This window comes from Physcomitrium patens, chromosome 5 (assembly GCF_059467195.1).
Source record: "Physcomitrium patens ecotype Gransden chromosome 5, ASM5946719v1, whole genome shotgun sequence".
NCBI lineage: Eukaryota > Viridiplantae > Streptophyta > Bryopsida > Funariales > Funariaceae > Physcomitrium > Physcomitrium patens.
In genome coordinates, this window is record NC_143414.1 from 11,870,439 (window position 1) to 12,011,273 (window position 140,835).

Below are 140,835 nucleotides of genomic sequence, written 5' to 3' on the forward strand. Positions count from 1 at the left end.
ATAAGAAAAAAATTTAAAGAATTCAATGTTGAATTAAAAAGCATCACACAATTATACAACAACTCTATTTTACAATTTGAACTTTGAAAGATAAGTTCATGTCACTTACTAAGTCTTTATAGTCTTGCATAATTAGATTCATTATTCATCATGGAAATTGGAGCATTTTGAATCTCTGAACTGGAGAGTATTTGTATTAATTCTCTTTGTTATCCTTCTTTGAAACACATATATGCACAAATTCTTATGTTTAAGTATTTTTTGATTTTGTATATTTCTTATTGATCAGACTATGTTGATATAAACAAATACCTGAAAATTATTGGACTCATTGCTTGCACTAAGCCAAACTATACAAACAATGGTATAAATCAAAAGTAATTAATTGATTGTTGTGTCCATTTTAGAGTAGGCAATGTGGGAATTATTTTCTACCAATATAGCAACTAATGTGTTCATTCATATGCAACATACATAATAATTCTATAGCTCTCGAGCTTTTAGGTCTATCTAAAAATATTGCACTTTTCAAATTATAATGGAGATCCTAAAAAAAATATTGCATAAGTAATATGGACACATTGACTTAATTAGGCTTTAAATGCAAGTGAGATAGTTGAAACTTATTCCATTTTACAAAGAATAGGTCTTCTATTGTACCTTGGTCATAGAAGAAGCATGTTCTTTCACACAATTTGCCTACATTTGGAAACTTCAACTCATGTGAGTTTCTATTCCATCTTTGAATAATGTTGGAATTCATATTTACTGAAATTGGGTGTTTTGCTAATGCCATCATTTGGAATCAACATAAATTCCATATTACTAAAAAAGTAATTAGCTTCTAAGCTAATATCTAAAATTATATTTTTATGCACTTATTCGATTATTCTTGTGCAAAAGAAGGATTGGAATAAAAATGGTAGGAGATGAAGATATTTTGCATGCATTATTGGCTGCTTATAAAGGTACTATTAAACTTGTATATTAGAGCTATAATTGCATTCTTGCTATTATAGTAATATTATCAAAACTCTCTTTGTACTTTTGGTTTCTTTGTTCTATACTCACTATAATATGGGAATGGTTTTTGAATGTGCTCTCTACTCGCATGGATTTTGGTGTGGTTGGAGGCTTTCTTATATTTGGTAATGGTTATTAGGCTTTTAGCAACGACCAAAGCATGCATGGTAAGTTTATAAGTATAGCCAATATCTTTGTTTTAATAAGATTTTTTTGTCATATATTTTTATTTCAAATTTGTATAAAATTTTGTTATCTAAAATATAGGATTTGATCGACTTACACTAATAAAGTCACATGATTTCATCAAAAATAGTAGCAAGGAATCAAAATGCCCTCATGAGGGACACTTAGAATTTGTGCTAGTGGATCATTCAAATTTTAAAAAATTGTCTCTTATTAACATGTTAGTTTATTACAAGGAGCTCATACAAACATCTAAGAAATTTGGTCATTACAATCTTTGTATACTTAGTCAATACAATCGTTGTATATAATTTCACCAACACAAGCTGCTCAAAATTAGCCATAGTTTTATGGTTTAATTTATGCCAAATAATGTCTTCACTCCTATTCAACAGAAGGAGTTGTCAATCCTCATTGTAGCCTCCATTTGTCCAACAAATGCCACACCACTTCCATATCAATGCATCATTGTGATGAAAATTGGAAACAAGGGAAATTAAGATAAGAATTGGAAATGGAAGGAATTAGGATGAAAATTGGGAATGGAAGGGATTGTGATGATAATTGGGAATAGAAGGGATTGGAATAAAAACTAGCAATGGAAGGGATTGAGATGACAACTGGAAATAGGAGAAATTGGAATAAAAACTGAGATCAGAAAGGTTTGGGATAAAAACTGGAAATAGAAAGGAACCAATATGATGAAGATGAAAACTGGGAACGAGAGAGGTTGGAATAAAAACTAGGAAAGAGAGAGGTCAAGATGAAAATTGGAAATGAGATGGTTTGATTTAACAAAATCTTAAGTCATTTTAAGATTTCCTTATTTTTATAACAGAAGAATTTATAAGATATATTTTAATTTTATCAAATTCATGCAACAATTTTTAATAAGTGACTTAATTATAAGTATAAAATTAATTTATCACAAATATTTTGTTATGATAATTTTAAGTTAGAATCTTTTTAAAATTTTCTTTTTAATTAGTTATTAAATTTATTTTTTATTACTTTAACTTTTATAATAATAATTACAATGAATTCAAATTAATTATTAGATTATACAAGTTATAAGTATAATATTTTAATAATCATTATCACTACTTGTAATGATACTCATATTTCAAAATAATTATCTAAATAAATAAATAATGTTAAGTTTTAAGTTTCACCTAGTATAGATTATAATTTATTTTTATATTTTTCATATACTAAAGTGCATTATCTTATATCCATGTATTTTTTTTTTCTAAAAATTAATTACTATAATTTTAAATTTATAAATTATTTTCTAATGTGATCCAAACCACTCTACTAATTATTAATTGCTTCGCTCTTACAATTATCCATGTGTTTTTTTTTTTTGCAATTAAGTAAAAACATTAATCAACAAACTTGATAATTATATGATTCAAGTTTTTATTTTAACAAAACATATTATCATTTCTTAGTTTTATTCTATATGAATCTATATATATATATATATATAGAGAGAGAGAGAGAGAGAGAGAGAGAGAGAGAGATTAAAATAAATTTCCTTTTTCATCTATGCTTTGTTTGTACATTGTAAAATGCAATTCTATTCTTCAAAGTTTGAATGTTGATCAATAATAATAATTTAAAAAATGAAAAACACACTCACATTTTGATTTCAAACTTTTCCTCACATAGATATGATAAATTCAATTTACATATTTACCTGAGCTAAAGTTCCAAAAAGGAGAAAAAAAATAAATAAATTGATCAAAGTTTGTTTGTTTGTTTATTTATTTAATTATTTATTTATATATATATTTACATATATATACATATATATTTTTACATATACATATATTTTTTTACATATACATATATTTTTTTTTCCATCAACTAAATTCATAAAGCAATCCTCTATTAGAATATGTTAGTTAATCACCAAATCCATGAAATCAATCAATTACAAATCAACATAGGTCAACTAGGCGCGGTGGTCAAGCATACCCTAAATCAGGAATTCATGGTTTAACGCTATAACCGCAACCGACCTGCTTTCGTATCCTAATTCCGTGTCCCAGGATCGCAACATGCAATGGACCCCGAATAAACAGACTCACGAACGGACCGACATACAGACGAACGAGAAAAGGATGAACGAACGAAGAAGGCGATTGAACGAACGAACAAACGAACCGAAAATAACGGACGGACGGACGGAGGGAGCTGTCTTTTCCAGCCGCGAAAGGCAGCTGCCTCCAAAATTTCCCTTTCCCTTCTCGTTTCCTTGTTTCCCACGAAGTATGCCTGACATGCTGCTTTCTTTCTACCCCGCTTCTTCTCAGGTATTCATTCCCCGCCTCCTTCTCGCAGCTGGCCCACTGGTTCGTGCTTGTGTCATTGTGCTCCTTGTTGGGAATTTTTTGTATGTTTGAGAATTGTTGTCGTGGGTGCATTCTCAATTTTGTGGGTTTGGAATAGATTGTGTGGGAGGTTTAGGGTTTTGGAGCATGAAGGAGTGCTTGCCAGGAGGTTGGAAGCGGTGGAGGATGTGGATGAGTTCATAAATGTGTTTTCGTGTTGGATTTTTCGCAGGAGTTGGTGGTGGGATATGGACTGAAGAAGTTTCCTGAATAGCTGTAGAGGATTTTTTTTGTTGTGATGCGCATTTGAGGCATCTTTTTGAGGGACAAGAGGAGCTTCTACTTTTTAGTTTTATTTTGTCTAGTTTTATTTTGTTTGGGAGAGTATTGGGAACGATGGCAAGTAGTGCATTAATGAAGGTGGCTAGCTCAGCTGGTGCGATCGCGTCGGCCTCGTATGTGCTTGCCTGTAATCCTGCCTCTGCTGACAAAAGACTCGATTCCGGATCTCTGTTCGGCGCATCATCCTCTGCTGCTCCGGCTCCCGCGACACCCACTCCAGTGAAAGAGGAAAAACCTCGCAATGATGCTCCGCGCACATCCGCCGCTGGGTTCGACCCAGAGGCATTGGAGAGAGGTGCCAAAGCACTTCGGGAAATTAATGCCTCTAATCATGCCAAAAAGGTGAATTAGTTGCTCCAGAAATTTGATTGTTTCCCCCTTTTTTTTCTCTTTCTTTGAAAAAAAATAAATTACGCTGCGGTCAATTTTGAACGAATCCCCACTTTCGATAGTGTTTTTTGAGGACAATCCTCTGCATGTTCATGTCGAGCACCCAAGTCGATGAATGATTCTTCAGGAGCCTATGTTTGTTCCACTTTCGTAGCGGGTCCATGTTAAACCCTAGTGAGGGTTTAAGCCCCTTTCTTGTATGTCACAGAGATTAAACCCTTGGTAGGGTTTAAGGCTACTGGAATCGCAGGGGTGGCTTTGTATAACTCCTTTTAGGATTGTGACTAGATATCACTTTGCCCTCGAGTATCATGCTCATTGTACACGGAAAATAATTAGTGACAAAAAATTTCGCCAGGATTGGGAGATGTCTATTATCTCTCCAGTCTGTGCTTGATGATCACGTGCATTATCAAAGCTGATGCTATGTTCTTTGCAGGTTTTTGAGTTGATGAAGAAACAGGAAGAGACTCGGCAAATAGAGGAAAATGCTCGTAGAGCCGAATATCAAGCCATGCAAGCTCAACACGAGACGGTATTTCGCGTCCTCCATCAAGCTTGTAACTCAATTAACGATGATGATTATAGTTTGTAGAGTCAACCTGAATCCAACGCGCTTGTCAACAATGATATTATTCATGAGTGTATGTTTTCTTGAGGAGGACTGAAGAAAGGCAAAGTAGACGATTTCCAGAATTGCTATGATAGAGTGCTTGTCATGGAACAGCAACTGACGTCCTATCTAGTGCATATCAACGTTGAGTATGATAGCAGTTTAGAGTTCAGAATAACATGAAGTGAATACGAAGATGTTCAATTTTAGAGAGAACATATAGATTTTCAGTGATATCCTTGTCCTTATTGTTAGAAGAGCTGATTTATTTAGTTCCGTATCACAGCTGTGTATTTTAATGCTGAATTTGAATTTTTTTAAATAAGGGTCTTAGCTTGACTAGTTGCAAGAATGTGACGCTTTGAGTATTCTCAAACATTCACCGCTCAAAAAGTTTGCTCTATTCCGTTGCGTAGGAGAGACAAAGGGTAATATATGAGGAGCAAAAGAAATTGTTACAGCAGACAGCCCAGAACAAGGCCCAGTTGGCTCGATATGAAGATGAACTTACACGCAAGCGGATGCAGGTAAGTACTCTTATTTGTAATCTATAAAGCATCAGTTTTACAGGAAAGAAGTTTCAAGTGCGTTCATATTGCTGTACTTCCACTGTTGTGGGACGAAGCCTGTTTTTGGTCAAGACATTTGTTTCTAATCACCTTTTTTTACTGCTTTTCAGAGTGAACATGAGGCAAATAGGCAACGAAATCAAGAATTAGTGAGGATGCAGGAAGAGGCAGCATTGCGACAGGAACAGATTCGAAGGAACACAGAAGAACAGATTCAAGCACAGAGGCGTCAAACAGAAAAGGAGATGGCTGAAATTGAGAGGGAAACCATTCGAGTGAAGGCAATGGCAGAGGCTGAAGGGCGAGCTCATGAGGCTAAGATGGCTGAGGACGTGAACAGAAGACTTCTGGTCGAGCGTGCTAACATGGAGAAGGACAAGTGGCTAGCTGCTATTAATACCACATTCAGTCATATTGGAGGTAATAATATCATCTTCGTTCGATTCTTGTTGGTTTCTATTCTGTATTGTTTGGATCAGAGTGCGATTGTCTATGTCTCTATTCTCACTTGATGTGGGAAGTAATATCGTGTCTTTCTGTGGTTGCAGGCGGAATATACGCAATACTGACAGATCAGAACAAGCTTGTCGTTGCCGTTGGAGGAGCAACTGCCTTGGCAGCGGGAGTATATACTACCAGGTCTGACTCTGCTTCTATCGCTTTTTTTTCAAATATTTGTTTCAGTCTCCGATTAGATGGGATGACATTCGTCACTACAGACTTTTGTACAGTAGTTTCATTCTGGTATGCACACGATTTGGCGATTTTCCAACCAGACACCGATTGCTTTCATAAACACAGCGCATGACGTCTTGCCCTTTTTCAGGGAGGGGGCCCGTGTATTGTGGAGCCACATTGATCGAATACTAGGGCAACCGTCTTTGGTTAGAGAATCATCACGAGGCAAATACCCTTGGTCAAATATTATAAAACGTAAAAATAGTTCTCTTTCAGGAGCCGGTGGCACCCCAGCTGTTGGTGGGGCTGCTGAAAGGACACAGGCTATGAAGACTGGGCAAGGGTTTGGAGATGTGGTCCTTCATCCATCATTACATAGCAGGATCCGACAGCTAGCTTCAGTAACAGCCAACACTAAACAACATGCAGCTCCTTACCGCAATATGCTTTTCCATGGGCCTCCAGGAACTGGCAAGACCATGGCAGCTAAAATACTTGCTCAAGAATCGGTAAGTTTCATGTTATGGATTTCGTGTTCTTTGAGCCCTGCGTAAGATCTTCGTTTTTCTTTTTTTTCTTTTTTTTTCAATCCAGGTACGAAACATGACCGATTATTCCTTAGGAAATCAAGTTTTCTCAAACTTCCGATGTATTCGGTGTTACTTTCAACTTCCACTGTCGCTTTATACCTTGTATAGCATTACGTGTATCAGTTTGTTGTTGATTGAATGTATGACATATAAACTGCCAATTTCGGACTTGTATCCTTGCTTGAAAGTTCTCTGGTTAGTCGACAAGTAGAGCTATTTTTTTGTGCTGCAACCAGTGAATTTGATTTATCAGGTAAGCAAGATTTTTTTTGATGTGATGGCAGTTTTGTTAGTATTGCTGATTGTTAAAGGCTCCGACTGCATTGCATTAAATGACATTAATTTCACATGATGATTAATGTTGAGTGTTCAGGGCTTGGATTATGCATTGATGACTGGTGGTGACGTAGCTCCACTGGGTGCTGATGCTGTTACTAAGATCCATGAGCTCTTCAATTGGGCTGGCCGAAGCAATAAGGGTCTTCTACTGTTTATCGATGAAGCTGATGCATTTTTGTGCCAGTAAGTCTCCTTTCAACGCCAACTTGTAACATTGTTTGTGTTCTGTGCCCCGCATCCGTTCCTGGGCTTTATGAGAATTTAATCATAGTGAGTGATGCAGGCGGAACAAGACAAACATGAGTGAGTCCCAGCGTAGTGCTTTGAACGCATTGCTCTATCGCACCGGAGATCAATCACGAGATATAGTCATGGTGCTTGCTACTAATCGACCAAGTGATCTGGATTCAGCTGTGCTGGATCGTGTTGACGAGGCTTTGGAATTTCCACTTCCTGGTGAAGAAGAGCGCCTCAAACTTCTAAAGTTATATCTAGAGAAATACATTGCTCAAGCGGGGAATTTCTCTCGGGGTTGGCGGAGCTGGTTACGAGGCCAACAAGACAAAATTGAGATAAAGGGGATTACAGAAGAGGTCTTGAGGGAGGCTGCTGAAAAGACTGAGGGATTCTCCGGTCGTGAGATTGCTAAGTTGATGGCCAGTGTTCAGGTAGCACTTTGCACATACATATTTGATGCAACTAAAAACAATTTGAAAATTTCCTAGAGTCTAATTTTAATTCTAATAATTGCATATTTCCTTCATGAATATAACCTCAATTCTTCTCGCAAATACCAAGTTCCCTGGCTTAACAGGCATGGATTGTACCTGTCCGTGTTTTTCCCGCCTTTGTTGGTTCGAGATTCTTGCCTGAAACCCTATCTTTGAGTTTCTCACTTTTTGGAAGTGGTTTCTACCTGGATTAAGGCTTCTTCCATATGACTTGTGCAGGGTGCTGTTTATGGAAGCCAGAGCAGCGTTCTGGATGCAGATACGTTCAGGGAGGTAGTTGACTATAAGGTTGCTGAGCACAGACAGCGACGTGTGCTGACAGGAAAGGACGAAGAGGGATTGAAGGGTTTATTGTATTAGAAATGTTCGCATATCTGCCACTTTCCATTACTCGGCTTTTATACAGATGAGGTGGTATGACATCTCACTGAGAATCTCTGTGGCAAAAGGCATCATGCATTGGGTATGGAAAAGAGTTGGGATTCTAGTCCAAGTGCAAATTCGTTTTTGCAGATTTGCATGCGGGCTTTCTTGCAGAGAGGAAGTAGTTTATCGCATTGGTGGGGTAGTCCAGCAAGCCTCCCAGAGGATGTAGTTTCAGTTTCAAGTAGACACATTCATTTGTGAGACTTGACAGGGAAAGCTCAAAGTTTCCATCAAACTGACCAAATCCACCTAGTTTCACATTATTTATGCTAGTTTCGAAGTACTTTAGCGTAGAATTTTTTGCCATCTGTCATGAGGCCAACAAGTTATGTTGAAGAGTCAATTATTCCTTCTCGGTATGTAATATGAGGCTACATGCCAGATTGATTGCTGCGGACCATTTGATTTATCATATATATGGTTTTCAATCGTTTTCATCACGAAGTTCGAACTCAGATGCCATGCATTTTTAAACAATTGCAAAAAAGAACATCAAGAATTGTGCTTGTATTAAAACTGGGATAAAATCTTAGTTCAGAAAGTTGTTCGATATATATTCCTCCATATTGAACAAAAATGGAATTGACCGTAGTATTAGTGTTATTGTGCAATTAAGTGAGCCGATTGGTTTCCCTTAAACACTTGGAAATTAACTTAACAGATTTATAAATTCTCTATTTCTTAAACATGGTTCATATAACTTCTTAAAATAAAATACAATTACTGAATATTCTATTAAATAACATTTGGGTTACATGCAAAAATAGCTGTTCTATGAGAACAATTAGAATATCTAAGCATCTTATTTCCACTCCAAACAAGCACATATTGAAATAATAACCTAATTCAAACTAGTTCTTATGAGCATGCAATTTTTAAAGTTTTGTCGAGGATTTGAGAAACATTTAATATTAAAAGAATCAGTATTTCAAAATGAAATTTTCTCAATGACATAATTTTTTCAATGATAATAGTTGAGACTGTGCACTTCAAATGGAAGTTTTCTGTTTAAATTTATTTTAGAAGAAATTCTTCACAATAACTGCAGGTCAGAGTATACGTAACTAATTTAACAGCAGGATCCTTCACGTTTTTTTTTGTATTGATGTGCACATTGACTTGATTCAGATCTCTTGAATATGTAATAAGAATTTAAAAAAAATCGAGTTTGATTAACTAGCAAAGACACTGAATGTAAGTCTACACAAGAACTGATTGCCCGGGTTGGTTTTGGCAACCTCATGAGAGTCAGTAAAACTTCATAATTTCTTGTTGGTTTTCACACAGTATTGAAATACTTTGTGTATTAAATACACTTCAAAAGTTTGAACTACAGAGGTTGGCTTTTAAGTGCATAGTGAAAGAAGAACTAAATTTCAGGCACTATTAAACTACGATTAGAAGGACAAATACACATCTTAAATTTACTCTGACAACAAATATAGACGAGCAAATACGCATGTTGTGAAGTACACAACCCAACTGGACTTCGTCCTGCTACTCCAGCGACAAGAGAATGACAACTTTTAACCCACATATATACGAAAAGCTACCCCTCAAAAGAGTGGAGCTAATGTGTTCCTAATACCAGTCACACACTAATTTGTTTAGTTTCAAAATGGGTACCAGATATAGGCAACCTACATGTCCCATGCCTCTAACACAACCTAGTATAGAGATTACTCTTTTGCAGAAATACCTTCTAGTAAGCAGGTAGCATACAGGATCCAACCGAGGCTCACCTAATTTAATTTGTGGAGACAGTATCTACACCTACCCTTGAACACTAAGCTGATGATCAGGCTGATGATGCCAATTCATGATGCACAGGCTTGAAGATGTAGCGTGCGGGAAAAAGATAGTTTGAGTCGTTCAATCCTCAAAATCAATACTCCATTTTTTTGTTTTTTTTAATGTGGTCACAATGCTTACATTCGGTCTTCTCTCTGTCTAGGTGCGCACTTGATAATCTCGTCCACGCGCAGGATCATTTCGGAGGCTTCAGTAGCAGACATTAGAACCGCCTGCTTCACCTTGAATGCCTCATAGATGCCAAGCTTCTCCATATCTCCTACCTACGGACAAGATTAGAATGAGTGTTCGGTAATGTAATATTTTGGGAGACAAATCTAGCGTTTTCAAAACAAATTTGAACTAAGTTCAAGACAATACAATGCTTTGGTGCTGTACCTTTCCAGATATGATGTCAATGCCGGACCTACAACCATCTGCTGAGTGAGCTGCACGTAATTGGGAGACCAGATCCGCACTGTCTAATCCAGCGTTGTCTGCAATGATGGTAGGAATGGCTCGCAAAGCAGTCGCAAAAGCATCAATAGCAAGCGACTTCTTCCCTGGGGTTTTACGCCCAAGTTCCTCCACACGTCTAGACATTAAAAACTCTGGCCATCCACCACCCCAGATGACACGGCTATCCTGAACTGTCTGAACCAGTACGCAGAGTGCGTCATGAAGTGACCGCTCAGCTTCATCCAACACATGTGAACTGCCAAAGGAACACCACATAACAAAGAAGATTGTCATGATCGGATTTCAAACACAAGTTCAAAATAGTGAAAGGATTATTTACATAAAACAAATAGAATAAAGGCCAAGTAAGACACATACTTCCTTACGAAATACAATACCAATAAATGAATGAGACCATGCGGGAGGTGCTAACCTGGCACCACGTAGGACAATGGTACAAGCCCGCCCCATTGCAACACCTGAAAAATGGATAAGTTTGTCTTCACCAATCATGATCTCTTCAATTAATTTACAATGACCCAGCTTAACATTCTCGGGATCATTAAATGTTGAGGTAATTTCGCCTCCTGTCACGAGTGCCAAGCGTTCAATACCATCGAAGTCAGCATGCTCGATAGCCATGATCCCTGCATCTGCGAAGAGCTCCTCCGGGTAGTTGTAAATGAGTTGTCTGTTGACGAAACAATTAATGCCATGCCCTATAATTTTATCAACCTTATTTCTCATCTTGATTTTTTCAGCTGCCTCGATATCCGCCACTTTTGACATGGAGTCCACACGCACACGTGCACCATAAATTTTGACCTTGTCAGTATCCATGGCAGTATTAGCCACAAGAATTTTGGCATTTTCAATCCGTTTGGGTTGACCGACTCCGATCTTCTTGTCCAGAATAAACCTGGAACCCCAGGATTCCAAATTTAGTCACTAAGAGAGAAAATCGAGTATAAATGCTGGTAGATACAAGCTTCTTAGAGGTAGCCAAGAAGAATTTGATTCATTAACCTACCCCTCGTCCAAAAAGGAATCCTTCAGTGCTCCGCCACATTTCTTAATGATCTGAATGGCCTCCATATTTGAACTGCCCTGCATCCATTAATCGCCATTTGCTTCAGCATGGGCAATTAGAAAACACGGCCAAAAGGAAATTCGTAGAAAATGCCATCAGTAATACAAAGAACGATGCAATAAGCTGGCCACATAAATAACGCAAAAATCTCAAACAACTTCCAGAATGAGTAGTAACTTATAGGCAAATTATAGACAGAATTTTCAACACCGGAGATTTACACATACGAGTATGTACCTTGAGTCTAAGTACAGCATCAACAGCAAGATTAGCAAAATGTACTTTGTCCTGTGATAGAATTTTGGAGCTCAGCGTCGTCATAGCAATGTTAACAAGGTCAGACCTGAATTTCTCTACAGCATATTCACACATTCAGTAATTAAAAAAATCAATGCTTTTCAGCTTTGACAAAAACAATCACTCCCTATCATAATTTGCAAATAATAATAATAATAAGATAAAAAAACTCAACTCGAGTAATCGAAGAATAAGCGTTTGTGAAGTACCAAAGTCATCTCTGTTGTCACGAACAGCAGCTTCTAAAGCACTACGTGCAGCCTCAGCAGCCATGCGATATCCTGCACATATGAAAAATATGAAAATGAGATAAATATGAAGCACTAGGAACAAGTCTTTTTTAAACATTACAAATAGTACAACATTACGAAATAAAAAATGGTTTCTAAGTAGACAAAACGATTACATGGAATTTACACACACACAAAAATATATATATATATATATACGCACAGGGTTCACATTTCATGAAGATGTTCTGCATACCGGCGATAATGGTCATTGGGTGAATCTTGAGAGCGACCAACTTCTCTGCCTCTCTTAGCAACTCCCCCGCCAAGACTACCACAGATGTTGTACCATCTCCAACCTCATCATCTTGGACCTTGGAAATATCTGCCAAATACGAACAGAGAGCACAGCCGCTCGTCGTATCAACCACGCAGCTCACAAGCATACCAACTGATGATGTAAAGAAAATTCCTTTACAATTATGACAGGTAAGATGCTTGCATCAAGGAATCCCTGAGGATTTCCAAAGTCCTTATAGCGCACGCTGCGTTTCCTCGCAGAAAATAGATGAAATCCTGTCAGACTAAATAAACATAACAGCGATTCACTAGTAACAATGTAGTTCAGTTGGGTCAAAAAAAAGCATGCCCAAAGATAACGCACCAACAAGGACTTTGGCAGCGGGGTTATCAACGTGTAGCGACTTCAATATAGTGGCTCCATCATTCGTAACCGTCACGCTGTGGCCGCGACCAGTAGATTGAAGAATTTTATCCTGCACAAAAGCAAATGATATACACATTTTTGTTGTGAAATCAAAGCGCATGTGAAGTTGATCGCAGAAGCTTGCAAAAGTTGAGGCACTTCAACCTGTATATCCTATGAATTGTTGTCGCCATCAACAAAGAACAAAGAAGATTCTGCAAGCGATGATTATCCTCGTAACTATCCTGGCATGCACTAGATCTCAGATTTGTAAACTAGATGTGAAAAGTGACTGTTGGTCAGAATATTAATAAACCTCAATTAACATCTAGTGCATGATACACTTCATTTCAAATCCATCATCCAAAACCTATCCTTTTACATAGCATTACACATGTAATCAAAACAAGGATTGGAGCGCACCATTCCCTTAGGTCCAAGGGTGCTTTTGACAAGGTCTGCTATTGCCATTGCACCAATAAAGGAAGCCTGCAAGAAAACAGGAAGCAATCATCCGCAAGTTCGTAAGATTTAAAAAGTGAAGCGACAATTTCAGTATGGTGTGCGGAATTCAAAAAGAAAACGCCTACTCGTCTGAACTGTGTTATTGATATTTAGATCAAAAGAAAAAACACCACCTTGTGGGCAAAAAGGATAGATAGAAGAATGACATAAATTTCTCTACAGGTTGGAATGAAGGGGTTGGAAATGAGAGCGCCTAATGAACCTATGATAACGTTCTGCAACAATAGAGTAGATGTTGGCTTCAGCTGCTGAGAAGTTGATTTTCCAGAGAGTGCATAATGTTAATACAGTTAATTAGCGGAGGATCGCAACATACCATCCTTGCTCTCTCGCCTTTTTCTTCCATGGCGTCTGCCTTGATCAACTCCCCCTGCAAAGCATTGGACAGGTTGATGATTAAGGTAGGATATAAGCCCTGCTGCATAAATGTTGTCGCAGAAGCTTCTGTCTTTGAAAGAAATCAATACATAGGTAACTTAACTATACAAGAAATGATTAAAGCCGATTGAGTTGCAAATGAACAGGCTGAACTGCTGATTCCTAAAACCAAAAAACTCCAAACACCATGAATCGCGTGTCAAAAATAAGACAACACAAATGCTGTGCTGAGTTCACCCCAAGAAACGAATAGCAAGCTCCAGGTGTGCTACGCAACAAACTAGCTGTCTACAATGAAGGCATTTCAGCCAGTTAAAGTTAACGTGCTACAATCTCACCGATCTAAATCACCGTGGAAAATAATAGCTCCGAGAACTATCATGCTCCACAATCTCTCAATGTGCGCTATCTCTACGCAGATTGCATTGCGTTGGACATGGGAAAGTAAACCAATCCATCCAAGTATACACAAACGCCACGCCACGCCACGCGCGACATCATCTCACTCTCGCTCCCACTCATTCTCGTATCCACTATAAATCATCTCTCTGAAACGCCAATACATGAAAAAAAAAAAAAAAAAAAAAAAAAAAAAAAATCACCAGGACTGTATTTCGACATTACGAGGCGCGTTTTCGATTCCAAACGAACAGAAAATTTCCTCATTCATTCGAAACGCACATATCCACCATCGCACACAACCAGGGACAAGACATGGCTCCTCACAACCCTACACCAAAGCCCGAATGGAAAGAGGAGGAGACACGTCGAGGGAAATGACGACAGAAGTTACGAATGAAGGCCAAATTGAAAGGCAAAACGAGATCGGAATAGAAGAAGACGGTACCGTGGTGGCCATGGTGGAAGAAGAAATGGATCACGGAAAGTGTGGGGAAGAGCGCGCACGATCGAAGAGGCCACACACACACACAAGCTTCTTCTTCTTCACAAGCTCGGGTTCCTAAAGCCTTTCTTCCAGAAACACCCTCGCGCGAGGTCATTCATTCAGGGTTTTAGGTTTAAGCCACCTCGGATTTACTGTTCATCCATGCAGTACCAACTGATGTATAGTTTTTCATTCATCTGTTTTAGATATTTCATGGGCTGTTTGAATTAGATACCAATTCATGAACTCTATGATTTGATTAATATAATGGCTCTTGATTGTTATATTGTTCAGACCGTTTGATGTAGGAAAAACTACTCTAAAATGATAAAAAGTATAAATACTTTTGCCTAGATTTCTTAAAATGTTCTTAAACCCATGTTTTGAGTTAATCGATATATATATATATATATATATATATTTAGGAAACAAGTATTACATGTTTATTATTGTACATAAAGATTTGAAATACATACTAGCTAAAAGTTACAATTCTTGTTTGATACTGGTAATAATAGAAAACATTATTATACATTTCAAAAATGTTTGTTCCATGTCATACACCAAGCCAGTGTGTGTGTGTGTAGAAACATGCACACAATTGCACATTACTTTATCGATACTAGAAGTAAGAAGTAAGTCGATATACTAGAAGTAAGTCGATAGGTAAAAGATCTTCTTCCAAACTCCAAAAACCGTAGAGAGACAGACCATTAAAATCACCACATTCATTCACTACAACTGTTATCAATTTTTGCACCATTACCAATACAAACACAAATAATATAAGCTCACAATAAGTGGAGAGAATAATATCTAGAAATGAGCGGAGGAGGGCAAGGATTGTTCCTGTTTTTAGAAACAAGTGTTTTTATTAAGGTAAATAAGTAGTGGGTAAGGGAAGAAAAGGAAAGGAAAGGAAGGTGAGGGCTCAACTTCGCTTGCTTGCTTGCTTTGACGTGGTGTGTCTCGATGATGCCAAGAGCTCTCGATGATGCCAAGAGCTCTCGATGATGCCAGAGCACAACAACCAAGCAACGAAGGAATTGCGTGAATCTACTACAAGCAGCAGAGCAGAGCAGATCAGAGCAGATCAGAGCAGGGCCACCTTACAACGAGGGAAACCTCGCACCCATCTTCACAGCACGGGACAAGACAAAACGGGGACAAGAGTAGTAGTAGTAGTAGTCTCACGAATCCTTTTCCCTTGTTTGTTTGTTGCTGGGCCCTCTTCACGCCGCTGCTGCTCTTACTCCTTCCCTCCGTCTCCTCGTCGTCGTGCTCGTGCCCGTGCTCGCTTCGTGTCTCTTGGTAATGTGCTCCATGTGGTCACCGCATATCCACTGAATCCGGCGATCATATTCGCTTTGCTGCGAGTATTTAGAACTATATCACCATCGTAACATTCCTTTCCGAGGCTGTTTTCGTTGCCCCTCTGCCACGTCTGGCTTAAAGGGGGAACACCGCACCTGCTGCTGTCCCACTTCTTCTTTGACACTTGTGTGCTGATCCCTCATCTCAGCTTATTAGCTTCCTCTCCTCGAAGATTACTTCCCTTGTGTTGAGATTATTCCTCGAGAGTGTTTTCTTGCTTTGTGATTGCGTTTCGCGTTCCGGAGTCGGGTTTCTGAGTGCGGGAGCGAAGGTGGGACCTGTCTTGCTGTGTGCTGGGCAGCCAATGTTGTGAGGGATTCCTGTGCGAGTCTCTTCGCGATTTTAGTTCAGTGCTTCCTCTGGATCTTGTTGTCGGGGTATTTGGCGTTGCTTTGTGCGTGGAGGTGGTGGTTTCTGTGCTGAGGATGCGAGCGGAGTGGAGTAGGGGGGTGGTGTGTTTGTTTTTAAATTTTCGCCGTGGGTTGAGAATTTGTTTGTTGACTGTATTTCTTGTTTCGTTTCTCGTCCGAGTTTCTGCTGGTCTTGGTCTGGTTGTTCGTCCGAAGTATCGCATCAAGGATTTTAGGGTGTAGAGAAGTTTGCATTCGAGTTTTTTTTTTTTTTTTTTTTTTTTTTCAAGTTAGTTTCGGCCTACATTGAGCTAGCAAATTCCTCAACCACACACGTATCTTACGTTGCTAGGGTAGGCGGATTAATTGAAAGAGCCCCAGAGTCTCTCCGCTTTCATACAGTTTGTTTTTTCGAAAATTTGCTTAGTAAGCCGCTCTCCGTACCTGAATCTCTCAATTCACGTCCTGAGATAGTTTGTACAGTGTTTTTAACGGGTTCGTCTTTTCGAATTTCATGCGTTTCGCAACTTGCTCTTGGTTTTTGAGCGATTTGAGAAGTACCAGGTTTTGGATTGGACTATCTTGCCGCTAATTTGGGTGTACTCGGGAGGGCTTGAGTTCAGATCCTTGTCATTTCTCAGGAGTTCGTCATCTGTTAGTCGTTTTTTGGTTTACTGTCAGAATGACTACTGGCTGGTTTGAATAGCTAGAGTGACGGGTATTGTCTTAGTGCTCTGATTTACTAAATCGAATGAAGAATTCTCATGGTATCGGGAAAGTGTGCTGACATTGTCGTTCGTGTCTGCCGTCGATATTGAAGTTTTGAACTTCCTGTAGAAGCCTCTCAGTCGTGATCTTCATTCAAATTTCGGGATTGATGCCTGCTTCAACTTTAAATCTGACCGAATGATCATATCCAAAATGGTCTACGTGGCCTCTTTTGCAGTTAGGTGCTGTTGGTCAGGATGCCTCGCACTTTTCCTCAACCTGGGGAACAAGCCTTGCACGATGACAACGGTGAAGGGCCAGTGGAATATGACTATGATCTCTTCGTCATAGGGGCTGGAAGTGGTGGCGTTCGAGCTTCTCGAACTGCTGCTGGTTTTGGGGCAAAAGTATGTGAATGAGTATTTGCAATCGCTTTTATAAACACTTGTAGAATTCTAAGCTCTCATCTTTTTCTGTTTTGGTGAATATCTAAACCACGTCAATGGATATAAACATGAAAGTAGCGTGTGCCTTGGATTATCAGGTTGCCATCTGCGAATTACCATACCATCCAATCAGTTCGGAGTCTGCTGGAGGCATTGGTGGGACGTATGGCCTAATTCCTTATTACTTCCCTTATGTATATGAACACGTGTTTGAAGCTCTCCAGAATCTAGCTTCGTTAGAGCATTGACTTCTCGACTGGCAATGGGATGAAGCTCCACTGCTATTATCATGTGGAGGTATTAGCGTTCATAAGTGGGTATTGTAGGAGTTTTAGCTACCACGTTAACATCTCTAGGGTTTGTATGGAACCGATCTGTTCCTTTGACCGTAGAAATTTACAATGAACGTTACAGTCAGAAATGCTGACTGTTGTTTTTGGCAGTTGCGTGCTGCGTGGATGTGTGCCGAAGAAAATATTGGTGTATGGATCAGCCTTCGGCGGAGAGTTCCAGGTGAGCTCTCACCCTCAGCTGCCATTTGTGGGTAGTCATTATAATTTCAACGCCGAAAGTTTCGGGCACTACCTTATGACATCTCTGCAATGTTGAGCTAAGTGGCAGGCGCAGCATGGTGGTTGAAGGTTTTCAGGCAGTTTATATCATGGGTTTTTTCGTGTGCAGGATGCAAGAGAGTTTGGGTGGAACATAAATGGCGACATCACTTTTGACTGGAAAAGGCTAATTGCAAATAAGGTAAGCAGATTTCAGGATCACGGTTCACGTGCCTTGGATAATCATACTGAATCTGGTAGTACCTCGTGTTAGTATAGTTTATATTAATATTGTGCGCTTTCTATCTATTTTTTTTTGCAGACAAAAGAAATTATTAGGCTGAATGGAGTGTACAAGAGGTTGCTTGCTGGGTCTAAAGTTGACATGTACGAAGGTGGTGGTAAAATCGTTGATCCTCATACAGTGGATGTCGAACAAACTGGTGGAGAAGTGAAGCGATTTACTGCCAAAAAAATCTTGGTTGCTACAGGCGGACGTGCTGTTCCCCTGAATATTCCCGGAAAGGTTACCTTCTGTCTGTGCGAACTGAATTTGTCGCTAAGTAATTAGGATTTTTTTTTTTTTTTTTTTTTTTTTTTCAGGTGTGATGGTCAAATGTTTAAGAGATGCTCTGGATGGATCCGATTTCTCAGATGCCCGTATGCGCATATCGAACCATTGAATGCAGGAATTGGCCATTACGTCTGACGAGGGTTTGAGTTTGGAGGAGTTTCCGAAAAGAGTTGTCATTGCCGGCGGAGGGTATGTGGTCACCTCACCACATTCTTTCTTATGTTAAATAGTTTGTTGATATCACTCACGAAATATGAGTAGTCTATGACCAGTACGAGTTTTTGGATGATATAAAGTTTTCACGTGAATCCTTTGTGTGGGATGTTTTGAATATACTGGCCTTTGTAGACCTATTCTTCCACTAGTTTAACTGGTGCTTATCATTGCTGCAGTAATAAACTTCATGGTATATGTCGAATGCTGCACTATTATGCATTGGTCCTTCAAATTCGCTAAATTTTAATCCAAAGACGGTATATAAGTGGCTTGGGTTAAGAGCTTGCAATTGAATCAGTTCTGCATTTCAATTGCCAGGTATATTGCCGTGGAGTTTGCTGGAATCTACAGTGGAATGGGAGCGAAGGTGGACTTGTTTTACAGGAAGCCCTTACCTCTCACGTAAGTTCAGTTTGGATGCTCACCCGCTCGCTTATAGAGTAGTTGTATAGTTCTTTAGAGGTATTCGCACATGCTTCTTCCAGTTGCTGTAGATTATTATCGGTGAATGATTCCGATGTTCTTTTGTTTATGGTGCTTCTATGGATACGTAGCTGTTGGATGCAACTAGTCTCTCTCATCATCTAATTAAATATATATTTTTTGAATAAAACAGTGGATTTGATGAAGAGATGAGAGAAGTTGTAGCAAGAAACCTTGAGAATCGAGGCATTAAATGCCATCCTGAAACAAATCTCACGAAGGTTTGTGCCATCTCAACTTACCGTATATGTTCTTCCCGTCTGGCAAATATTGCTGTAAACCAAGCTCTCAAATTTTACGGCGTATGAGCTTTTTACTCTCGTCTAGAACATGGAAAATAAAATTTTCGAATCATCTGATTGTGGTTTTGAAAATTTGGTGCTGTGTCTTCACCACTCGCAGCTGGAGAAGGTGGCAGGTGGAATTAAGGTCACCGTTGACAACGGTGAAGAACACGAAGTCGATGCTGTCATGTTTGCGACAGGTAAAATGCTGATATGTGCTATGAAGAGTATCACTGAACACAAGCCAATTTTGTTCGATTTACTATTATCAGTTAACGATGCTAAGGAACTGAAACCTAGACATATTGAAACCAGTTTAAACTCTAATTTTTTTTGTTTGTTGAGGCTGAATTTGGCTAGTTTATGCAGCTTTCTTTTTACTGGATATTAACCGTTGGTTACATCGCCGTGATTCGCGAAGGTAGAAAGCCTTCAACTAAAAACATCGGATTGGAGGATGTTGGTGTGGAGTTAGATAAGACTGGTGCAATCAAGGTGAGCATCAATGTCTGGATTTCGATGATATGTCATTTAATTAATCTCATCGTTACTCACAAGTTCATCCGTGCATACAGGTGAATGAATATTCTCAAACAAATGTGCCTAGCATTTGGGCCATTGGAGATGTCACTAACCGGATCAACCTCACGCCAGTTGCACTTATGGAGGGCACGTGTTTTGCCGTAAGTCTCTCTGGTCTTGGCCATTCTTTTACGAAACCACATCATGGTCTTGTTATCAGGTCCAGCATGTGATTCTACCAGCACGTATTGTAGTTTGGAGTTGTGAATCGCAGTTCTACAAGTATGTATATGAATCTTGAATGACTAGCTGTTTGTGCTGGTTGACCAGAAAACAGAATTCGGTGGAAAACCAATGAAGCCAGACTATGAGAACGTTGCCAGTGCGGTGTTCTGGTAAGTACTGCCTATGTATGTATATAAAAATATGGTGTTGCTTACGTTTGTTATTACCACGTGTCACTCAAATTCTGCTTGGTAGTTGCAAACTGGGACATCTAAAACAACAATTAACAGCATGCTGATAATAACAGTACATATTGCTTCGACTTCATTACTTGAACCTTTTTTTTGAGTGCCGTTTTTATTACTGACCTGACTATCTTCGACTCTGCCAGCCAACCACCCTTGTCAGTCGTAGGCCTGACTGAGGACAAAGCTGTGAAACAAGCGAAGAATGATATACTTGTCTTCACCTCCTCGTTCAATCCCATGAAAAATACTATTTCTGGGTAAGTGTGTATCTGTGGCAACACTTGAAACGTGCGCAGAGATTGTACAAATCTCTGATTTACAAAATCATTCAAACGATTTCCATGCATGACAATTTTTGGTTGGAACGTTTTCACAGGCGAGTAGAGAAAACATTCATGAAGTTAATTGTTGATGCCGTTACCGATAAAGTTCTTGGTGCTGGAATGGTGGGTCCTGATGCTGCGGAGATCATGCAGGTATGTTAATGTTTATGCCACTTTTTGATTGCGTCAGTAAGAATTATTTTCATTTTCAAGTTTTATTTATTTATTTATTCTAGAAACTGAGACGCTGAAGTGACTTAATTCTGAATTCAGTGGTTGTGCCTATTAGTTGCAATGGTCTTTTGGGTGTTATATTGAGTAGTTTTCGTTTGAATGCAGGGTGTTGCCATTGCTCTTAAATGTGGCGCTACGAAGGCTCAGTTCGATGCAACGGTAAGGCTTACTGCCAAGTTCAACTATGATATTATGTATCGTTACTTGTATTCTCGTCGGACTTGAGAATACGAGCGTGAATATATATATATATATATATATATATATGTCTACACTATCATATGCATCATTGAGCTGTATCAACAGGATTTCTAGGTTCAGAAGTTGTCTGCTTCTGGTGACGGTTGTTCTCTGTAAACTACGTCTTCGATAAATCCTCAAATCATTTTGTTTTGGCCATTACATGTGTTTGAATGTCAGATTAAGGAGTATAATATTGATTTCCTATTGTCGTGTACCTTTTCAGGTTGGTATTCATCCGACAGCTGCTGAGGAGTTGGTGACAATGCGAACGGCCACAAGAAGAGTCACCCCCAAAGGGGAAGTTCTCAAGGTGTAGATATGAAAGGCGATGTTGATAATGGTCAAGGGTTTCCTTCTCCTGCATTTCAAGCAAGAATTTTTATGTTTGAGCTCCCCACCGTATAGTGTTCCTTCTCGATTACTCCATTGATCTAATGGGAGAGTGAGAACAGATCATTCCTTTATAATTTCACGTTGTTACAGAGCTGCTATTATGCTCCCTTGATTATGGGCGGCTTAAAAGCAAATGAAGCTCAGTATTTGCTTTGGTTCGCCTTGCTCCTGATCTTAGATAAAATATGTTACTTTTTCCAGTATGTGTTGGAGGTGGTCTCATATTTACCATTTTGTCAAGAACTAGAGTTGAACTTTCTTATCACTTTCGTTTTAGTGAAGCGAGTTTATTTGAAAAGGAGTATATAATCTATCAAACTTCATTATATTATTTTTTAAAAGGATACAATTTATTTAGGATTTTACTACAAAAACGCATTTTAAATTTGATTATTACTTTGACACCAATCTATTTATGTTTCTACTTTTTTTTGTTCATATCTTAAATACTACCATCCATTAAATATAATTGTAGTTATACTTAAATTTTCAAAACCTTCTATGGTGTTAGTGAAACCTTTAGAAGAGTGTTTTTGCCTATTAGAATTTGTTGTAGTCTTTTAACCTTTTGTAACCTTCTGTAATCCTATATGTATGAAAAAAATATAACAGATGCATTTTGTGACACTAAATAATAATAAAATAGTGATTAGGAATACAAAAATATTATTAAGTAATGTAATTTATTGCAAACATATGTACAAAACAAATATCGATTAAAACATCAATCTCTACCATTGTTTCTAATTATTTAGTAACCGATTATTTGATTCATTTACATAAGAATATTATCTTTTCATCTTATAAAAAAATATCCTCAGCCGTGCATGCATGAAACTTTTATGAGACATTGACTATTTAGGCTTAAAAAAGCGTTCACAAAGAATAGAATTGAAAATAACGATCACAATTTCACTTATAGAAAAATATGAGAAAAGAATACATAATTCTTTCCCAAAATATATTTTTTATTTAATTATAATAACAATAGCAACGAAAATGGTAGACAAGAATAAGTAGAATATAATAATTGGAGTGATAAAGAAACGGAACAAGGGTCACGGAAAAAGGGAACAAGGACGAGAAGTTCACCGGGGTGGAGGGAGCGTGGGGGACGACGAAGGGAACAGGGTCCTGTTCAGACCTATCCAACAAGAATAGGATCCATCATTATCCACCAAGTGGGGAAATAGTGTGGGTTGGCTTGGATTCCAGGGTCCCGTTCACACGTCCCCACAAACCTAGAGCCAGAGTAAGGGAGCGAGAGAGCGAGAGAGAGAGAGGCCGCGGCGAGAAAGAGCTTCTTCGTCTCTGCTCGCTCGCTCGCTCGCTCACTTACTTGCTTTGGTTAGGGCCTTTCACTATTTGGAGTTCTCCACCATCTCTCTTTTTATTACACGAGTAGGATTTCCTTATGTTTTTCGTCTTTTTTGTTTTATTTTTTTATTTTTTTATTTTTATTTTTGTGTTTTGTGTTTTCGGTATTTTCTTAGTTTTGGTTTGTTGTTTGGTGGAGTTTGTCGTTGCTGCTCAGGCTGCGAGAGTCGGGCGATGCGCTCTGTTTGGTGGTGTATGAGGACGTTGGAACGTAAATCGGGATGAGATGTGAAGGAACGTTGGTGAGAGGGTGAAGGGAATGCAGGCGCGAGGAGAATGAGGAGCGGGCAGATTTGTGAGGAGAGATCAAATTTGAAGGATCCGAGGAGCGGGGATGGAGGTTAGGATTGTATGGGGCAGGTGGTTGAGAATTTTGTGTGCGGGGATTGGATTGGGTTGGATTGGGCGAGATGCTCACACCGAGTGCACGGGGATTGTACTTTTGACGATCTGAAGTGATCAGAAATGGGAATTCAGCTGATTTTCTTTGGCAACAGGCAGAGGAGAATTTTGGTTGATGACGAGCTTTCGGTATTGGCCCATGCGGCTGCCATGTCTCTCCGTTCTCCGTGAAGTCTGCCGTTGTCAGCGATGGATGTGAAATTTTTTCCGTTTACAGGTCCTGTCTTGGAGTAAATGGCTGCTCCCTCGCAAAGAGTTAGGTTTTTATGTGCAAGCAGAAATGTGTTGGACACAGAGGTTTCCTGTGAAGGACATGATTTTGGAACGGAATGAAGGTGCTTAGGTAGGGCTTACTGTTGTAGTTGGTGGGGGCACAGGAAAATCAATGTTGCGATTTGATCTCGCTTCCAAGGCCTTCGCAATATTGCTAGAAGGGTCTTTTTAGAGATTGAAGTTGAAAAATGGAGGATATTTTTAGCTTAGGCGAGAAGTGGATTAAAACAGTGGCATCTTCAAGAGTTCTAACAAGGTCAGCATCAGGACGGCCTGAGGTATCTTACCCTAACTATATCCTCAGTTAGTATGACATTTTGCACGCTGAAATTTGTTGGCCACATGAATTGTGGCAATTCTCTCATTGCTGAAGTCTTACAGAGTGGGGTTCACTTTGCCCAGAGATGACGTATTTTAGCAGTCCATAGCGATTAATTTCACTCTGAAAATTCAATTATGTCAGTTACGAAATCATCGTTATTCCAGGAGGAAATGTCGTATAGAAACCTCTACGAAACCGTCATTGTGCATCGTACCTAGGATTATTGTGACCAGGACCGAACCAGGAGATTTACAATGGATCGTTTGTCTGGCCGCATTGGAGTGCATACTTATTTCCTGTGTTTTCAGATCAGTTATTCATGCAGTTGTTCACAAGATCTTGTGTCTGTTCGAAGTAAGTCCTGCCAGGTCACTCCCTCGTGCATGGAGTTGTTAGTTTGTTTTAAAGAGCTTCATGCAGCACTGAGGTCGTCACAATCAGCGCAAATGACGACTTGAAGATTGCAATCTAAATTTAGCACTCAACAGCAACCAAGAATTACTGAATTGCCAGCATTCGATGACCATTGAATGCGAAACTGTGTTTGATTGAGTGCGGGCTTTTTAAGGGGATAATGCACTGCGCTCTGCCCGACAAATAGAGAGAGAAAGTAGATCTTCTTGAAAGAGGAGGCTATTGCCGCACAGTTGCATAACGAGGAAACATGTTTCATGATATGTGGTTCGTTCTTGTAGATAGGGAGCATTTGTCATGTTTAATATCAAAAGATAAAATACAATGTAGGTTCTTAAGTATACCCTTGTTTATCTCCTAAGTCATTCTTTGCTTTTTCCTTGTAACAGGTACCAGCTCGAGCTGCGGCTGCTGCTTTGGTGGCCAGGAAACTTGCCACTCTTCCTCCCCATGAACGAGTGTCGCTATCTGGAGGGGCGGGTTCTATATATGCAGCTCGATTACGTGGAGAGCCACCAGAGAAGCTTGAAGAAGTGTTCTATGAGGATGTATGTTATCTCCAAACACTTTTCTTTACAAGTCGTAAAATTTCTTGATGTTTCATTACTCAAGAATTAGGTTCAGCATGTTTGATGTTCTGCATGTTCTACGTCAAGAGTCTCTGATATGCATGTCCCCTTTTCTTTAGCCCTGTGTATGCGTTAATAATTGAAATAGTTGTAGTGTTTGTATTTGCCTTCGTAGCATTTTCATGGCTTTCAAGGTGCAATGGGGTCGACCCATGTCAATGAAAGTTGCGTCGGTAACTCTTGATGGTATAGATAAAGACCTTGAAGGACATATTAGCCTTTCTTCAGATAAGTAGTTTGATGCGGCTGCTTGTTCTTCTCACGAGCAATTGTTAAAGCATGGGCAGATTTTGTATGTAAGTAGTGGGTCTAACAAGAGTGAAACCACCTCTCTGATGAGAAAAATATTGTAGAACAGCATATAATGCATTCACTTGTATACTATTTTAGTTTCCTCTTTTTTATATGAGGATTCCAACTACAATTTGTTTTTTGGTTTTTGGTTACTTTTTTGTTTTGTTTTTGAGCAGAAATTTGACCCCGTCAGACATTTGCTGGAGCATATTCCAGCTGAAGGTGTCAACCAAGGCTATTTTGATGGCCAGGTATTGCGTTGATATACATGATTTTGTCTTATGCTTTTGGCAAGCACTAGTCGACTTCATTTTATAGGTACAAACTTGCGTTGAGGCAGTGTATTCGAGATTGAACTTCGGAATTTGAATCGATTTTTACTATTTATGTGAAGGAAAAGCTTCTTGACTCAGCATACATAGTGACTTGCTTCTTCCCTGTGAGATGCTTTGAATCCATGCATATTTATTAGACACTTGGGTTTCTCATTACATTGCGGATGTTTCGTAGAGCCTGACACTACTTGCAAATTGTACTTTCAAGACACTTTAGTCTTTTGTTCCTCAGAGCTTCCCGTTTACAAATTACAATTGTGTAACGTACCGTTTCAGTATACTGATCGCCATGTACTACTTGTTTGTTTTATTCGTATTCTGGTGTATCAATGAAAGTTAATGCTTTCAGGTTCGACCCGTTTCCTGTTTTGAGTGTCAAGGTGTGTTTCATGACCTTTATCATGCCAATCGTTTGCAGGTTGGGCAGAGATTGCAGCAACTTGATGTTATTACGGAAAGCTTGTCTAAACAGGTGATGGAACACCATGAAGAGATGGGTATGTTGTGTACATGCGACATTTTCTGTTGTCTTTTCAAAATTCTAATCATTTAAGGAGACGGCACGGTTACCTGTGTATGTTAAACGTAGACCGGCCTCTGTGGCGCACATTTCGAGTATTTTAGGCTGGTATTTTTCTTCGAATTAGGTCTTGTTGAAGATGTCACCATCATTTATGATGGCATTATGAATTTAAGATGCCACCTTCATACTCGTTCTGTACGTTGTTACTGCCATGACAAATCTATGAAGTTGCAAACCTAGAAAATCAGAACATTTATTCCTGAGAGACCAGTGTTCAATTTATTTCTGACATTATTTGGACAACTTGAATCACTTGATGTATTCATTTGCAGCATAGACATATTTGGTGAATGGTTTGTAATATATACTTGAAATAGGTGGTATTTGCCAATGATCACACCTGAAAACTGCGAATTGCAAGAAATCTTTCGTTTACGTTGACGTAGTAGGAACTATGGCTACCTGGCCGAAGTCATTAACAATGTTCAATTTGCTGATTTACAGTGAAAGGGATGCAGCTTGTTACAGAGCTTGAGAGAGATTTGCAGATAGCGAGTATCATCGTTAAGGTCAGCATTATCTTGTGGACAATCGGATTTTTATGATGAATTTGTTGTAGTGACCTTTGGTGCTCGTGGTCAATTGAAGGTGTACAAATATTTTGCTGTTCTGTTTACCTAATCGTCTAGTGAAGCTGTATGCCGCAAAATTTGTTGTTATTTTAGTTTGGTTTCCTATATAATTGTGGCTTGTGATTTACTTATCACTGTAGTTTTTTTAAAAGCATTCTTGTTTCTTCTCATTAATCCCACTGAACATATTTTGGTACGTATGTGATGGTTTTCTTGAGGGTTCACCTACTAGCCTCTGATGTCTCATGTTAATAGAATGGGAGGCGGCATCTGTCAAGGTCTATAATTGAGGTTTCCAGAGATCTTATTGTGGCTGCAAATGTGAACAAGAAGCAAGTTTTGTTGGTATTGATCTAGCCCAGCTAAGTGATTGATGAGTTGTTGTTCATTTTTTTCTAATTATGTATAGTAATACTTGGTTGTTCCTAAACTTATTCTTTCTGGTAATTCCTTCCTTTCTCTTTGTAAGTTATGAAACCTTGAAATATGTGGACCTTTGGCATGCAGGATATAGTTCCAGTTTTGGAACGCTTACACCAAGCTTTGGATATTAAATCACGCCTTGACAGTGTAGTGGATGAAGGAGACTTTTCTAAAGTAAGTTTCGGGACAGAGTCTCAAATGTACTCGTGAGTGATTTTGAACCGTTTTTATTCTTAATTTTTTAATTAGATTCTGGATTGGTTCAAATAAATCACGGTTGTCATTGGCTATGTGGTTAACACTCGTAGTAATTTTTTTGTAGCTTCAGAAACGGAAATATCATACTACATGTTACGTTGCTAGGACATTCTCATAACCACTTAAAGCATTTACGATTCCGTATTGACATTGAATGTACAGGCTCTGCACATGTGTTCAGAATGTTTGCTGCTTTTGGAGGAATGCCCAGACTTAGTAGCTGTTCAAGAAATGAATCAGAGCATCGAGGTAGGACTGACTGTTGATGCTCGCACGATTTTCATTTTTTTGCATATTTTCATAGAAAATTTCGGAAATGAAGCACCATATCTACGGTGAAGGAGATTAACGCTGATATGGCGGAACATGTACAGGAATGGCTGCAGAGAACCATTGCCAAAGTAGACGCTTTGCTTATGGACGTATGTCGAAAGTTTGAGGCAGAGAAATACAAAACTGTAAGTAGTTATCTGGTACCTGCCCGGCGTATTCTAACTGTGTGTTAGCTTGAATGCGCCGAGGATAACCGGTGAAAGCTTTATGCATTTAATGTATTGTAAGCTACTTGGACTCTATATTATTTTTGAGGAAAATTAGTTTACTAATGTTGAAGTCAATTAATCTGAGAATTACGGAATGATGGTTATGTGTTCATGCACAATTTGGCAACCTCAGCAGGAGGAGCTGGATTGTCTTGTTTGGTTCTTTAAGTTACGATTCAGTAAGCGGACCGGCCTTCTCTTGGATCTTTGCAGGTTGTTAATGCTTATACTTTGCTGGACGATGTCACCAGTCTTGCTGACAAGGTGCAGAGCTTCTTTGCACAGAATGTTGTTACAGAAACGCACGATGTGCTTAAGAACCTATTGTTTGAGGTAAGCTTTCTCTTTTGCGGTCCCGTTTTGGAGGCAGATTGAATGAGATTGCAATTACTAGTTGCCTTATTATATGATTTAACATCATTGTTGTCGTAATATAACACAGTGACAAACATGAAATTGCAACATGATTTCAAAGTTGTCCAAGTTGATTTACTACAAATCTTGGTCTCTAATAGGAAGTCACTGATGTCTGCTTGGTGTATGCAGGGAGAGGACGCACAAATTGCACTGAAAAAGAGCAGGTATAAGTTTCTTGAGCTCCAAGAATTTCTCTTAATTTCAAGTCTTTTTTGAAGGCTTGGAATTAAACTCCTCTATTCTAAAATGGAATATCTATTCTAGTAATGAGGTTATGCTATTCGCAGATGAAGTCCCTCATCTTCAGAACTCCTCAATCACTTTTATAGTTTTTGTGCGGTCTTGGTATGTGTTTACGCGCTATGGATTTATTAGTTTCTGGGAGCTGAATTATGTGCCATTGTCTGGGTTGTTCGTGAGCTAAATGTTTTTTTTTTTTTTTTTTTTTTTTTTTTTTCAGACTCCCATATAGAGACTTGTGCATGCTTCTTCCTGAGGAAAAGTTTAAGCAAGTTTTGTGCAAAATCCTGGAGGTGCTTTTCGACCTAATGTGTTCATACCACACCATGATGACATGGCACCAAAAACCAGAGGTACTTGATAATAATATATCCATTACAATTCTTGTACAACAGGGACCATGGAATGTGTTGTCGCTTAGGGTGCTTGGATTTGGATCTGGGTAGTAGGTGATGTCATTTGCATATAGAAGGACTTAAGGTATGAATCATTTCGTGTATTCAGTCTGCTGAGATTAAACCTCCTGAGGATCCCCAACAAGCGGTCCTTCTAAACCGAAAGCTCCAGCACCGTCGCTCAGGTAGTCACGGGGATTTGAACCAAATCGCCAAAGAAAGGAGGCATGTTCGTACTGGATCACTCTCCGGTATGAGAACAGGATCAGAACTTTTTGCTACACCTATGTCCCCAACTTCCATAAATGCAAGCAGGCTGTTGGGTCGGAGTGCGTCGAGAAGAAGACCTGGTGCTGATATTTCAGAAACATTTGAAAATGGCACAACCTCAAGTGGGGAACTAGATGTCAGATTTTTAGAGGACGACGGAGATAATAATGATCTTGTGAGGCGAGAGGAAGTAGTGACAGCGACTGTTGCACGTGCGTTGGAACGTGGGAGGAAGACAGTCTGGGAATTAGCGGCACGTCGGGTGGCAGCGTTACTTTCAAACGATGCAGTGTGTCTATCAACCCCGCACCAGTTTTTACAAAGCTTGGACTGGGTGAACAAGTTCATACTTGCAGGAGAGGCATTTTGTGGTGCTGAAGCTGCATCGTTACGAACCAAGCTTACGAAGCAGAGCGAACAGTACTTTGGAGCTTATCACTGCCAAAATCTCGAAGTAAGTACAATAGGGTTTTGTGTAAGCTGAGTTCGTTGTATTTGTCCGTAGCCTCTCTGGAATTTAACTTTTTGATCTCTTTCAGATTCTGCGGATGCATGTCGAAAAGGAGCTGTGGCAACCGCTGTCATCGTTGGCGCTTAAGTCGGTGAATTTAGCTGGTCTAACTGGTCATGGTGCATCATTAGTCCGACCCTCTGTTTTGGGTGAGAATCCTGTATCTTCTCAAGGACCTAGCAGTCTTCGTGCTGGTGCTCAAAAGACGAGTTTCGCAGATTGGTTACGTTTGGGAAATCCCTTCACCGAAAAAGCACTGCATAGCCCTGTCACCACAAGAGTTGTGGATGGAGAGGCTGTGAAGGTAAATGGTGTTGACAATGGAGAGGTTATGGCGAATGGCGGTGTGAAAGTTGAAGAGGAGGAAGATGATGAAAATGACGATCTACTGGCTGACTTTATAGACGAGGATAGCCAGTTGCCAGGTCGATTGTACCATGATTTTCGGAAAAGCTCTAATCCTATGGAGGCAAAAAATATACAAGGTTCTAATGAAGACAAACAATTGGTACTTACAAATTCTTCGGTGAATATCCTTAGGTGAGATTCTAATTCTTCACATAGATCTTATATCTTTACAGTGAACTATTATGTTCTTCAACCCTGAAAAATGTGGAAACCAGTAAAGATTGTACGCCTTCATGTGTACTAAGTGCTACAGCTGGTTTATCAAAGCCTATATTTTCTGTGTACTCAACCAGGACTGAGCGATCTGAGGTTTTGGTGTTCCCATTGGCAGATATATGGACAAGTATGCACGATTGATGCAGATTTTGCAGCCAATTGCTGCGGATGTGTTTAAGGTATGCCGTGTAATTCCTTGAAACTAGTTGGTCACAATTTTCAAAATAAATAAATAAATAAATAAATGCTTATTTCTTGATTCCTTTTTTCCTCTCTCTCTCTCTCTCTCTCTCTCTCTCTGTGTTGGCAATTTTTTACTTTTGAGTCAAATTTGTCAACTTCTTTGAAAGATGGCTTGTGATCACAAACTTAATGTGGTTGTTCACCATATGCTCGCCTGTTTGACAGCATTGTTGTTTGACGCAGGGTTTGGGACAACTCTTTGAATTATACTTTTTCTCCATTTTTAAGACTTTTGGACAGCGAGAGGCGTTTGGAGGTAGTCGGGGTCAAGAATCTTTCCGTAAGTGTACAACAGTTGTACGTCGGTCTGCTTGTGAAATACTTCTATTGATTCTTCAGCCTCATCTTCTCTTGATGTCTCAAGTTTGCAAATAAGACAGTGAAAAGTTGGATAACTACTTCGTCGACATATAACCTGATCCATGGTTTTGGTGAATATCTCAGTGCTTACCCCTCAACTGCGGGCGACTCTGTTAAGGATTTCGCAAGGACTAGAGGCGCAAAGGTTGAAACAGTCCGCAAGCATGGGTGCTCAGCCTTCAATACCTATTATGGGTGCCTCAGTTGGAGTTATCAATTCACCTGGCACCCAATCAGATACGCCACTGAGCGATGTATCTGGAGGTGGTGAGATAGTGATGGCCCCGACTAACTTGTATGCTGTTAAGGTAAACTCAAGTTGCAAACGATGTCTATGTAAGTCCAGGTCTTATTATCTGATCTGGACTGCTAGATTTTTAATTTTAATACTATTAACCTCATTCCATTGTGCAAAATTTTAGACTCGTGCAAAATTCTAATGATACTTTCAATTATTAATATTATTTACGCACATGTACCTTCATACACCTGTTTCTTGACCTGATTGCCAACTATATTAGTTTATATTTTTGTGAAAAGTAGGTTCTATTGGTTTTCATATTGTGCAGGAGCGCACAGTGGCAACGGAGTCACTGGCTTGTCTTTCACAAATGTTGAAAAGATCAAGGCCATTGTTGCAAGCTATGCTGGACCAAGATTCATTGGCGTCTGTTGAATTCTTTTATGCTCGCACGGTATGCGAATAATCCTTTGTGTGTTTTTTTTTTTTTTTTTTTTTTTTTTTTTTTTTTTTTTTTTTTTTCTGGTTAGAAGCCTCATCAATGGAAAACATGTCCAATTACATTGTTCAGTATCTGTGGCTGGTGCTCAGGCACTGTTTCGTAGGGCAGTATTATTGTAGTAATAAGCATCTAGAGGCTCTGAATTTACCAAATCTACTCGGGGTTGAGTCTAATGTCCTTGTCCTGGTTGACATTCAGATAGATGCAGTGCCAGATTTGAGAGATCATGTGTACAAGGCCGTGGCACGGATGCTCCTCAATGTGGGAGGGTAGGTTGCTTAATTCTCACTTATCCCTGTAGTATGATCATGCCAACCATGGTTGATGGGTAAAATACGTCCCTGAAATTGCTTTGGCATTGGAAAGTAGTGAGCTGAGTTGTTATTTTTGAATTTTTTTTCTTTCACTTTTCCTGGTAAACGTATTCTGGTTAAACTCTATGTGTGATGTGGCAGTCTAATCTGGTTTTCTGTACCACTCTGTAGGCACCATAGACAATGGTATAAAACATCCAGTTTGGTTTAGTGGGTTTCGTTAAGGGTTGATTATCCATTCAATGTTTATCGTCGGAAAAGAAGAGGCTTATTTTGTATGTTTATTGCAGTTACGTTGAACGCATAGCTAGTGTGAGATGGGAGCTTAAAGACTTGGGAATGGAACACAATGGGTACGTTGAACACACCCCTTATTTTTTAACTTTATTCCAGCATACTAACGTTGTTGCCAAAACTTGTGTAACTGGTCTCAATGCACTAATTTGTTTCATTGTAATGTTGGATGGAGTCGTCATCGACTGCAGGTGAGCGCTGAATAGAGCTGTAAAAACCATTGTGTTGTTATGCATGATCTTAATCAAGAATCTGGATCTCTCTTAACAGATATGTGGATTCCCTACTGGGTGCATACAAGCAGTTCTCAACGAGATTGGGTTATGGGGGACTTGACAAGGAGGTTGGCCATTTGAAGATACTTCATGTTTGATTTTTCAATGATGCCATTAATGTCAACTTTCTACGCTCTAAATATTATATTAATGTTAGGATGCCTTTGTCCAGGCTCACTGCCTCTCCTTCTCCATGCAAAGTAATTTTCTGAAACACGGTTGTGAGAACTTTTAACTGCTTTTAGTTTCACCTTTGTGAGATATTAGTAACCTGGGTATAATGATGATCCCTTAATGTGGAATCGTAGATGCACGAGCTTTTGTTAGAATATGGAGTGGATACACTTGCTGAAACTATTGTTGAAGGCTTCTCACGCGTAAGGAGATGCAATAATGAAGGCCGTGCTTTGATGTCCCTTGATCTCCAGGTGTGTTGAAGATGTCTGATTTAATTGTTTTGTGCGCCTAATTCTGTTTCCGTTTCATTTATCAGAATTTTAGGAATCCTTTTTGATGACATTTTGTCAATTGCAGGTGCTTATAAATGGCTTGCAGCATTTAGCGCCTCAGAGACTGAAGTCCAACTTGCAAGTTGTGGAAACCTACATAAAGGTAGAGTATGTTCCATTAGTATTTGCTTATATTTACATTCTTTTTCAGAGGTGGATCGTTTTTGACAAGTTAATGTGCTTTTTTCTGTACAGGCATTCTATTTGCCTGAGACTGAGTACTTGCACTGGGTCAGAACACATCCTGTAAGTGCTGGTGTTCTTATCTTTGATTAACACTACTTTTGCGCCTTGACTTGTCGAATTGCTGCATGTTATTCTCTCTTCCTTGTTTTTGCTTTAGTCTTTTTCCTTCTTAATCGGTAAGAAGATGTATGTCTTATTATGGAGGAGGGGTCATTGTTTAAGTACAACATTATTGAAATGTAATGCAGGAGTATACGAAGTCACAAGCTATAAGTCTTATCAACCTTGTTGCCACTGCAAATAATTGGAAGAGGAAAACTAGGGTTGATATCATAGATAGAATAGAGGCTGGTGATCTTTGACCATCTTATTTCAGGACAAGCTCCTGAATGTAGAAATATTAGAAGATATAGCTATGAGTTATTCTTTTATTTTCTTGATGCACTAGGTCATCAGTTAGGTTTCTGGCAAATTCATGTGGAGAAGCTCTATGCAAGGACTATGTCACATCTTACAACTAACGTGGAAGGCCAGCTTGGGATGCATAGGACAGGTTGGTTCAGTGAATTTGTTTGTTCAGAAGATCCTCCATTCCATGTTGGCCTTAATTTCTCGTGGCGCACCATATTTATGCCTTTTAAGTAGTTCAAAACGATATCTGGATAATCGAGGAACACCCAATTTCCTCTGAGGACGATATTATCGGCACCCCAGCTTGGAGTGAGAATAAAAATGAAAAGGAATGGCATTTCCAACTCATATTCCAACGCCAACGAACCAGATTGGCTGCCCGCATTACAATAATCTGTTCACTGTAAAGTCCGCTTTGTGACACTGGAATGGCAGGTCATAGTGGACCATCAACAGTGGCTCTATCATTTGCCCCATTTTGGAAATAGTGGTGACGGTGTGTGCTAGCTGTATCATGTTGTAATCAGTTCTACTTTCTCTACCTGCTCCTAATCTTCTCAGCTTAAACACTTGTAATTTCTGCACTTCAAATCCCCTCTTAAGATTGGTCTTGCTCTGTTTGCACTGTGCAAATGAGAAAACACATCTGAGGTGCCTCACTGGTGGCAACGTACTTCTCTTAATTCATAAATCCTTTTTGACATCATAGTTAGCACAGGTATTGCAAGTTTCTAGCCCACTACTGATTCAGGAGTCACAACAACGCCTGGATTTTGAAGATTGGGCCAAAACTATGGAGATCAAAAGGACGGTTGGGCAACGGATGAGGGGGGATGGATGGTAGAGTAGAAAAAAGAGTTGTATCCATCTGATCAATCTCTTCAGGCTCAACAAACACCCAAGTTTAAATTACTCCAACTCTTATCTTCAACGCTCATGCAATAAGATCTTGCATGATTATGATGCGGATTTTCCTAATCAGTGGGTCGTAGCAGCGGTAAGCCTTTGTTTTGGTGTCATAGTCGATGAGGGCGCATTTGTGCGCATGGGTTGAGAGCTTCATGCGTTTGGTTGCGGGAACGTGGACATGGATGGTGTAGCCAATAGTGCGCAAATGGGCAAGATTCGGCTTCTTCCCTGAAAACAGTTCATGAGGAGAGGAGAGGGGAGTTGACTTACCCGGAATGCGGTTCTGGATGTGGCATGCGGTGTGGAGTAATTTGCCCCGTAGAGAGTCGAGTGATGATGGACTTATCTCAAGGAGGGACCTATTGTGCCGTTCTCCCCCTCCATTGTGCTGAGGGGCGCCGCCTTGGGTGAGCTGCATGGTGATTTCTTGTTGCGGACATAAGGAGTCAAACTGGGCATAGGTGAACTCGCCGCCCTGGTCGGAGCGAAGATAGGAAGGCCAGCCTGTTTTTCAACGGTTGCTTTTAAAAATAGAGAAAATATAAAAAGTATTGGATTTGTTTGAAGCAAGTAGACCCACATGTAGCGTGTGTAGTCATACACATAGAGCAAAATACTTAGCACATGCAGGAGTGGATACGTGGAAAGGACAGCTCAAATCTGTATAAATGAGTTGAAGAGGTCATGAGGCTCTTGTGTAGCTGATTTTTGGGAATTTAAGTCTTTGCTGCTTACGGAGGAGGCATCCTTCGCATGTGAGCGTCACTTTCGGAAGACAGGGAAGATTTGTTACGATTTATGAGGCGGATAAAGAAGAGAATCTGTTATGATTAATATGACCAAGACGTAAGTGCCATAATTTTAGCTTGTCTACTGAGTTCTTGATATGTTGAGTAGATTTTGCAGACCAGCAAGAGGGGTTTGTAGAAACTGAATTGATAAGCTTGGTTGTAGCTGGCGTAAGGCGATAGAGATCAGAAGCATGAGGACGTTCAGCTTGGGCAAATATCTTGCATTTTTCACGATTAATGATCTGACAACATTCTTATGCAAAGACATGGATAAAGCTAGAGTCACAAATTCTCCCGACTGAGAGTAGACTATCGACAACAGAGGGCACATTCCAAACGTTATCGATATATTTATTTGGACCGTGAGTGGAAATTGAGGCACGACCCATGCCATGTATATGGTGGTGTTGCCCTCCTGCGGAACGAACTGTCCTAGTGAGAGGTTTTGGTTCTAAGGTTTCTGGGAGTTGTGCGGAGCCGGTGACACAGGAAGTTGCGCCGGAATCGAGACACCAAGTTTGTATGTGGGCTGCAGTTTGAACTGAGAGGGCCTGACCGAGGGCATTTGAGGATTTCGAGGAGATCGAGGGGTCGACTCTGAGTCATCAGTTTTGGAGTCCGCACAAAGACTGTGCCTGATCAAAGGAGGCACATGAGCGCAGATCCTGGAGGCGGACGGTGAGGCGCTTGAGTTGTTCCTCTATTTTGTAGATCGGGCATTCCCGCGTCCAGTGATTTAGGGCACCACAATGGCGGCAAATGTTCCCCGATTCGTGACGGTTGAACTCGACGGGGTGTGGCTTACGTTGGTTAGATTGCCAGGGTTGGTTTGGCTCTTGATCCATCCACCACTGCGTTAATAAGGACGATAATTGAGTAGGAGGCGGGCGATGGAGAGGCAACGGTCGTCAATGGGATCTATGTGAGGAGTTGCTGCAAACTGTGAGGGCGATCTTGGAGTGTCTGTTTGTGTCCTTGATGCGGGGTCAAGATTCTTCTTACAAAAAGGGTTCTAGTTCTCGGAGAGTGAAAGGTTTCTGTTAAGTCATGAGTGACTGCACATATCCAACATATTAATGTGGCTGGGCGTTGAGTACTAGAGTGGCTATACAATCTGTGCAGACAACCTCGGCTTGTGTAAGTTTGTCAACAAGTTCTTTAATGATCCGTAGGAATTCTTTCATGCTGCCATCTGGAGACAATTGTGTGTTTAATAGTTAATTTAGAAGGTCGTTCTTGCGGGGCTGGTTGGTGGAAACCATCATGGTTTTGAGCACTTTTGACAAGGAGTGGAAATCTCGTTTCGTCTTGATTTTGGTGAACAACCTGAGATGTACAAAGAGAGTAAGAATCACCAATGTGCGCTGTTGATTGTTCCGTTCATCCAATAATTGCCTTTTGACGGAGAGAGGGCTCTTCTTCAACATAGCGCCATAAGTTCTTCCTCCTTAGGACCTATTCTATTATAAAACTCCATATACTGTAGTTTTCTTCTCCTATAAGCCTGCACTCAACGTGGATGAAGTTAGCATCGCTAGCCATGGTGCAATAAAATGATGAGTGAGAGGAGGTAGTTACCTGAGGTGGATCTCCTGATGTCGACTCAGGTCGCGAGAGAGTCCTAGCAGTAGTGGGCAAAGCTTGCTCTGAGATTTCTAAATCTGAGTTCATGCAACGAAATGCACAGAGTGGTGGAGGTTCGGAGGAGGTAGCTCTGATACCATGAAGAAATAGTATTATATTATTAAGTAGCACCGGAAACTCTCGGTGATACTGTGTAGTATCACTTACACGGATGATGGACTCTTTGGAGAGTCTCTCGTTATACTAATCGTTGTGCTATCTTTAGTTTAACCTAATTGCATGTCAGCCCAAGTCAGATTTCATCTTGTCATCGGAGGCAGGTTTATTCCAACAAGCCTGGAGGAGACCAGCCCAGACCTGACGTCAGCGTCCGGGGTTCATTCTGACGGATGAACCACCATCTCGGAGGAGGTAAGTCATGCTCTTGTTTCGCTTGGCCGTGCGTGTGCGTGTGCTTGTCTTTTTCCATCAGCATTGTTTTTTTTCGACTGTGATCTGGAGAACTTGCTGACGGCGTGGGCCCTTGCATTATACGTCGTCGTGCTGTTTATCCATGACGCGCTGTAACCCACTTTGTGGGAATCCATGAAACCAACGTCCAGGTCTCAGTAGCACGCCCTGGGTCGATTGTTGTGCGTGGGCCAATTTCCAGCTCATGGGTGCAAATGTTTTCATAGTGCCCATGGTGTAGTACAGCTGGCGCGGCAGATACATACACTTCCATCTAATTCATGGATCCCGAAGTATTTCACAGGTGCACAACACAAATATCGTCTCATTGTGTTTCCGGGGGTGGGTATGAATATCCTTCAATCTGTGTAGTAGTGCTTGACTTGCGGTGGTGATGTGAGTGGTGAAACATTGCTGAGAGGACGTTACTGCGGCTTCCATGCGTTTCTGAAGTCTTGTAATTCCTTGTATCCTTTTTTGAGGCTTCTCTTGCTCCCTTCCGCTTTCTTAGTTCTTAGTGCATTTTTTCCTGCGGCTGGATGCCCATCAGCCTCTGGGTAGTGCTGTAATAGACACTGCTTGGAGCTGTTCCGTTTGGATTATTAATAATTTGCTCATTTATATTATTAGTATTATTAATAAGTCTTATAGCAAGAAAAGACAATGAACCGACAGTGACGTGGTTTTCAAGAATTGTTTTGACTTCTTACTTACAAATGAAATAAAAACCACATAATAGTTTATTTCATGGAATGGTTGTTTTGAAATATTTTACGGTAAAATTTTGTGTCAGGATGGAGTGGTTTATAGTTTTGAGTTTTTTTATCATAGAAAATTTAGATAAGATTGTTCAGATTCAAACGTGCTCTTAAAAAAAAAATTAAATGGAATACTGCAAGTTCTTATGATGTCTGTAAAATATTCCAGAAAACAACGCTTGCATATTGAATAAGTGAATTATTATAGGAACAAATATACAATTTTATGATAATATTTTACTACAATACAAAATAATTTAAGAAAGAAAAACCAATTAAAAAAAAAAACGTAAAATTAGTAATAATGTAAAATGAAGAAGCAACATATATGTTACTTTTAATTTATTTAATCTCTTGTATGTTTTAGACTATTTTTGTTAATATCCTCAATATATCTAATAATATATTCATTCACAAGAGATTCTTTAGGTTCTTAGATAGGTTTTCTTCCAATATATTCTTGCTATGAACAAATTGACTATCATATGATTTAAAAATATTTTTTCAATAAAACATTCTTAATAACCTATTGCATATTATTTTCTAAATTTTATTTTTTAAATTAATACTTTGATTTGTTCTCCAGTTTTTACAAGAGGTGGTGTTTTAATTTTGATAGAAAGTTTTTTTTGAATACAAGTATTATGAAAATCTATCATAGGCAATTCCAAAAAAAATGCCAAAGTTGCAAAATATTTTTTTTGCTTCTTTCATATAAGATCTTATCATTTATAATATTTGCAACTAATATTTTCATATATTTATTCTGAAGTCTAAATAAAATTACCATAAATCTATTAATTTTTAGAAATATAAACATTGTAACTTATGTGTAGATGATTTTTGCATGTCACAATTGTAGATTTATTGTAGCAAAAAAAAAAAAAAAAAAAAAAAAAAAAAAATCAAAGTCAAAATCAAAACTGAAATACAATTGAAAGTAAATTGATTTTGATAAATAAAAAATAAAAAATAAAATAAAATTCAATTGCGATTGTAATATTCTCTATGTTAGCACAAAGACTGATCCATCAAATAAAACTTTCTATTTCTTTTTATAATAATTTTAAAAGTTAAAAAAAGGACTTGTTAAAAGATAATTTAATTCCTAATATATAAAAAAAAACTTAAATGTAATATGAAAATATTAAAATTATATTTTTTTAAAATGGTATTACATGCAAATAAATACAAAAAAGAAACCAACAATTTTAATTTCTTTTTCTATTACAAGATACTTTATAGTTACTTTTAAAACCAATTAATGAAAAAAATTAATACAAACAGTAGATATAAGAGATATAATTAATACATATTTAATATTAAAATTTAATATTAATTGATTTTTTGTTATCAAAAAATAAAATTTTATTGCTTCTTAAGTATTTTAAAAATAAAATTTTAATTTGTAGTATTATCTAATAAATATCGTTTTATTTCTTATTAGAAAAGGTAATCCAAAATATTGTATAAATTTCTTTATATTAATTATTAAATAAAAATAATTTTTAAAGAAAAATTAGACTATACAAAACTTAAGTTTGGTTTTATTTTCAATAAGTCCCCTCATCTTTATAATAGATTAGATAGACAACCTCATATGTGCAAGTGATTGTCTTCTTCTAAAATAAAAGGAAGAAAGGCTATATAGAGATAAGCTCTTAGGTTAGGTTTGAATTACAAGTTAAAGATGATATAAGCCTTGGAATTTATGAAATCTAGCTCTTCAATTAGTAGAGAAGTCAATATTAACTCAAATGAAATTTTATTATGAATAAATTTCAAAATCAAATGTTTTTATATTAATTACATGATCTTTATATTTAATTCAAATTATTTCAATTTTTAAATATTCTTATATATCCTAATGTCTTATAAAATAGAATTATATAATAAAAGACCATTTTTAAAAAGTCAAAGCTATATTAGACTATTAATACTAATTGAATTAACAAAAGTAAGTAAGTCTTTAAGATAAAAGAAAATACCAATTTGGTCCTTATAATCATTTATTGTCAATTCCTCATATGAATTTGCCCTTATAAGCAATTTAAATAGCTTGAGATGTCCTAAGCTATCAAAAAGATGAATCTTAAAGAACCAAATGATCAAATACAATCTTGTATCACTTTAAAACAATAGATAATTATTCAAAGATGATATAATATTGAATTAGATAAGACAAGAAAACTAAAGTTTCTTGAAATAAGACTAAGAATAATAAAAAAAAAAAAAAAACATTGATAAGAGTGAAGAAGGCTTCACTCTTGTCTCTATATATACTGTCTAACTAGAAGCTATGTGACAACATTCAATAGGACTTCCAACACATGTCTAATTTATAAGACACTTGTCTTAATTTACAAGGCAAGTTTTGTATATATGTGCTACTTAGTTAACTTGTACCACAAGCTACTAATACATATGATACATGGTTAACTTATTGGCCAAGTGTTCAACCTATCAATCACTTGTAGATACATAAAAAAATGAAATCACATCTATAAAGCTTTAAGAAAGCTTTTCTATAAGATATTATCAAATTAATCTATTTTAATCTATTTTTATTTACTTCTATCTATTCATATTATATAATTATTAAACCAAATGTATATGTTTGTAATAATATTCTTTCTTCTAGAGACTTCAATAAAAAGTAGTAATTACATATTGAAAAAGCCAAAGATGCAACAAATCATATTTGCCACATCTTTTGAACTTTGTTTCTTTCAAAGATAATTGAAAGGACCTCTTAACCAGTGATAATATCTTCTTCTATGATAGAAAGACAATCCAAATATTTGATCATTATTAAGACCTTTGTAACTTCTTTCAAACAAAATATTTATAATACTATCAAGAATTATTCTTACCTCTAATAAAATCACCAAACATTGAGAGTCTCTTATAGGATTGTGATATCAAATATATTATATTTTCCATCTATTTAAAGAAAAATATGTTATTATTGAAGGTCTTCATTTCTATTACATCATCTTGAAGGTTGTGACAATTGCAAAGTTTTTTTTAATAAGTCAGCAAATAATAGTTTTTTAGTTGAATTTGTAGGCTGTTGATTTTCTATTCTATTAGTACCATTAATACAAAAAAATCACAATAAAGAATAAAAGATGCAATGCAATCTTCATTGAATATCTTTTCTTTTATAGCTTAGATTTTTTTGACTTTTCATCTTAATTTTGATGGATATCATTGATGAAAAGCTTTAACCTTCTTTGTTGCATTTGCAAGATTCTTTCTTGGCTCCCATCTACATTTATTAATATTATATCAACAACAGTGAACCAGATACTCCAACCTAAATTGATGTTGACTTAAGTCTAAGACTTCTTTTACCTCAAACTCTTGATTATTATCCATTTCTATAAAAAGTAATAGAATTTGTCTTCTTTTTAAAATATTCATTTTTTTATCTGACTCAAAAAGAGATACATAAAATATAAGATGGATTTTTATAGATTCTAGTTAATATAATCAATAATTAATTGGATTGATTTATTTACATATAAAAAATGATCTAAGTTTATTGTAATCTAACACATTACATACATAAATAGTCTTGATATTACAACAAAGTAACTATACCTTATGACCAATGTGGAATTGAAGTTGTTTCTTGTAGTAGGCATCCCTATTGATCTTTTGTCATTCTTAAGATTTTTTTAATTATGCCTTCATTATTGTATGTAGCTCTTATAAACAAATTTTTAAATCTTTTGCCGCAAGTTTATTAATTTTTGAAAAATTAAAAATATTAATTTATTGATGATAGTCATAATTAGAAAAAAAAGATATTTTTTGAATAAAAAAATATATTATATTATTATAATCAAATTTTATCAATTACAAAAGAATTATCCAAAGAATTGGTTGGTAATTGATTTCAACTTCAAATATTACTTTAAGACTATATTTATATGTTTTATTTATCTATTAGTTTGAGAATGAAACATTGATGATAGTTGTATGTCCACCTTTAAAAAAAAAATTAAAAATTCACTAAATTCTTAATATAAATTGAATCTCCCTATTTGATATATTATCTTTAAATAATCTAGTAGTGATAGATATTGTCAAGAAAAAGCTTAGATGTTTCTTCATCTATGATGGATTTTGTACATGGTTCAAAATATGTCATCCTAGTGAAACAATCTACTATCACAAATATAAAGTCATAAGAACCTAAAATTGAAAGATCTATGATAAAATTCAAAAAAACCAAAAATTATGATTTATCAAAAATGGGTAATAGCTAAAGAAGTCCATGAGATAAATAACAAGGAGTTTTTTATCTTAAATAAACATCACATGATTGTACAAAGTCTTTGATTGTCTTTTACATTTTAGGCTATCAAAAGTCTTTAGCAATTAGCTCTAAAGTCTTATTATATCTATAATGTCATACTACTAAAAAGTCATAAAGAGCTTAAAGAACACATAATTCTACTTCATCTTCTAAAAAATAAAAACAATTCTTGAAATAGAATAGATTATTTTTAAACTCAAACTTGGAAGTATCATGATACTTTGGAGAATTTTTTTTATATAATAAACAAGAAAATTTGAAGACATACACAATTGGACTTGCTTGAGAAAGTTTGAATCAATAGTCAATGTTGATTTTATTATTCAAAGATGAAAATATTCTAATTTAAAGAAAATTATTTCTTCTTCATGAAAAGCTCTATTTCTTTTTTTTGGAATAAGATAAGAACATCTAAAAAGGATGTTTAACAAATCTTGTTGTAATTTAAGTCGATAAGTATTCTTAATAAAGACATGCTTTAATGGACTTGGTGATGATTCAAAATATGTGCCAACATAAAGTACTCAAGGTTCTTATGATTCGAATGTATGATAATTGGATTAGAACTACTTTTTAGATAATGATGCCATTCTTGAAATGAATGAATAATTGGAAGAAGCTCTTTATTGTGGATCTTATAGTTGATTTTGAATACTAAAAATTTCTTAAAATAAAAAGATGCTATGTAGAATTTATCATCTACTTTCATTTGTGACAATGCAACATTCAAAGCAAAGTGTGATGTATTTTTTTTTATAAAAAATACCTTGGAGAAGTTTTTGCAATATAAGATTAGTGCAAAAATAAATATTTTCTTTAAAACTTCAAATGATGCTTCAACTTCTTTACTCCACTTAAATTTTTTTTTAAAAAATCAAATGTATAAATAAAGTTGCAACTTAAAAAAAATCTTGATAAAGATTTGGTAATAATTAGTAAATCTTAAAAAAATATAGCACATCTCTTACTATTCTTGAAGTCTTCCAATTTATGATAGTCTAGACCTTTTTAGGATCTATTATAGGGTCAACGTTTGAAATGATGTATCTTTAAAAGTCAACTTGAGTAGTATGAAATACATATTTTTTTTTATTTTGGTATATAATCTTATATCTCAAAATTTATATAACACACAATAAATATAAAATTCATTTTTTTATGTTTTTATAATAGATTCAAATATTATTTAGATAGTAAACAATGAAATCATCAAGAAAATTACAAAAAACATCATTTATTAGATGTTGAAAAAAAATTGGTATATTTGTAAGTCAAAAAGGCGTGAAATTATATTAAAAATGTTGATACTCAGTTCAAAATGTAGTCTTTTATTTATCTCTTTCTTTTTATACAAATAAGGTTTATACTTCTCATAAAATTATTTTTATATAGATTTTTGTTTGATTGAGTTGATCAAAAAGTCTTGAAATTAAAAATAAAGAATACATATTCTTGTTAGTAATCTTGTTGAGTCCTTGATAGTCAATACACATCTACAAGGATCCATCTTTTTTCTTCAAAAATATAATAAGAGCACTTATTAGAAATTTAGAATAGTGTATGAAGTTCTTAGCTAAGTTCTTATCAATGTATTTCTTAAATGTAGTCAACTTATTATAGAATAAGTTATAAATTGGTCCAAATAGCAGTTTAGCTCCTTCTTAAAGATTAATTGAATTATTAGAAAAAAATAATTTTGTAAAATATTTGCATTATTCTTCTCAAAAACATCTTAATAATCTCAGCACTAACTTAGAATGCCCCTTATAGCCTTTTCACCAACAAAAATAAATGTGACATATATAATAAAAGATGATTTTTTTTTTGCAGCATGCATAAAATTTCTTACACCTATCAATAAGAATTTAATTATATTAGGCTTATAGATTTTTATTTGAATAATAAAATTTTAGATTTAAATAAATAAAAAATTAAGATTATGAAAATTTTAATTTATTTGAAGATTTTTTTTTAATTACAATAATTTTAAAATAATTGGATTGAAAGAAAATCTAATTATATTAAATATTATTGAATTATTTTAACCATTAATAGTTTCATCTAAAATAATAGTTTCATAGATAACATCTTTAGAAGATAATAAAAGACTATCTAATTCTTCTATGTGTATGGATTTAATTTTTTTGATTAAGAAAATTTCTTTTTTTTTTGACAAAATCATTTTCCATAAAATAAACTAAGACATTGTGATTTTTTAAGACTTTGTGATTTTTTAGTCCTAAACAAACATCTATCGTAAAAAAATGTGAGGGATTTGAAGAGAGAATAAGATTTTTATGAGGTGTTGCAGAAGTTTCCAAATGTATGGTTTCTATTTATTATATTAATTAATTAATTATCTCTTTAAAAATAAAAATTGGAATTGAAATACAACACCAACTACTAAAGAACAATCTTAGTAACTATCAAACTTTTTCTTGTAGTTATCAAATTTGATATTTTAAATATAGATAAAAAAATAAAAATAATAAAAAAAACAAAAACAAAAACAAAAAAAACAAAAATAATTAGAAAAGAAAGAAGGTTTCAAATATTAGTTGTTAAAATTTATCTAAAACTTTAGAAAATAAGTAAATATATAAAACAAAAACACAACTTGGCAAAATTAGGGGGCTTCTAAATTTTAGCTTCTTTTTTTTCTATTTAAGACTTTAGATATACTTAGAAAGGAGCATAGAAAAACTTATTGTCCTAAAGTTAATTGCTTAACCATTCTATTACCACGTAATGTAATCAAAGACTCAAACTATTTAATTATATGCATAAAAAAAACTCTCTATTTTATATCTATTATTATAAAAATAAAAAATATTATATTTGTCATAGGTTCTTAAATTTTTAGATGTTTTATAAAAATAAAAATAAAAATAGATTAATGGTAAGTATGATTTCATTTCATTATTGAATTTGTACTTACAAAAAGTGATAATCCCTATGAGGCATAATTGATTGTTGTAAGTTCTCCCATAAGTTGTGTTTTATATAATCAATGTGCATTCTATAGTATCCACATGTTAGAATTTTAAAACTACATATAATTTCCTTAGCCTTACTTTTCAATCTCTTATTGTAAAACAAATTCTAATTAATATATGATTATACCATTTTAAGATTGGCATAAGATCTTAATTTAATAATTAATTGAAACATGTATTACTTGTAAAAAATAAATTAATTATTAGATGATAATATTGACTTGAAATTGATATAAGATTTCATCTTAATACATGATTAAATCACATATTTTATAATAAAATAAGAAATATATATATATATATATATATATATATATATATATATATTATTTTTTAAAATCAAAATAAAAAATATTAGAAGTTTATTTGTTTTTGTTTTGAACCATTCAATAGGTCTTTTTATCTTAAGAAATTAAATTTAAAATTATATACTTAATTTTATGTCAAACATACTTTAGTCTAAAGTACCTAAATCTATTACAAGCTATTTCTTGTGCTCTAGATACATTTAACAAACCAAAATAGAGTTGTAAAATGTTATTTTATTAATTAACTTGTTAAAAGAAGTTTTTGATAATATGTCATAAGCTTTTGTTAGAATGTAGTATAATATAGGCCATGAGATTTTAGAATCTCAAGTAGATTCTTTACCATTTCCAATTCCAAGAGCTAATGTAGCCAAAAAAAGTAACTAAAATCTTGTAACAAATGTCCAAATTGATCTAATGATGTTATTTAAGAAAAGATCTATTATTATACCTTAAAGTTTGCAAGAAATATCTATTTCTTCCAATCTCTCAAGATTTAATAGATTTATCAATGAAGATCCAACAACTCACATAGAACAATTTGTAAAAGTATAAATCACTATTTAGTGGCTAACCATTAATATTACTTAATATGATATATAACAATTTTAACAAATTGAATGTATTCATGGAATGGATTTATAAAAAATTTGTAATGTGATAAGATTAGATAGAAATTTTGTAAAGTATGGTCTATAGGTAGAATTATTGACAATTTTTATAATAAAATTTTAAAATATATACCTATGAACTTTAAGCTTAAATAGTTGAATACTACAATGATTATTATCTTATAATTAATAAGATTGTACTTTAGATTATAATAAGAATATTTTAATAATGTAAAAGAAAAATATATCTGAAGAATTTTATGTTTTAATTTCTATGTAATTTGAAAATTAAATATTTGCATTCTTTTTTTCAAAGTGAAAGTCAACTTTGAGCACTTCTATTTATCAAATAGGTAGTTTTAAGATGGATTCCAGAGAGTAGTTTGTTTTTTGCATTGATTCAAATTTAAAATATCAATTAATATGGCTATTACGAAACTTAACTGAATATTAATTATCTAGAAGAGTTAAAACTTGAGTTAAGTATTGCTCAGGTAGGATTCTTTTTTAATGGTATTGGCACATATAAGAAAAATCTTATGCTCAAAAAATTAAGTAAATTTTTTTAGTTGCTTATTTAAAAAATCAATAATATTTTTTAATAATCAACTAAAAAAATTGAATGGTCTATGTTTTTAATTGGTCAATGTTAGGATTCTTCCAAATTGATATGGTGCAGTTCCATTTAATTGGACTTAATTTTATCAATTCTTTTACATAATTTATTTTATAAACTAATAGATTGGATAGTATTTGACCTTGTCTTGTTTTAAAAGTGACAATGATTATACATTAATATAGCGGTTGTAAAGCTATTTTAGGTTTCTCTTGTTCATTATACTTTTTATTAGTAACCAATTATTTTAGTTGAGAAAAATGTTATGGATTTTTAAAAATACTCCTGGTCCATTTGGTAGTAAATAAGTTGTGTATTAAAGCACCAAATTGTAACTTAGAATGTATGCATGTTTGCATGAATATATATATATATATATATATATATATATATATAATATTTAATTCATTCAAATATTCATGAAACTACATCAATTTCTTTAAGAAATAATTTTAGTACCAATTTTATCATATTTTTAAAATGATGCTTCAGTATTCTACAAATGTGCAGGTATAAATTTGATTTTTACCATGATAATAAAAACATATTATATTTCATTCCAAAGAGAATTTAACATTTTGGTTAAATTACAGTTTTACCATTAGAGTTATTATAGAAAAATTAGAGTTGATTTTTTCAATATCAATCTTTTCAAGAATTAAATTTAATGTGGCAAGCTGAAAGTATAAAGTGTAGTTCTTTGATATCTGATATTTAGAATGTAAAAAGCATAAAATAAAATGGTTTAGATGTAAATACTTGGTTGAAAATTACATTATTTGATCTTAGATTAGTTGTCGAAAAGAATAAAATTTTACCCTCTCAGCACAGTGTACGTAATTTTGGTGCTTTCACCGTCATCATTAATCTATTCAATAATATGTGACAATTAGAGCTTTCATTGGAGTTGAAGTTATTGTTTGAAGCAGTTCCTGGCTTGGGGAAATAAAGAAAGGATCATCAAATCTATCTCATGTTGCAAGTTTAGTAACGACCTAATGTAGCTAAATGAGTTTTAGTTTTGAGATACATTAACGCTTGATTGCCAAAACGAAATGATAGAAGTTAACTAAAACTTTAAAATAATAATAATAGTAATAATAGTAACAGTCTTAAGGTACTCAAATTAATCGTCACACTCAGAGATTACGCACCTACAACGCTGATTACTAATTTTTTAAAACAATAACTCCAGATAAAAGAAACCATACGAGGGGGAAAAAACATATATAATCCATGAAGAAAATCGACACTTGAATTGTAAATAAGGTTTTAAAAAAAATACAACCCCAGTTCTTTCTGATGCTTGAATCTGCTGAAGTATAACAGAACAAAATTATCATCTCACGAATGTGTGTATATATATAAATATGCATTTATATAAATATAAACACAGCCTCAGAACAGAATATCAGAAGGCATTAAGCTGAATTCGAACACCAGCGATGTTCCTACATTCAGTTTGATAAAGCTGTTGATCGTTCCACAAAAACAGATTCACTGAGAGATCACAGTTTTCCAATAAAAAATAAAAAAAATTAGAGCCAAAGAAGATCTGCATCAGGCTCTACAAGACAAGACTTCGATAGATTATACCCATGAATTATGGCTCAAGCACCAAATTGTCTGGCGTCACCTCTTCCCTCTCGCTCACCTCATGAACGAGGAGCTCTGGGTTTAATGACAAACCCAGAGCTTTGAGTGGCTCGAAACTGCACGTGTGCTTGTGTAAGTTGTCTTACATGTCGTAGATTTAGATGCAGGTGACGAAGCCAGCTCAGATCCCCATTGGCCTTACTTGTTTCCAAGGCTACCGGTGTAGTCTGCACTTTGTTTCTAAGCTCCTATTCAGTTCCGACCCATGTGAGCACAAAGTTCGTGATCAGCTCCGTCATGCATAGATATGAGCTCATGATCCTGCTCAAAAGTCTCTAATAAAAGTCGGGACCCACATGACAAGGTTTAGAACATACTTTGGGTGTTAACATTCGAGACCAAGTCTCTCAATATGCCCTCCTTTCGGTCCTGGAATGACGCATGAGAGAGGAGTCAGAAACCATCAACTAAGGGAAACAGCCACTCAAACTTAGGAGATTAAAATGTTTTTCATCGTACCGGCAGTGGAGAAGTGAGACCAATGTAGCCAGCTTGACGAATCCGTAAACTCATACTCTTGCAAGGACTTTCAGAAAAATTGTTTTTCTTATCAAACGAAGAATTCATGGAACATGGCTGCTCATACTTCACACACAACTGCGTTTGACTTGAAGAGTTGTGAACGACTTCGTTATAAATGTTGACCTTCCATTGTTCAAATTTTTCCAGCATCCCAGTGGCTCGTTTTATCAAGGTGTCGACGTTACTTGTGACTCGAAGAAGCGGACTCAGGACATGTTGGACACACTCCTGTGTAGAGCTAGACTCGGTCTGGCAATCTGGGCATAACGAGGAAGTTCTCGTTATAGCAGTTTAAAGATAGCTATGAGTTCTTTACAACATTCCACCCGAGGTGTTGTTGGTGATCAAAGGGAAAAAGGTCTAGCATAAAGTTAATTTAGCGTCGGTAGAGTTGTCATGCTGAGCGAACTACCTCGAGAGGAAGTCAGGAAGACCAGGTGCGTTACCTTGATCAAGAGCAGAGGACCTCGTCAAAGGCTCTAATTCATGAGGGGGGTCGAATTGCCTTTCTTCTTTCAGCTCTATCACAGCATCGGTTCTCGATTCCGCAACATCCTGTAGGATATGCTTTCTGGTTTCTGAAGAACCTGTAAATGACATATTTCAAAATGTAATGAGGTGGGTACTCGACAACTGCATTCCTGATTCACGAATAGACATTAGTTCAAAATCAGGATACTAAAAACAACTTTAACAAGACATCCCTCACCATGAATATCTCTGGCAACATCGCGAACAGGTGTAAATTGAGACTCGTGCGTCGACCCCGTGATTGCCTGACTCATACATATTTCTATCTCCTCATGCTGAAGCCTGAGATTTTCATTAGAGTCTTCAGGAACTACTGCATAAATAAAGAAATAAATGAAGATAAAAGAAATAGTGAGGACATGAACGAACGCATATACATAGGAAACAAACCGTTGTAACCTTCCTGTGTTAACTAGTGCAACACCAAGCAAATGTGCGTATAGAACTATCTGCCATTCGAAACTTGAGCATGTTTCATACCGAAGTTGACTTTCCTCCCAGATAAACTAGGAAATAACAATTGCACAGAGAGGCCTAACCTTGTGTAGCATCTCTAGGGGTTGTGTCTTCAGCGCCTGGCTGAAGAATCGATACACTAGTTTTCTTCCTCCGCCGGAGAGGAGTTGTATTCGGCAGGAGAGTACTATGGGCAAGTTTAGTAGGCGTCAAAAACACTAATGCGGGTTTAACAAACAATTCCCTTTCCAGTGGCAAATCCCTGGATTGATTCAAAAGCGTATCCTGCCTGCCATTACCTCGAGGTTTCTCGGATGATGCCAATATGAGAGCAGCAAGAGAAGTCTCCAGCCTCTCAGGCTTGGACAGAGACCTAGTTTTGCTTGCCCACTTGGTCGTGGGCGGAGTAGAAACTGGAGCACGCGTCCGAATGCTCTGATTCGAATCCTGCAACCGCCATAAGCGAACCGTTTGCATTACGCTCAAGTCTTAGGAGGCCATCAACAAACAGCAAAGGGGACAAACAACGGACACACAGGTGGAGACATAAACCCCTAATCCCTTCAGAAGTTACTTGGCAAACCTCAATTGTGCCCCAAGAGAGCAATCCTTCTCTCCCAAAGTCGACACAGAAACAATTAAGCTATAGACAGAATGAAGTAGCTGGGGCATGCTACCGAGAGCAAGCTGGCCAAGGAATCGGCCATGACTGCATTGGTCTTGTTGGCTGGCAATCCATGCTCTTTACACAAGGCCTGCAATTCCCGCCGCGTCAGCTCATCGTAGTTCATTGCGGCCGATGCACCAATTCCGTTGGGACGAAAACTCAAAGCAATCACATGAAACAAACACCGATCGACCCAATTGCGCAAGGGTGAGCAAAGACACGCAACAACACACTGAGAAATGGCACTACATCACGACCCAGTAGCGTCAAAAGACCTGGACACAAAATGATCGATGGATTCACAAAGGAATGGGAGAATTCAGCGAGATGGCGATCATCGATCTAGTGCAAATCAGCTCAACAATGTTGCATTCGAATGGCATAGAAGTGGGATTCGTCACGACGAATCCTTGGATGCCGAAATGCCGTTGCGGCCCACAGTTTTGAAAGAGAGAGGATGAATGTAGTGGAACGGATGTTCACTCCGTGGATGAATCCTGGCACACATCCGCACCAGCGTGGGCTTGTGTCTTAACTTAGGGTTATACCCAAAAAAATTGTGTTTTAGTGGGTCGCCAATTTAATTAGTGGGAATCATCATACTAAGTCATCATACTAAGGTAATTTTTAATGATATTTTATTGTTATATAATCTATCATCTAACCTTTAGGTTAATATGTTTAAAGGCAAAGAACATAAGTATGTCTAGTGAGGAGATTAAATGTAAATAGGATGGGTCTTGTTGAGATAAAGAAGTGTGATTAGTACGGAGATATTGTCTAGCTTAAATTAATAAAAAAAATTGAAATAAAATATAAGTTAATATGTATTTTTTATATGTGAAAAGTTTAATTTAGTATATATAATTAAAAATTGAAAATAAAAATAAAAGCTGCACAGAAGAAACTAATAGAAATAAAAACAGATGCACGAAGGATATGCCAACTTTTAATCCTAATATGGTTGAATGATACACTACCTTTAAAATAAAAAAACCTAATACTTTATCCACATACACACACTAAGAATTTATTGGTTAGAAGTTTTTATGCCATAAATATTCATGTAATCATTAACTAAATTCAATGGTCATTGCTTGATTCAAATTTTAAAACCATTGTAAAAGTACTATGGTTCCAAAAAATGAAATCTTAAAATTTTTAAAAAATAAAAACTATTACATAACTTACTTAAATAATACACACATACACATGCTTCTTTTCTTTCATGTTTTTTACACCCAAACTACATTTGTATTTCTAGGGTCACCAACTTCAACACATTAATCTACACATTAAGCAACCACGATGACAATTAACAAAAGAGAATGTTAATAGACCTAGGTTTTTACTAAATCAACCTACCCATGATAAAGAATGTGGTAATCATGATGAATATGGTTGGATTTCATATAGTGGATAGTTTCAGATCCAATAGTGGAGAAATGAATCTAGAGGTCAATTTAGTAAAGTCCTAGGTCTATACAACATTTCCCTTATTAAACGCACATGAATGCTTATAGAAATTGTTAAGGGCCAACAACAACATCATGAAACAAAAGAACAATGAAGTTTTTAAGGTGAGTTTGAAATTTTGTGGAAAATTTGGGGTCTGGAATTCAATCAAGTCTTTTGACATTGTATTCAAAAGGAGGATGCTGGTTCCACAGGTTTGTGGATTGGCATGTATGTGGGTCATGCTCCTTCTCAATGTCAATGTGCCCCACAAGCCCTAAACCATCTCCACAAACCAATTGACACTTTTCTAGTAGCTCAATATTGCATGCCTTGGAATTCACTATTGTTCCATTGCTCCACTTGGAAGCCATTACTGATCCTACTCTTCAGCCCACAGTTGTAATTGCATGAGCGTATAGAATGTGCTACATCTGGTGGCATGTACAGAGTCCAGAGGTTTGAGTAGACTGGCCCACATTTGATGATAAGACTGCATATTCTCCATGGAACAGAGCATAGATAACCTCTCAAGGTCGGCACCCACTTGCCCAAAACTTTGTCTTTTGAATAGGTGCTATGGTTGATTGTGGGGCTTTGGTGAGGGGTTCAGCTTGTACCTGCAATAAATTCCGCCTGGTCATGCAGTATTCCCACTAAAATTGTGAAAGAAGATGCCTTCCTTCTGGACCTCAGCAACTGGATTCCAGATGCGGCAATAATGGTGCACTGACACTCTCGGCACTTGTTGGATTGACGTTGAACTCTAATTTTCTTTCGACTGTGAGGTTCACGGAATGTCTCTCATTTCGTTCTTGTTGGCTTTTTGGCTTTTTGGCCCAAGGTTGTGCATTTGTGCCTGGTGGATAACTGGTGAAGAAAATTCCATTTCTTTGTTTGTGAATAGTATAATCGTTCCGCACTGAAGAGTTATTCCGAAGTGTAAGCGTATACCACACGTGGTGCACGATGTTTCAAGATGACATGAACCAAAACAGTAAGTACTGAAAGATGAGTGCATTACAATCTCCAGATTGAGGAGTAAGCCGATAAAATAAACTGCTAAAACAATTTGTTGGTTTACGTGGCACCTCTTGGGACCAGGAATTAACTCACTAAGCAGCTACAGCAGCGTCTAAGACAATGATTACAGCGGTGTCCAGATAAATTTCAATTTTTAAACTAAAGTATAAGTAGTGTGGTCCACTGCACAACCGATTTCGAGATACAGAACTACGCTACAAATCAGAAAACATGCGACCCTGATCATAAGTAAGATCACCAATCTGGTGCTCGTGTGAAAGAAGTCGATTTCGACTTCCATAGCTTCCTTATACGAAGCGAATTCATCCACTGCTTTGGTGGCTCGAAAGCCACTGGACCACCAGCAGCGACCTCCGCTTCCGATTCCTTTAGCTTCTCTTTCTCTTCTTTTTCCGCTTGCGCCTCCCTTGCCTTCCGAGTAGCAACGTCATTTTCCATCCTAGTGATAGCCTGTGAAATAATTCCACCGACCTGTACAACTCCACACGTTTGAAAGCATGAGCAGAGGCAGAAGCAAAACTTGTATCATTACTAGCAAAGGCAGAACGAGAAGACAACCGATCCATCTAGTATAGCTACATCAAACAAAAATTAGTCGCAAAATACTAAACAAACTGCCGTTTATTATGTCGATAAATCTGTTAAAATAACAACTGACCTTGAAGGCTTTTAGAGAATCAATCTTTGAATGGTCCAGAACACGCTGTCCATCCCTGTTGATATGAATGAAATCTTCATAATCCCCATCCCACACAACATCACCGTCACATACAAAGTAATCCTGCACATTCAAGCGCAATGTAAATGCTCAAACAAATTGAGACTCCGTCGACATCCAGGGACAAAATCCATGATATCAAAAAAATCAAACTTAATAAAGATCAAATTTTAAATGTTAATTAAATTATAAATAAAATGCTCTCACAAGCAGAAGCTACGCCACCCACCTCCAAATGAAAAATTGGTTGCATAGAAGTCCGTTCCAAACCCATGATTGTGAGAGAGAAAGAGGCATCTCCATTCATCAGAGTCTCCATTGTATGACCATAGATTGGACTCTTTTTGTCAATGATGTGCCTTACCATCAATCCGTATCGCAAGTACGAGACCTGTACCAACAGAAGGGCAATGGCACATATTACAGAATGTAGCTGTTGAAACATGCGTTGGAGAGACATCTTGACAGTGAAAAGTTGAGTGAAAAACCTCAGGTCGAACAAGTTCAAGATCCTGTGTTGAGCAGAACATGGACCCCGAAGGCAGCTTCACAAAAATTCTAGATGTCAAACAGATTTTAGCGTCCACTAACTCGCATGGGGCAGGACCAGTCAACACCAGCCTCACAGCAAAAACCCTGCCAAGAAGTGAACAAGGTCCAGGAACGTCAGCAAAGAAAGGAAGGACAGCAGAAAGAGGGAAAATAATCAAATACGTTCCGCAAAATCATGAAACAGACAATGTACTGACAAAACTAAACTCCGCACCTTAAGTGACAGGAACTTTAATCATTCACCCCTGACTCGAAGAACTTGACATCAAAGAATGAAAATCATTATGAATAAAACATAAAAATGGAAGCCTGACATATACTTGCCTATTCTTTTTTTCCCCGGGTGTTGATACGTAGTCATCGCTACGAATGATGGCCTTCTTGGAACAACGCACAGGATGTGAAGGCTGTGACATTCGTGCAAACACTACCAGAATAGGAAACAGAGGATTTAATTAGTGCACAGCTCCCTAAGATAGAGCTAGAAACTGACCAACTTCACCGTGATTTAATGTCAGACATATCAATCTTAGAGTTCAAAAGTATATTGATGCCTACCTCCTCCGCTAAGAAATACGAAAAGAAACTGCGCCATAAGAGTGTTGATGTTCGCCACCAGCAAACAATAGGGTGAAAGTGCAACCACAGGGGATCCTCCAAACGTGGTGGACAACGACAACCTGGAAAAACAGTAATGCATTCAGCTTTGCAAACAAAACACGGCCAGTCTAAACCAGCATGACAATCAACTCCAGCGTCAACACAAGGCCCTACAGGTCAATGATAGGGTACATACGCATAGAGGAAAACATTGAGCAATGCAGAAAACCGCCGAGAGGCCGCTGCAACTTTGGCTTCTCCAGGCACAGTCTCGGCCAATGTGGTGCCATCAAACGAAAGGCCTCCCATGTCCATCACAAAGAAAGGAGTGAACAACAACGCGAGTGCTACTGGCGCTAAAAACACGCCCAAAAGGAACCGCCCCATAGGCATCTGAATAAATACCAGAAAACTAATATGAAAAAGTGATATTGCTTTGCAAAGGCAGTGTCCTTCCAAAGAAATCCAAATTTAGCATGGAAAAAAAAATCGGGCATTTCTCGATTGCATGGTTTTAACCAAGAAGAGATATGAAAGATCAACCTTTAAACAGGCTACGTAAAAATCTTGCAACATGGTGAGGAATCTTTTGTCGTGCCGCACTAACATGCCTTCCATGCCTTTCCTTCCTCTAGGACGACGAGTGGCAGCAGTCTTCTCTCCGTCAAAAGGTGCTGCTCCCGTGACCCCAGAATTGTCCGTAACACTACTTTCCCTGTGAAGTTGCTCGTTGACATTCTCCTCCAACAGATCAGTCGAGCCTTGCCTGCAAGATGCCAATACTGACAATCCATACTCTGTACAGGCTTCACATAAGCTTTCTTCCAACAGTGTCGAAGTTTTCACTTTCAACATAAAAAAATTATTAACGGCCAACCCTAAAGACCATTGATTCACCATTCTTCTCTGCATTATCAGACTTTACCTCGACTGCGACATTTGAGCTGCAAATTGTACTGTGTGCCGAAGGCGTCGCCATCTATTACGCGCCGCCGAATTGGATCGCATCAATCGAATGCTGCCTCCGGAAGAAGAGGGGGTGCCAGATCCATCCGCCTGATACATGTAAAACGAGGAAACATACCTATGAAATTGCATTCACTAAAACACCCGAGATTGCGCCAAGAGTTAATGTCAGATAGACTTCCATGTGAATCCAAAATGTAATCACATTTCGAGCTTGAAGCGAAGTTAAGGGGTCTGAAATTGCTGTATGTTAAAAAGAATGATCTACTCACCCCTTCGCTTGACAACAATCCCGCACCGTCGAAGGGATCTTCATGGTCGTCCTTTTCTGTCGGAGTCGACGCAGCAGATTCCAGGTCACCTTCCTCGATCCCAGACAAGTGGTCCCACTTCAAATGCGAGCTCGCGGCTCTCCGTGCACTATTGGACCTGTAAACCCCCAGTCGACCACCCAGAGACGGCAACGCCTTCTCCGTTGTATCCACTTTGAGGGATGAAGCAGCAGTATTCTGTAATGGAGAAGGATTATCTTCCGAAGCCTCGGCAACATTTTCATACAATTCATTCTTGTCCGCGTCGTCCATTGGTCCGCCAAATGCAGAACCTTGCCCACTCAATCTAATGCTTCGTGCTCCATTCTCCCCCTGCCCTTGCGGAGGCTTTCTCTTTTCCAGCTCTAACTTACTATTCTCACTCACATTGATGCTCTTCAACTTCTTAATGCCCGCCCGCTCCTTGTGCACAGCCGCTAAAGCTTCGTGGAAGCTCTCTTCCCCGTGAATGCTCCCGTTCCGAGCAGAGATAGCCGACGGCGAGGGCTTCTCCTGCAGCCGCTCTCCATAGAGAACGGCATCGAGACCGGTCTCCTCGATGGAGGGTACTGAAGACAGCCTGACCCGCAGACTCTCCCTTCTCCAAGCCGTTGCGAGAAGAGCCCCTGCGGGCAAGCCTCCACCTTTTCTCTTGGTGAAACTGCTCCTAATCGACCTCCTCAGAAATCCACACAAAACTCCAAAAACTCACACCCCTTGCGAATAGATTGCGCACAGACACGACATCGCTCGACCCAACCTCATTACTCCTCTAATAAAACCACTACAATCGTTACCGCCAGCATTCCACCCTCAACGTTACAAGCCAATCTCTACAGCATTAGAATCGATTCCTTCTAACACAAAACCGAGTACAGCCCGAGTATGATGCTTCGCTTAAACCCAATCTAATCCCTTGTAATACTCGAAGACCCTATCCTGCCAAAACATTCCAATACCACTCCGTGTTAAGTCAATAGAAAATTGGTCAGCGTAGGGTATATCTAAAAATAGAAAGTAGCCAATTGGCTGCCAAGGTTCCCCACGAAAAGAGTCCAGCCATCAGCTTTCTTGGTATTCGGCGAAAGTGCTGTCATCTTATATTTTCAATTTCAGAAGCTATGAGCTGAATTTCAGTCGAATGTACTGCCGTAAACACAAGACCCTCACAACTATGTGCCACTGAAAAATTCAATTTTTCAAGCATATATAAAAGTGGGATTACTCTCTTCACTCCCTCAAACGGAAACCTAAGGGACCACAGTGCTAATCAACTCACCGACTACATGCGTTCCAAGCTAGGTTCTCATCCTCCTGTTCTCTATCTCCACCGGACATAGCATGGCTTCTCCGCTCACATCAACCTAACAAGTCAATCCTTACTCAACAACCTTCACTCCTAGATCTTCCTTATTCTCCACCACTCTTCCGCCAAACTCCCATAAAAAAATGCACCTCTTGTGATGACTCGGGGTCTTCAGAGACCCCGCTTGCTTCACGACACATATCCTCATACACTCTCAACGGGGTAAGCTGTGCATGGCCTTACGCCCCAGTTCTCAAAATATGGTTGCAAAATCGTTACACAAAATTTCTAAATAAAATAAGAAAACGCCCCATCCGCTCCACACCCAAGAATGGCAAGGTCATAAAGCCGACACGAAAATCGAGAAATAAGAGCTATCAATTCGCAAATGCTAGTTGCTTCGCTGAACTTCAAGGCAAACCCTACATAGCTACTGGAACCAAAACAATCGCACAGAACTGTAAGAATGGACAGTCTCCAAATGCACGCAACTACAAACAATCTCTTCCCTTTCTCTCACGCACACCCACACGCAAAACAAACAAATCTCACCTCCACAGCCGCAAAGTGCCCCTCTTTCCTGCAGGAGGTGAGTGATTCAGCAAGAACGATCAATAACTCGATGATAGAACCTGGAGGCAAGCATAATAACAGCGATGTCAGGAGCGTAAACAACGGCGAAACTGCGAGCTGCCATGATTACCCTCCTCGGCGTCGATGCCCAACCTAGTCTGAGAGGTAAAATTCACTCTGGCATGAGGAAAGGCCAAAGCGATAAACAAGGGACATGCTACGAGCTCGACACGTACTCACGGACAGCGACCAGGCCGCGATGCATAAAGACGCAGAATATCTCCTCCCCTAGCCGTAGTGTGCCTGCCGAGCACGGAAACACTGGGGTGTGGCGTCTGCGCAAAGCCAAGTCACCACGATGCTCCACCGCCTGTCACCTCGGGGCTCCATCTCATCACTCCAGATCAAGCTTGCTGCATCCCAAGTCGCAACTCTTCTCCCTCTCTCCCTCCCTCCCTCCCTCCCTCCGTCCTTCTCTTCCGAACCAATTAGCACTGTACTTTGCAACAGTGCCCAGATAGAAATTGAAAACAACTGGCTCAGATCCCCTGTTTCGCGAAACCATACATCGTCAACCGAAATCACACTGTCCTGTCCAACAATTTTTACACAAAAATCTGCTTCTCATTTACAGATTTTTACCTGCATTAAGTATCCACTATGTTCCCCGCGGGTGAATGGCAGGAAATATCGGATGGGCTTGGCTGGCTCTGCCGGTGAATGGCAGTATCGTTCAATGAACCCACCTCGCAGATGACAGACACCTGCGAAGGTGCTGACACATCCTCACTTGGAAATTTTCACACCGTCTCTGCATGCGGATTTGCTTTTCTCCTGTTTCCTGAGGCTTCAATGCGGTGTGAACCAAAATCTCCTCTTCCATCGATCCCCCCGCCCAATGCCGGCATTCGAGCAGCGGACGTGGCTCCGAATTCACATTAACTGTTCCGGAATCTCGGCGAATCTAGCAATAGCCCGCCAATCGTCGTGGCCACGAATGTGAATGAACGTCCGAAGAATGTCGAATTGCTCCGCCATCGATTTCCTTCGCTGCACTCCCCAAATTAAAACTAGGGTTAGTTCCCGACTTTGCGAAGTCCACCGCATTTCTGGTTGCAGGGAGGTCGGTCCGTGGCACCGACCTCCCACATCCACGAAGCTTCATCCGCTAAAGTTTACCCTCCTCGAAAAAGTACCCCGCTTCCATTTCCCTTTATGGTTACTTTTTCGGTTCCGTGTAAATTTGGTGTGTTTTATTGTGGCCCTTATTATTGGATATCATTTTGCAAAAAAATTAATTAAATTAAATTAAATCACAAAACAAGATGAATAAGTACCGTGATTTTTGTCATTGTATCTTTTTTTTCTTTGGAAGCATATGATTGACATTTATTTTTTTATCATTCTTTTGGATACATTTAATCTATTTGCAATCAAATTAGAATGTGGAAGTTTCACTATAATGTCATTGTGGAACATCCAATTTTGTGTTTAGGATTTGACTTTTTATGCAATGCATTGATTGGGTTTAGTGATGAACATAAAACCATAATGTTTCAATTGTGCTTTTTCTTTGAAATTGGTTGTGACATGAAATGATGTGATATGATAATGACCAGTGAATGTAACATAAAACATTTAGATCTGTAATCATCTGGATTACATGTTATGGAATGCAGACAAATACTTGTGACCTTGCTAACACTACTTTGCAAAAAAAATTGTGTTCTTATTCTATACAGAAGCAGACATATGTAAGTATATTTCTTGAAATATATTTTATACAAGTTTGTTTTTTTGTTTCTTAATATATATATATATATATATATATATTCTTCTTCTCTAAATATTACCAAAGATCTTATAAATTTTAAATCGTTTTATTATATAGTATTTTATAAGCAAAATATTTCTTAATATTATCAAATTTTCACTCATTTTTGTTTTAAGTACAGAAAGTTGCAACTTGATTGTGCATTTTATACCATTGATTATAACAAATTTTGATCTTTTTAATATTTTTTATCATATAACTAATAACTTAGGTCATATTAGTAAAACATTCATTAATAGATATTTTACATCTTTCATAGATTTATATCATTTTTTAAATATAAATCACAATTTTTTTTCTTTGATACGTATTCTAAAAGTAATGTAGTTGTTTTAATAGCTATATATTTACATATAGATAATTTTGCAAATAAGATATATATATATATATATAATGACATGCTTGTTGTTTTGTAATGAAGTTAATTTTTTTTTGTGAATACTTCAATAATTTATACTTAAATGACAAGAGATTAGAATATTTGTTTTCTGAGTGCTATGGTTTAAAATATGTAACAAAATACATTTTGATGTTACATAATTCTTCAGAAGTACCATTGTATCATGTATACCTATTGTAATTCTTGACATTCCTTCTACAAAACGATTCTAAGTATTTATTGTTATCAGCATACCAAACCTTTTTAATTATTCAAAGAAACAAATAACAGTTAGCAATTATCTCATATACTATTTTTGGTGCTATACACTTAAATAAAAAATCTATTAATAAAGTATTTTGAGACCTTGTGCAAGATTCCAAATTTCTTGAAGTGTGCCTACAATTGACTACCTAAACACACTTGGTGGTGCGCACATCCAACTTTTTGTCATCCAGAAACACTGCATGACCATGCAACAGTTTTTTATTTTTTATTTTTAATGATGGTGATATAATAGTGACATTTTTGTTTTGTGTTTTGTGTTTTGTGTTTTTATTTTGTTATTATCACATGTTTCTTATTGTTCTTTAAAAAGGTACTTGTGTGACGCATACATATTGTCAATTCACAATGATTTGAAAATCTCTGATTGTAATGTTTTACTACTTTTCAAACTATCATGTAATATCTGAAAACCTCTACTTTTATATTCTTAATATAGGAATATACACGTAATAAATTGTTTTTATTTTAATTTTGGATGCTGATAATTTCAATGTTGAGACCTTTGCGTTGTCGAAGCATGAGACATGGGTGGGGATGAGACAGAGTAAGTAGAAGAACTTACAAAGTTGGAGCTGAAGTCAGACCATGGTAGTCGTCCGTGATGTGTGTTTTGATGGCCGTATTTTCCTGGAAACCTTTTCAAATATACGTCCTCCTTATCGCAGTTGCGTAGATTGCTTGTAGGAATTTAGTCCGGCATTTTCTCCGGCTTTCGTGGTTAGTGACATGAAACAAGCAGCCATTTTCGCTTTCGAGGGTGCAGTTTTACGAATTGTTCATATTGATCAAATTTTATTGCCTGTGACGGAAAGCAGGCTGGAGTCGATGCACGAGTATAGTTTAACTCCAAGCTCTCTGCATGAAGCTGTTTCTATGAGGCTAGAAACAGAAAAAATTGCTACTGTGTTGGACAACGAAACTGGTTAAGGAATTTCTCGACTTCATCCGCGGTTTGACCCAAAGCTAAGGCAAAAGCAAGCTTGTCCTTCAGAAGAAATGGTAGTTTGTGGAGTGGCTGGTTCCAGAGGTTGATCCTTGAATGAGTTCTAATTTTTGCACTTCGAAGTACAGCAGCCTGTGTTTGAAAGCTCTATGTGGTTATTCTGTGTGGTATCCAACCCGCGAGGTTACGGTTTGTGACATTATGCCACAGGATCTTTAACTGAAGTAAAGCTGCTTTATCAATATCCTGGTGCCCGACTTGTATTAAAACTGTGTTTCATGTCTCTTTTATGGACTCTTCGGGTTTTGACACAGGACGACCAATTTTACGAGCAAAAACATTTAACCGTGAGGCGAGCATGTACTCGTATCAAAGTCATGCTCGATCCTCATATCAATAGTGTTAGTTTTTTTCGCCATGTTAGACAATGCAAAATCCTATTCAAGATGCATATTGACAATCAGCAGAAACAGGTTTTCATTTGTGAAGTCTCTGAGGGCAATTCTATCCCTGAGCGCATTTGTTTATTAGCACTACACATGTCACGAGCATCACACTATCACATTGCAATCTTGGGCTCTCACTAGCTAAATGATTTGCATTAGTTTATTGATTCTGTCTCACTGAACTTCATTTTTCCGCGATGTTTTGAGGCATGAGTAGTCTCTGTTTACATCCGAGAAACGTTTTACACGTTCTTTTATGCCGCCTGAATGTATGTATCTCAATAACATACCGTAGCACTGAAGTGACACACTCTCTCAATTACCTCTATTCCCACAATAGGCCGTGAAGATGAACTAATCTATGATTCTAATTGTCTGATTAATCGAAAGTTTAACGAGGCAATTTCGCTGGATCTGGTGAAGGGACGTTGGCGTATCGCAAACGTCCAGCGCGCAGAAGTCTAGTCCCCATGACGAAAGAATTTCATCGATCTCGTCGCAAGAAATCCAACTCCACAGAGAAACGAATGGATCTCATAAGAAGAGGCCGTACTTTCCGATTTATCAAGGTTTCAGTTTCAAAGTGGTTCCGTCCGACCTGTCCATGTTCAGTCTGTGCCAGTCAGCGTCCTATTACAGATGAATTGTTTTTAGAAATCGATCGTGTCCTGTGTGTCAGCTAGTTTCCGAAATGTCAAGAGAACTCTGACTTTGGAAAAGGCATCTTTTCCAAGTCTACCCGAGATCGTTCTGGGCTTGCAGGCAATCACGACCTAATCATTTGAAATGCAGGATCTACGTTGAGCTCGAACAGTCTTGAACGGATCTTAGGCAGTGCATGTTACTATATTTCCCAAGTTCCTTGCCAGAAGCGATGGCATGTATGGTTCATGCTGGGGAGGAGGTAATTTACATTATGCAGTCGTACGAAGACTTCTGAAACATCTCACACGGAAGGTTTATCCGAAGCCATTGCAAAAAAAGTGGTGTCTTTTGTGTGTATGCAGGAGCACCCCTTCATACATCAGTGAGTCTGATGTTTTCCACGCGAGCAAGAGAATTTGTAATGGGAAAGCTCGGTTCTAAAAGCTCCGAGCTACTGCACAGCAAGCACGTCGGTCTTGAACGAGGTAGCAAATCCAAAGTGCGTGACCCCTACGAACCTAGCAATACTCTCGTGAAAAAATGGTTCATTTTTAGTACTTCTCTGAAACGGTAATGTTTTTTGCGCTGTTCTAATGCTATTCCAACACGTAAGGATGACACCTTGTGTTTAATCCTCAGTGTTTTACGTGTTATTCTGAAAACTATTGTGAGTGCTCTCTACGGGCTTTGCAGGGTATGTGCGTGTATGGAGGTATATATTTGATTAGTTGACTAAACTAGAGAATTCTTTCGAACAGTTTTATTTTTGTGCTGATGCCCTGCTTTGTTGATCACACTGTTGATAGAACTATGCTGATGGTAAGAAATTTTGCAAACTAGCGACGACTCTCATCCGAATCCTATGGCCACTTTTTTCTTTTTTTAGATACCCATGAACGCTTTGCATTAATTGTTGAAAAACGAGATTTCCACACCCAACAATAACTGCAAAGTCAAGGCATGTGATAGGCAGTGTTGGACATTTGACAAGTTCAAATTGTGGTTGGAACTCATGTAAAGATTCAGTTTCGTGACACAGTTTCTGAGTTTTTTCTTTATTAACAAGCATTCAGAAAGCGTCCTTTGTCGTCACATTCTGACCGATCTGTTCATTGGTTTTAGGAATCTTAAATGTTCAAGCTTTAAATGTTTGGAAGTAGCTCACATATCGCTAATGTATTTATGAAGTATCTTATCATAATAGCTCTCATTATGACTGAAACTTGAAGTATCGTTTGAATTCAGTCAATGATTTTAAAATGTTTATCAGCACATCTAATGAATCTGCGTCAACACTTTTTGGTTTCAAGCATATACATCAATTAAAAAAAGAAAAGAAAATGTAAAGCATTCCGGCGAGGCATTAATTATCTAATCCTACCCCTTGCCAATGTTCATTTTGTTGCACCTTGTGTTGATATTCTGTTTATATAGTTTATTACCCCATAGCCCATGATTGTGACCTTCTCAGTACAGGTCTTCAAAACGATTCTTAGAGTCCAATATTATGCTCGCACGATTTCAAAGAGCAAAATCCTCAAAAATTACACAACATTAAAATCACCGCAGGACTTACAGTCTACCATACAACACAAGTTTTTACACATATGTATAATTCACCTGCCTAATACACAAAGCAAGTGGAACAGTTCCTGAGCACAAGAGGTTGGAATGCATGGATCCATCAGAATGTCTTGAAAACAACATTGAGTTAAACCACAATTGGTAGAGTGGAAAAATACGCACATTCTCAATCAGTACCTAAAGGCACATGCTGTAATCAACCTTCCCACAAGTCAATCCTCGGATTCTGAAGAGTACAATGAAGGCATTTGACTCCTCAAGATGAAACATAAGGGACGGCGTTGCAATGAGCAGATGTTGGTTGGTTGGTCAATCCACCTCTGCGAAACACACAGGGCCCACGAGAAACCCCAACCCATACTTCACTCACACGCATGGAGAATGGCCCTACTTTCGTACCGTCCCATACAAAGCAAATCCATGATTCGCATCTCCTCTCCAGCAGCGATGAGGTCTCACTTTGTGGGGCTTTCCTCATGGTAAGTAGCCACAGCACAAACCCTGAAGCACACGGAGTCCCAGAATAGACGGAGGAAGGGAATTAGGTGAACATTCCCTGGGAAAAGCCCCGATTTAGAGCTCAGATCTTTAGGTTGAGTTTGAATCGCATGGCAACCTCGCTCACCGCACTGCACTCCAACTCCAAAGGCATCTGCAGAGGTGGGTTTTTTCGGCAAGCGAGATTTCGCCAAGGGCTGCCCAACTGCCCCGTGACGAGGAATCTCCCCATAAAGAGTGCCAGCGCCGCAGTTGCCATGCAGGAGGCACGCAGGACCTCGAGAAGAGGTGCTCGGCTACAGTGGATCCGCGCCAGATCCATATTCACACAGGCACAGAGCCGGCGGACGAACCGGGAGAAGCTGGGAAGAAGGTGCAGAAGCTCGAAGCCCAAGAGACAGCCCGCAGCCAAGCGCGAGACCGGGCTTTAGGGAAACGGGCTTGGAATTCAAAAGCCAAAAAGGGTCCCTAGGCTGCTGCCCTGATGCTGTGTTCGTCGGCTGCCCGAGGCGCTGGGGATGAGATGCGTCGTGCGGATGGAATGGAATTTCGTTGCGGAGGGGGGGATAATGCTGAGGTGGGACGGTCGACGGACCTTTCAAAGCATGGCATCCTAAGGGAGCCACCGCGATTCTCGCAGTAATGGTAGGTGGTCGACGTTGAGGGCATTCTAAGTTAATCGCTAACACTAGCTCTAGTGATGTGACTACTTATCATTTGGGCTCCTTCATTGTCATGAAGAGGTTCTAGGTGGAGAGAGAGATAGATGGGCATCCCTTCCTCGTCGTGGAGGGAGTTTTCCTCGAGAGTCAGATCCATGACTCTGATGACTCTGTCGCAGTGTTTAGGGCAAGGGTAGTGTAGGAGGGCGGGGAGTTGGGGGAAGAGTGTGAGGGTGTGGGTGGGGTTTCGGGCTTGGGGATTTTGTTGTGTCGTTTTCGCGACAAGGTCTCTTCTGTGGAGTCGTTTTTAAGTTGGGTGAGTTTTGGGACGTGTTTTAAAAATCGCGGCTGTGAAAGGGGGTGTAGTAGCCCTAGAGGTTGTGATGGCGAGCGGAGCGGGGTTTCTGTCTGCGGAGGCCAAGGCGGCGAGTGCCGCGGCAGGTGTGGGTGTGGTGGTAGGAGGCCATGGTAGTGCGGCGTTGAAGGGAGCTGCGAGCAGTAGCCGGGGAGGGAGATGGAGGCCGACTACGAGGCAAGGTGGTCAGCACAGTGGCGATGCGTGGGTAGCGCAGCGAGTGGCCGTGGCCGGTAGCGGTAGGGCAGGATGGGGACATCAGCAGCCCGGACACCAGCAGCAGTCTCAGACTGCATCCGCCGCAACTACTGCTGGAGGTTTAAATGCGGAATTCTGTGGTAGGAGGTCAACCAGGTTGGTGAGTAAGTTTCATCATGGACGGCAGAAGTTGTACATGGGGAAACACAGTCCCGAGGCGGACATGGCCGCGCAGGAGATCCTGTCAGCGCCATCTATGTCGGGTAATTCGACGGCGTTGTTGCTGGAGAAGTGGTCGCACCAGCTTGTCGGCCTGGAAGATTTTCCTTACCTTCTGCGGGAGCTAGGAAATCGGGGTGAGTGGGAGCGAGCGCTTCAGGGGTACGAATGGATGGTGCAGCAAGGACATCTTCGGAGCGAGTGGAGTAAGCTAGCGAGTATAATGATCAGTACCTTAGGGCGTCTAGGAAAGGTCGAAATAGCGCTTGATGTGTTCAATAGGGCGCAGAAGGCGGGATTCGGGAACAACGTCTATGCCTACTCGGCTATGGTGAGTGCTTACGGGCGGAGTGGAAGGTGTCGCGAGGCCCTCAAGGTGTTCCAGGCTATGAAGAAGGCGGGATGCAAACCCAATCTGATAACGTATAACACTATCATAGATGCGTGTGGAAAAGGGGGTGTTGACCTGAAAAAAGCCCTTGATATATTTGAAGAGATGCAGAAAGAAGGCGTGGAGCCTGACCGTATCACTTTCAACTCACTCATTGCAGTTTGCAGTCGAGGTAGTCTGTGGGAGGACTCCCAGCGTGTGTTCGCTGAAATGCAGCGGAGAGGGATTGAGCAAGACATTTTCACTTACAATACACTCATTGACGCTGTTTGCAAGGGCGGTCAAATGGAGCTTGCCGCTTCAATTATGTCGTCAATGAGACTGAAAAACATCAGTCCCAACGTTGTCACTTACAGCACCATGATTGATGGTTACGGAAAGTTGGGATGCTTTGAGGAAGCAATTGGCTTGTATCATGACATGAAGGAGTCAGGTGTTCGTCCGGATCGGGTATCGTACAACACACTCATCGATATTTACGCTAAGCTTGGGCGGTTTGACGATGCGTTGACGGCTTGCAAGGACATGGAAAGGGTGGGCTTGAAGGCCGATGTCGTCACTTACAATGCTTTGATTGATGCTTACGGGAAGCAAGGGAAATACAAGGATGCTGCGGGACTTTTCGATAAAATGAAGGCGGAGGGCTTGGTTCCAAACGTGTTGACATACTCGGCTTTGATTGATGCCTATTCCAAAGCTGGCATGCATCAAGATGCTACAAGTATCTTTGTCGAATTCAAGCGCGCCGGGTTAAAACCAGATGTTGTTCTGTACAGTTCACTCATCGACTCATGCTGCAAGTGTGGTCTAGTGGAAGACGCCGTGGTCTTGTTGCAGGAGATGACGCAGGCGGGAATTCAGCCCAATATCGTGACCTACAATTCACTCATTGACGCTTACGGGCGCAACGGTCAGGTATAATACGGGAAGAGTAGTACCTGTTTCCGTTTTGGTTTCTTAGATTTGGCTAATTCATGGCTTCATCTCGAAAACATTCTGTTCAGTGGTGAATGTTTTTATCGCCTGCAAGTCTTAGCATTTGTATGCTTACCGTGCAAGCTTTGTGCAGGTGGATAACGTCGAAGCCGCAAAGGGCAACATGCCGATCAATGTCTTCAATAAAGTAGGAGACAGGAGCACTGAAATAATCTGCAAGACTTTAACCTCACAGCAGAACGCTAATGATCACACTGGTGTATTGGCTGCTGTGAGTGTATTTCATGAAATGCAGCAGTTTGGGTTGAAACCAAATGTTGTCACGTTTTCCGCAATCCTGAACGCCTGCAGGTAAGTGGTATTACGTCGATTGAGCCCCATTAACCTTCGACTTTCCAATAATGTTCTTATGGCATTATTTCGTGACCGACTTGGTTGTGGTTCATTGCAGTCGATGCTCTTCATTGCAAGAGGCATCTGTTTTGCTGGAGCAGATGCGATTTTTCGATAGCTGGGTTTATGGTATTGCCCATGGGCTGTTGATGGGTTTGAGGGAACATGTTTGGGTTGAAGCGCAACGATTGTTCGATGAAATTGCTCGGATGGATTACGCTACTGGAGCAGCATTTTACAATGCTCTTACGGATGTCTTATGGCATTTCGGCCAGGTTTGCTTCGTCTTTGCTGACTTTTCTTTTTCACTACGCGGTTCACTAGGCTCTTTCAAAACTAGTATTGGTCTACTCAGTTGACAAGTTAGCCTATGGTTTGATGTCGAGTTTCAAATTGTGCGTTCTTTTTTATCTTAATGTAAATTAACAAGTAAATCTGTGTAGGGCGTCGTAACCGCAAATTTGCTAGGCAAATCATTCTTACATTCCACTCGTTTTTTAAAATTTTGGAACAGAGACAAGGAGCTCAGGAAGTGGTTGTTGCTGCTAAGCGACGCCAAGTGTGGGAGAACGCGTGGTGGCGTTCAGAGCAACAATTCTGCCTCGACCTTCACCTTATGTCGGTAGGCGCAGCTCAAGCGATGCTACACGTCTGGCTTCTTGACCTCAGAGCTTTGGTCTGGGATGGTCATGCTCTACCTAGAGTACTCAGCATCTTGACAGGATGGGGTAAACACAGCAAAGTTGCGGGCTTCAGCACCGTGAAGAGAGCTGTAGAATCAAGATTACTAGAAATCAAAGCTCCGTTTCAAGTAGGCCGATATAACGAAGGTCGGCTGGTTTGTGCTGGTCACATTGTCCGGGCATGGCTTGGAGATCCCAGGACATCCAAACTACTCATGCTACAAGATGCGATTATTAAGTCGAATCCGCAGTGGAATCGGTTCCCTGATGGATTTTTATCCTTGAAAGAACCTCTACTGGCAGATGTTGCGACGTAGATGAAGAATCCTCTGTTCTCTTACTTCTTTTGATGCAGCGTGATTTTCATCATGTCTGCCTCCAACACATGGAAGTCGAAAGCCCTCAATCAGTTGGGGTGAGCTTGCAGCTGGTTCGCCTTCGACGGGATATCCCACTGAGTCCCTTCCATTCAATTACACATTCAAATCATGCACGGTGAGGCTTGCTTAGGTTAATAAACCAGCTTCCTCCGAAAATGCCATTCGGAATGATTTAGTTGTTGGCCCACACCATGATACACGCACCATGCCTATCTGTCGAGAATTTTGGTCCTCCAGCTCAAAACCTGACGCTGATCGGTCAGTTTAGGTCATTCTTGTGCTGGGGGCACAATCTCCAGTATTGTACAATATTCAAGCCACATACTTGCAAGAGTTGTCTTTTTAGGAAAATTATTAATATTGTAATTCGAGTATTTAATGCAATACTTTGACCTTGGTTCCGTATTTCCAGTTGTGGGAATGGTATTGTAAATATCTGCGATTTTTGGAATGCACGATTGCACTTACTACCTTCTCATCACGGCTTCGATTATTCAGGTTTGGCAACTATGTACTTACAATTCACGGCATGGACTGTGGATTTTCAAAAAAAATTGTGCAAGTCCTGATTATTTATTCCAATCTAAAGCTCACCAAGATACGGAATGCCGCAGCAACATTTTGACTTTGACAGACAAGTACCTAGAAAAGAAACTTCTTAAGAATGTGTGTATCCATGCACTAGATGGAGAGTTCAAACAGAGAATGTGTCACGAAGCCACATAGATGAAGGTTATCGCCATGTTTTCTTTTCAAATCAATACAGACGATGAAAATAGTCTCACATGTGTATGTGTTTTGACCTCCAGCAACATTTTGAAAGTACCGTAAAATTAACTTGACCAGTGTTCGCAAACCTTAGTTTACAATGACATAAATAGAAACGAAATTTCGAAAGTTAATGCTTCAATTAGAGTCAACCAGGAATGTAGGAAGTGTCCAATCCGCTCTGGGAAGAGGCTGGATTCTGCCAGCATGAGGCCCCGAGCACCGGAAGATCATTTTGCATCCATATCTAACGACACCCATCAAATCTCGTCCAACGAACTCCGATGAATGATGAACTGTGGGGTTCGGGGAGTTTAGGCAGGGACGTTCATCTACACTTGAGAGCTGCAGGAAGGCACTTTCTTTTCAAACTGAGCTTAGATGGGAGCAGAGCACCTGGGAGATTGATTTGCGACACAGGGGGACCGTAGAATGATTAGCAGGAGCCGTGTCGGGGTGATTGATTGGGAAGATTTGATTGCGGAGCGGCCATGTAAGGGATGGAATGGATGGATCATGGTGGTGGGAGAATGGGAAGAGAGTAGGAATTCGGGGAGATGGGGAGGAGGGAGCATGCGGCACCGCAGGAAGATGTAGTAAGTGGGAGGGGCTGTGGTTGGGTTGCAAGGAATGACGAACAGAAGCTTGTGATTAGGTTTTGGGAGCCACGGTTGAATTGCAGGAAGAATCGGGAGCAAGAGGAGCAGGAGGACCAGGAGCGCCCTAGTTTCACTTTGTCTACGCTTGCTATCTCACGCCATCATGTGGTTCTGGCGCGCCCGCGAGCGGTTTTCGATGGAGGAGCTTATGTGAGTGAAAGAGCTTGAGCGGAGTTAGTTTTGCTGGGCAGAGTGTTGACATTTGGTGTAGGTTAGAGGAAAGTGAAGGGTTTGTAGATGTTCGCTGTCAGTAGGGCTGAATAGTTGACTAGAAATTTGAGAAATGGTTGTGTATTAGCGATGATCGCATTTTTGAGAGGTTTGGAGAGTTTGGAGCATTGTAAGGAATGTTTTGTATTGAGATTCATGTGGTGTGCGAGCAAAGGAGCGAGACGTATTCATTGCTGTCATATAATTGTTTTCCGAACATTGTGATTGCATTGCGTAGAATGCTATTCTTTTAGGAACATCTGATAGTCTACCCATGCTTGGTAGATCGTTCACTATTTCTTAGCTTGATCGCAATTCTGGCACGCTTAGCTACTGTGTTTTTGATTTCAGATACCTTAACGATCAGCTGCAAAGGGCAGCTGTGGTCACAGATTCTAACAAGGTTTGAGCCGCAGACCTGGGTCTTTTGGTAACCAATATTGTTTAGTGTATATAAGAGTTGTTAAAAAATGACAATTATAGTCTCGACTGAGGGAGCTCGCTCCGTACAAGTATGTGTTCCGGAGGGCTGTTACAATTGCTTATTGGCTGTTGGAACTGAATGTGATTTGGATGGAATTGAAGGGAGTTTCTGTATCTTTTTGAACGTCACATGTCTGGGAATGCTACAACCAAATTCTTTTCTATGTTCCCAGCAGGGTATACTCATAGAATACATAATTTTGCACGCGTTACCATTTATCATTGTAAATTAGGAAGTTCTAAATTTTGTGGATTGTTCAGGACTATTTAGTGGAGACTATTAGGTCAATGGCGGAACTTTTAATTTGGGGAGATCAGCACGATCCCACATTCTTTGAGTAAGACCTGGTAGTCCTGTTGGTGGCGTTTCGTAATCACATGGATATATTATTCGTCAAAATTGCAGTTCGCGTTTGTAACTGTGTGGGATGAAGTGTAGCTTTGTAGGTTTTCGTCATGGGGACGTTCCTAGGCTTTCAACATGGTGCTCTGCTCAAGTATCCGTAGATGCAGGTGCTGGTCGATGTAGTATATCTAGCATCACATTTTATAGTATGTTGAAATATATTAAATTCTAGCACATGCTTGCTGGAGGGTACAGCTTTTTCATGGAGAAGCAGGTGATGGCAACTTTTGTCCGCATTCTGAAGGCGAACAGAAAATCGCCCACTGTAGCTGTACAGCTGCTGCAAACGCTGAGCATTATGATTCAAAATATACGCAGTGAACACGCCATATGTATGTGTAATATCTGATTTGTACCTTTTCAGAAGGGAAACTGTGGTGGTTTTGCGTCTATATATATATAAAATGTTCTAGTGCTTTACCTTTTATTTCTAGAAGTATTTTTTACCTATCGGCAGTTCAAGTTATGTGCGTCCAAGTGGGTTAGATAGCTTGTGTTTGTTTCCTTCAGGAACAGCTGGTTTATGTGGTCACACGTCTCACGAGTTGGTCACACCATGGAGTGCATATCATGCATTAGGTGTGTTTGCATCTACTTAGATTGAGTAACCTAATTTATATCATCATGTGTAGGATGTTTAACTTTGCTGACTTGAGACTTAAACCACCTTCTGGGTACCTATGTCCAGATTATTTATTCAGCAATGAATATATCAATCATCTTATTACGTTTCCTTACGATTTTCGCCACGAAGAGCTTCTCGCCTATTATATCATCTTCCTGAGGTAACGTAAATAGCAGTTTGAGAGTTCCATACGTCGCATTGTGATTTCATTCGTTAGAATGTGCATGGAGTGCTTCCTTGGTAGATTAGTGCCACATACCTCGTAACCAGCCTATTGTCGCTGTTTGGATGCAGGACGATCAGCATGAAATTGGACCGAAACACAGTTTCATTTTTCATCAAAACCGACAACGTCTGTGAAACTTCTCCTTTTCTCAATTTGAATTTATGATTGCTCATGTTAATGTCAATCCATTCCTTTGTCTTGTCAATAACAATCACTTCAGGATTTTTTTATTTAAAACCAATACTACTCAGGATGGCAACACGTGTGGCAAGCGACTAGCTATTTCTTATGTCTTCTGGAAGTAACATCTCATAAGAACCACTTCGGATGATGGGTCATTTGTGTTACTCGTGGGGTGTGTTGAGTCAATGCTCAGTTAATGCAACTGCGGCATGTATCCTTGTGTTTTCTGCAAGTCCTTCTTTGTTCACATCCTTGTTGCTATGCAGGAGGAAGTAGTGTCCTTCCCCTTGTATACTGAAGCTATTAAGCTCTTTCACCATGAAGAGAGCATGGTTCGCATTGCTGTTCGAACAATTACTCTCAGTGTATATAATGGTGAGTTGAAAATAGTTGCTCATTCTACATTAAGTAATGTGCTTTCACGAACAGGCTATAAGTTGTTATGATTAGAAGCATTATGGTTGTTAACGTCTTTCTGGTTCTCTTGTCGGTGATGATGGGTTGGACAGTGGATGATGAGAGCATCCGAATGTTCGTAACAAACCCTGCAGTAGTGCACTACTTCTCAGAACTTGTAATTTTTCTAAGAAAGCAATCGTATGCGCTGGATGCCCTGGTAGCTGAGGTCTCAAAGTGAGTATTCTGTATTCCTTTCGGAAATATTTTGTAAGCAAGTGATTATTCTTATTTGTCTTATAGCAACTGAGGTGCATCTGTAAAAGTATCAACGGGTAGAGACCACATGCTTGCAGGACACACGAAGTGCATGTGGATATCAACAAGCAGCTTGGCTATTTTTACTGTTGTTAAACGTTGATCCTGTTACTGTTATTATTGCTGTTGTTAGCCTCACATCAGTAAAAATGACTCTCTAACCTCATTAAATGATCAGATTACCAGATTCTGGACATATGCAAGGAAGGTTGGAAGGAGCTGTTGCTGAAATTGGGGACCTCCTGTATTATTGCAATGACATCATAAATTCTGGTGTGCCTGCCCTGAAGTCCATTATGACTAAGCATATCATGAATGTGCTGGTCTTGCCTTTGTTGCTACCATCTTTGCGTCCTGTCGACAAACATGCCATCATACCATCGGTACGATTTTCACTGCTTGCTGATGCAATTTCTTTGATTTTTAAATATGATTACAGGTTTTCTTTTTGTTCCTGATACATGCATGCTACGTGTGTGTGTGTGTGTATTTCACTTTAGTTTATTTTCTTTTGGCATACAAGTGACAGGTTGTTGAGAAGGCAAGGGGTCATTTTTTATTTCATATTATTTCTCTGTGTTTTACCAACTGCGTGTGCGTGAAGTGCTTTACTACATGTTATCATTCATGCTTTGAGTATTTTATTTTTAGTAAGTTGGGTTCATCTTTTAAATTAAAATTTGTTTTTATTAAATTGGCATAAATGATACGAGTGGCCTAATGTTAGGTCTTAATCGCAGGATAAGCATATCAGCACTTTGACATCGCTATATCTTTTATTGCGACTGTTGCATATTGTGCACTACAAAGCTTTAGTTAACAGCATTGGGGCTTCGCTTTTAAGGACGGATCATTCAGTCACTCCTGATCACAAACAACTTCAACATCCTGAGTGCTCCTCAGATCAAAAGGATGAAGCTGGAGATTTTGGTAGAGAAGCAGAAGCGGGATCAGAATCTGATAACTCTGCCACAGTACTGAGTTCTTCTGAAGCCCTAGATGGCCGGTTAGTCGTGCACATGAACAGATTAGCTTCGTGTTCATGATACTGCATTTTCTTTTGAATAGTTTTCTTATGTCTTGTTTTGTGTTACTTTGGAATAGTATGTTCCTCATATTTCTATTGTATCTTTGCCAAGCTCATTTTGGATAGACCATTTTTCCTGTTTTTTATTTTTATTTTTATGTGTTTCTTAACCGGGTGTTATATGAATGTATTCTTTTTATTGCTGCATCAGTACCTTATGTTTGGTCCCTTGCGTTGCAGGACAACACTACTTTCTTATCTTCTCTGTAACGATGACAAATTGGTGATGGCATCCTTATGCCTATCGGTTTCTTTTTTGCAAAATGAAGGTGAATCTGTTACTCCTTTCTTGAAGTTGTGGCACTTAGAGAATCATGGACATGTAATTGATGATTTTGGTGTGTTGTTGGGGCAGCTTTGGATGAATCATTATTAGATGCTCTTGGAATTCTTCCTCGTCGGAAAAGACATAAGAAGCTTCTTTTGGTACGTCGTACTCACGATTTGTGTAGCTGCTAGCAACTTTCTGCAAATGTATTGCGTTAGCTTTTTGGCCTTTTAGGCAATATAAGCCTGTCATAACCTAGTCTTTTAGGTGCAAATTATCAAGGTTAATCTGATCTGGTGACAATTTCATTAATTTTAACCTTTGCTGTTCAGCAACAATTGATTGGTGACAATTCGGATAAGCATCTGGATCGACTCTTCTCACCTAGCTTGGAACGGTCGCATGATGACTTTATGGTATGGTCTCATAGTATGCAACCTATTCTGGATCTTGCTTGTACGTTCTGTGCGTTGTCATTGCTTGCTTTAAACTCTTGAATGCGCAACAAAAGCAATCTTTGGGAATTTGTATACGTCTTTGTTTATAACTCAAATTTGTGTGGAGGTCATTGTGCTTTAGCTTTCACTAGTTCCTGCTTTGGAGCTGGTTGACGCCTTAGCAGCTGCTAGGGCTCAGCGTTAAAAGCTGTCTGAGGGGGACTGATATGATGTTCTTTTGTCAGAGTGATCACTGGGAAAATCATCTGGGGCATGAATTGCTGTCAGGGTCAACCACGTTGAAACATCGGAGTCAGGTACTGATACTGAAGAATTTATATGGATTTTTGGCAAAAACACGAGTTAGTGCTTATTTACTAGGAATTTATTAAAAGAAACCCAGCTGCCAAAATGGCCGCCTGAGAGTGCAGATGCTTAACAAGCACTTAACCTATTTTTTCTCTGCCCTCTAGGAATCCAGTGTACTATATTGAGGTTCTCTTTAGTTGGCACGAGACTCGCTCCCGGTTATACAAGCCTCCGTAGACGGGGTTGTTTTGGTGTTGCAGCTGTCCACGTCTCGTCTGTTGAACTCAGTCATTTCTACTCTGCTATTTTGGGTCACGTTCTTTCCTTATATGGCCTTCCCCCAGGCTCTTGTACGATTTTGTGAAGGTGCTATGACGAATAAAGAAGCAATCCGAGGTCTTGACAAGATTCACTTTTATTTTGTGCTTGTTTTTTGCAGATGCTTGAAGCACTGATAAAATTGGTGTGTCGGAGGCCCCCACCCCACGCAGAGGTGCTGTGGCAGGCGGGATGGCTGCTTCGACAGCTTCTGCCATATCAAGAACACAAAATCAGTGATGCTCACATGTCCCTGCTAAATGTATGTGTCTCACACTCCAATTAATTTATCTTCATCAGCTTCTAAAATTTGCTATTTATGGTTGTGCTTTGAAACCCTTACTTATGGTCGTGATAGTGTTCATTAAATAACTAATTTGTGAACTTGGTCGCATTCATTACTTGATGATTCATGTTTTAAACTGAGGTCTCTAAACTGTGGAGTGTAGATTTCTGATGTCGTTATTCATGTTGGTTTTTCTTGTAACTTGGAATGAGTTGCTTTTTGGGGGGTCAATTTAAAGGTTGGCGCTTTGACTTGGCATATCATGAAGTTACTGTTAATGATAGTTTTATTTTGATGTAGAACGTATATTCATCCGCTCAACAAGAGTTCTCGCTTGAGTTGACAGCTTGCTGGTCAGATATTATTCCCGCAGTGATTACAGAAGAGTGGAAAATCTGTCGTAAAGGTGATCCTGCAACGCTGTAATAATTGCTCTTGTTACAGTCAACTGCTATTTATATTGGTTGCCTGACGTGAAATCTGGAATAATTGGAGGAAAAAACTTTCTTTTTCTTAACTTCAGATAAACTATGCGGACGTATTTATGAAAGAAATATGTCGTATTCAATGGTGCTGCATTTAATATGTAAAGATACTGTTCCTGCTTAATGCATCTATAATATGCTCAGCGTCTAATTTTCTCTCTTGTGCTCAGCATTGGACGTACCTGTGCTCAAGAAGGACGCTTCGTTTGTGTTGATGCCAAGTTCCCATACTGCTGACGGAGGTTCATCTGTCACTTCTTTTGGTTCCATAGCTAGTATTAGTTCGTGCGAGCAGGGCTTGTAGCACTTCTAATAATTTTCTTTGACATGCATGTTGTGATACTGTTAATGGAAATACCTGATCCAGCCTTGAGAGTGTAATACTCATACTCGGTATTCCTCATGCAGAGAACTCATCGCTTACTTCCTCTATTCATATTGGAGAAAGAATGCGGGCATCTGTTAAGGTAAATTTAATCTGTACACTCTATATTTATGAACGGCAAACTCTCTTTCTGCTCTCAGCGTCTTTCATCGACACACACACACACACACACATGGTGTAACAACTTTTATTTGATTTCAAGCTTTGTTCATTTCATAGATTTTTTCTTTTGCAGTAATAATTGAAGTGAGCTAGTCTGGTCAACTGGTGAACTAGAAGTGAGATAGAAATCCGCGAATCATCTGCTACTGGATTAGTTTCAGTATTCATCTTGTCCACCACTCGTGACAATCTTTGAATGATTTCAGGTTTTGATGGTTCTTTATCAAATTCGAGTTCTCCTGGTGGAGGGTACCTTGCCAGAAATGCCTCCTCTGATGGAGTTACCAGACGAAGCAAGAGTTCAACCACAGATCTTATCAACAGCAGTTGGCACGGAGGTGGATATTGGTAAGCAAGCCCGGAACACCTTATTTTTTATGTGTTTCATTTTTTGGGACAAGGTGGAGTAAGTCAACCTCTATCTTTATTTAATGCTTTCGTATAATTTGGTGTGATTTGAGTTGCAGTGAATGACGCTATGCCATGTAAGGTTTCCTTTGAAAGAGGAAAAGAACGCCAGGTACATCTCGTTGTGGTATCTGGAGGAATCTCAGGGTCATTACTATTGATAGAGGGCATTGCCTTCAAGCAGAACCGTGGGGTGATCCGTGTCACTGCCCCTTTGGCAGGCTCAGATGTAAGTATCGGGTCTATCATGTCCCATCATGTACAGTTGGGCGACTCGTTTATGTACTACTTAAGTGAAAATATTCCTCGAGCTGTTATATTTGCAAATGTTGAGTAAGAGCTGGTTTTTCTTCATATCATTTTCCATTCACAAGTTTTGCAAACATTGTTATGGCTGAGATCAAACTCGACATCTTGTGTTGGATGGTTTGTAATTGACAGCCTCGAGTGGATGAGAAGCATGCAACCTGGCTACATTTACGTGTTCGATCACCCCACCAGCCTTTGGCAGACGTAGGGAAGTTGCATTCTCCCAAAACAAGCCTAAAGAATAAGCAACTTGCAGACGGGCGATGGACGCTTGCTTTCGCAGATGCAGACTCTTGCCTACATGCCTGTCTTTCTATTCAAAACCATGTGGCAAATCAGCGTCATGCGGTTAGTCTTATAGTATCACCTTTTTTAGATTTAAATTCTGAAACGCATCAGTGATGTGAGCCTTTGGCGATATGGTTTTCAGGTACCAAATGGTATTAGTTACTCTAACGCCACAATTATCTACACTTACACTACCTTTAGTGTAGTATAAATTCTACCATTTCAAAATCTTTGGTGCTTTTTATTCACAGCCTGACTATTGTCGCCTGGGTGGATACACCCACTCTCGTCTGTGGGAAAAGCAACTGGCTAGCCTTGTAGCAAGTTTTTCTTGTGTAATTTGCGTCATGTTGATTACCTTAGGTCTAGAGAAATTATTAAGTACTTGATGATGTACAGAAAGCCTGATGTGCGTTCTTTCTCCTCCAAGCATCCACCCTATGCCAAATTAGTTACAGAACATTGGTTTGTGTACTTGTTTGCATCTCCGAAATTGTAGCCTATCTTAGTTAATACAAGATAATGTTCTTGTCCATTTGTCCTTCACTATTTTTGTTGTGACATGTCTTTTCCTAAGTCGGGTCCTGTCAGTTGCATCACTTATGAAAATATTGTTTTCATTTTATTGAAGTAGTCTTGATTCAAATTCAGTGGGTATATGGTACTGAGGAATATCCATGTAAGTTCATTCTTGAGATCATATTATTCATTGTGACTTGTGCCCTGAATGTACTTCCCATTTCTAGGACACCCTTTCCAAACACATTTTTTTGTGTTTTTTAAAGGCATTGTTGCAACATTTGGAGTTGGCAATCTAGACCCAGGTAGGACCCTAAGATTTCTATGCACGGATAGCAACATTAAAAACTAAATAAAAAAACTGACAACAAAACATTACTTCATTGCTATAGATGGGTGTGGTGTTTTCTTTATTAATTTTATCAAACCTTTTTACATGTGAAATCAAATAGGATATTATTTTAAAATAGTAGCACTATTTAAACTTCATTTGATTAGTTATTTTTTATGATTTTCCAAACAGAAAACTTCCAATTATTCAATATTGTAAATTAATATAAAGTTGAGTTATACTAAAAACTTTTGCTGTTTCGTAGTTTTATTCCATTTCAAAAATAGATTTTTTTTTTAATAGATAATTTCATATTATTGTTCATGTAAACACCTCCAATTTTATTTTTGATTTTATTTTATTTTTTTAATCTTCAACATATTTTCAAATATCAGTTTTTTTATTATTTTTGAGTGAAAAGAATTAGAAATTCTCATGTATGGTTCACTTTATATAGTAATAAGTATAGATGTATTTCAATGTATGAGATCAAATATTGGCTTATACTACTAATTGAAGATAAAAACATAAATATTATGATTTAAAAATTAGAAACACTTATATTATCTTTTCTTTAGAAACCTAATACATTTATTTTAGTATTATTTTTCATAAAACCACAATCTTATATATTATCTTTTTGGTTTTTTTATTATTTTTTTCTTGTTTATATTGAATAGATTTATTTGTATATAGATTTACCTAAGTTGATTAAATAATAGATTTGAAGTCTAAAAGAAGTAATTCCATAAAATTTTTAATGTCCATAATTATAATAAAGAACAATGGATATATATACATATATAATAATAACTTATAAAAAAATATAATATTTTTGGAAAAAAAAAGAATAATAATAAAACTTAAATAAAAAAAACCTATATTAAACTTTGTTTTAAAACCTTGCAAAAGATATCATGTTTTACTTATGAGTCATCAAATTGAAGTACAAGTAGGTTATATAATAAAACCCTATGAATTATTAATATTTTAATTTGGTTATTCATGTTTTTGTATTCTATTTGATTGATAAGAAAAATGATAATAGTTTAAAGAGCCATTATCTTGGTACTAAATAATGGCTTTAATTTTTTTTAAATATAATTGTTTTATAAAATAAAAATTATATTAACTCTAACATACAAAAAAATTTGACATGCTTTTTTTTTGTGTTAGATTAAAGTTCATTTGTATTTTTTTTGTTTAAATTTATTTTATTATCCAAATAGTAAAAATGAAAAAAAAAATATCATTACTTTTCTAATATATTCATAATAAAAAATCAAATTCTCAATAAAATATTTTAATCTATTTTTAAATATGTTCACTTAATATAAAGTGTTTAAAAGTAATCAAAAACATAAATTACTTACATACTAAAAACCACATATTACCGACTCTTTTGTAACTACAAATTACTTCCTTTATAAAGATGTTTGTGTTGTTTGTTACTAAAAAAGAAATATATTATCTTACAAACAAAGTAGAAGTTTATTTATTTAAAATATTGATGTTATTAAAGTAATACATTTTTAATACATTGATGCCAAATTAACTTATAATTGTAGCTAAATATTATATTCCTAATTAAAGTTTAAATAATACATATATAGACACTTCAAAAGAGGATCTAATGTAGTTGAGTTAAAAATTTGAAACACACATCTCAAATTTTTCATTACATTATATATTTAAATTTTTTATTAGATTTTAAACATTCATTGAGTAACATCTTCATGTAGAACTATTAACATTCTTACATACATATATTCATAAGACCTTAGTTATGAGAAAGAAAATTAACAAGCAAAAGCTCCTTAATTCATATCTGGTTCTACAAAATTTGAAGACGGTTGATAGCTTGGCACCACAAGTTGTGATTGTAAAGAAGGATCTCACAATTTGGGTCCATAGCATGCCTTGCACAATTATTTCTACAACGGCCCACATAAAAAATGTGTAATTTTTAAATGATTTCCTAACAACTCTGCTAATTAAACTATGCATATATTGTTCAAAACCAGAAATAATAGGATAATTTTGACAATAACAAGCTATTCCCAGATTGGTTTTTATGCTGCTATCTTCAAAAACAGAGTTTCATTGCAGCATAAACAATAATACAACAAATACAACACACCAATGAAATTAGGGTTTTACTCTTCGAGTTCTTTCTGACCGCACGCGACGGCAGGTTTTTGTCCATGAGTCCATGTGCTGTGGATTTTGGACCTCGCGGAGAGCTTCGACGGTGAAGGCGTTCAATAACATGGCCGAGAAATGAAATGGGGATAGCAATCCGAGGAGATTTTGTCTTGAGAAATATGGGTCGGCAGAGGGAAGGAATTGAAAGTCACTGGAACTGGAATCAAGAGTCGACGAGTGTGTTGAATTTTCTTCGGCATTGTGTTTTTAGTCGATCGCTGCATGTTGTCAACCAGCGCATGGACGTAGGAAAATTTGACAGAAGAGGTGGAGTGTAGATGCAAGACTTCTGGATTGGATGTGGATGAGTGAAGGCGGAGAAGCCATGGCTGCAAAGAGTGTTTCGATTGTCACGGGCCAGAGGGTGGCTTTGCTAATCTGGCAAATTCTGCCGCTGCGGTTCTGCTTACAGCGAGACGTCGCGTTAAGCGCAGCAGTGTGGTTGAAATTCATTGATCTTGCCATGGTCCTGCTCCCCCCCCCCCCCCCCCCCCCCCCCTCCAGTTAGATGGGAGGTCTTCCAAACCCTAATTTTCGAGGGGAATTTTGTGCTTCTTCTGCGCAATCCATTGTATCTGCATTTGTGCTGGAAAATCTTGGAATTGAGAGTCGTACGTATTGAAATGTGAGTTCATTGAGAATGAGAGTAATTAGAGCTTTGGCACAAGCCGGCGAAGACACTCTCGAAGAATCAATCCTTAGTAACCTGTAAGTTCATCTTGCAAAGTTCCATTATGTTCCGTTCACCACAACTGTCTTAAGGAACGCCAAATTTTCTCTACTTGATAATTAAATCTGAAGAAATAAGTAGAATGGGAGGATTTGTTCGTTTTTACTGCATGACTTGAAATAGTCTTGAGAGACTTGGGTTTTGAAACGATATTATTAGTGGGGTCAGTGTTAGCAGGAACTTATTTGCCATTGCAATTGACACCGACGGTGTGTTTATACGAGGCAATTAAATAATACGGAGGCCACGTGATGCTCTGAGTAGTCATTAATCGAAGGTTTGTGGTATGCAGTTTTGCAGAAGAGCTTCATGCGCCACATCTGTTTCTCACTAGTGGTGCGCTTCATTGCCTAACAGCCAACATTATAATGCTTCGATTTTCGATTTCGAGGGATTCTAGCTTATGCTCTGTACTGTTGCAGTAGCGTGGTCATCTTCAAAATAAAAAGAGTTGGAAGACACCCTTTTGATACTGGAGTAATTTGTGCTCAATGTATGCACTTATTATAGGTGTAAGGGGTAATTAAAGTATCCAGAGTGGGACTACTAACTCGGCAACTTTCAATCCTTGTGCACCCTATTCAGGCGCTATCACAGGGCTGGAGCCTTTGATGTACTGATTTTTATTTCATTTTTATTTTTTTTATCATCAATCTTTGTGGTGATATGTATTCTAACAGCACATTTTCTTCCTGCATTTCTTGCTTTATGATGCTGATTGTTAGTCGTGGGGAAGTTTTGCAGGTAATCCTATGCCACACTACAAGTCTCTTGCAAAGCAGTTAGTTTCCAACTTTCAGTCTTCTATTTCACAGTTTAGAATATCTGCAAAATGCTCATACTTTTGCAACGGTTTGCTGTTTAGGTCTTGTTATTCTAGTTATGTTTCTTCAAGATCAGAGTAATCTACTTGTGCAAAGCAGCTGCAAGCCTATTAAACTTGACAAAAATGAAGGATGTTATTTACGAATGCAGATATAGGTCGCAGGCAATACGGCTGTTGGCAAAGTTGAGCCAGACACGACCTTGGCAGTTTACGGGTTCGCTTGAGCCGAAATCCCATGCTGAAACATTTCTTGTGAATTTTAAAACCTTTTCGAGTTGATCTGAAGTCATTTTCTTGGACAGGTCAATTTTGAGAACTTTTGCTGTAGGATGCCGGTATGGCGAGGCTCATACTTCGTTTGAAATTGTATAATTCTTCTTTTTCAGAGCGGTTGTAAAGATAAACAAGTTTTGGGAACAGTTCCAGCACGTTGATCTCCTTCAGTCTTATAACTCTCGGAAAAAAAATGGGGCTGGTGACGACACACTCATGACTGCAAATGAGAGGCAGATCGTGGCTGTGCTTGTGAGCAGTGATCCAGTTGATTGGGTCGGGGTCTTCAGGTCCGTGAGCTTCTCATAATTCATCTAGCCCTTAGTTTGTCTGCATACGTCTACGCTACTTTTCCGTGAATGGCTCCCGTCCCAAAACCTTCTCGTGATTTGGGGGTGCCCTATTGAATGGACAGGTCCAATGATTGAAGTCATCTTTTTCTTCTCTTGAACAGGCAGACGTCATTGTGTTCCAATTCATTCCTTCTGAGCTTTCGCTCTCTGTTGCTAACTAGGAGTGTGCTGCTGTAGCCAGGTCTTACGTGATGTGCTCCAAGCTGGTGGGCATCCCGGTAAAATTGATGCAAGCACGCTCCAAACGCTCGTGTTTTTTGCCCGACCAAATTTTCAATTCCAGGTTCGGCATGGGTGCCTTTCGGGTTGCCCTGAAGACAATGTGGGATTGACGAATGGTCTGCTTAGGTGTACCTCATTTGGAAAGTCGAAACCAGTTATTGAGTCGCTGGCAGGAAGGAGACTGTACAACATTGCGAGGCAGATGTACCCCAAAATAGAATGATTGACACTTCTAAAGAGAGCACAAACTCAGGGAACCGTGCCATTAAAGAAGACTGCACTGAAAACCTTGTGTATAGTTTGTGACAATTTTGAAACAGACATAGTAGGAGCAATCTGCGCTAGACAGTCACGGTTCTCCATCCTTGTGCAGGTTGGTAACTTTGAAGGAACAGGAAATCATGACAATTATCCTGACGACAAAAAGGTTAATGATGTGTATGAACCTTAGATCTTACTCTCAAGAAAGAAGGGATTAGCTCCAAGTAGACTCCAAATCGGAGAAGCGACTCTCAAAAATGCGTTCTTCTTCAGATTACAGTACCCATTGCTCTGCGGGTCGAGGTGTGGTTCATGGAAGGTGAGCCTGCAGCTATTTCCATGAGGTGCCACAGCACTTTACTGCCGTTCGTGGCCACCTCCTGTGGAGTGCAGTCTCCCGAGTTTGTTCCGATTATGTTCGCCAACTACGGAATTTTCGGGCCAAGTAGGTGATGCGTTGACCACTACTAACGAGCGTGCTCTCGTAAGTGGTTAGGACGAGGGGCGAACACTATTCTAGCAATCCATCATCTCAAAGCTATCAAAAACTCCACCGGCTCACCTTCCTTGCCGACGTTTCGCAACTTGCATCCATCCACAAGCCGATCACAAATGGAGAATTCATCAATTTCATCAGAGTATAGAATAACTCGGCGCAGTTCATCTACGTAACTGCGCCTGATGTAAATTTCTAAGCGAGGCTATCCGAATCACAGCACTGTTGCAGACAAATACTAGAAGTGGAAACAATAGAGAAGCAAACGTCCACATCCAGTCGGACGATTCCGACAACGGCGTTATCGAAGGAGCTTCTTCATCCCTGACGACCCACCAAACCTAGTCCTGCTTTAGCATAACCAGATTGTCGCAGAGCAGAAGCTAAATTCTGCAAGATTTGCCTACAACATGATTTCTGTCCAAACCGTGATGGCCCTGCAACAATCTATCATGTCACTGGGGGCATTTCACTGCGCAGACAGAAATCGGAGAGAGATTCAGATACCTGTGCAGAATAAGAATCCCCTCATGCCACCCTAACCTTCACCGGGTACATGACCACAACGCGAGGAAGGGTTTTCCCTCTCTGGCGACAGATGGACGGCGACTTTTGAATCCACTACGAGAGCCTCGAAAACTCACCAAATTCACAGGCAACAACACTAGGCGCGATCAAAACCTATATTACAGAAACTTTAACACAGACCAGTTTCTCTTACCACTCTCGACTTGCCGGTCACGAGCCGCCGTCGGCGCCGGATGTCATCCTCGTGGCCGCCCGAGACGGATGAACCTTGACACTATGAATGGACGAATGTAGATGGTTTCTGTTCTCCGAGAATTGGCTGGTTTGCCATCGTGTTGTGTCTACACAAGCGCTGAAGAGGGTGTGATATTGTTGAGGGAGCCAAGTGCAGAGAGACATTCAGGAATAGAGCGCCGGAGCACATTGGAGTCGTTGAATGTCGAGCGAGGGTTGTGTCGTAGGGCTTGATTAAGTGAGGTTGGTGCGGTGGTGGTACCTTGTGGTGGTTTTTTTGTGTGGAGAGGTAGCGGAGATTGGTTCGGGGCTGAAGAGGAGGTTGTTGTTTAGGGGACTCGGTGTAAGATTGTGACGAATTTTAAGGCGGTTTTGTGGTGGAAGAGAAGGAGAAGATCCGGAGTGGTTTGAGTCTGTGGAGAGGAGGAGAAGGAGAGGAATGGCGGGTAAATGATGATGGTCGTTGTGTTGTTTGCAATTTCTGTGCAGAGTTGCGACGTTCTCTCTTGATGTTGTTTGTTGGGAAGTGCGGAAGTGCGGAGGCTCCTGTATGCGGTCTTATAATCGGGCGCTGTAGAAGTGATCATCCATAGCAATGAGGTTTGCTACTCTAATCTGTGTATGTTTGGTAGTTTCGTTTTCATATTGGTTCTTAAAGTAGAACGGAGCTGCTTCTTGCGGGGAGGGGGGGGGGTTAGGATAGGCACTCAACTTATCCTGAGTTCTCTTGGATCGTACCTGACAGTACCGGTTGTGTGTTCTATTGAAAATTGTTCACGATAAATAGGAAGATAAATTTAGGTGATTCTTAGTAGGGAAGATCTGAACGCTGGAAGAGAACACAAGTTTTCTGAGAGTTTTTTTTATCCTTTTGTAGTGAGTGCGGCCAAAAGCCGTTGGACGGGTCGGAACGTTATAGTTGTGGTTGTGAAGATTTTTTTTCTTATGCTTTGGTTTAGCGTCGAGTTGTCGGACGTCTCTTCCGTTGGTGCCACAGAAAGTTTCGTTTGCTTGCCTGTCAACCTTCTGCATACTGTAAGATGTTGTTCTGGATAGTTCAAGCGAGCGCTGCAAAGTTATGCGGGTATAGAGTGCTAATGTATTTGTTTTTGAAAGAAATATCCACTCCTAGTTCTGCCTGAGGGCTGGTAACTGAAACGTGGATTGTGACTGACGTCGGTCTTATCGAGGATACAATTTTAAAATAATCTGTAGATTTTGCCACCGAATATCATGCACAAAACGACTAGATGTCTAAGTCTCATATAGCTATTTGTACGCTATAGCAAGCGGTGAAGCACATTTCTCTTCCCGTATCTCTCGTGTTGAAGCGTTTGTTTTTTTATTGTTTTGTGTACACTGGCGCTCTCCGGGTGAAGTCCATGCAGGCGACCTGGTATCGCGGACCTTTGATATCGGAGAAGGTATCAAAGGATCGCATGGTTTTAACGTGGCATTTGTGTCCACAGTGTCAAGTTCTATGCTTATCCAATTCTTACAAGAGTTTTCTCGACATGCAGACACGTTTTCCCGGAACACGCTGGACAGTTTTCAAAGAGGACCGGCGATAAGATTTTAAGAACCGAGGAATCTGTTGGGAATGATAATCGAGCCGGAGAGTGCGTGAAGCTTGGGGACAGAAGAGTTTTGTTGAGAATGCCGGGTAACAGATTAAAGTCAGCTAGCTCTTCTCGCCAAACACATCAAGCGAAGGAGCTGAATGGCTCTGATACCAAAATACCAGAATCGGTTGAGAATGGTCGTGTAAAGGAGGAAGAGGAGGGTTCGGAAGAGGGTCCGAAGCAACCCCAACCAGATGGAGTGAACCTCCAGTGGGGCCACAAAAAACGGACGCGCAAAATTAAATTAGACACCAAAGCTAATGTGGAGGAGTCATCTGGAATTAAGAATTTGATTTCAAGACCTGATAGACGCGTTGTACGGGCTGAAAAAGTAGCTCCTGCACATGTCAAAGCACCAGCGGTTGCCCCTTGCTCGCAGTCGCCACTGAAGTCGACTAACGGAAGTAGCAGGAGGTACATCTTTTTTCACACTGCGCCTTTGTCGTTGTCGTGCTGCATTCTGTTGATCCACTAGTGCTTTTAAGGGGAAAGCAGAGAGTCCAGGAATCTGACCTTCGGTTGTTATGTTCCGATCTGAGGTGTCAGAGATGCAGAAGGAAATGGAGCGACATATACAGCAAAAAATGTAGATGCAGACGGTGTCCTCGACAGTGAAGCTAACAAAACTAGAAAAGCAGATTTGAGCTCACATCCACCACTTGCGAATCCTGAAAAGACCTCTGGCAGCAACCCCAGTACAGGAGCCCTCCCAACTGTCAGCACTAGACCTGATGCAAATGGTCACCTGGAAAAAGCAGCCCCCTCTGCGAAAGTTGACATGGAACTTTTCCAGTGGCCAAAGTTTATTATATCTTTGACTCGAAAAGAAAAGGAGGATGATTTTTTTGCTATCAAGGGTTGCAAGCTCCCAATTAGACCCAAGAAAAGGTTGAAGCATGTGGAGAGGACTCTTCAGGTGAGTGATTTTGTTTTTTGAATTTTTTTCTCGTCTTTTCTAGTGATTCACTTCACTTTGCGTGCATGTTGCTTTGGTGATCTGATACTTGTTATCTTGGCATTGTGTTGTTTCTAACATGCCTCATTGTATGCAAAAGGTTATGAGCCCCGGGAGCTGGCTATGCGACTTAACAAGGGAGCGATATGAAGTAAGAGAGAAAAAATCCATCAAGAAGGTATGTTGTAATCTGTGTCATGTTTTGTTGGCTTTTCCCGCACATGCAACTGATTTTTCGATTATGGTTGTGACTCAATTGTAAATAGTCTCTGACTTTCGAATATGTTTTAATTTTGCAGAGGCCAAGGGGTCTGAAAGCAATGGGCAGCGCCGAAAGTGACTCTGATTAGGCTTTTTGGACTGTACAATAAACCCGCACCCGCTGAACTTCTTACGAAAAAAAATGTGTGTTTCCAGGTTTAGCTGCACACTTGAATTCTTACTTTCCAAGTTTGTAACATTCTTCACAATTAGGCAGCCGCGTCTTCGGCCTGTGGCATTGATATGTCAACTTCAATTTTAGATCATTGGAGATGTCGGGTTAGTCTCCAAAGAATCTATATTGATAAAGTGGTCTGCACAAATATGTACTGTCAATATTAAACCTTAGTTCCCTTCCGATGCAACAGACTTTCCAAAGCTATGCTGCATAATGCCATGTAGGAAGATGACAATGGATAGGTGTTGCTGTCAGAAAATTGATGATTTATCAGCCCTCATGCATGTCTGCGAGGCATGATTTTGCAACCAGCTCGATGTTGAAACTTTTGATAAATAGCTCGGTCAAGGTAGTAGTCACGTTGAACCAGAGATCTGTTGCCTGAGTTGGCAGGCTAAGATGCTTTAAGAGATTTGAATGTATTTGATCTCAGATTGCAATGTCTTCCGCTGTTTTCTGTAAGCGCCCATGATTGTTTCATCTTCGCTTGATTTGGGACATGGTGTTGTATCCCAAATTTGTCATAGGTGTCGATGATGTTTTGCAATCTCTTTTGGGATCATGGTCGACATGAATAATTCGTGACAGTCGATACCCGTCAGTCTCTCCTTTTATCATGCCTAGGGGAATGGATGTCGATTTTGCTAATGAAGTAATTTGCTAAGACCTCCATGAATATCATTATCTGGAAGTCGCATGGCGGTGTAAACTGAAGACAAACTGTTACAGGTTTTTGCAAAAGTTATTATCACATTCCTATGATTCTTGATCTATTTCTCTTTAAAGAATGTGGAACCTGCAATGGTGTGAGGAAAACGACTAACGCATTGTCTTTGCTTCTTCAATGCCTACAACAATTGGGCAAAATATAAAAAATACTATCGTTGTAGAAAACGACCAAATATCATGCGCCTCATCGTCTCGCAAACCAGTCCCCACAACAACGGTGTATTCTGGCTCTTAAAGCTTTCATGAAACGCTTTTTCGGTACAAGATGTAACCAGTCATTTTGTGACCGCCTGGCAACAGCTTAGCAATGTGGAACTTCAATTTCGAGGAATGCTAGGAGCTACTTGAGATTCAATTCGTGAGTATGCAGCAGATAAAAAAAACATCAGGATCCACTTCCCCTAAATCTCTAACTATGTCTTGGCAGCAGAGCGATTACGTCCAAACTGTACTATCATTGGTTTACCCTTCAGCACAAATCCATGCGTCAAACCCTGCAAATCCATAGCAGTGTGAAATCAACACTCGCGTGGATAATTTGAGACTGAACTAATACATACATATAAGCTGTTGTCTATGTCGATGAAGCTCCCACCAATTATAGATATGAAGCAAAAAACCAATGAACTACATTCAACCTACAGGAATTGACGTTCCAAAAAAAGGAGTTCGGAGAGAAGGAAAGAAAGAAGGGTTTTGAAAATTAATGTTCTTAACATGGGACGTTGCAGCACTTACTAAAGCATCTTGAGCGGCCTCTGTTGATGGAAATGTTACAAAAGCCTGGCCTCGCATTCGCCCTTCCTGCCAGCAGTTCACAAACAAGCCCGCGTTGGAATAAGAACATGAACTCCATCCCACAAATAGGACTTTTTCCTAGGTAGTTAGTTACACCTGTTTTATGTCGAGCACTCTCTCACTAGCCACAACAAACTCCAGTGTAAGAATTCTTTCCAAAAAACTCTTTCATCAAAGTCGCATATGCAATCAACATTTGGATCAGCTGTAAAATCTTTACCAAAACATTTAACACGGTTAAAAGAATTTTATGCTCTTAATAAGTGGAGCGTGAACTAGAATGAGAGAAACAAAAAGGTGAGCATTTGTATACCTGCATGAGATTCACATTCAAAGCAGCTTTTGTCTCATCAAGGGTTGGAAAGAAGGCGCCTACACAAATGAGAAATTTGTAACCAGAGAATAAGACAGTGTATCAAAGATTAGGGAGGCACAGTGCAATTAAAAGACTACCTTCACATGTTGAGCAGCAGTGGTTTGATTTCTTCAAAAGCACCATGAATGGATTAAGGACAGACTCGTCTTGAAGATTATATCAATGCTTTCAAGGTTGAAGTGTTGAGCATGCTAAGAACTTCATAGAAACAAGACTTGATCATACAGCAACTAGGAGCAAAGCTTTACCAAAGACATAGAAGAGATCCTCTGAAGTCACTTCTTTTGCCAAATTCTTGATATAAAGAACCTGTGAGGGGGCTCCCGCAGCGTAATTCTTCAAATCCATAATAGAGAACATACATAAATCCATTAGCCTCTACAACATTCGATGTGTGGAACTTACATACGGCATGGATAATTTTGTGAATGAACCAAACCAAATTCATCATGACGTGAATTCAAGCAATAAAACATGCACTTAAGTACCAGTCATTCGCCATGAGAACATTTCCTACCCTATGCGACTCCCATAGGATCCATGCTAGACAACTCATGTTCTCACACCTTAAAGGTAACATCTTGCTCCAACAATATTGACCAGCAATATAAGAGGTTACGAAAAGACACGTATTCCTCTCTAATCCAAAATTGTTGAATGTGCCTATTGGTGCAAATATGCGCTCAATGTGAGTATTGAGCGCCACCCATCTTTATTTAAATTCTATGAGTGAAGTTATTGCAGTATTCCACAAAACACCATAAACATTGACTAGTTTACAAGACCATAAGAGAAAATAATAGATACTCTGATAATTTAAAAGGTTGCTCACCTTAAGAATGGGCAAAGCAAGCATTTCAGCCTCAGACATTTGGCCACCCTGTAGTTCTGCCCGCGAGGCTCTCTTAGAGGAATCATCTACTTTTGTTCTGGGAACATCCATCTCGTCTTGGAAGCTGATGTCTCTTGATGGTCCTTCACTAGCTGAGGTCTTGGTTGAAATCTTGATCTGTTAACCATTTCGACAGTCCGTTGTTAGAATTACGATAATCGACAAATTCCAGCTGTGGATTGAGACAATTACCATCCAGGTGCAGAAAACAAAATAAAGAAAGATTAGTCCTTGGAATCAGTATATAAACTTGAGTGTGGACAATGACCATGATACCGACGAAACCTGAGGTGAGAACAATGCTAGGAAATCACCTGCATGACGGGTTTGTTCTTCTTGATTGGAGCAGCTCTTGGAATAACACTAATAGACTTCACCCCTGCAGATTCATGAGAAGCATCTTTGTCCACTGCAGGACCCACTACAGCCCCCAACTTAGCTCGCTTTCTTCTTGCTCTATGGGCGTCGAGGTCTTTGTCAGGTACAACACTTTCTTCTTCCCCACCCGGAGCATTGTTGTCTTCCTATAATATTAAAAAGCGACAGCAAAATACAACAAAATGTAAATGCTCACAAGGAATGAATTTATAAAAATATGTTAATAACAATTAAAACCCCCTTTCTTGTAAATTGAGAATAAGACCTGGCTCCTACTCAATGCCAACAGAGATCACTTGAGAGTACCTACTGGAATCAGTATACTAGCTGCCTATTACTAAAAGTATGAATCCATTGTTTTCTTACTAACCTCGTCACTTGATTCAAGCTCCGATTCACCACTAGACAGCTCACCCGCCTGTCGCTTTTCAACTGGGGGAGCTGGTATAGGTGGTGGCAATGGCGGTGTGGGAAGAGCAGGACGGAATGGAGCTGGAAGGTTCATTTTATTCATTAGATGCAAAACCTGATCGCAATATATTCATCACCAACGTTTTCGCACTCATCAGCAAGGACTCCTTGAATCAAGAATTTACCCACCTCTGTTAGATCCCAACCTCATTGAGTGATTCAAAAAGTCTGCTACCCTGTCTGTCCGTCCAGAATGGTGGCAAAAAATCTGCCACAATAAGATAAGGACCAGGAATACAACACACACTACATACAACAAGAGATAAAAACTATAGAGGAGGGTAAGTACCTGTGTATAGAACCGTGGAACTGCAATAAGAGTGTTCACGATATTTGTAAGAATATTTCCATCCGGAGGGGGATACGCATACCTGCAAATCAACACAAGTAGCCCATTCAGACAAGTCGACCTGAAAGACTTGATGCCAGAAACAGACTCGTACCTCATGCTGCACCACAAAGCAGCTCAAGAAAGTGATCTAGAATCCAATGCGAGAGACAACAGCAAGGAGGGCAAGGGCCTGTGTACATACTACGAGATATAAATGTGAAAGATGAGGTTTCAGCTCTAAAGAATAATAATTTTACAACTTTACAATTTTCAAATAACAAGTGAGTTTACAACATGATCAACACCCTAAACAAGGATAAGGATAAAATGATCTTTCATTTCTAATTAGAAGGTAGCATTCCGTACTCAAGCTGAGGAGGAAAGGGGTAATCCACCCCCAGAGCAGGAGCAATGGGTTCCATCCCTGTTGCGCCTCTGCCTGCTTGATGAATTTCGCTAGTCTGAGGTACAAGTGGAGGTTCTGGAGGTGGATGGGGAGGGATAGTATCAGCCCCTGCGTCTGTGCTTCTCGCCATTGAACTGTCTCCAGATAAGCCATCCTTGCTTGATTCAGGAATCGCTCTTTCAACACTTAGAATTTTACCCAAGAATCTCAGTCTGCCACACAGTTCAGGACCATTTCAGCTACGTGATCCTGATTATATAACGATATAAAAAACATTATGCCTCGTGTGAAGTTTGGCGTGTATCTCTCTAGCAGACTGTGAGAAGAAGCAGTGCAGAGGACTCAACTTCGTAAAGTACATTCTGCTGAGGAAGTACGCACGATATATGCATCTCAATCTCAAGCCTAGTTGGAGGGTAATTATTACTGGTAGCATACCTGTGCATTTGTGATTGTGCAGCTGCAGCTGCAGATTCATTATCATAATCCACAAAAGCACAGTTCTTCAGCCTGTTACACGCACACATACTTCGAGTCACGTTGTAGATGACCACGCTCAAAGAAGGCTAGGGTTACAAGAGAAATGAAACAAGAAAACAGACAAAGCCAAGGTCAACGGGACCCAAAACCTAAAACCATATATTTTCATTAAAGTACATTTATTTTTATTTCAGTTTTAAAGCAATCATCGGAAACACGACTTTACCTTCCCGATGTACACAGACGAAAATCTGAGGCGCCATAGTGCGAGAAAAGACGTTTCAGAGTGTCGGCCATCAGTCCCTCTGGCAGATGGCGAATGAGCAGCGTAACCCGCGCACCCTGTACTGCAGGTGTCGAAGATGGGGGAGGTAGAGGAGGAGGCGAAGGCGCCATAGTCGACATGGTCACACTGTTTTCTCTCAAACAATTTTAGAGAAAATCTCAAGCATCACAAAAACATCTTCCAGCAATAGACATCTGACCCATCTAGAGTATGGCGGAAGAGAGAATTCAACGGAAGATGTTTCACCATGTCTCCTTCACGAACGTGTCGGAAAGAAAGAATTGAAGCTGCCAAGATGATACAAAACAAGTCGAACAACAACTCTCCCAATAGATTGTAGATCAGAGTTACTAATTCCAAGTTGGCGTAATCAAGAGGACAACTCCAAACTAACAAGGTCCCCTTCAACAATTAATTTCCCAAAAATCCGTCGCTCATCATCTCGGCAGCTTATTGAGTACAAACCCGAAACTCTTAGATCCGAGTGCCTATTGTATAATAAATGTGTACGATTGTTCATCGTCGAAACTCACAAATTTTGTACACAAAACCTCGAAGCTTCAGAGTTCCCAATAAGGACCCAATTCCGCTGCATCAAACACTCGAAGACCTTGAGCTGCAAACTGCACCGAGTGCATCTTCTCTTAGTAGAATTACAAGCTAAGGAACTCACATCTCCAAATGGGTATTAAACACGTAGTAGAAAGTAAACAGAACTACTGTACCCTTCATGGGGTGCTACCATGGAGCGGAGTAAATTTCAGATGGGTTTGCGAAGAATTCATAAAGGAAGTGCACTGGGTGGTGTATTGCTTCGAAACCTAAGTTCCTTATCTTGTGACGACCCTCATGTAGAATGTGAAACTTCAAACGGTGAAGTGATATAACCCATTGAAGAGGAAGTGTTAACAATGAGCACTGAGCGTTCCTAGAAGCGGATTGTAACATAAACAGGTTTTACAGAATGCTGATAGAGCGCTATATTGAATTACAGCAATCATGATGTCAAGTACATATATCTTCAGATATATTATCCGATGTCACGATCAGTTAACAGAAAAAACTGCAAGAGGTTCACACTTCTTTATATAAAATGGTTGTAGCACAAAGACGGAAAACCCTCCTCAAAATTACTCACATCTTTCGGCACGTATCTAACCAGAAGCATTGTTAGACCACATGCGAAGTGATACAACACGCCTGGGCACAGTTGCAATTCTAATCGCAATCGTTAGTGTCAATGACTATTTAAAAATATAATTAAAATGTAACATGTATTATAGGTCATCAAAAAAGCTGCTCCTAGATGAACCCCCACCATCCCGTTGCTTGCCCTTCTTTCCTTTCTTTTTCCGCTGCTTTGATTCCTCAACTTCCATCTGATCATCACTATCATCTGACCCAGCGAGTACTGGCTGAGCAGTGGTTATTGTAGAAGCTCCTACTGGAGCAGCATTCACTTCAGATGCATCCTCATCCACATCATCGTCTTCATGCAAATACTTAACATCCCAGAGCTTCAAGGTATTGTCATGAGAAGCACTTCCTAAAATATTCCGATCGTGCGAAAACGCAAGACGCTCCACGGGGAAATCAGCATGCTCTCCAATCACTCCAATCATCTTGTTCGGCAGGATGCTCACAATGCGAATAATACCATCACTTGATCCCGTAAGAAGCGTGTCCTCGTCGACCTTCAACAAAGCATCGACAGAATTAGGGTGCCCTACGAATCGATCACTGCAATCCGCCATAGCCCCCCAAGAGTACAACAACAGAACCCCATCCTGCGACCCACAAATAACTTTTTGTCCATGCTTGCACAAAACAACCGACAGCAGCTCGTCCTCCGCAAACTGCGTTTTCGCATCAATTCTGTTCCGCCGCAAATTACAAATAGAAAGTATGCCATCACCACCAACTCCGAGAAGCTGATTGCTACCCGGCAAAAATTCCATGTCCGCCACAAAATCTTCATGCGCTTCGAAAGTGTTGCAACACTTATTGTGTCGCGTATCCCACACCTTAATGCAGCCTTCATCGTCTCCAGATGCTACCGTAGTGTCACCGCAATTTACTAGCCGATTGATAGGCACGCCATGCGCATCGGCCAACCGAGCCACTGGTTGCCCGGTCTCCACATCCGTGGCGAGGATGGACTTGTCCGGAGAAGCCGTCAACACAAACTGACCGCCTTGCGCAAACCTCACTGCTCGACATGATTCCGAGTGCGCAGCCGAGTTCCACAACCTGGCCACCTCTCCGCCGTCTCCACCATACTTATACAATTGCACATGTCCAGTGATTAAGGCCACTGCCACCAAGTTCGCCGAGGGGTGGAAGGCCAAATCGAACGGCTGCGTGCCCAAATCTATCTCCAAGGTCGTGTCTCCCATCCCTCTCCCTCCCTCCCTCGTTAGCTCACTGGATCGCTCGCTATCCGTCCTCCGCAATTGCAATGGTATGAACTAATCACCACTCTCGCAGAACATGCTTCCGCAAGCACACCCTGCGTCCCCCCAAACCCTAGAAAGACCCCAGTCTCTGAAAAAGGTTTTCATCCATGTCCTCGAAATGGTGATGAGCTGAAACCCCACCAGTCAGTCTTCCATGGGCCTATTTATAGCGTGGACGATCGACGGTTTCAGACCGCGGTGAAGGGTGGACGTAACGGAGTCTTTGAGTGCATGGACGCCTCTTCTGCACTTTACGACTCCGAGGGACTTTTATTTATTTTTTGCGAGGCTCCGCACTGTCCTCAATTTTTAGGGTTTGGTCGAACTCCATCCCTGTTTTACGAATGAGCGGACTGGAAATGAGTCCAATTTTTCTTTGCCATGTCCATTGAGCATTCACAAGTATTCGGCAGCAACGCATTCAAACGACGGTGAAAGGACAAAGGGAGGTTGAGATGGGGAGAGACAAACACCGAGATCGTGAAAAGGATTACGTTGATAAGGAGCATGGGGAACGAGAGAAAGACAAAGAGAGGAAGTATCGAGAGCGTGAGAAAAGAGGAGGTAGGGATGTTGAGAAGGAGCGAGTTGAGAGAAGCGGAGTAGACGTGATGATGCTGGAGTAGGGGTGAAGGATAAAGACAAGGAGTGTGACAAGAAGGGAAGAGATAGAGATAGAGAGGGTAAAAAAGAGAGGGGTATAGAGCACCAACGAGAGAAAGAAGCAGGTGAAGAGCGGGATCGGAAGCGAAGAAAAAAAGATGAAAACGAGATGAGGGAGAGAGAGGAGCATGAGCGTGGAAAGGAGGAAGAGAGGGCGAAGTCGAGAGAAAGAGAGCAAGAGCGAGAAACATCAAGAGATGGAGATTGGGGCAAAGACAAGGAGAAGGAAAGGGGAAAGGGCAGGGACAAGCTTAGAGAGAAAACCAGAGATATAGAACGAGAACGAGAACGTGAATTAAGGAGTAGCGAAGGAGAAAGGGATCGCGATAAGAAGAGGAGAAGGAAGGAAGACGATGCATCACGAGATGATGTGAAAGTGAAGGAACCTGATAACGACGAGGATCGTGAAGAAGAGCAGAAGAGGCTAACTGACGAGATAGACAAGCGACGACGAAGAGTGCAGGAGTGGCAAGAGCCACATCGGCGGAAAGAGGAAGAAGATTGACATAAGAGAGGATTGCTGCAAGTTTATGCGGATGTTGTATCTTCTCCTAAGAACGTGAAAAGAACTTGGACTTTAGAAGGTGAAGATTCCGATGATGATGACGAGGATGCACTTTTGCCAAAATCTGGGGGTGCAGATACTGCCAGAATAGCAGCTGTGGAGAATGGAAACCTGATCATGTCTGAATTGAATGGAAATGGAAGTGGTGATCCTGATGCCAAATTAGCAAAATTGATACCGAAGAGAGAAGATAGCGCGGAAAAAATTGCTGCACCATTTCGAACTGTCCAGGTCGAAGAGGAAGTGGAAAAGGAGGAAGACATCGATCCGCTTGTGGCATTCATGAATTCAATTGCCATTCCGGAGGTAGGATACAAATGTAGAAGCATTTAACAGGTTTCATTGAGCTTCTTATTGTATTGAAGTGTGCATGAAAAGAGTGCTGTATGATCCAAACTGACAGTGGTAGCATGGGGGTGTGAGTTAGGTTTACAAGTGAACCTTATGGCTTCATGGCTGATGATTGCAATGTGTTGGAAAATGCAGGTAATCAATGTTGATTCTGTGCAATCTGTGGCTCCAGAACCTAAACCAGCAGTAGTTAATCAGGGTTCAAAGAGAGAACAGGGTAATGGCAAATTTGCTTTAGATGAATTTTTGAAGAGAGTGAAGAAGTCTAAAGCAAAGAGAAGTGAAGAAATTGGCTCTTGTGGACCACTCAAAGATCCAGTATCCTTCTTTTCGTAAAGATTTCTACATCGAAGTCAAGGAAATATCCCGTACGACTAAAGAGGAAGCTGAAGCTTATAGGAAAGAGCTAGAATTGAAGTTTCGAGGGAAGGATATACCTCGTCCATTGAAGTCTTGGAATCAGACAGGTTTGAATAGCAAAGTTTTGGATGCAATTAAAAAATTAGGGTTCGAGAAGCCAATGTCTATCCAAACGCAGGCACTCCCATTTATAATGAGTGGGAGAGACTGTATTGGGATTGCTAAGACTGGATCTGGTGAAACGTTAGCTTTCGTGTTGCCCATGCTCCGGCACATTATGGATCAGCCACCCCTTCAACAAGGGGATGGGCCTATTGGATTAATCATGGTTCCAACTGGAGAGCTCGTGCAACAGATCTACAATGTCATCAGAAAGTTTTCTAAGGTAGTGCACTTGACATGCGTACCAGTTTATGGTGGTTCATGTGTAGCACAACAGATTTGCGACCTTAAGGGGGGACAGAGATAGTAGTATGTACACCTGGCCGGATGATTGATATACTTTTCACAAGTTCAGGGAAGATTACCAATTTGCGACGTGTCACTTATCTTGTAATGGATGAAGCAGATCGGATGTTTGACATGGGTTTCGAACCTCAGATATCTCGCATTGTCCAGAATATTAGACCAGATAGACAGACTGTGCTCTTTTCAGCTACTTTTCCTCGGTAAGTTACAAGTGATAGTGCGCAGACTATTGTGATACTGCGCAAGTTACTTGGTTTATATTTTCTTGTCGTATTGCTGCTGCAGAGTTCGAATTCCTCATGTTTGTCATTCTGTTTCACTTATTGTGATTGTTCCGGTGGTGGCATTATAGACTGATCTATTACTTTTTTGAGGCAAGTGGAAGTTCTTGCGCGCTAAGTCTTAACCAAACCTCTTGAAATTCAAATAGGAGGACGAAGCGTTGTGAACAGTGACATTACGCAAACCGTTGAAGTTCGCCCAGATAGTGAACAGTTTTTACGACTGCTTGAGCTTCTTGGCAAGTAGTACAAGAAAGGAAAAGTCCCTTTTTTTTGTACATTCTCAAGAAAAGTGTGACAGCTTGTTCAAAGTTTTGCTGAAGGCTGGTTCCCCATGTCTGTCGTTGCATGGTGCGAAGGATCAAACGGACAGAGAATCCACCATCACAGACTTTAAAACAAGTGTTTGTAATCTGATGATAGCTACAAGTATCGCTGCGCGGGGGTTGGACGTGAAGGAGCTTGAGCTAGTGGTAAACTTCGATGTTCCGGATCATTATGAGGACTACGTTCATCGTGTGGGTCGCACGGGCCGTGCTGGACGGAAAGGGTTTGCAGTGACCTTTATATCCAAAGAAGAGGACAGGTATGTCCCAGATCTTGTAAAGGCATTAGAACTCTCAGAATAGCCAATTCCCGAGGACCTGAAGAAGTTTGCAGATGATTTTATGGTGAAAATCAAGCAGGATAGTGAGCAAGCTCATGGAAGTGGATATGGAGGCAGTGGATTTAAGTTCAATGAAGAGGAAGATAAGGCTCTAAAAACTGCCAAAAAAGCTCAAGCCAAAGAATATGGTTTCGAAGAAGAGGAGGACAAGACAGACACAGAATCTGATGATGAAGGCATTCGTAAAGCAGGTGGAGAAATGTCGTCGGTGGCCAGCATGCAAGCGGCGGCTCTAGCCGCCGCTGCCAAGGCTGGTTTGCCCGCACCGATGAACCCGGCATTAGTTGCCAACCCGCAGTTACAAGCAGCTTTAGCAAATTTGGCTCAAGCTGCCGCTGCCAATCAAGCAGCGGCAGTAGTAGCAGCTGGTCTGCCTGGAATGACCTTTCCTAGTGTGGGAGTTGCAGGGCTTGCAGGCACGGGCGTGCCAGGTTTGCAGATGATGCCAAATATGGCTCAAATCATGGCTTCAATGGGCATGTCTAACATGGGGCAGGTTTCAAATTTACATCAAATTGCTAATCAAATGACACTGGCCAATATGGCAGGTGCCATGGGCCATCTTGGTTCTCCAATGTTGGGGATTGGTGCAGGCGCATCAGCCACAGCCGGATTGACTGATGGAAATCCCGCTGCACGAGCAGCAGCCATGGTAGCTGCCTATAATCTTCAAAATAATCTGTCAAAGATTCAAGCGGATATGGCTCCTGAGAGTTATGAGATTGAGCTTGAGATAAATGATTTTCCTTAACATGCACGCTGGAAAGTTACGCACGAGGATGCGTTGGGCCAGATCAGTGAGTGGACTGGAGCGGCAATTACTACCCGAGGTCAATATTTCCTCCTGGGAAGGTCCCGGCACCTGGAGAACGGAGGTTGTTCTTGTTTATTGAGGGCCCTACTGAGGCTTCTGTGAAGAAGGCTAAAGCGGAGGTGAAACGCATCCTGGAGGAATCAACCTCAGCCGCTATCCAACTCCCAGGACCAGCCCAAAATGGAAAATACTCGGTGTTATGAATTGCTTAAATCAGGCTTGGAGCAAGAGTTTTGACGCAGATTGAAGTGCAAGAAGTTAAAACAAAGGGACTTTCAGGTTATTGGAAAAGCGACCACTATGTCGGTTTTACTAGCAATGCTGTTTGTAGTTCGTGGCTAGTTTTCCGGCTGGTCAGCGGCTTTTGTTTGATCTGTGGTTGCCTTAGTATGGCAAGTTGAAAATTGTGTTTGGAAGTTAATGGTCCTTGCCTAGTTATCTTATGAAGTAGTTTCAATGTGGCTAAATCATAGGTTCTTGCGACACTGGTATAACACTTGACCTGTGCTATGAGTTTGACTTGGACCAGTTATTGTGGGTTTGCAGCTCGTGCTTGGGGCAACGTGCCATTCGATTCATTGTCTATGGGTACTTCCAACATCTCGAGGATGTGGATGTCTTCTAAGACCTTGTGTTATCATTTCTGGACATTTGCTATATTGTATATTTTCCTTTTTGACAGGCAGGAGTTCAAATGTATTTTTTATGTGACTTGTAGTTATTCATTAATTGAATTTGCAAGATAGTTGTTGGAGGTTTTGCATGGATAACTGAAAAGTCATGCTGGCGTTTTTCCTATTCTAGTACTTTTACAAGCTAATAAACATGTGGAAAGGAGGAATTCTATTTGCAGCTCTTTCAAACTGGTTCAGCGTAGAAAGGCTTCATTTTCTGAATACAAGATTCTCTGATGTGTTGAGTGTTCTTCCAATAGCGTCATCATTCTTGGAGGAAGTCGCCTTGGTAAGCAGAGTCGTCCATGCTTCAAAGGGCCTTTGTTTTGCTATGCTAGCGAATACCGTCAGAGTTGTGCTTTTGCTGAATTAAATTTTGGATGGTATTTGTTCACTTATGCAGGCATTTAATTACTCTACTTTTGATGGAGTTAACAACATTATTCCTTTATAATAGGGATGTGAACGCTTGGAGGGCTAGCTCGTCCCTGGGTTGTCGCGAAAAGCAAACTTTGCCCCACATGGATCGACATCTAACCGTGACTCATACCAGGTTGCATAAAGTTGGTTTAAATCTGGACTTTGGGTCACCTTACACAGGCCATTGTGGGTTCAGTCTTTTTACTTTTAAGATTCCTTGAACCGTTCAGTACTTTAATCTTTACAACATTGAACTCCTTTTGAGACTTACTTGCACATGTGCAAATTTATGTTAAAAACTCAAGAAATTAAAAAAAACAAAAAAAAAAAAACAAAATATGTGCAAAGTTGTCAGTGTATCCAATAAATATTGTTCATTTACAAATGAATGAGGCTGGTGGTTTCAGATAGATTTTTTAAACAAAGAATTTTTAAGATACTGAGTTAATTAACAGATATTAATTCTTAACCATTTTACTTTAAAACATCCTACGATAAATCTGTACAACAAGATTATAATAATTTACGGAATAATGTGATCTTTAAAGGAATAATGCTACCTCTAATGACATTTTCGAAAACCATTGATGTAATGATTTATTAGTTTAATTTAATTTCGACATATAATCATTATGCTGAACATAATGTGCTAAATGTCACAACATCATAATGTAGTCTAACACAAGGATAAAACAATCTTCAGATAATTAGGAATTCCAACACACAGAATTGATAATAAAGTGTATCATGTACCATACCATATTTTATTGTAGTCGCATATTAATCTCCAATTGATTATATTTTACTCATCTCTAGATTTTCGTGGCCATAGATTTTCACATATACAAACTCCAATTCACCAATGCACCAATGCTTAATAATAAAAAGACCTTAAGCACTTCTTGAAACTCATCTTAATTGATTATCATGCACATGGGTCAAGGAATTCTGTTAGCTTATGTCAGGAGTCAATAGGTAAGGTCACTGGGCTGGTAATAACATTCCAAAAGCACACAAAGATGAAAAGGAGATATACATCTATACATATACATATATATATATATATATGTCAATATGTATTGACGAGGTCTAAATATCTATGAGGAACTTGTTTCCTCCCATTGCATCGGTGTCAAGGTGAGGATTGTGGCACGCCCACCACCACAACCCCTCTCTAGGGTTGCCAATGTGACACACATGGGCTTTCGTTGAACATGACCACAATTTTCTTTTAACTCATTTTGTTGCAACATCAACATGCCACTGGCGTGGTTTCTTAACATTCTTTTTCACCTGCCGGTTCCCTTCATTTGCCACTCACTATTTTGGGCATAGTGGGATGCCATTATTGTTGTGCAGCGATTTTCGGGACATGCAGGGGCTTGCTTGTTTTAGCGATATGGGGCACCATCGCCTATGATTTCTGAAGGGAACCATTACTATGCATGGGAAAGTATGAAGAATGGGGTTTTCTCTGTCGCTCGCCTTGCTTTGAATTTTGCTGTCACAGCTGAATTGCTCTCTCTCTCTCTCTCTCTCACGATGACTTTGTTTCGGTTTCATGCTTGTGTTCTTCAAGTTGCAGTCTCTCTCGGTGTGACTCCCTGTCTCGCTGTGAGAGCAGAATGCGAGAATAATAGGACACGTAGTAAGACACTAATCAGTTGTCCAACATTCTCACAGCTCAAGGAACCTCGGCCCACACATGCAGAAAAACGTGCATTCCCTCTCTCTCTTCTTGTTTTTATTCGCTTCCAGTTTGGAGCTGTGACCAGGCCCTTCATCTTCGGAGAATATGCCCACCAGCAACGCCAACCCACCGTTTGCTGGTGGCGGGTCTCTTTCTGGTCTACGCAAGCACCACAAAGAGCGCCTGCCTCGAAGATCACACCCACTTCGGCAGAATCCTACCTTACCATATAAAAGAACAGTCTGCAACAACAGACACTTTGGAACAGTCCTGTTGAATAATTATAAAACTTACCCAATTTTTTTTCGTGGGGTACTCATTTTCTTCCCCTTCCCTTTTTTTTTTTTGTTTTTTTTTTCCTCCTCCTCCTTATGTCAAGGGCAACATGTGCAGATGTGCCTGGCAGAGCGAGGCCACTCCCTTCTGAAGGAGAAAGCCGGCAGAGCTTCAACTATTCCATTTCTTTGTTTTTTTCCCATGTCAGCCTTGGATCTTCACCATTCTGAGTAACTAGCCGGAAGCTGGAGTACATCGACGCTGGACCGGCCTTCGAATGATGCAAAAGTCCAGCTCGGACTGTGGAAACCGTCCAAAACCCCTGGCGACTTTGTAATGCGATCTCGCGGAGTCGGGGAAAGGTTCAATCGGATCAACAGGAACCGGCGGCATTGAAAACTTCTCCATGCCCAGCATCGTCAGAATTAGGGTTCCTGGCTCACCAGGGAACGCCTGGTGTTGTAGCCTGGTGGTGGTGATGGGGCATAGATTCTGCTTTTGCCCTGCTATGAAAAAGTTGCTTCATGCTCTTACAATGCAAGCATTTATGGACTCACTGAATTGCACATACTTGTGTTGACGAATCAATCAACACTGCAAACCCTAAAACAAGATGAAGGAAACATGATTCATAAGGAGCCATGATTTTTATTATTTAAACCAAGTTTAGGGTATTCCAATCCTGGTTTCATTCATAAAATCATACACCAAGTGATGTGGTCTTGACTTGACCTAAACTCTTCTTTAAAAGGATGTGGATGGTGTCATAATTTAAGATTTTATAGTTAAAAAGCTTCCACTAGTTCTATTACAAAAAAAATAAAAAAAATAAAAAAAATTACATGTTTTAACAACTTGTGTAACAAATTGTTATGGGCTTTCAACATCCACATTTGGGTGGTCCAAAAATTACAAATGAAATAAATATTATAAAACAGAATTATACCAATACTATTTAAGAGTATGTTCTTGACAATCTTTCTGGAACTCAAATGATAGAAGTAAAAAAATATAATAGTGTACATTTTAATTTTTTAAACTGATAATTTGGAAAATAAGAATAAAAATGCATTGAACTAAAAATATGTATAAATATATAAAATAAAGAATACTCTTTAAAATATCAAAATTCATAAAAATATATGTATTGTTGTAAATCATCTTGATTTTAAATTAAAAATTAATTTAGAGATTTATGCAAGAGATTGTAGGTTTGAAAAATAGCTCACAATACTAAAAGCAACAAAAACTTTTAAGTAACCAAATGTTTACAAAAGCATAATACTATTTAAAATTATTTAAAAATATAGTTGAGTTTTTTTTTTTTTTTTTTTTTTTTTTTTTTTTTTTGTTGTATAATATAATATTTTATGTATTTACATAATTTTTATTGTTTTGAAAGCTATTTTTAAAAACTAGTTTTATTTTGATTTAATCATTATATCTATATATATATATATATATATATATACACATTTTATTCAAAAGAGACAAAATTAATTACAAATTAGATATTACTATAGAAATAAATAAATACAATTTAAAGATTGAAATAGATATTATAAAATTTACTATGTAATAGTTACAAATTAAACTGATTTTAAATTTAAAATGGATCTATTTTCTACATTAAACATAATATAATTTTTTTTTGATATATTCTATTTAAAAAAAATATAAATTTATCTTGTATTTTTGTTTATTTTATATTGATAAAGTATAACTAGCTTCTTTGCCATTTCAAACTATCTCTACATGTATTCTAAAGAGAGAGAAGGAAAATTGAAGATACATCCTTGTATCATAATATACACTCTATTTGATGAGTATTTAGAATAATTTGTAGATAATCTTTAAGAATTTGAATAGTTCTATTGCTTTGTTTGATTGATCTACAATTACAAATGTCTTTCGTAAAATCTTAACAAAATAGCTATCTTATATTTATATTTATATTTCTTTATACATATATTAATATTTAATATACTAAAGACATGCTAAACTATATATTATCTAAGATATGAGGGTTTTTATTAATTTTTTGTATAAATAAAGATTGTCATATACAACAGATTAAATGCCATAATTCACCATCAAGTATGCAATTAAAACCAAATAAGAATGTACAAGTATATATATATATATATATATATATATATATAGATAGATATATATTTTTAAAAATAAAAATAAAAATAATTACAATTTTATTAAGCTATTTCATACCATGAAGGAAGAATTCAAGAATATAAGTGTATAGAATAAAATTTTAAAGTTTACTTAATAGCTAAATTACCATAGCCAAGAAAAACCTTACAATTATGAATTTAATATATATATATATATATATATATATATATTCTATAAGACTTGGTATGAAAAAAATGTCAAATAAAGAAGGCTTTTTCATCCAAATTCTCAAATCATAATTGACACTAACAAGATTAATCAACGTAAAATACTAAATAGATGAAAATTCCATAACTGAAACAAATTCATCCATTGGACATAGTTTGGCATCCAATGCTACATCACATTATAGTTGTTGTGGATTTTATTTTATTTTATTTTATTTTATTTATATACAAAAGATTTAATACAAGAAATCATCATTAAGTATATAATAAAAACCTAATAAGAATGTATAAGCAACACACAATTAAGTACCCTCTTTTCAGCTTCTTAGAAGCTTTTTTAAATAACTATGACAACTATATATGTAATTAGAGATGAATGCCACAATGATATTGCTTCCAAAATTATACATAATCAAGCAGATGATGTAGCAATCGGACTGCAAAAATATGTGGTAAATATCGAAGAAAAAGTTATCAATCCTTGTTAATAGATGAGATAAATTTAGAAGATGTTGTACAATAAGAACAAATCTATTTTTCTAAAAAAAGAGTCAAAAGAAATAGTTTTAAGTATGCCATACACCATCCATATTGGCATTGGTCATATAATAGCATAATAGTAGCCTCTTTCTTTTTACCACACACAAAACAATAGAAGATATTTATTATAATTGCTTATTTAAGATATATAGAATCACTATTATGAAGATTATAAGAATCACAATTCTTTGATAGCTCTTTTTACTCTTATCCATGCTTGTGTTTAAGCAATAAAATATTATTATACAATATATCCTTAATACAAAGAATTGTACATCCTACCTTAATATAAAGTATTGTAGTTAAGTGATATTATAAATAGACATAATCTCTTTTGAAGAATCTCTATAATTAAGGATAATAATCTTTGCTCTAAATATAATCATATCATAAAATATTATAATGTTGAGCAACAAATAAGTTGTGCATAAACATAGATACAACCTTCCTAAAAAACTTTATTTGATCATGTAAATATTAAGTCTAAAGATGAGGGCCATTTAATTCTATAATTATATTTAGTTTCTTACATAAAGAGCTTGATAGAATTAGCTTCCATCTATAAAAAAATTAGTAAGAATTATAAGATATTAAAGATGCTTAATGGTTGAAATAATAATCTATTATGATCTATAACAACATTAAGCTTCAATGATAATAATTGCTATGTAAAAATCTATTCTTTAGTAAACCATGCTTGATAATTTGACTAACTCATTGAGCCAAGCTATCTTCTTTAGGATGATTCTTAGATGTGGTGCAATGATCTATCAAAGTGTCACGGACACAGAATACAGACTTGATATCTACCAAGAAGTTCAAGAAGAACTGGCAAGAACTAGATTAATCAGATGAATACAAGAACAACACCAGAGAGGTGAGCTAGAGCTCTAAGAGATGTGTTGTCGAGACTGAAGAACTCTTCAGCCTCGATTCCAATATATACTCCTATTTAGGAAGCTTCTCAAGCAACTTCTATCAACTAAGAAGCTTCTAGAAGGTTCCAGAGACTTGCATCTAGAAGGTTCTAGAAGCTTGTCTCTAGAAGGTTCTAGAAACTTGTCTCTAGAAGGTTCTAAGGACTATGTCCCTAACATCACCCCTTCCTTTAGCTTCGAGGTCTCTGAGAAGCAATGTTGTTGTCAATCAATACCAACGCAAGAAAATGAAGATCTGTCGCATAACGTCTGCTATGAACTCGAACTGTTGTTCACGAGGTAAGTGGTTCATCGGCCCTTGAAGCCAACGGTAGTGGCCCACTCCTTCAACTTCTGACCAAGCATGAACTTCCGTGTCTTCATTGTGAAATTGTCCTACAAATATGCCTTCTCGTTGACCATCGTAAGCAGGCTCGGACTCAAATACAATCACCAGTGATCGGTTACTTGGTATCCTCCGTCGTCATCGTGGTGCAGGTGGTTCTTCATCTCGGGGTCGCCTTCGTGAACTAGTTGGTTGAGATAATCTGACTGGCATAGTATCTATCTCTTGGCTATCCATATCAGAAGACCAAACTATGGCTACTGAAAAAATTCTATTTTATTTTGGAGAAAGTAACTACATCAACTACGAATTTTGGTGGTGCTCTCTCCCTTTCTTATATTCTTGGGTGAGCAAGCTTGAGAAAGAAGCTATTGTCAAACCGGCTTAGGTTTATGAGGATGTTGTTGATGAAACTCCTGTACTTTTTGCGGCGTATTGGTGAGATTTTCAGTTGGCTCCCACGTTCGCTCATTAATGTCGTAGCCGCACCAATGAACAAGATACTCCAACTTGCCCCACCTTTGTTGAGAATCCAGCACCTTTTCAACCTCGTATTCCTCGTGGTTCTGGATCTCAATACTAGGTGGCGGACATTGCACTCTTCCAGAAAAAGATGACTCTTGATAAGGCTCCAACAAAGAAACATGAAAGATTGGATGTATCTTCATAGAAACCGGTAATTCTAGACGGTACGCCACTGGATTGATTTGCTTTTGGATGATAAATGGTCCCAATCTTTGATAGTCCAACTTATCACATGGTCGCTTGGTCTTGATATTCCGTTGAAGAAGCCATGCTTTATCTCCAATTTTGAAAGTAGGTGCTTGATTCCGAAATCTATCTGCAGACGCCTTATAGGATTCTTGAGCGGATTGTAATTGAAGCTTCAACGTATTTTGAAGCTATGATAGTTGTTTCGCAAATCCTTTAGCTGCTGGATTGTTATTTCTTGATGGATTCAATAAATCGAGCTTTGGATGATACCCATAGTTGGAAAAGAATGGTGTGTATTGAGTCGACGCATGGAGGGTGTTGTTATATGCAAAATCGGCTAGCGACAGATATGTGGTCCAATCGTCTTGCTGATAGTTGATGCTGCATCGTAAGTATTGTTCAAAGACTTGGTTCACCCGTTTCATTTGACCGTCAGTTTGAGGATGAAAAGCCGAAGAAAGCTTGATATCCACCTTCAGTATCTCAAAGAGAGATCTCCAAAACTTGCGGCCTTCTTCACCACAATACAAGCATAGACCTTCTTCCATACGCCGCTTTTTTTCTTCTAGAGTAAGAGATTTGACACGTACCGCATCAATTTGCATGTCTTCTACCTCTGAATGTGAATTCACGCTGCTTGCCAACATAGTTGGGGTGTGGCAAACCGTATGTTGTCTTAAACGTCAGACTTGGCAACGTTGGAATAGGCGGTTATCGCACTTCATAGCTTGGCTAATAGCTTCGTTGAGCGTTTGCGGATTAGGAAGAGTTAACAGCAAATCCTTCACATCGTCCCTTAAACCCCAATAGAATTGACTCATCAACGCTTCTTCGTCCCAATTCATGTCGCATGCTAATTGCCTGAAGTCCGATGCATAGATTGATGTAGAACGCATCCCTTGTCATAGTGACCGGATCTTTGTTGTAGCCCATCGAACCTTGTCGTGTTCACCAAATGCTTCCATAAATGCCTCCAAAAAGGTTTCAAAGTTGTTTAGTATGGACGATCGTTTCTCAAACAAAGGAGCAAACCATGATAGAGCTTGTCCTGTAAGTAAGGTTTCAACAAGCCCAACACGTGACTCCTCTGTTGGATAGCGTTCGGGCTGTAAAACTGTTATCAACTTGATTTGGTTGATGAATCCTCGAAACTTGGAACATGTACCATCGAACTTGTCCGGAAGGCTAACTCGGGGTTCCTTATGTTGTAGAACCAGCGGTGCTTGTCGAACCTGAGGCAAAGTTACTTCTCCAAGTATAGAAGTTTGAGGCTGGTGCAACCTAGATTGTGCCATCCCAAATGCTCCATCATTATGAAGCCTTGCCACGACTCCTTCAATCTCTGCAGTTCTTTGTGATAACGTAGCGAGGGCATTCATGATAGCATCTAACTTGGACTCTGAACTTTTCGTCATACTAATGTCTTGGCCCCCGACCATTCTAAGAGAAGGACAGGAATGACTCTACAAGAAGACAATATTGGTTTAGAGGAGGGTACTCCACAACCTCTAAAATGCCTTAAGAGCTTCAAGAAAAGGGGTAATCCACTCTCTCCAAGAAGAATAAGACTCCAATATTGTAACAAAAGAAGTATTAGTTTAGAGGAGGGTAATCTGTAACCTCTAAAGTGCTAGTATACTTCCAAGCAGAGGGGTAATCCACACTCTAACAAAGAAGAAACTAGCTTTGATATCTGAGGTGAGTGAAGTCTCGACAAACTGTCACGGACATAGAATACAGACTTGATATCTACCAAGAAGTTCAAGAAGAACTGGCAAGAACTAGATTAATCAGATGAATACAAGAACAACACTAGAGAGGTGAGCTAGAGCTCTAAGAGATGTGTTGTCGAGACTGAAGAACTCTTCAGCCTCGATTCCAATATATATTCCTATTTAGGAAGCTTCTCAAGCAACTTCTACCAACTAGGAAGCTTCTAGAAGGTTCTAGAGACTTGCTTCTAGAAGGTTCTAGAAACTTATCTCTAGAAGGTTCTAAGGACTATGTCCCGAACATCTTCTACCAACTAAGAAGCTTCTAGAAGGTTCCAGAGACTTGCTTCTAGAAGGTTTTAGAAGCTTGTCTCTAGAAGGTTCTAGAAACTTGTCTCTAGAAGGTTCTAAGGACTATGTCCCTAACACAAAGCTTTAGTATACAAAGCTTCAAAGCCCGAAAGAACTTTCTACCTTCATCCATCAAGACTTCAGCAAGTACTTTAAAATGTACCAATATATAATCTAAAAAATCCACAACCACCAATATTAAAGAGATTTATGGCAAAGCCATAAATTTAATTTATTTTCTAAAATTATCACCAACTTATATTTAGCTCTATATAAAGTGATCATAAACATCCTATAAAAGTCCAAAGACTAATATTAATTAAAATTTATAATAAATAAAGGCATCTATTGAGGTCATATAATATTAAAACTTAACTTGATTCAATCATATACTTTACATTAAGAAACATATGTAGCAACTTGTTGATATATATTAATATATTATTATTAATTGAACATTTTAGAATATATTTTTTACATTCTATACATCTGCTTCTTTGTCTAATTACAAAAAATATTCTTCTTAGAAAGCATAATCATAGCATAATAATACTATCTGTTGAAAAGTTCAATCAAATTGTAATCAATAATTACTGATAATGAAGTTAAATGTTAGTTTTTTTTTGAGATGCTACGTCTTCAAGGTCGTTAAAAAATTAGGTGATGATTTTCCAAGTACTTGTATGTATATATGTGTCACAGACATATACATTTATTTCAATAGTTATTTATATAATTAAGTAGATAAATAAAGATTAATTTTATAAAGACTTCTAAAGAAGCTTCCTAGGAGCTTCATAGATGTAGTTTTGATTTTAGATGTATTTATAAGATAGAAACTTGGTCAACAAGTTAATCACGTTAGGTAGCTTATGGGAGAAGTTAACTCCATATAATAGCTTGTAGAACAAGCTAACTATATAACGCATACATAGATAACTTACCTTACAAGTTAAAATATGTAGCTAATAAAGTCAATACGTTTTGCAGGCCCTATAGGACATCGCTACATAGCTCCTAGTTAAGAGTATATATAGAGGCAAGAATGAGACCTTCTTCACTCTTGTTAATACCTTTATAGTCCTTAGTCTTATTTCAAGTCTTTCTAGTCTTCTTGTCTTTGGCAATAGTCATTCTAGTTTAATAATACATCATCTTTGAGTGACTTTTTAGTTCTTTTCAGTAATATAAGAGTATATTGAGGATTTTCTTTCTTTGAGATTCATATCCTTGACAGTTTGACAAGAGTATTAACATAATATTTTTTTCTTGTTTTAAAAGTGAGTGGATTACTCCACTTCTGTTGTTGTATTTTAAAGATTACAAATTACCCACCTTAAAACAAAATATCTTGTTTACTAATACTAATCTTTTCCTTAAATAAAGTGGATTATCCCTCTTTGTGGATTTTTTTTTTAAAGGTTGCGGATTACCCGCTTCTAATTTAAATTTTTGGATTTGTTTGAATTGTCTATGGAAGGAAAGATTATGGATGATACTCCTAATGGAAGCAAGAATAGATTTGCAACTATTGTAGATCTTCATGAGCTTGTCAATATTCTTAGGATAGAAATTTCAGGCATCAACAATGTCAACTATGGGAGCACTACTTTTATACCTATGGAAGAAGTCCTGGGTCTATGTCAAGAAGTTGTGTAGTTGAAGGAAACAAGTCGATTAGCCTTACAATCAAATTTAGAGGTTCTTGTATCTACAAGCTCAAGAAAGGCAAGAATTAGTATGCTCGAGAAGTTGGATGGAACAAGATCAAAATTTTTAGGGTTTTTATAACAAGTTAAACTCTACTTAAGATTACACCCTTTCCAATACGTAGATGGAAGTACTTAAGTTGCCTTCATAGGTGCACTTTTATCTAAAAGTATTCTTTTTTAGTTTGGACCTTTGATAGAAAAAGATTCACGATTTTTTTATGATTTAAATTCATTCTTAGAAGTGTTTATGGCTACATTTGGAGGAAGTGATCAAGAAAGAGTAGTAGAGACTAAATTCTTATTTTTACAATAAAGATCACGATCAATTATTACATATGCTGTTGAATTATAAAACCTTACTTCCAACATGGACTGGAATGACAAAGCAATTATGAATCAATTTCAATATGGATTAAAGAATAGCGTCAAAGATTTTTTTATTAACAATGTCAAAAGAAAAATCTTGAAAATAATTTATTGCTCAAGGTATTGCAAGCGATAATTGATTATTTAAAAGACATCAAGAATAAAGACTTGGCTAGCTAGAAACAAGTCAAGTAATGGCAGCACATCCTAAGTTTTTTGAAACATATTCATTAAAGCTGGAACCAATACAAATTGATACAATATATTTTCAACCTTTCACGGAGCAGGAAAAGTCTCAATGTTGCCAAGAGGGTTTGTGTTTATATTATAAAGAAGCTAAGCACTCTATCCAACGTTGTACAAAGAAAGCAAAACAACTATAAAATGAGGGACATAATTATCAAAGAAGATAATGTATCAAAAAATGAGTTTCTCCAGCTTTAAGAGGGACTGTGCAGTTGGAATCATGTGCAACATCTAACAAAGGTCTTATTCTCTCTTTAGATACTTCACCTTGTTTTATAATAGATTTTTGTTTATGACCTAAAAATCACAAAGTCTTTGTTTTATTAGATTCATGAACTTTAGCCTCTTTTATAGACAATGTCAAAAATCAAAAAATACCTTTAGTCAAGAAAACTAAATCCATACATATAGAAGTTATAGATTGTTATTTGTTGTCTCTTAGAAATGTTACTTATGTGACTGTTCTTTTAGATGTAATAATTAAAGTTCATAACAACGTAATAGTATTTAATATAATAAGATCTTCCTACAATTTGATTATTTTAGGATTATTGTGGCTAAAAAAATATAACCCTCAAATAGATTGGATTTTTTATAACTTTGACTTTTCTAGTAGTATAATCTAAGCTTGAATTAGTGAAGTAGAAGTATATAAGTCTAGTTTATCCAAACCTTTATTGATAGGTACAAGAGCTTTCATGCATGTTACAAAAGAAGAATCATCTTTTGCTATATATACTATGCCTATTTCTAATCATAGAAAAATATCAAGTGGTATTCCTAGCTAATATGAAGAATTCTAAGATATTTTTGAAAAGAAAAATATAAATATTCTTCTAGAGTATTGACCTTGTGATTGTTCAATTGAAATACAAGAAGAAGCTCAACTTCCATTTGGACCAATCTATAGCTTATCACAGAATGAATTGGCTGCATTAAAAGAATATATTGATGAAAAATTGGCAAAGAAGTTCATATGCCATTCTAAATCTCTAGCTAGGGCTCCCATCTTATTTGTGAAGAAAAAAGATGGATCTTTGTGGATATGTGTGGATATTGAAGACTCAATAAGTTTACCATCAAAAATAGGCATCCTCTGCCTTTGATTTCATGACTTTTAAATCAACTCAATCAAATAAAGATCTATGTCAAAATAGATCTACAAAGAGCATACAACTTAGTTTGTATCAAAGAAAGAGGTGAATAGAAGACTGCTTATCAAATTAGGTATGGATATTTTGAATATAATGTCATGCCTTTTGGATTCATGAATATACTAGCCCCTTTTTAACATCTTATGAATGATTTTTTTAATGAGTTTTTAGATGATTTTGTCGTTTGCTATTTAGACGACATTCTAATCTACTCTAAGAACATAAAAGAATATGAACTTCATGTTTGTTGATTATTACAGAAACTTAGAGATGTAAGATTATATGCCAAGTTAAAAAGTGTGTATTCCACATTATTCAAGTTGACTTTTTAGGATACATCATTTCCAATGAAGGCCTTATAATGGATCCCAAGAAGGTCCAAACTATCATAGATTAGAAGATTTCAAGTACAGTATGAGATGTGTAATATTTTTTTGTGCATTGCTAATTACTATCGAATCTTTATCAAGAACTTTTTTTAAGTTGTAGCTCTACTTACACGTCTTACTTGTGAAGATAAACTTGGGTGGAATAAAGAAGTACAAGTATCATTTGATGCTTTAAAGGAAGAATTTTCTTCTACATCAATCTTACATTGCGTCAACTTCTCCAAGGCATTTTTTGTAGAAATAGATGCATTAGACTTTGCTATGAATGCTGTGTTGTTACAAATGGAAACACATGACAAATTCCACTCTGTAGCTTTTTATTCTAGGAAATTTTTAGCAGTCAAGATTAACTATGAAATCCATGATAAGGAACTCTTTGTAATTGTGGATTCATTTCAAGAATGGTGTCATTATCTAGAAGGCGCCTCAAGTCCAATCACCATATATACGGATCATAAGAACCTCAAGTACTTTATGTCAATTCATGTTTTGAATCATCATCAAGTGCATTGGAGTATGTCTTTATCCAGATTCAATTTTAAGATCACTTAATAATCTAAAAAATAAGAAGGTCTATCAAATGTCCTTTTTAGACATTCTTATTTTGTATAAAAAAAAATTGTATCTTTTGATCAACAAAGAATGATTCTCTTGAAGCTTGAGCATTTTCATCTTCGAGCAATAAAATCAACATTGACTATTGATTCAACCTTTGTCAAGCAAATTCAATCAGATATGCCCTAAGATTCTTCTGTTTATCATATCAAGGATTTTTCCTCTAAGTCCTATGATACTTCAAATTTTAAGTTTAAGAACAACCTACTATATTTTGAAGATTGCTTAAATATTCTAGAAGACAAGGTACGATTACGTGTCCTTTAAGCTCGTCATGAATTTCCAACAATCAGATATTTTGGATACAACAAGAATTTGGAGCTAATATGAAGAGATTTTTGGTGGCTTCAAATGTGAAAGGCCTTCAAAGACTTTGTACAATCATGTGATACTTGTTCAAGATCTAAAATTTCTAACCATCAGTGTTATGGAATTTTATAACCGTTACCAATTTCAGAACAACCATGGTCTTTTGTTTCTATGGATTTTATCACAGATCTTTTAGTCTCAGGTTCATATGGCTTTATATTCGTAATTGTAGATCACTTCACTAAAATGGCACATTTTGTATCATGTAAAAAATCTATTTCAAGTGAAGAAACAACTAAGCTTTTTATTGACAATATCTATTGCTATTATGAATTGCCAAAAGATATTATATCAAAAAGAAGGACTCAATTTGTATCAAGATTCTAAAAAAACCTATTCAAGATTCTAAAAGTAAATATAAAGCTTTCTTCTACTTTTTATCATAAAATTGATAGACAAACAAAACAGATGAAACAAGTTTTGGAGGAGTATTTGAGGTATACTATCATCTATCATTAAGATGATTGAACAACTCTTCTGCCATTGACAGATTTTTCATACAATAATTTGGTACATTCTTCTATTCAATAAATATCTTTTTTTATGAATTATGGTTATCATCCACAATTTGATACTTTTGACTTTTTAAAAGTTGATAATCTTATGGCAGAAGATTTAGCAAATCATTTATCAAACCTACATGCAACAATGAAGTTACAAATAAAAGAAGCTTAAAGATGACAAAAGACTAACGCGGATGCTTATGGCAAGGAGCAAACACAATTTAACGCAAGTAACAAAGTATGGTTACTTCATCGCAATATTAAGACTACTTGTCCTTATGATAAGTTGATCTATCATAGGCTGGGACCTTTTTTTATTTGTAAATAAATCAATCTTATTGCTTATCGATTACATCTACAAGAGTCTATGAATATCTACTTTATATTTCATGTGTCCTTTCTTAAGCCGTATAAGACAATGAATATTTTACGAAGAAGCTAAATGCCACCTCTTCCTATAGAAGTAGATAATAATTAAGAATTTGAGGAGGAAGAAGTCTTAGATTCAAGGCTGCATCAAAATAGGTTAGAATATCTTGTTCATTAGCGCAGATATGATATTAGTGAATGTACATAGGAGCCATCAAAAAATCTTGCAAATACAGTAAAGAAAGTTGAAGCTTTTTATCAATGAAATACATCAAAACTAAGATGAAGAATAATAAATCTTTGCTATAATAGAAACAAGATCAAAGGAAGATAACATTCTACCTTCTATCTTTCTTTGTAGCTTATGTGTATTTGTAATGCTAATGAAATGGAGAACCAACAACTAACATATTCAATTCAAGAGCTTTTATTTACGAACTTATTAGATGAAATATTGCGATTTTCACAACCTTCAAGTCAACAAAATCAAGGTGAAGATCTTCAAAAATAACATATCTTTCTTCGAATAGATGGCGAGATACAACACGTTTGGTATCACAACCTTGGAAGAGACTTAAGCTGTTTAGTGATTTTACTTCAATAATTACTTATATGATTAGGTAGAAATAGATAAATATAGATTAATTTCATAAAGTCTTTTAAGAAAGCTTCTTAGAAGCTTCATAGATATATTTTGACTTTAGATGTATTTATAGGATAGAAAATTGGACAACAAGTTAATCATCTGTTGATAGCTTGTAGAATAAGTTAACTTTGTGTAGTAGCTTGTAGAGTAAGTTAACTATGTGATGCATACATAGATAACTTGTCTTGCAAGTTAAGACATGTGGTTAGCAAAGTCAACACGTTTTGGAGATCCTATAAGACATCACTACATAGCTCCTAGTTAAGAGTATATATGGAGGCAAGAATGAAGCCTTCTTCATTCTTGTTAACACCTTTGTAGTGCTTAGTCTTATTTCAAGTCTTTCTAGTCTTCTTGTTTTTGGCAATAGCCATTCTAGTTCAATAATATATCATCTTTAAGTGACTTTCAAGTTTTTTTTAGTGACACAAGAGTGCATTGAGAATTTTCTTTCTTTGAGATTCATGTCCTTGAGAATATGTATGTATTTATATCTTTCAAAGTCTTTAAGTCTAAATGAAAAAAATTGCAATACACTAAATAAAAGCTTGTATTTTTTATGCTTTGACACCTATTAGATTTGGTCTTAATTTCAATGCCCAATCATTAAACTTTGTGGTCTTTTTTTTTGCATTAATAGAGTATAACTACATGCTAACTTAGATTTTAATTGTTAATTTGTAAAAGAGATAGCTCTTTCACTTCTAACATATATAGTTGCATTCAAATAAAGAAATTCCTTACTATAATCTATAAATAAATTAGTAATTTCAATAAAACATGGGATATCTTTCAAAACACCTATAAAAGTATGCCTTGAGCATTTACTTTTTTCAAGTATTTGGCCAAAATAATTAAATTATATTAAATTTGTGGTTTTTTGCTTTAAATTACTTTAAAAAAAAAACAATTCAAATTCTTCAACCTTAATGAGTTTAGACTCTATTGTCCCTTGACTACTTTTTTTTGACCTCAAACTAAGAAAATAGTCATTGTAATATACTTAAAAAATAAGATATATGTCAAAAATTTATACCAAAGTATTAAAGTCTATAACTTGAAATAGAAAAAAATAAAATTGATACTTTTTAATATCATAGATAGCTATAGTATTAATAAAAAAGCCTATGGCACCCCTTCTTTCATTTTTATTAAATTTTTTATGAGTTTAAAAATTATCCTTTCAAATCATGCTATGATTATATATCCAAAATATAAATGTGCTTAAATATATTATAAATATAAAAAATGCAATACAAAGTACCTCCTTTTTATTGACCAAATAAGAAGAGGCTCATTAATCTTAGATACCATTAAAAAAACTTAATAATTATTCAAAATATCATCAATTATGTATCTAGTAGATCATTTGATTTTAAAAAGTGTTGCAGTGAGTATATAAAGTCAAGTAGGTCTTAATTTAATAGAATTGATGGACATAAGAATCCAAAGCCGTAATATCTATGAAGATTGAAAAATCAAGGAGTTGGTAAAGATATTGCTCAACCTTTAGAACCTTTATTTAAATATCATTTTATAAAAATATATTCTCAAAAATATATCCAAGCAGTGTACTTTAATGTGTAAACCACCATTATATAAACTGTATTAAGTTTATTAATAAATAACACTAAAGATTATTCAAAGCTCGACCTCTTTCAATATGTCAATGACCTTAGCAAGGCTATTCAATAATGAATAAATTAATTTAGTCTAATCTTTTCAAATCTTTATCATTAATAAAGATGATTTTTCAAAAAGATTATTTAATATAGCCATAAATGGCTAAAAGAAGTAATTTCTTAGAATAAAAAGCTAATAATCTCAAGAAGTGATATTGAACAATTTGATTGGATAAAACTTTGATATCTATGTGAATGTACTACCTAATCTTAAGCTTGGCTTTTAACACTACTACAAAATTGATACTAATGCTTGTAAAAAATTCAATAATAATAATATCTTTATTTGGTGGATGTAAAAAAATAGAGAAAAAAATAAAAAATAATAAATAAGTTGATACTTCTAAATAATCTAATAAAATAATAAATTCTTGGTATTTTTGAAATATTTTTTAATATATCCACTATAGATAAAATAGATCCTTACAATGTCTTGTAAGAACCTCTAAATATGATAACTCATTTTATTCTTTGAAAATAGATATAATAATTATATTAGAACTACCTTATAAAGCAATTTTGACTTTTAATTTTATTTTTATTTTTATTTTTATTTTTTTAATCCAAAATAGGTGCTTAATTGGATGAAGAATAACAAACTATATTTACTATGATTGAGTCTTTATAAGCATGATGCTCCTATCAAAATGAGTATAATTCAATTGCTTGTTTTCAGATTTTTTTTCTTGCTTTAGCCACTTCTGATTTTTATTAGGCTTTTTTGTGTACTAGTTTTTTTTTTTTTTTTTTTTTTTTTTTTTTTTAAATTAAAAATATTATTAAAGAAGCTAAATTTACTATACTTCCAAAAATACATAGTTTTTTTAAGCTAAGTTTTTGCCAAACTACTTGCAACAATAGTAGCCTTTTTGGATGTAGAAATATATATCACTAAAGCAATTGTGTCAATAGTATCATGCTCATAAAGAGCCATATCATAGTTCTTAAAAAACAATTGTGTTAGCATTATTATGTCATTGTAGTTGAAAATAATTCATGATTTGGCCAATTTCAAAAGCCGCTTCCCAACTTGAACAAAAAAATCTTAATAAGTTGACTTTATAATACCAAATGGATATACATAGTAAAAGATATGTCTTTTTTTGTGTCAAAAGTCTCAAATATATTGCATTTAATTATGCCTAAGGCTTCTATACTTACTCTTCAAATATTTGATAAATTCTTAAAGTGGCTTAAAAGTTGGTGGCTCTTTTATTATAGTTAAAGTCACTTTTATGATTTGAGTCATTTATAGTAAGATAGTTAGAGTGCTACTATTTAAAGGTAATTTTAATGCTATAATCTTTTCTTTGGTATTTTTAAAAGAAATTCTATCTATTTTTTTAGTAGATTTTTATTCTTTCTTATAAAAAACCAAATTAAAAATAACATCTTCTTTGAGAACAAAGATGAATTAAAATAAATATTTTTTATTCTATCTCAAATGAACCAAAGTAATTGATACTTACTTACAATTAATCATTAAAAATTAAAAATCTTAAGATAATAAAAGAAGATTGTATACAAATTCAAAATAAGAAATGTATAAAAAAGAAAGATTAAAATTTATGTAGAAAAATGATAATATTGAAAAAATACCAATTATGTATTTTGGAAATCTCTATTCAATATACTAATAATACTATTAGCTTTTTTGGAAAAATTTCTTATAAAAATAAGTAAAAATTATCAAGTTTAGACTCTATATGCTCTTAAAATAAACTTCCAAACATTAATCTTTAAGAATTTATGTTAAAAGAATTTAATTTTTAATTTAATTTTTTTAATTTTTTGATAAAAATCTTTACATAATATACAAGCTCATCTTTGTAGGATAAAAAATTATAGATAGATAAAAGACTTGATAATGATCATTCATCCATCATTACCTAAAACTATGCATCATTGACTATCAATGCATGTTTTTTTCTATTACTACATACTATTACCTATTATTATGTATTATTCATTCTACTTATCCTAAGTTGTTGAAATTACCATATTATACTACAACTCTTAACTTCTTATAATTTTTTCCCTTTGCACATTCTCGTTGCTTACATCTACTCATTGATTGAAGAATGGTAAATAATTTAAAGTAAGTAATTTTTAAAACTTTAGAACTCTATTTCTCATTTTTTAACCTCTCAAATTGTGTTCATAATGCTAGAACATGCTACAAAGCAATGTTGGAATTACAAATTCAATTGCAAAAGCATCTATTACTATAAAAAAATTGTTATATTTGACCCTCTTGATGGTTCTTTCAACCATCAACAACAATTTGTTGCAAAATTGTAGTAAAAATATTAGCAACAATTAACACCATACCTCTCCAATACTGCACTATAGTCACAAAAAATAAAAAAAAATATTACAAATGTAGTTAAAAAAGATAGTAACAATCAATATCAATATTATCTTGTAATAGAGGTTGATAAGCTCATGTTCATTGCATCATTAAAGCAATCATTATACTTATCTTTTAATATTTTATGACTTCCAATAATACAATAAAAAATAGCCATAAAATTAAGAAAAATATTATTATAACTTTCTAGTGCCACAAGAAGAATTAGCAAATTTTAGTGCTAAAACAATAACTCAACAACAAAATAGAGCTACAAATTCTAATTTAGAAAAAATAACTTAACAACTAAATAAAAAAAATCAAGTGAAATAACTTACAAAAATCAAAAAATATTTTATTTTATTTTATTTTTTATCATCTAATACATTTTAATTTATTATATCAAATAAGTTGAAGAAAAAAGATTTTTATTAAATAAAAATATCACCAACATATATATTTGTATAATTGTTAAGATAATATAGATAGGGAGAAATAATATATATATATATATATATATATATATATATTAATTTTATTATATCTAATAAATTAGCTCTTTAGAAGCTTTATAGGTGCAGTTACACCTTTACACATTTCTAAAGGTGATTGATAGATTGAACACTTTGCCAACAAACTAGCCATGTATCACGTGTGTTGATAGTTTATAATACAAGCTAATAATGTAGCACACGTATAGGAAATATCCCTTACAAGTTAAAACATGTGTCAAAGATCCTATAGAACATTGCCACGTAGCTCTTAGCTATATAATATATATGGAATTAAAAACAAAGCCTTCTTTATTCTTATTATTTTATTTTATTTTATTTTATTTTTAGTCTAGTTTTAAAAATGTCTAAATTTTCTAGTCTTAAGCAATAGCCATTCTAATTTTTTCTTCAATATATGTACTTTCTTACTATCATTTTGTTATCTCTTTTTAATACTTATTTCTCTTAAGAATCATATACAAGACAAAGATTCAAGATTAAAAAATGGAATAAGCTCGACATTAGAACAATAACAAGATACAAGGCAAGAAGGTCCTAACTAGACCACAAGAAGTGAGTTGTTGAGATTGAAGATCCCCTCAGCCTCCACTTCTATATATACTAGGTCCTATGAAGCTTTTTAAGAAGTTTCTATAAGGCTTGAAAATAAAGCAAGCCTAAGATCTTTCTTCAACAACTTCCTAAATCATCTAAAGCCTCTTAGAACCTTCTAGAATCTTTTAGAACCTCCTATGATCTTTTAGAACTATCTTAGAATCTATTGGAACCTTCTGAAACCTTCTAAAATCTTCAAGAGCCTTCTTAGAACCTACTAGTACCTTTTTGAAACCTTCTTGAACCTTTTTTAGTTGTATGTCTCTGACATCACCTCCTCTTCTAGTTTAGAGGTCTCTAAGAAGCAATGTTGTACCAAGCTAGTATATGTGCAAGAAGTTAAAAATCTGTTGCATGGTGTCTACTATATATTCAAATTTTTTTTCACAAGGTAAATGGTTTATAGGCCCTTGTAGCCATCGATAGTATCCCAAGTCTTCTACTTGTGACCAAGTATGAACTTCAGTTTCTTCATTATAGAATTATCCTAGAAACACTCTTTTTGGATGTCCTTCATAGGTTGGTTCTACCTCAAACACAAATATCAGTGACCTATCACTAGATATCCTTTGACATCTTCATAATTCAAGTCGCTCTTTATCTCGGGCTCATCTCTACAAGCTACTTAGTTGAGATAGTATGACCGACAGAGCATCTATCTCTTGACTATCCATATCATATAAAATAGACAAGATCAAAAGAATATAAATAGACTATAGTCGTGAACTAAAACTACTCACTTATACTATTCTAAATATTTGATAATAAGTACCTCTTCAGAAGTTGCCTCCTCTCCTTCTTTTTAAAGCCAAGAACTAAGAATCTTCATAGTCAAGCCATCTTACCAATCTACTATTTTTCAATTTGTCACATTTGGTCTGAATAGATGTCATTAATGGAACCTTCGAACCTTCATTTATACATTTATAAAGTTGCCAATTGATTCCCATGTGCAATCATTGATATCATATCCGTGCCAATGGACTAGATATTCAAGCCTTCTATATCTTATCCTTGGATCTAATACCTCTTCTATTTCAAATTCAATATGATCATTGATTTCAACCATAAGAGATGGTAATTGTCTTCGACTTGATATGTTTGATTCTTTATATATTTTCAAAAATAAAACATGAAAGATTAGATGAATCTTTATAGATGAAGGTAACTCCAAGCGACAAGTTACAGGATTAATTTTTTTTTGAATTACAAATGGTCCCAACCTTCGGTAGTCTAACTTATTACATAGTCTGTTGGTTTTTATATTGTACCAAAGAAGCCATATGTTGTCACTAACCTAGAATAGAGGATGTTCCTTCCTTAATTCATCTGTTAGTAGCTTATAACATTGTTGGACCTTTCTAAGGTGAGTCTTCCCTATTGCTTGAAGTTCGGCCATCTTTATAGCAAACTCCTCTATTGCTGGATTTGCTGACCTTGAAGGCTTCATCATATCCAACTTTGGATGATGACCGTTATCGTATTGTGGTTCGGCTATTATATGAAAATAATGTAATTATGTACTTAATATATAATTTATTAAGTAACATGGTAAGAGCTATGTTAGTAGATTTTAGTTGGTTGTAGATTATAAATTGGTTATTATCCTGAGAAGAGATTGTTTAAAAAGACTACTATAGAATTTGTATAACTTTAATTTTTTTTTTGATAGTGGCTTTTAAGATTGGTTTTGGTTGATAGTAACTTCTAAATATTTAGAGTTACCTTTGTTAGACATTGGTGACGTTTGAAAACTTCTTTTGGTTCTTTTATTTGGTGTTTATAGCATAAATTATATAAATCTTATAAGAAAAAGATTTGAAGAAGGATTTTGGTAGCAAAGGAAGTAATTAGGGCACCAATATAGATGAATGGAGATGAATAATGAAAATCTCCATTCCTATTGGTCAAAAATCATGACCAATGGGCTTTGAAGAGGCTGCTCGAGGCCATATTAGGGATTAGGGTTACTTTCTTGAAGCCATTCGAGTTTTGAAGGCTAAGGTCAGAAGATTTAGGTTTTTGGCTATGGTTTTGGTGTAAGTTTTGTGTCATTTGGGATTTTTAGGAAGAAGTTATAGGCGCTCAAAGTTAAGGTGTTAGTTTTGGACCTACTGTCACACTTTTTGGCATAACGCACGCGTACAGATAATAATTGATGATCGGCGACTGCAATTGGAGAGAGCACTTTTGCGGCTACACTTTTCATATATTTTTTATTGAATTCTAAGTTGAAGTGAAGGAGTTATTGGATTTTGAAGTCAGTGCATGCAATCTAAAGAAAGTCCTTCGTGGGAAAAATATGTTTTGAAGGGATTTTGTTATATTTGGAGTTTTATATAAAAATAAAGGAGTTTTGGAAGCTAAGACAAGAATCATATAAAGGTTTAAGCTAAACTTTCTATAGCTAGATACCCAGTGTATTCCCAGATAGCAAATCATGCCATACAACACCATACTTTGAGAAGAATGGCGTTTGCTGCATAGATGCATGGATTGTATTATTATATGCAAACTCCACCAATGATAAGTAGGACGTCCAATCGTCTTATTCATAGTTGATAGTGCACCTCAAATATTGCTCAAGAATTTAGTTGACATCCTCTATTTGGCCATCAATTTGAAGGTAGAAGGCAAAGGAAAGGTTGATATCAATCTTATGAATCTTGAAAAGGACCTTCCAAAACCTTGATATAAATTGAGGCTTGCGATTTGATACAATATTGTCTGTGAATATGTGGTAATGATAGACATTGTCAATAAAGAGTTTTGCCATCTCTTCACGAGTAATTGACTTCTTATAAGGTATAAAATAAGCTATCTTGATCAATCAATCAATAAATACAAAGATAATGTCAAATGAGTTTGATGGTGTGAGATCTATAATGAAATCAATAGAAATAGATGAATATGGTTGTCTTGGAATACAAAGGAGTTGAAGAAGTCCATATGGCCGATTTCGAGGATTCTTTGATCTTGAACAAGTATCACATGATAGTACAAATTCCTTAACGTCTTTCTATATTTTAAGCCACCAAAAGTCTTTAGACAAAAGTTCCAAGGTCTTATTGAATCCCAAATGTCTGACTGCAAAGAAGACATGGCATATTTGAAGAACGTGCAAGTAAGTTGGTCCTTCAAGAATGAACAAATGTACTTCAAAAAATAAGAGGTTGTTTTCATACTTCAATTTAGAAGATTCACCATAAAGGTTGTTGGTAAGATGCTTGATATTAAGAACGAGAAGGTCTGTGTTTGAAGCTTTACAAACTTGATGAAGAAATGATAAATTCACAGGCATTGATACATTGATTGCTCAAAGATGAAATTACTTAGGTTTTAATAAGGTTGTTCATTGTTGATCATATGCTGCCTTACCTTCTTTTGGTTCAATATAAGAATGTCTTGTTAATACATCTGATAATTCTTGTTGGCTCTCATGTTAATATGTGATACAAAAGTCAAATCGTGATAAAGATATACTCCAACGTACTTGGTGACAGTTCAATACTTGGGATAATATGAAATATTTAAGATTCTTATAATCTATATATACAGTCACCTGATGAGAGGTGCCTTTAAAAAAGTGGTACCATTCTAGGAAAGAATCTATGATAGCAAGTAGCTCTTTATTGTAGATTTTGTAGTTAATTTCTACCATTGAGAATTTTTCAGAATGAAATGCAATTAGATGAAGTTTGCCATCTTCTCCATATTGTGATAAAATTGCTCCCAATGCAAAGTCTGAGGCATTGATCTCCATAAAATAGGGCTTATTAAAATTTGGATGTATAAAAATTGGAGCTGTTGTGAAAGAATCTTTTAAGCTTTGAAAAGCTTTCTCTTCTTTGTGGGCCTAGTCAAGCTTGTCTTTGTATGTCAATCGCATAAGTGGAGTAGCAATCTTGGAATAATTCTTAATAAAAATCTTATAGAAGTTTGTAAATTCAAGAAAATATTAGACATTTTATTTAGTTTTTGGCTTTGCTCAATCAATGATTTCTTATATTTTCTTTGGATCCATAAAAAGGTCTTTTTTAGAAATAATATATCCAACAAATTTGACTTGAGGTGCATGAAATACACACTTCTCTAGTTTTATATATAGCCTACCACTTTGTAGCTTTTCTAGCACAAAGTAGACATATTTTTCGTGATCTTTCGGATTTTTGGAAAAGATTAGAATATCATTCAAATAGATCATAACAAAGTTGTCAAGATGCTCGTAAAATATATAATTCATTAAATGGTGGAATATAAGTGGTGCATTGGTAAGTCCAAAAGGTATGACATTATATTCAAATTATCCATTTCTGGTACAAAATGATGTCTTCTATTCATCTCCCTCCTTAATGTATACCAAGTTAAAAGCACTTCGTAGATCAATCTTCATAAAGATCTTTGCTTGGCTAAGTTGATCAAGAAGTCTGAATATCAATGGTAATGGATATCAATTTTTTACCTTGATTTTATTAAGACCACAATAATCAACACACATTTGTAAGGATCCATCTTTCTTCTTCACAAATAATATTGGAGCACCAATTAGTGACCAAGTTTAATTAAATAAAATTCTTAGCCAGATTTTTCTCAATATATTCTTTTAGAGTCGAAAACTCATTGTGGAATAAATTATAGATGGATCCAAATGGTGGTTGAGCACCTTCTTGAAGGCCAATTGCATAATCATAAGAACAATGCTTTGGTAGAATATTCATATTTTTTTTTCAAATACATCTGTAAAATTCTTATATGCCTCCAGAATTATTGTTGTAGCAACCACTACTTTCGATTGTAGATTTGTATAGACAATAAAAATAGTATCTTATTTAGCTATCCTCACAAATGCTCTAGCTCTAATAAATAAATATTGTTTAAGTTTTGGCTTGTTAAGTGTTAGAAGCTTTTTTATAGATCTGAGGATTCTATGATCTACTAGAAGAAATTCTAACTTTTGTGATATCCAATTTATCTGTGGATTGTATTTTTCAAGCCATAAGAGTCCTAAAATGACTGAATTCAATGGTGATCTAATGATGTTGAATACTACTTCGCTACTATGGTTGCTAACAGTTATTTTTAATGGAAATGTTTCATAATTGACGTCTCTAGAGGATAAAAGTTGACCATATATTACTTCTACATTTATGGCTTTGGATTTTTTGATTGTATAGATTTTGTGTGATCTAAAAAATTCTTCATTAAAAAAATATGCAGAGGCTCCTTAGTCATGTAATGCATGACAATCTAGTTTTGTCACTCCTAACCATATATGTATAATAAAACAACAAGAAAGGCTAACAGAGAGTACAAGATCTTTTTTGGTTTGTGATAGTAAAAAATCTAGCTGCACGATCCTTATTGTAGTTGGATACCCTCGTTTTCCTACAATGCTTTTGATGATGTGGTTGCACTCCTCATTCAATATGTATATTGGCATTTCTCTGAACAATTATTAACCTTATAGCCAGATTTTTTGTAATTTAAGTATAAGCCAAGTTTCCTTTGATACTTTTTTTTTGCTCAGAAAGAGATTTGAAGCAAACTGCATCAATCTGCATATCTTATAGTTCCAACTGCTCATTAGAATTATGTGGTGAAGAAGCTGCAAAATAATTGGTGTATATATGTGGCATAATTGAAGAACGTTTATCTTATTGTTGTTGAAATAAATGGTTATCATACTTCATAGCTTGACTAATGGCTTCATTGAATATTAGAGGATCTGGCATAGACAATAATAAGTCCTTGACATCGTCTCTCAATCCCCAATAAAATTAGCTCATCAATATGTCTTCTCTTCAATTTATATTATATGCTAATTGATGGAAAGCTGAGGCATACATTGATGCACAAAGCGTTCCTTGTTAAAGGCTTTGAATTTTAGTTGTTGAAGAACAAACCTTATCATGTTCAAATTTTCAAATGACTATGTCTACTTCAAATCGTTTGAAGAAGAGTAATCCATTTTTTGTCAAGAAAGTCCAAGCTCCTAGTATTATTTTATGGCAGTCTCAACAAACTGTTAGGGACCATATACAACAGAAGGATTTAAGATTAAGAAATAGAGTTAGCTCGATATTAGAACAATAACTGGATACAGGACAAGAAGGTCCTAACTAGACCATAAGAAGTAAGTTTTCAAGACTAAAGATCCCTTCAGCCTCAACTCTTATATATATTAGGTCCTAGAAAGCTTCTTGAGAAGTTTCTATGAGGCTTGAGAACAAAACAAGCCTAAGATCCTTCTTTAGTAACTTCCTAAATCATATAAATCCTCTTAGAACCTTCTAGGATCTCCTATGATCTTCTAGAACTTTCTTAGAATCTACTAAAACCTTCTGAAACCTTTTAGAACCTCCTAGAACCTTCAAGAGCCTTTTTAGAACCTATTAGTACTTTTTGGAACCTTCTAAAATCTTTTGGAACCTTCTTCAGTTATATATCTGTGACAATTTCACTTATTTACATATCTTTTTTGAATTTTCTTTGACAAATTAACAAGAATATACTTGTAATATTAAAGCTTTGTCTTTTTTTGATTAAGAATCAATTATAATTTTTTTATAAGAAGTCTGTATTAAAATTTATAAATTATCTTCTTCTAAATTGATATTATTTTTAGTAATTTCTTTATTTTTATTTATTACATATGATTAAATTAATCTATTTTTACTTATTTTCTTCTATTCATTTCAAGTGATATTAGATATTTTTTTTTCTCAGTATTATCATAATAGAAATTATTAAAGTGAAGAATGTAATGATAAAAATACAAGATTAATTGAAGGAATTAATACTTGTAATGCATGCTCTCAATTTACCACCACAAGAGGCCAAAAAATTGACAAGAATTGAAGATATAGAGATGATTGAAGCTACTTCAATATTTGTACCAAATCATTCTACTTCTTCTTTGGTGGAATACCTTTCTAGTATTAGAAAACCAATCATTGTCCTACCTAAGAAGTTTAATGGAAAAAGATCAAAGTTTCAAGGATTCATCAATCTAATATAAGTCATGATTGAACTTCAATTATAAAACTATCAAATTCCAAGTTCACAAGTCAAGTTTATTGAAACACTACTTTTATGTTTTTTATAATCATGATTTTTTTTTTTTTTTTTTTTTTTTTTTTTTTTGAACAATGAGATTTAATATTAATTTACTTAGAGGCATTTTTGGTGGAATTTTAATCTATGTATAAAAAATAATACCTTATAAAAGTCCTATTTTATTCTAAGAATCCTCTATTTGTTTTATAATATATGTTAATTTAAGATTTTAATATCACAAAGCTTCTATCTTGTTAGATTTAAAAACTTGAATATATTCGTCAATTGAAGAATTTGTTAAAAGACATAGTATATCTTTAGTAAAAAAGAATTAAACTTATCCATGTAAAAGTTATAGATGATCATACATTATCTTTTAAAAATATTATTCATAAAATTCTTCCTATAAAAGTAGCAACTAATAATTGTAGTAGTTTTATAATATTTAATATAACTAGATCTTCTTCTAATTTATTCATTTGAGATTTATCTTAGCTAAAAAAAATGTAATCTTTCAGAAGATTCGATTTTCTATAGTCTTGACTTTTTTGAAAGTATAATTAAGAGTGTTGTTAATCAAATAAGAAGTCATAAGTCTAATAATTATAGAAGTAAGAGCTTTCTTGTATATTACAAAATAAGAATCACTTTGTATTATTTATGCCACATTTATTTCTAATAGTAAAGAGACTTTAACTGGTATACCAAACCAATATTAACATTACAAAGATATCTTTGAGAATAAGAATGTAAATATTTTTTCAAAACATTATTCCTAAAATTGCATAGTTGATTTTTAAGAAAGAATTCAATCACCATTTTGACTAATCTATAATTTATTATAGAATGAATTTTCTAAATTCAAGGAGCATATTAAAGAGAACTTGGCCAAGAATTTCATATGTCATTCAAAATTTCTAATAGAAGCTTCTATCTTGTTTGTGAAGAAAAAAAATAGATTGTTGTAGATATGTCTTGAAAATCAAAGATTCAATAAGATCACTATTAAGAATATGTATCCTTTATCTTTAATATTTGGACTTTTTAATCAATTGAATTAAAAAAAGATCTATACAAAAATAAATGTATAGAGAGTATAAAATCTAATATGTATAAAAAAAAAATGATAAATAGAAGACTATATTTTGAACTACGTTTGGATATTTTGAATATAATGTCATGACTATTGGACTCACAAATATACATGCAACTTTTCAAAATCTATTGATTAATGTCTTTTGAGATTTTTTGAATAAATATGTTATCTATTATCTAAATGACATCTCTAACTATTCCAAAAACATAAAAAAACAAAAACTTTATGTTTGTTGTATGTTACAAAAATTAAAAGATGTAAGACTCTATGCCAAGATAAAAAAACGTATATATTTTATACTACTCATATTTAACTTCTTAAGATACATCATTTCAAATTATAGACTTATAATCAATTCTAAAAAATTTGAAATTATCATAAATTCGAAGATTTCAAAAATAATAAGAGATGTTCAATGTTTTTTAAAATTTTCCTATTGTGGAGATGTAAATTTTAATAAAACTATTTTTGTAGAAGTTTCTAATAAAATTAATAATAACATATCTTGTATTGAATTTTTTATTAGATATAATTTTAAAATTTTAATTTTTAATAATTAAATATCAACTTTATTTTTTAAAAATATTATTTTTTTATAAACTTATTATGTATTTGTTAATCATACTTATTAGTTATAAAATATTTAATCTTGCATACACCATTGCTTATATGAAAATGCCTATTATACTTACATATAGAGTAATATATATTTTTTTATTATAAAATTTATATTTTTTAATTAAACATAATCTAAAAATATATCAAAGAAAAAAAGTATATAATTTTATTTTTATCATTTGATATCATAATGTATTTATCAAAATGAATAGAATTATTTTATAATATCTAAGTTTTGTAATTTTTAGGAATCTTTTATATGCTAACTAATATATATAAAGTTAAAGTAAGACCATTTTTAGGCATATTTATATATTAATTAAACTTTTATCAATGTATTTCTTCAAGATAAGAGTATTTTTTTTTTTGTAATTCATAATTATAATTTTATTTTCTTTTAAATTTCTAATTATATATGTCTATATATATACTTCTCTTATAATAGAGCATGAATATATATTAAATTTATGTATTTTTTTAGCTTTATGTTCTTGACATAAAGTTCTTTTAAAATATAAATAATAAACAAGTATATGTTTTATAAAGAAATTTATGGTTTTTATGAGTAGATTTCTTTTTTTATTTATTTCTTATTATTTAAATTAATAATTTAATAATATAAGAAATTTATTTTTAAAATTTAAAATTTTAATTTGATAATAATCATAAAAAACCAATTTTTAAATTTTATTTTTTATTATGATTTTAAATAATTAAATTTAAAATTAAAATTTCAATAAGAAAATAAAATGATATACTTTTAAAAAAATTGAATTATTTTTATATTTTAATAGTCTTTTTAAAGTATTTTTTTGTAATAATATTATTTCATTTGAATATTTATAATTGGATCAATTCAATTACCAAAAATTAAAATTTGTAATAGATCATTTTATATAATCTAAAATATTATATTAAAATAATTATAAAATATTAATATTTGATAATTGAATCTTATTATTTGATTTTATTCTTAAAATTCAATGATTTAAATATTCAAATATCTTAAATTTGATTAAAATTTACAAATCTCTTGCTTTTGTTTTATATACATGCTGATTTATTTTTGTATTATTTTATAAAATAAATTTGATGATTACAAGGTTTACTAAATTAATTATATAAGAATTATTTAGACAATTAAAAGACACATTGAAGCACAATTTTTTCTATTTTTTTTTAAATATATAGAACAAAGTATTGTGGGTTGTGCCATTCAAAACTTTTATTGTACTATGAATTCAAATATCAAGAATTCAATATTAGTCTATACTCTTTGTTAAAAGCTTTCTACAGAAATTCAATACATTTTACTCATGTGTAATAATATTCTTTGATTTAATAAAAAAAAACCAATAAAATATTTATATTCTTTCTTTATTCAAATATATATAGAAATGATAACATATACATATAGACATAAATCATATCTTATTTTTTTCCTTCTTTTCAATCAACAAGTCACATAAAAATGTCTACTTTCATCCAAATCACAATATTTACTAGTTTCTTCATATTATTTTGCCAACAATGACTAATAAAGAATAAAGACTAAATGTATAAATTGTAGAAGGAAGAATCAATTTGTATCAATTTTGGTCTTAGCCAATCACATGTAATCAGCTAAGATTGATTTGATGTTATGTGTAGGATTGAGATCTCATTAGAAATGAGTAAAAGCTTGGAAGTAAAGCGATGTTGTATTACATGTTGTTTTGCTCAGGAATGCACCAAGCACCTAGTTGTGGAAGGTGAGATTGTATTTCACAAGTAGCCAAGAAATCCTAATAGGTTTCACCTATATGAGAAGAATATAATCTTAATTTCAATTCAAAAGTGCTAAAAACACTCTTCTTAGTAGTCTTAACCATATATAAATCCCAATTGCCTTGTTACTTTCATATTTAAGCAATTTAGATTTTTCTTGTAAGCCCCAATCCTAATCAATGAGCTTTAACAAGCTGTAACATCCAATCCGACCATCCAATTGTTGTGGAATTTTACATGCAATTTTCAATGTAAGTCTTCTATATGCTTAAGAATTTTTAGCCCAATTCAATTTATAGATTGTGAGAAAACCTCCAAAAATTGCATTGATGTCACTCGGCCACCAACTTGAAAAGTGAAGCAAAAATCCCAGCAATGATTTCTCCCTTTTCAACCATTAACTGTATCTCAAAATTGGTGTATAGCTTGGTCTTGAAGTCCTTCAATACCATGCCAATTTTCACCTTAATCCAATTGATAGATCTTTAGATATCATAGAAATCCTACCCAACCTCAAACTACCACCTTCAGAAATCTTCTTGTGCTAAAAACTAGATATCTCTAAACCACATTGTTAGATTATCACAAAATTATGTATACACTTAGCACACCCAATAATCCAAATAGTACCAAGTTTTCAACCGTAGATGTCACACCAATTGCACGAACTAGCCAAAATTGCTAGCTCTAATTATATTATATAAAATCCAAATCATTGATACAAACCTTGACTTTGAACAAAAATTGCTAAGTCTTCCAAAACCCTCTCAAAATAATTCTTACATCTCTGGAAAGAACTTCAAGCTAGCTCTCAAATCCTAATCTTCAATCTTCGAATGATTCCCTATTTTGCCCTAGGCCGTCGTTTTAGTGGCCAAAGGTCTGATTTCGACCCTATCTCACAAATGGTCGACCCTCGGATATCAATCTAATCTATCCTAAGGTGTTTTTAGCCCAAATCTACTCTCAACTTAATCATAGTACCAACTATACTAATTATTTACCTCTTCTAACCTGATTTTATTAATTTATGGTCTTTCTAAGGTAGTAGAAGAATCTGTACAACCTAAAAGGTAAAATTACTAACTAACCTTCAACCTACTAACTATTAAGATAAGAAAACAACCTAAGAGGCTTTTATAAAAGCCATGTTTAAATACCTCAAATTATGATTAAACTAAGATAATTAGATATTAATAAGAAATTCAACTTTGATTACAATTTCACTGTATAGCCGCATTACATTATGACAACGACTTAGCAACAAAATAAGAAATTCTTTAGATGATAATATTTACAATATACAAGGAATCTGTAGCTCAACACAAATAAAGTAATATTTATTAAAGCTTATTCAAGTAATAAATTTTATATTAAAGTGGGATTGTACAACATTCTTGTTTAGTCTTATGACTATGGTTCATCCATATTTTTATTGGATAATATAAGATTTGTGCCTAGCTTGTTTCTTATCTATACATATATGGAAAAATCCATCTCTTCTTCTTTGATCAAAGTCAAGCTATCATTGTATTCAAAGCTTGAGATAATTTCATGTATATTAAATATTATAACCAATCAAATTGATGTTGGTGAGGTCAAAGTATAAGTTAGGATGAATTAAATCAAAGCATAGAACTAGAACTAATTATGGTGTGATTTCAAAACAAATTGGTTGAAGATGGAATTGCCTATTTTCTTCATTGATTGTTGTGATTTAATAGGACCTTATAAATTTGGCTCAAATTTTGTCCCGCTCTTCATATTATTATTTTTTTCAATATGAGACAATAATACTAATAAAAAAAATTCTTAAATATATAACTTTCTTATTAAAGGTCTTTTTTTTCCACCATTATATTTTATTGATGTTATCATATGCATAAATGCATAGATAATCTTGGTCTTAAAGTAGTCTATCTAATCAAGTATATATATCAATAGGTTTGATTATCATTGAGACTAGATTGAATGAAAAAATTGATAAGCATAGCTTGTGACCATATATTATTTCAAAAAGTAAGAAGCTAATACTTGAATGCACACTTCTACAATATGAAAAGACAATTTTAGGTAATATTATGTACCAATACTCATTGTAATTATTATTTTTTTCAATGAAGGAGCAAACATTCAATTGAATCTTTCAATCAAATTATTACATTAAAAATGATAGAATAATATGATAGTATATTTGATGCATAGATGAATGGCAAGAACCTCCATTAATACATTTCAAAATTTATTTCCATTATTGATTAATGTGGCAATAGAAGTGCTATGTTGCATCATCATGAAGTCAAAAAGAATTGAACTATTCTTTTGCATTCTTTAGATTATAGTATTTGAACTTATATATATTTCAAGAAAAAGTATGTGGCAATAATAAAAAACTTGTGGTCTTCTATTGTTGTTTTTAATGGCTCCATGACGTCTATTGTAACATGCACAAAGGGTTTCAAAATAGAGATGGAGGTCAATATTTGTTATTTGATACTCTTATCATATATTTCTTTCACTTGGTACATCATTCACTATACCAATTGAATAATACACTTCATATAATTGCTTAAGAGTTTATTATATCACAAAGTACTACAAGGTATAGATTTCATGAAGTTATTTTAGAATCTGCAAAAGATTGGAGGCTTTAGGAACTTGCATGATGTGAATGCCTTCTAGAATAGTTTTTTTTATAAAAGATGGTGCCATCTTATATAAGATATTGAGAAAAATGATACTTCATTCTTTTGGCCAAAGTTTTAACTAGGCCTATGATAATTGAATTAGACTTGCAAGCTTCTATGAATGCATAATGTAATGTTGTTTCAATCACATGTATTCATATTGTATATTGAGCAATCTGCCTTATCAAAGATAGGTTTGGAAATATCTATTTTTATATATATATTTTTTAAATACTCTAATAAAATATTATAATAGTAAGTTTTATATAATAATAGTATAATTAGTATCTTAAAGCTTCTTAAGAATATAAGCCTAAGATCATGTAATTGATGTTTTATTGTAATATTGTAAGTATGCATGCTCTAAGAATTTTTGAAGCATAAGTCAAAATTATATTTACTAACCATGTGATGTAATTTATTTACGTGAGCAAAAAGTTGTGATATCACCCTCTCATGGCCTTGGCTTAGAGGAGTTTTTTATTAGGTACTTATGACAAGGCATCAAGATCCATGAGATTCTTTAGTGCTAAAAAAGCAATGAAGCTATAGAATAAAATTAAGATTATAAAAAATAAAAAGTAGAATATGGCTTAGGCATCATGAATTTGATTTGAGTGAATGCATCCACATTGATATGCAACCATCTCAATTTTATGAACAATAATGCAATTAAATGATTGAATGAGTAGTATTATTATTCAAAGTACTTTGTAAAGTAGTAAGATTTCATCAATGCACAAAGAAGAGCATAGTCAATTTCTATCATAAACTTCAAGCCATGAAGATAAGGTCTAAAATGATTTACAATAAAAAAATACTAAGAGATCTTTTTTGTTTATGTTCTTGTAATTTTTTTTAGTATTTGAGAGGCATTTAAAGGCATAGACAACAACATGTTTGTAATTGTCAATGTTTTAACTAAAGATAGCTCCCATAATATTATAATTAGTATTTATTTATAATAAAAATAATAAATAAAAGTGAAATTAAGTAAAAAGAAGAGTAGTACAAAGAGAAGCCTTAAGCTTATCAAAGGTTGATTGCATGGCTGATTCCTAGATAAAAGCAATAATTTTCTTCAATAGTCTATGAAAAAAGATTGTAGTAACAATAAAGTTCTACATTAATTGTCTCTAAAAATTAACCAAATTGAGGAAGAATTGCATACAATCAAAATTGGCTAATATAAAAATTGTAAAAGAGTTTGGATTTTGGCACAATTAGATTATAAGCTACCAACCAAAACTACATAACTAAGGTAAGTGAATTTAGGTAATTCAATGATAAATTTTTTTTACTTTGAATTTCAACCCTATAGAGTATATCTATACAAAGATATTATTGAGATCTATGAAATGAAAGTCGAAGTCTTAGAAGTATATGTGACATAGATACACTATATAGAAGACCAAACAAGAAGTTGAATATGAGAGTTTCAACAAGAAAGCTAACATAAACTTGATTAAAGCAGATGAGTACAAGATTAATACTAAGAGAAGTGAATTGACGTCGAAGAGACATGTTGTTAAGTCTTAAGATATCCTAAGCCTTGACTCCAATATATATTAGATATTATGAAGCTTTTCAAAAAGTTTTTATGTTGCTTGATAACAAAGCAATTCTAGGATCTTTTTTAGATAACTTCTTTAATTTTCTTAGAAATTTCTAAATCTATTAGAATGTTTTTAAAATATTTTAAAATATTTTAGAATTTTTTTAAGAATCTTATATTAAAATATTTTTAGAATCTTTTAATCTTTTAAAATTTAATAAAATATTCTAAAAATTTTCCTATTATCTTTATATTGGATGTCCATAACAAGTTTTTTTTTTTTTTTTTTTTTTTTTTTTCTAATTCTAAGTTCTATAAGAAGTATCTATTTTACATCTACAAGAATTTAAGGATTTTTTTGAATAGTAGCTATAACATATGTTGTTCATTGATTTTCACTCATATAATAAATTAATCTTCTTAGATAGTAATATTGGTTACATTCATTTATTTGTAAAAGACCTATTTTTTGGACCTAGTTAGCATTAAGGCCTTCAAAATATTTATGAAATGTAACTTCAATTCTATTTGATTCTATTACATCATCTTCTAATAAAATGACTAAAGTTCAAGCATCATCTCGGAAGTTTTTTATTTGAGTTGGTTTTATCTCTCAAGAAGATTCATCTTCAACTTGATGATGATCTTATGAAGGTTGTAAGATTTAGGAAAATTGATCTAATAGCTTTGATAAGAAAAGCTCCAACTCTAGCTCTATTTGAAATTCATGATCTAAAGACTCTATGAACATTCTTCAATTCAATATATTAGATCATAAATTAGATACACTAAATATTAAGGTTGTTATAAGCAATACCTACTTTTTTTTTTATAATATAATATCTTAATAGAAACTTCATAGAAAACTTATCCTAAAATAGGTTTAGATTTTTAAAGATAGCATCAATAAAATTCTTGTATTTTTTGTAGTGCATTAATTAGATTTTTTGCTAATTCCTATATATACTCATTGATATTGTACTTATACCAATAAATACAATATTCCAACTTACCTCTCCTTTGCCAAGAATCAAGGACTTTTTCTACCTCATATTTCATATGTTTGTTTATTTCAATGCAAAGCAATGATGATTGTATTCTTTCTAAAATAATTGATTTTATATAAGTTTCTAAAAAATATATAAAAGATTAGATGTACCTTTATAGATGTAGATAGTTCCAATCAATAAGCTACTAGATTGATTTACTTTTGAATATAAAATAGTCTCAATCTTTAATAGTCCAACTTATTACAAAGTCCATTGATTTTGATATTTCATCAAAAAAACTATACTTTATCTTCAATTTGAAAACTAGGAGATTATTTTTTAAATTTAATTAAATATGCTTTATAGGAATCTTGAGTTGCTTATAAATGAAGCTTCAAAGTTATCTGGACTTGTGACAATTATTTTGCAAGATCTTTATCTTCTAGGTTTTCTTCCTCTGATATACCTAACAAATTAAGCTTTGAATGGTAATCATAATTGGCATAAAATAATATTTTTTGAAGCATAAAGAGTATTATTATAAGCAAATTTTACTAAAAGTAAATATAAGGTCCAATTATCTTATTGATAGTTGATAATATATTACAAATACTACTCCAAAACTTCATTGATTCATCCTGTTTGACCATCAATTTGAAGATGAAAGGTAAAAGAAAGTTTGATATTTGCTTTTAATATTTAAAAAAAGAATATCCAAAATTTTGATATAAATTGAGGTCCTCAGTTAGAAATGATATCATTAGATAGGCTATGATATCAATATATATTGTCAAGAAAGAGCATTGCCATTTCTTCTCTAAAAATTGTATTTTTACATAAGACAAAATGTGCCATCTTTTTAAGTCAATCTATAACAATGTAGATAGCATCAAATGTGGTTGATAGTAATAGATTAGTAATAAAGTCCATTAATACTAAAAATCAAGGTTGCTTCAAAATTGGCAGTGGTTATATAAGACCATAGGAACGATGTTGAAAAATTCTTGGATCTTAACTAGATGTCACATAAATAGACAAAGTTCTTTACAACCTTTTATATTTAAAGCCAACAAAAGTCTTAAGATATAAATTATAATATTTTTTTAAATTCAAAATTTCATGTAGCTAAAAAATTATGGCAAGATTGAAGAACATGAAGTCACTTTGATCTTTTTAGAATACATAAATGATCTTTAAAATATAAAAGATCATCTACAAACTTAAATTTGTTATTGTGAGGGTGCTACTTGATATTTCTTAGTCAATATGTAATCATAAAATCAAAATAAGATAATAATGTATTTCAACGAGCTTAATAATGATTCAAAATCTGAATTGACATAAAATACTCTAAATTTTTATGTATTGTACAATCATACGATTGATGCTCCAATAATATGTTAGTATTTCATTTTTTGAAGCCATCTTAAACTTCCTTATATTGCTCTAAAATAGCTACTAACAAGCTTATCTATTTACAAGTAAATGTTATATAAATATTAAATGGCATTTCTTTCTTAGCCATCTTTATAAAAGCCCTTACTTGAAGATATAAGGGCTTTATAATTGATAACTTCTAAATAAGTTTTGTCTAAAAATTTTTTATAAGAAAACCAAACTTATAAAACCTTTAATCTATAGATGGATTATATCTTTTTAACTACAAAAGTCTTAAAATAATAGAATTGCATGGAATTTTAATAATATTAAATATTATTTTGCTACTATGACCTTCAAATGATATTTCTAATAGTATGGTCTTATGAATAATATTACGTCAAAATAAAGGTTGATCATCTATTATTTCTATGTATATAGATTTTAACTTTTATACTAGAGGAATTTATGAAGTTTGAAAAACTCATTATCTAAATAGCAAGCAGATACTCTTGAATCTAATAGGACATTTGTTTGAAGTTTTTACAAGCTAAAAAATAAAAGTATAATAAAACAGCGAGTATATTGGACAAAAAAAGAGAGACCATGATTAACTTGAGGTGTTAGAATGTCAAGCTGCATAGTCTCTATTATGGTTGGGCCTCTTTATTGTCATGAATGATTGTACACTTAATCTTGATTATATGCAAACCAAAACAAAGCTTATCTTATAAGCAAGATTCCAATTAAATCAATTTGCCACTCTTCTTTTGGATAATGATTAGGTTGTAAAAAAATTAGCAATTAAATTTGATTAACAAACCTTCAAAATTTGAAGCAAGTGTAATCAAACTTTTTTAGAAGACTAATCCAAGACCCTTTATATTATTGAATAAGTGAGTTTTTTTGTTATGGTATAGGTGTCACTACCTCCTTAAATATAGAAGCTTAAGGAAGTCATTACATCATAGATTAAACTAATCTAAGTCTTAGATTACCATGAAATCTTGCAAAAAGATCCTTCAATTTCAGAAATTCTACAAGATAAAATGTTTAGCGTATTCATAATAATATCTATCTTAGACTTAGTAGACTCCACAATATTAACATTTTCACCTGTAATTATTTTGAAAGAAAAATAAAAGAGTTTTTAAACAATATCAATTTAGAAGAAGGTAATGTGCACTTCTAAAGCACTCAAATGCCTACAAGAAGAGAGGTAATCCACTCTCTAGTATTAATAAGAGGATATCCTTGACAAATTGTCATAGATATATTATACAAAAGAATAAATAAGAAGTCGAACAAAAGAATTTCAATAAAAAAACTAGCATGAATTTGATTAAACTAAATAAGTATCAGATTAGTACAAAGAAAGATGAGTTAGAGTTCTATAAGATGTATTGTCAAAGCTAAAGATCCTCTTAGTTCTCTTAATATTTCTAAAATTTTCTTGTTGGATATTTGTAATAATAAGTTGACATCATCAACATATACTAAGATGTATTCTTATCAAAGATTTTTTAAGTCCATATCCATGAAGGGTTAGAAGATATGAATTGCATTGCACAACCATATAGGTATTGTATTGAAATGACACAAGCCTTATTAGTAAATAGAATATATATATATATATATATATATAGTTTTAGAATATATTATTTACCAAAAGTTGCCAGCAAATTTAATAAAAGAAAAGATAATTGCTTCTTATAGCTGATTGACTTTGTCATTAATATAGAATAATAGATGTGTTATTTTTTATAATCAAATTTAGGTAGCAATAGTCAATCCAAAATTTTCTAGTATCATTTTTTATTTTATTTTATTATTTTAATCAAAACAATCAATGACATCTAAGAAAAAAAATGAAGGGCTAGTGATT

General features: G+C 36.3%; 11 protein-coding genes, 2 long non-coding RNA genes and 1 pseudogene across 28 annotated transcripts; 9 read left to right on the forward strand and 5 right to left on the reverse strand.

Moving 5' to 3' along the window:
* The first annotated feature begins 3,410 nt into the window (after nucleotides 1-3,410).
* Nucleotides 3,411-8,623, forward strand: LOC112282845 (uncharacterized). Of its 2 annotated transcripts, none has more exons than XM_090250524.1 (10): nucleotides 3,411-3,527; nucleotides 3,778-4,229; nucleotides 4,717-4,812; nucleotides 5,307-5,417; nucleotides 5,570-5,879; nucleotides 6,008-6,098; nucleotides 6,286-6,646; nucleotides 7,101-7,249; nucleotides 7,350-7,734; nucleotides 8,017-8,623. In XM_090250524.1, the coding sequence occupies exons 2-10, from the start codon at nucleotides 3,942-3,944 to the stop codon at nucleotides 8,155-8,157; spliced, it is 1,932 nt and encodes a 643-aa protein (XP_090106650.1). In that variant the 5' UTR covers nucleotides 3,411-3,527; nucleotides 3,778-3,941; the 3' UTR covers nucleotides 8,158-8,623. The 2 variants fall into 2 exon arrangements, with proteins under 2 accessions (XP_090106650.1, XP_024376697.1); XM_024520929.3 differs by having other exon boundaries at nucleotides 3,502-3,566.
* Nucleotides 8,624-9,667: 1,044 nt separating this feature from the next.
* Nucleotides 9,668-14,686, reverse strand: LOC112281999 (T-complex protein 1 subunit beta). Of its 2 annotated transcripts, none has more exons than XM_024519076.3 (11): nucleotides 14,547-14,686; nucleotides 13,638-13,691; nucleotides 13,220-13,285; nucleotides 12,755-12,866; nucleotides 12,347-12,475; nucleotides 12,070-12,141; nucleotides 11,801-11,916; nucleotides 11,504-11,580; nucleotides 10,907-11,392; nucleotides 10,414-10,729; nucleotides 9,668-10,298 (listed from the first exon to the last, which is right to left on the reverse strand). In XM_024519076.3, exons 1-11 carry the CDS (start codon nucleotides 14,556-14,558, stop codon nucleotides 10,152-10,154), a joined length of 1,587 nt encoding a protein of 528 aa, XP_024374844.1. In that variant the 5' UTR covers nucleotides 14,559-14,686; the 3' UTR covers nucleotides 9,668-10,151. The 2 variants fall into 2 exon arrangements, with proteins under 2 accessions (XP_024374844.1, XP_024374845.1); XM_024519077.3 differs by lacking the exon at nucleotides 14,547-14,686 and adding an exon at nucleotides 14,038-14,196.
* A 1,100-nt stretch (nucleotides 14,687-15,786) lies between these two features.
* On the forward strand, nucleotides 15,787-22,167 carry LOC112282001 (glutathione reductase, cytosolic). Of its 3 annotated transcripts, none has more exons than XM_024519079.3 (17): nucleotides 15,787-16,230; nucleotides 17,256-17,424; nucleotides 17,562-17,626; nucleotides 17,907-17,976; nucleotides 18,145-18,216; nucleotides 18,337-18,540; nucleotides 18,704-18,777; nucleotides 19,123-19,206; nucleotides 19,421-19,508; nucleotides 19,690-19,771; nucleotides 19,993-20,066; nucleotides 20,147-20,254; nucleotides 20,424-20,488; nucleotides 20,710-20,823; nucleotides 20,943-21,042; nucleotides 21,229-21,282; nucleotides 21,590-22,167. In XM_024519079.3, the coding sequence occupies exons 2-17, from the start codon at nucleotides 17,275-17,277 to the stop codon at nucleotides 21,680-21,682; spliced, it is 1,497 nt and encodes a 498-aa protein (XP_024374847.1). In that variant the 5' UTR covers nucleotides 15,787-16,230; nucleotides 17,256-17,274; the 3' UTR covers nucleotides 21,683-22,167. The 3 variants fall into 3 exon arrangements, with proteins under 3 accessions (XP_024374847.1, XP_024374846.1, XP_073390259.1); XM_024519078.3 differs by having other exon boundaries at nucleotides 15,787-15,896; XM_073534158.2 differs by having other exon boundaries at nucleotides 16,006-16,735.
* Nucleotides 22,168-23,277: 1,110 nt separating this feature from the next.
* Nucleotides 23,278-34,131, forward strand: LOC112281998 (uncharacterized). 3 transcript variants are annotated; one of them, XM_024519074.3, is made up of 26 exons: nucleotides 23,340-23,476; nucleotides 23,916-24,089; nucleotides 24,937-25,095; nucleotides 25,647-25,721; nucleotides 26,224-26,302; nucleotides 26,833-26,897; nucleotides 27,216-27,305; nucleotides 27,468-27,557; nucleotides 27,804-27,890; nucleotides 28,016-28,099; nucleotides 28,397-28,516; nucleotides 28,730-28,764; nucleotides 29,061-29,193; nucleotides 29,345-29,959; nucleotides 30,045-30,556; nucleotides 30,756-30,819; nucleotides 31,067-31,163; nucleotides 31,328-31,551; nucleotides 31,813-31,938; nucleotides 32,185-32,255; nucleotides 32,591-32,653; nucleotides 32,865-32,937; nucleotides 33,178-33,297; nucleotides 33,404-33,481; nucleotides 33,574-33,624; nucleotides 33,813-34,131. In XM_024519074.3, exons 2-26 carry the CDS (start codon nucleotides 24,000-24,002, stop codon nucleotides 33,924-33,926), a joined length of 3,315 nt encoding a protein of 1,104 aa, XP_024374842.1. In that variant the 5' UTR covers nucleotides 23,340-23,476; nucleotides 23,916-23,999; the 3' UTR covers nucleotides 33,927-34,131. The 3 variants fall into 3 exon arrangements, with proteins under 3 accessions (XP_073390242.1, XP_024374842.1, XP_090106651.1); XM_090250525.1 differs by lacking the exon at nucleotides 23,340-23,476 and adding an exon at nucleotides 23,530-23,667; XM_073534141.2 differs by having other exon boundaries at nucleotides 23,278-24,089; nucleotides 26,224-26,277.
* A 1,678-nt stretch (nucleotides 34,132-35,809) lies between these two features.
* LOC149989282 (uncharacterized) lies at nucleotides 35,810-38,457 on the forward strand. Its single transcript, XR_016502978.1, has 2 exons — nucleotides 35,810-37,670; nucleotides 37,862-38,457. It is a non-coding gene; the product is annotated as an uncharacterized LOC149989282 (long non-coding RNA).
* Nucleotides 38,458-48,684: 10,227 nt separating this feature from the next.
* LOC112282156 (uncharacterized) lies at nucleotides 48,685-51,560 on the reverse strand. 2 transcript variants are annotated; one of them, XM_024519457.3, is made up of 7 exons: nucleotides 51,168-51,560; nucleotides 50,574-50,937; nucleotides 50,213-50,347; nucleotides 49,950-50,090; nucleotides 49,441-49,760; nucleotides 49,299-49,350; nucleotides 48,685-49,169 (listed from the first exon to the last, which is right to left on the reverse strand). In XM_024519457.3, the coding sequence occupies exons 1-7, from the start codon at nucleotides 51,279-51,281 to the stop codon at nucleotides 49,162-49,164; spliced, it is 1,134 nt and encodes a 377-aa protein (XP_024375225.1). In that variant the 5' UTR covers nucleotides 51,282-51,560; the 3' UTR covers nucleotides 48,685-49,161. The 2 variants fall into 2 exon arrangements, with proteins under 2 accessions (XP_024375225.1, XP_024375224.1); XM_024519456.3 differs by lacking the exon at nucleotides 48,685-49,169 and having other exon boundaries at nucleotides 49,270-49,350.
* Nucleotides 51,561-53,614: 2,054 nt separating this feature from the next.
* Nucleotides 53,615-59,160, reverse strand: LOC112282205 (uncharacterized). Of its 4 annotated transcripts, none has more exons than XM_090250527.1 (12): nucleotides 58,919-59,160; nucleotides 58,083-58,741; nucleotides 56,765-57,742; nucleotides 56,452-56,582; nucleotides 56,070-56,292; nucleotides 55,723-55,919; nucleotides 55,485-55,606; nucleotides 55,251-55,353; nucleotides 54,863-55,010; nucleotides 54,604-54,765; nucleotides 54,315-54,437; nucleotides 53,615-54,127 (listed from the first exon to the last, which is right to left on the reverse strand). In XM_090250527.1, the coding sequence occupies exons 3-12, from the start codon at nucleotides 57,074-57,076 to the stop codon at nucleotides 53,891-53,893; spliced, it is 1,758 nt and encodes a 585-aa protein (XP_090106653.1). In that variant the 5' UTR covers nucleotides 57,077-57,742; nucleotides 58,083-58,741; nucleotides 58,919-59,160; the 3' UTR covers nucleotides 53,615-53,890. The 4 variants fall into 4 exon arrangements, with proteins under 4 accessions (XP_090106653.1, XP_090106652.1, XP_024375337.1 ...); XM_090250526.1 differs by having other exon boundaries at nucleotides 58,662-58,741; nucleotides 58,919-59,149; XM_024519569.3 differs by having other exon boundaries at nucleotides 56,765-57,429; nucleotides 58,662-58,741; nucleotides 58,919-59,120.
* Nucleotides 59,161-65,851: 6,691 nt separating this feature from the next.
* LOC112282203 (uncharacterized) lies at nucleotides 65,852-69,921 on the forward strand. Its single transcript, XM_024519561.3, has 4 exons — nucleotides 65,852-68,039; nucleotides 68,194-68,411; nucleotides 68,512-68,728; nucleotides 68,968-69,921. Exons 1-4 carry the CDS (start codon nucleotides 66,345-66,347, stop codon nucleotides 69,451-69,453), a joined length of 2,616 nt encoding a protein of 871 aa, XP_024375329.1. The 5' UTR covers nucleotides 65,852-66,344; the 3' UTR covers nucleotides 69,454-69,921.
* A 716-nt stretch (nucleotides 69,922-70,637) lies between these two features.
* Nucleotides 70,638-79,067, forward strand: LOC112282204 (protein TRANSPARENT TESTA 9). The gene is made up of 21 exons (XM_024519562.3): nucleotides 70,638-71,093; nucleotides 71,505-71,556; nucleotides 71,898-71,974; nucleotides 72,238-72,374; nucleotides 72,731-72,827; nucleotides 72,962-73,019; nucleotides 73,343-73,451; nucleotides 73,586-73,709; nucleotides 73,969-74,173; nucleotides 74,531-74,796; nucleotides 75,058-75,146; nucleotides 75,233-75,303; nucleotides 75,478-75,561; nucleotides 75,828-75,899; nucleotides 76,331-76,471; nucleotides 76,796-76,901; nucleotides 77,151-77,222; nucleotides 77,389-77,447; nucleotides 77,734-77,875; nucleotides 77,995-78,164; nucleotides 78,377-79,067. Exons 1-21 carry the CDS (start codon nucleotides 71,047-71,049, stop codon nucleotides 78,644-78,646), a joined length of 2,448 nt encoding a protein of 815 aa, XP_024375330.1. The 5' UTR covers nucleotides 70,638-71,046; the 3' UTR covers nucleotides 78,647-79,067.
* Nucleotides 79,068-80,679: 1,612 nt separating this feature from the next.
* LOC112282159 (uncharacterized) lies at nucleotides 80,680-83,563 on the forward strand. Of its 4 annotated transcripts, XR_016502981.1 has the most exons (5): nucleotides 80,685-82,295; nucleotides 82,610-82,653; nucleotides 83,043-83,061; nucleotides 83,293-83,357; nucleotides 83,530-83,563. It is a non-coding gene; the product is annotated as an uncharacterized LOC112282159 (long non-coding RNA). The 4 variants fall into 4 exon arrangements; XR_016502982.1 differs by having other exon boundaries at nucleotides 80,680-82,295; nucleotides 82,610-83,098; XR_016502980.1 differs by having other exon boundaries at nucleotides 80,681-82,295; nucleotides 83,293-83,563.
* Nucleotides 83,564-83,658: 95 nt separating this feature from the next.
* On the forward strand, nucleotides 83,659-88,970 carry LOC141044347 (uncharacterized). Of its 2 annotated transcripts, XM_024519472.3 has the most exons (7): nucleotides 83,659-83,706; nucleotides 83,951-85,753; nucleotides 86,000-86,110; nucleotides 87,031-87,546; nucleotides 87,679-88,048; nucleotides 88,188-88,265; nucleotides 88,387-88,970. In XM_024519472.3, the coding sequence occupies exons 3-7, from the start codon at nucleotides 86,106-86,108 to the stop codon at nucleotides 88,435-88,437; spliced, it is 1,020 nt and encodes a 339-aa protein (XP_024375240.1). In that variant the 5' UTR covers nucleotides 83,659-83,706; nucleotides 83,951-85,753; nucleotides 86,000-86,105; the 3' UTR covers nucleotides 88,438-88,970. The 2 variants fall into 2 exon arrangements, with proteins under 2 accessions (XP_024375240.1, XP_090106655.1); XM_090250529.1 differs by having other exon boundaries at nucleotides 83,951-86,110.
* Nucleotides 88,971-89,445: 475 nt separating this feature from the next.
* LOC112282157 (U11/U12 small nuclear ribonucleoprotein 65 kDa protein) lies at nucleotides 89,446-94,494 on the reverse strand. Its single transcript, XM_024519458.3, has 11 exons — nucleotides 93,614-94,494; nucleotides 93,346-93,417; nucleotides 92,868-93,119; nucleotides 92,460-92,541; nucleotides 92,070-92,225; nucleotides 91,636-91,845; nucleotides 91,262-91,438; nucleotides 90,678-90,765; nucleotides 90,367-90,425; nucleotides 89,994-90,059; nucleotides 89,446-89,749 (listed from the first exon to the last, which is right to left on the reverse strand). The coding sequence occupies exons 1-11, from the start codon at nucleotides 93,790-93,792 to the stop codon at nucleotides 89,669-89,671; spliced, it is 1,422 nt and encodes a 473-aa protein (XP_024375226.1). The 5' UTR covers nucleotides 93,793-94,494; the 3' UTR covers nucleotides 89,446-89,668.
* Nucleotides 94,495-94,723: 229 nt separating this feature from the next.
* On the reverse strand, nucleotides 94,724-96,069 carry LOC112282158 (WD repeat-containing protein 55). Its single transcript, XM_024519459.3, has one exon. The coding sequence runs from the start codon at nucleotides 96,067-96,069 to the stop codon at nucleotides 94,951-94,953; it is 1,119 nt and encodes a 372-aa protein (XP_024375227.1). The 3' UTR covers nucleotides 94,724-94,950.
* A 515-nt stretch (nucleotides 96,070-96,584) lies between these two features.
* Nucleotides 96,585-101,729, forward strand: LOC112282818 (DEAD-box ATP-dependent RNA helicase 45-like; annotated as a pseudogene). The gene is made up of 5 exons (XR_012217556.2): nucleotides 96,585-97,663; nucleotides 97,844-98,736; nucleotides 98,911-100,577; nucleotides 100,845-101,261; nucleotides 101,376-101,729. The product of XR_012217556.2 is annotated as a DEAD-box ATP-dependent RNA helicase 45-like (transcript).
* Nucleotides 101,730-140,835: the final 39,106 nt, after the last annotated feature.

Coding starts and splice junctions, on each gene's coding strand:
- LOC112282845 (XM_090250524.1), top strand. CDS start 3,942: ATGGCAAGTAGTGCATTAATGAAGGTGGCTAGCTCAGCTGGTGCGATC. Junction 4,230..4,716: donor CCTCTAATCATGCCAAAAAG/GTGAATTAGTTG, acceptor TGTTCTTTGCAG/GTTTTTGAGTTGATGAAGAA. Junction 6,099..6,285: donor GCGGGAGTATATACTACCAG/GTCTGACTCTGC, acceptor GCCCTTTTTCAG/GGAGGGGGCCCGTGTATTGT.
- LOC112281999 (XM_024519076.3), bottom strand. Junction 11,581..11,800: donor ATGCTGTACTTAGACTCAAG/GTACATACTCGT, acceptor TAATGGATGCAG/GGCAGTTCAAATATGGAGGC. Junction 11,393..11,503: donor GATTCCTTTTTGGACGAGGG/GTAGGTTAATGA, acceptor CTGGGGTTCCAG/GTTTATTCTGGACAAGAAGA.
- LOC112282001 (XM_024519079.3), top strand. CDS start 17,275: ATGCCTCGCACTTTTCCTCAACCTGGGGAACAAGCCTTGCACGATGAC. Junction 18,778..19,122: donor GTTGTCATTGCCGGCGGAGG/GTATGTGGTCAC, acceptor TTCAATTGCCAG/GTATATTGCCGTGGAGTTTG. Junction 19,772..19,992: donor TGCTGTCATGTTTGCGACAG/GTAAAATGCTGA, acceptor TGATTCGCGAAG/GTAGAAAGCCTTCAACTAAA.
- LOC112281998 (XM_024519074.3), top strand. CDS start 24,000: ATGGAGGATATTTTTAGCTTAGGCGAGAAGTGGATTAAAACAGTGGCA. Junction 32,256..32,590: donor ATGCTCCTCAATGTGGGAGG/GTAGGTTGCTTA, acceptor TGTTTATTGCAG/TTACGTTGAACGCATAGCTA. Junction 33,482..33,573: donor TTGTGGAAACCTACATAAAG/GTAGAGTATGTT, acceptor TTTTCTGTACAG/GCATTCTATTTGCCTGAGAC.
- LOC112282156 (XM_024519456.3), bottom strand. CDS start 51,281: ATGAACTACGATGAGCTGACGCGGCGGGAATTGCAGGCCTTGTGTAAA. Junction 50,348..50,573: donor CCCTAGAGATGCTACACAAG/GTTAGGCCTCTC, acceptor TTATTTATGCAG/TAGTTCCTGAAGACTCTAAT. Junction 49,351..49,440: donor GTCTCACTTCTCCACTGCCG/GTACGATGAAAA, acceptor GCGTCATTCCAG/GACCGAAAGGAGGGCATATT.
- LOC112282205 (XM_090250527.1), bottom strand. CDS start 57,076: ATGGACGACGCGGACAAGAATGAATTGTATGAAAATGTTGCCGAGGCT. Junction 56,583..56,764: donor GATTGTTGTCAAGCGAAGGG/GTGAGTAGATCA, acceptor TACATGTATCAG/GCGGATGGATCTGGCACCCC. Junction 54,438..54,603: donor AACCAATTTTTCATTTGGAG/GTGGGTGGCGTA, acceptor TTGAATGTGCAG/GATTACTTTGTATGTGACGG.
- LOC112282203 (XM_024519561.3), top strand. CDS start 66,345: ATGGCGAGCGGAGCGGGGTTTCTGTCTGCGGAGGCCAAGGCGGCGAGT. Junction 68,040..68,193: donor CTTACGGGCGCAACGGTCAG/GTATAATACGGG, acceptor AGCTTTGTGCAG/GTGGATAACGTCGAAGCCGC. Junction 68,412..68,511: donor GCAATCCTGAACGCCTGCAG/GTAAGTGGTATT, acceptor GGTTCATTGCAG/TCGATGCTCTTCATTGCAAG.
- LOC112282204 (XM_024519562.3), top strand. CDS start 71,047: ATGTGGTTCTGGCGCGCCCGCGAGCGGTTTTCGATGGAGGAGCTTAT. Junction 71,557..71,897: donor TGGTCACAGATTCTAACAAG/GTTTGAGCCGCA, acceptor TGGATTGTTCAG/GACTATTTAGTGGAGACTAT. Junction 75,147..75,232: donor TTCTTTTTTGCAAAATGAAG/GTGAATCTGTTA, acceptor TTGTTGGGGCAG/CTTTGGATGAATCATTATTA.
- LOC141044347 (XM_090250529.1), top strand. Junction 88,049..88,187: donor ATGTGGAGAGGACTCTTCAG/GTGAGTGATTTT, acceptor TGTATGCAAAAG/GTTATGAGCCCCGGGAGCTG. Junction 88,266..88,386: donor AGAAAAAATCCATCAAGAAG/GTATGTTGTAAT, acceptor TTAATTTTGCAG/AGGCCAAGGGGTCTGAAAGC.
- LOC112282157 (XM_024519458.3), bottom strand. CDS start 93,792: ATGTCGACTATGGCGCCTTCGCCTCCTCCTCTACCTCCCCCATCTTCG. Junction 91,846..92,069: donor AGCTTGAATCAAGTGACGAG/GTTAGTAAGAAA, acceptor TTAATATTATAG/GAAGACAACAATGCTCCGGG. Junction 90,766..91,261: donor TTGCTTTGCCCATTCTTAAG/GTGAGCAACCTT, acceptor ATGGATTTGAAG/AATTACGCTGCGGGAGCCCC.
- LOC112282158 (XM_024519459.3), bottom strand. CDS start 96,069: ATGGGAGACACGACCTTGGAGATAGATTTGGGCACGCAGCCGTTCGAT.